Genomic DNA, 144179 nt, shown 5'->3' on the forward strand with positions numbered 1-144179 from the left:
CGGTAGGTTCTCTTATGTATGCTATGGTCTGGACAAGGCCCAGACATTGCACATGCAGTGGGAGTTGTAAGTAGGTTCATGGTGGACAACCCAGGTAAAGAGCATTGGCAAGCTGTGAAGTGGATACTTAGGTATCTAAAAGGGACAACAACAAATGCTTTGTATTTTGGAGGAACTGATATTTTTCTAGAAGAGTATGCTGATCCAGATATGGCAGGTGACAAAGATACTCGAAGGAGCACTACTGGCTATGTCTTCACGGTTGGAGGCACAACGGCGGTAAGCTGGGCTTCAAAGCTACAAAAAGTGGTCTCACTTTCTACCACGGAAGCAGAGTACGTAGCAATGACGGAGGCAAGCAAAGAAATTATGTGGCTTCACAGATTCTTAGAAGAGCTTGGATTCAAACAAGACAATTGTGTCTTGTACAGTGATAGCCAAAGCGCTATCCATCTTGCGAAGAACTCAACCTTTCATTCAAGGACAAAGCACATTGAGGTGAGATATCACTTCATACACACTCTTTTGGAAGAGGGACAACTAAAGTTAGGAAAGGTGCATACAAGTGAAAATCTTGCAGACATGTTTACAAAGGTGGTCAACAAGGAGAAGTTGAGCTTTTGTTAATCTTCAATCGACATTCAAGGATAAGAAGCTAGGATGGAAAGCAGTCACATGTTTGGTTTGGAGATCAGTCTCCAAGTGGGAGATTGTTAAGTATGGAGCCTGATTTACCCCTTGTAATTTTTTGTGGTAAAAACGCACATTTGTAAGGCTCCCATTATGAGGAGAAGACATCGTGCGTGAAGAAAAATCACTCACCGAAAACCAAAATTTTCACGGCCAGTCCTTTTCGCCAAAATATTATGGTCGGACGGCGACTGGAAAGTGGTCGAAAAATGAATGGCTGGTGGCCGGAAGTCAATGGCCGGTGGACGAATTCAAACGTGGACTTGTCTTCTCAAGGGCGGCCACACATGGGCGGATTGGAGGGTCCGATTTGTTAAGTATGGAGCCTGATTTACCCCTTGTAATTTTCTATGTTAAAAATGCACATTTGTAAGGCCCCCATTATGGGGAGAAGCCATCGCGCGTGAAGAAAAATAACTTGCCGGAAAATAAAATCACTCACCGGAAACCAAAATTTTCACGCCCAGTCTTGAGTCTACCAACATTGGAAGATGCAGATTGAAGACTATCGCTACCAGAAGGACCTCTATTTGCCACTAGGCACTCTTGCAAAGAAGCCTGCAATGATAGCAGATGAAGCATGGATCGTCCTTGATCAAAAGGCATTGGGGACAATCCGGTTAAGCTTGGCGTCAACAGTAGCCTTCAACGTTTCGGAGATGAAGACCATGGAGGACTTGATGAAGTCACTGGACGACTTCTACGAGAAACCATCGGCATCCAATAAGGTATTTCTTATGAAGTGCTTGTTCAATCTAAAGATGGCAGAGAATGGTTCAGTTGCAGAACACCTAAATGACTTTAACACAAACATAAGTCAACTTCGATCGGTGAAAATCAATTTCGATGACGAAGTTTGAGCTCTCCTTATGCTATCATCTCTATCGGATAGTTGGGACAGCTTTGTGATGACTGTAAGTAATTCTATTTCTGGCACAAATAGTCTTAAGTTTGATGATGGTGTGGGTATTCTCCTAAGTGAGGAAATACGAAGGAGAAGCACAGGAGAATCATCAAGTGCTGCACTGTCAGTGGAAACAAGAGGAAGACCTAAGGAGACGTTCAGAAACCAAAAGGGTCGTGATCGCTCAAGACGGAGCAAGTCACGCACAAAGTCAGTTCTTGAATGTTGGAACTGCGAAAATAAGGGCCATGCAAGTAGACCTCCAACAAGGTTTGTTCTTTCCTTCAACCATCTCTTGATCTCAGATTCTGGAGAGCCGGAATCATACGAAGAAGCTATGCAACACGAATCCAAAGAAGAATGGACGAAGAGCATGCAAGTGGAGATGGACTCACTACATCTTTACCAAACATAGGAGTTGGTTGAGTTGCCTAAAGGTAAGCGGGCATTGCAGAACAAATGGGTGTATAAGGTGAAGGAAGAAGAAGGTGGGAAGAAAAGGTACAAGCTTGTGGTAAAAGGGTTTTCTCAAAAGAAAGGTATTGACTTCAATGAAATATTTTCTCCTATTGTAAAAATGAATTCAATTAGGCTTGTCTTAAGCCTTGTGGCCGTTCATGATTTAAATCTCGAGCAAATGGATGTAATATCACGGTGACTTAGAGGAGGAAATTTACATGCTTCAACCAAAAGGGTATGAAGTAAGGGGTAAGGAGAAAATGGTTTGTAAATTAAAGAAGAGCTTGTATGGTTTAAAGCAAGCATCAAGACAATGGTACTTGAAGTTTGATCGATGGATGTTGGATCATGGATTCACAAGATGCAACTCGGATCACTGCATCTACACGAAGAATTTGGGAGATGGCAAATTCATCATCCTAATGTTGTATGTTGATGACATGCTGATTGAAAGTGCTAACATGCAGGACATCAAAGACCTAAAAGAGGAGCTATCTAAATATTTTTCAATGAAAGATTTAAGTGCTGCAAAGAGGATACTTGGTATGAAAATATCAAGGGAAAGGACGAAGAAGACAATAAAGCTATCTCAAGAGGATTACATCAAGAAGGTACTAGAAAGGTTTGCAATGAAAAATGCAAAACGGTTTCTACACCTTTGGCTGGTCACTTTAAACTAGCCAAGGATATGTGTCCAAAGACACAAGAGGAGATAGCCTATATGTCTAGAGTTCCATATACTGCAGCGGAAGGTTCTCTTATGTATGCTATGGTCTGGACAAGGCTAGACATTGCACATGCAGTGAGAGTTGTAAGTAGGTTAATGCACAACCCAGGTAGAGAGCACTGGTAAGATGTGAAGTGGATACTTAGGTATCTAAAAGGGACAACAACAAATGCTTTGTATTTTGGAGGAACTGATATTTTTCTAGAAGGGTATGCTGATGTAGATATGGCAGGTGACAAAGGTACTCAAAGGAGAACTACTGGCTATGTCTTCACGGTTGGAGGCACAGCAGTAAGTTGGGCTTCAAAGCTACAGAAAGTGGTTTCATTTTCTACCACGGAATCAGAGTATGTAGCAATGACGGAGGCAAGCAAAGAAATTCTGTGGCTTCCCAGATTCTTAGAAGAGCTTGGCTTCAAACAAGACAATTGTGTCTTGTACAGTGATAGCCAAAGCGCTAACCATCTTGTAAAGAACTCAGTCTTTCATTCAAGGACAAAGCACATTGAGGTGAGATATCACTTCATACGCACTCTTTTGAAAGAGAGACAGCTAAAGCTAGGAAAGGTACATACAAGTGAAAATCCTGTAGACATGTTTACAAAGGTGGTCAACAAGGAAAAGTTGAGCTTTTGCTCATCTTCAATCGGCATTCAAGGATAAGAAGCCAGGATGGAAAGCAGTCACAGGTTTGGTTTGGAGATCAGTCTCCAAGTGGGAGATTCCAAAATATTTGTTGAGCCAGCAGAGAATCACACCCACATTTTTGCTCACACTCATCATTTTGTAACCATTGATTGTAATAAATGTCTTTCCGACATTAATTTTGATTTGAGCCATTCATTAAGTAACGGGACTCAATTGAGTTTCCAGCTTGTAATTCCGAAGTAATTTCACTTGCTGATGTAATTAGTTAGAGATGTTCTCACCTCCAAGGCTGAGGTATATAAGCCAAAGTTTTTGTAACCTAAGAGGATTCAGATTATTAATCAAAGTGAGTTTTTTGAGCGCCGTGACTGTGTCTGAGAGAGAGTGAGAGAAAGAGAGAGTCTTATCTACTTGCTACGCGAGCTACGGAGCCGCCATTGGAGAAGCGACACCGCCATTGTGTTAGCAACGGCGAGAGCTACGCACAGATACCAAGAGTGCGCGCTATCGGCTTCTATGTGTGGTAAGTTCCTACGAGCTTCGGTGTGAGTTTTCTTCCAACTCGTGTGTCGGAATGGAGTGTGCAGCATATCTATAGAACCACAACGAGTAGAGCTACACATTGGTACCATCGGGGTCAAGTTTTGATCACCTGTATTTTTCGGCCTGTCTTCATACGCGTTTGCCGCACGGAGTGGTTATAGGTTGATTTTGCAGTTCAAGTCTTTAGGGTGTTGTTCTTACCTAGTGTATAGACTTCCCCTTGAGTTTGAGATCGATTCAATGATTCTAGATCCTGTTTTGTATAGCATTCGTTCGTAGTAAGGATTTCAGTCACTTGCGTATTTTAGAACTGAGATTTGATTTCCTTAGTAGTGATTGTCATTAGAAGGTCGAGTAGGTGATTTGACACCCTTCTAGTTGTTTCCATGCGCCTGCGGGTCAAGCTCCGTCCTCGTCTGACAAATTCTGTTGTTGGTTGAGTTCTCGCTATTTAGCTTCCGCTAGCGGCGTAACCGCCTTAACATTTGACGCCGTTGCCGGGGACGAGAGCCCTAAGTAGGTGACCTTAGACTAATCCTACGAGGTGAGTTGTATAAACTACTTTGTATACTTTAGTTAGAAAAGATCTAGGAGTGGTGGACTCCGAAGATCTCGAGAGATACTAGGAAGTGGGGTATTCCTGGGTCTTCTGTGTTGACAGTATTTTTAGATTAGCTTAGATTTGTTTTTTGTTTTGTTGGTGTTGAGTAGTTGTTGATAGAAGAAGAATTTTCTAGTCCGTGAGTGGCAGTGGTCTCTTTAAAATCACAATTACCAGGATCTCTTTAAAATCACAATTACCAAACCCATTTTATGATTAGGAATAGCTTAGGTAGGACTTCATTTGATCCTGATCTGGAGCTAGTAATCATTGGAGTATTTGCTTGATATGGTTGATTGCATGTAAGATCACTAAACCTTCGAGTTAGTAGTGAAACTTGCAATAAACAAAAGTCAGAGAAATTTTCTGTGTATCTGGGAGTTGCTGAGCACTAGAGGAAGCTTTAGGAAGGATTCTGTGCCAAAAAACTGGAAATCTGCAACTTTAGACATTATACGCGTATGATGTCTAAATGACCAAACAGAGACCAAAATAGAAATTTTGACTTTACCAGAGTGTTCAAAAGGGGAGTTATACCCTAATTTCAACTTAAAACAAGAGCATTAACACTCAAAGAAACCCAAAAAGACAAGTCGGAGTCCCAGAAACGCAAAGAATAGGAAATTTTGGATTCAGATTTTGTTTTTACATTCAAACCTGACAAAAACACTTGAAACTCAATTATAAACATTGGAGAAGGCTTAAAACCAAGAATAGTCAAAATCTGGGACAGAAGACATCATACGCGTATAATGTCTTTTAGCACATCCACTACTTATTTTTGATATCTGACTTGACAAGATTGTTACAAACACTGTAGAAAGCAAAAATATCAAGTCTTGACCCAAATTGATGAAAAAGACATCATACGCGTATGATGTCTTTTACCTAATTTTGGACATATTTTGATACTTAACCAACACAGATCCATTGTAATAGCTGTCTAGAGGTTATATTTCAAGTTTCATCCCATTTGGATCATAATTGACCCAAAACAAGTCAAAAGCGGAAAATTGACAAGAAAAGCCTAAATTAGCCATAACTTGCTCAAACAGAGTTCAAACTGAATTTTGTGAGTGGAAAGAGCATAAAGGGGCTACTGAGAGTGAGCATAACCAAAATAGTCTAAATCTGTGAAAAAAAGACATCATACGCGTATAATGTCTTTTTCAGCATAACTACAACAAAATTCTCACTTGATGAAACAGAAGTTGTCCAACTGACAAGATTAAACAATTGACCAAGTATCAATCAGTTTGGATCAATTCTGACCACAAAAACTTGGGAACACAAATTTCCGAGACGGAGAAGTTAAAGTCCTTTAGGGGAATTGATGAATTTGAGATCGGGCAGGAATCTCCAGAATAACCAACCAAAACAAGGGGAACAAGCAAGTGTCATATCAACCGAGGGAAGTGTAAACCAAAGTTGGGTGCAACCATTAGAGCCGATCTTTGAAGGAAGTGTTTCTGATACTTCTTCGGAGAGATCTTACGAGATTTTCACCGAACACTTGGAACACTTGAACCTGAACAACAGAGAAAATATGGCAGCAGGATCATCAAACCCTTCCGCCACAATGAAGCTATTGTTCATAAAATACCAGTACGACAATGAGCAAGGTGTCAAGATCTACAAAGAATGGACCGCTATTGTGTAAAGATAGAAGAGAGACTTAGTGAGTTCAAGGACTTAGTGCCTGTGAGCTATAGCGGAGATAGATATCTAGATGACGAGGGTACCATGTACTTGGTAGTCCTAAACCCTAACATTGTGGACAAGTGGGGATTGATGGGCACCAAAGCCAAAGTATATGAAGAACTTGAGGAGAAAGCACCAATAATGAACTTCCCTGATGCGAGGTTAAGAAGAGAGAATGAAACTACAAGGATCAACACTGATAACATCTATGTGGGGCTATACAAATATAATAATGGGGAGCAAGATCTCTATTATAGATGTGAAGAACCCTACACCGGAGAGTTGACAGACCAAAAAAGACTTTATGTCTTTACCTACACAGAGGGATCGGAAGTGAAAATTGCTGCTTACGACAAGTATGGGAGGCAATACTCAACAATGGGCAAGAAAGAATTAGAAGGATATACATACTTTGGGGGACCACTACATCAGTATTATGTTACTTTTAGCTCACAAAGACCAGCACCAACAAATGGAGGGCAAAACCCAATGACGACAGGAGGACAAAGAACTCAGGCTGCTGACTCTTTCAGTCAACCTCAGTACTCGAAGCCCGGACCAATGGGATCATTACATTCCAGAGAGTCAATGGATACGAATCGAGGTAGTGCAGTTCCAATCCCCACATATACCACTCCAGGTCCAAGGTTCGAAGCGGAACCATCACATTTACCTCCTAGTAGTAGATTCAGGGCAGGGGAACCGACAAGGGTAACCCATGAAGTCCATGATGCTAGAGAAAGCTTTAGCCGGGACACAGGAGCAATGAGATTGGTAGCAGACCATAGACGTATGAGACCATCTCAAGTAGCGAAGTGTATGCCAAAGAAGTATGGTGGTTCAGGAGATCCGTATGCACATGTGTCACTCTTTAAGCAAGTCTTAAGAGCTGAGCAGATAACAGATTTCCATACACAATACGAGGGATTTGGTCTTACTCTAGAAGGTACGGCATTGACATGGTTTCAACCACTGAACATAGGGGGATTCCATGACATTGACCATTTGCTAAGAGAGTTTGCTGAGGAATTCTCAAAACGAGGGATTAAGCACAATACGGTCTCACAAATATATGCTTTTAAACAGAGAGAACACGAAAAAGTGAAGGAAGCTTCACTTCGCTTCAAACAATACATTGAGAGATGTCCAGTACGTGAACGACCACAAGATGACAGACTATCTGTTCTCTTTATTGAGGGACTGAGAAACGACACTCTCAAGAAGGACTTGCACTTGAAAGCTTGTACAAGTTTCGAGCAAGTAACGAGAGAGGCATTGTACTTAGTGGATAACTGTACGGTTTATGGAGAGGTGTCAGCGGATACAGATTTTGCATCCAGTAGCTCCTCCTCCGTAGCGAGCGAGACTACCACTAAAAAGAATGTTCAAACAACAACCATGCCAAATGTAGAGCAAATGATAGAAGATGCTCTAAAAAGGATGGCACCATACCAAAAACCATTGCCAAAAACACTGAAATGGTGTGCTATTGAACAAAAATGGACAAACCATCCAACAGAGGAGTGCTATTACAACAAAGGGTATGTAAGGGAGCGTCAGTATGCACCTCCTGCTCAATTAGCACCACCTCAAGTACATCCAGTACCTCGATACCCAACGGGAAATGTACCAGGACCTATGGGGATAGAAAGACCGCAACCAGTATTGGGACAACAACCACCTTTACCAGGAGCAAGACCAGTGGGCATTAGATATGCACCAACCTTAGAGAATCAGGAAGAACAAGCCTTAGTGCCTGTTCAAGCCTATTATGAAGAATCTGGTGCACACATGTCTCCAACTGTGTATTACCCACCAGAAGAACCCAAACAACCAGAACCATGGGGCATGATTGGGAATGTTGGAATACCAACAGTTACAAGTGCTTCTGATGAAGAGAGATACAATTTGGACGCAAGAACATTGATGTTCATAGCTCATGGAGGGTTAACAGGACAAAGACCATCCTATCCACAAAGGACGAATCAAATGGGACCAAGACCAGCACTAGGACCCTGTTACAAGTGTGGAGGTGACCATCTGATGAATGTTTGTCCACATACGGAAATCATTAGAATTAACGCTTATTGCACTGAGTGTGGGGTTACTCACTTCATTGAGGATTGTTCAAAGAATCCAAACAAAGTGCAAAAGACGACATTGAATATGCTAGAAACTATTCCTACCAGCAGTGGGTCTGAAAATGAAACTCTGATACCAACGCAAGTTGTTACTAGAGCTCAAGCTAAGAAAACCACTAGAGAACCTGAGAATGGAAAGTTAGCGACTGAAGTGGTTAGTCAAGGACCGCGGAGTCAAAGAAACACATGGAAAGCTAGAAAAGCACGCATGAAGTTGAGAAAAGAACGTGAAGACGCTATTCTAGCTGAGGAACTAAAGCGAACTAAAGATAGATTAGAAAAACTTGAGAGTCAAAACGGGAAACGAGAGATGAGCCCGGAAAGAACGAAACAAAAGAGTATCAAAGAAACAACGAGCTTAAGCTCAGGGGGATCAGTGCTAGTCGACAAAGTACACGAACCATTGGACGCACTGATGAGAGCTTACGAAGCTAGGTTAAAGACAACCAAACACAAGAACAGAGGTGGATGACATACCCAAACGCGGAATTGGAAAAGCAGAGACTTGAAATGTGCCAGAGAATGATCGAGACTGCACAAGCCTTATTAGAACCACCAAAAGAAACAATGAATTGTGGAACGGAAAACCCAATTCAGCAAGAGACTATCGTTTCACGGGTAGCTGAAAAGACTCCCAGTGCACAAAAGCCTGAAAATACACACAAGGATGACCGCATAGTATTGAACACAACCGATCAGGAGATAGAGAGTTTTCATCCAGTCATACAGAGGTCTTACGGAAGAGATGAGGATTACAATGAATTTTGGAAACAAGTGAGAGAGGCAAACTTTGCAAACGAGCTAAGTTGCCAAGCTAATCAGACAAATTGGGAAAAGGACATCAGGAATCCTCCCATAGTGGAATTTGAGGCAGGATCTCAAGTGGACTTGGATCTGCAATCTTACTGGGGAGATGGGGGCTCTGTTAGAACAATGGAGAGCAAACCTCATTCACTGAAAACCTTACCTTCATACTTAGGAGAGTATGAAGCAAAATCCGAGATTAGAGCACTTCCCTCACGAAGAATCTCATCAGAAAAAGTCATGGACTCGCAAGGATTGATAGAGATCTTGTCAACACCAGTGACATGCACTATCACTCTAGCTGAGCTTTTGAGGCTAAGACCACATATGTGGACCACTGTAGGAAAATGCTTGGAGAAATTTGGGATAAAAGACCCAACATCGAGACTGCAAGAGGGTATACAAGAGCTGAGCAAACCACAAAAGAACGCTAAGCCTGTACCCTTAAACAAGGTTGGAGAGTATTGCGAAGGTGAAGAGGGGAATACAACCTTACCAGTTGAATTCCAAGGAGTGAACACAATGGCAATACTAGACAGCGGAGCTGGGGTAGCCATTGCTACAAAAGAAATCTGGAAAAAATGGGGGAAACCAGCAATAAGGAAGACTAGGTTGAAACTCCAATTAGCAGATGGACACATGGAGAAACCTATGGGGTTATTAGAGAAAGTCGTAGTGACTTCTTGCGGCATTGAATACGAACATACTTTTGCTATTGTCGATTTTGGCAAGGAGAATAACTATGATATCATATTGGGAAGACCATTCATGAGACAGTTGAAAATGGTCCAAGATTGGTGCTACAATCACATATACCTGAGAAATATGGAAACCACTACACATGTGAACCTGAGAGACCATAGCTACAAAGATGTGAACCGAACACCGGTAGAGGAGTTTGATTCAGCTACTTTGGCGGGATCCGAATTTCCAGCTTGGTTAGGTAAGCCCAAGGAGTTATGGGTGTGTGGAGCCTCGAAATGTGGAAGTCTGAGGCGAGAAGAATATGTTTTAGAAAGGGCTATCGAAGACGAAACTTATATAGGAGAACCCTTTCCAGAGGACACACTTGAACCATTAGAATGGACACACATTCTAGCAACCCTAGATGTTTGTGCAATTCCGGATGGTCCCACAACAAAATTTTGCGACAAGGACGGGTACGACGTGGTTCCATACTTCATGCTGAGAACGATTCTCAAAAAAGAAACTGAAAAGAACGATACACTGGAAAAGGAAAATGAAGAAGAGGTGTTTCATGACATTCCCGATCATCCAGAGTGGGGAAATGAAGCAGACAACCAGTCAACGGACAATTCAAGCGGAAACGAAGAAACTATAACGGATGTCCGATTTTATGATTTTTCGAACCAAACTAAACAACGCCAGAAACTCTATAGAGCAAAGAGAAAAACAAAGGGGGCTAGAACTAATCCGATGCCTAGAATAAGAGGAAAAAATCAATTCCTAATGCTAGTAAAGGCGGAAGATTGTGTTAAGGACAAGATTTCTGGAAGAATGAGAGGCAATGATCAAAAGAGCTTACGAAAAGACAAAAGAGGCTCAAGAAATCAAGTTCAAAGGAATGGAACGAAAACAGAAACAGAAAAATAAAAAAAGAACAAGCGCAACAGAGAAAACACGGAGTCCAAGTTAGAACGTAGAAACAAGTACAGAGAGCTCAAGAAAACTCTGAAAGAAGTTTGGACGACAGAATTTGAGAGTGGAGAGGACGAAAACGCCAAAATCAAGGAAAACATGGATGTTCCCTCTCACTATAGGAAATTCACAATAGAGGATAGGAAGGTGGTATTAACCCAACCTATTCGAGAGAGAAGGGAGAATGAATCTTATGACGGACCGGAGGATGCAAAAAAAGTTGATTTAGCAGCTCCAGGTGAGACACCTAGACCGGTGTACATAGCCACAGATTTGTCTCCAGGCGAGGAAGAGAGACTTTTGAGTCTTCTCAGAGAGTATAGGGATGTGTTTGCATGGTCTTATAAGGACTTAAAGGGAGTTGACCCATCGATATGCCAACACACAATCCCACTGAAACAAGACGCAAAGCCTAGCAGACAGAGACCATACACATATAATGATACATTTGCTAAGCGAATCAAAGAAGAGATAGATAAGCTAATGGAAGCTGAATTCATATACGAGATTGAACACACCGATTGGGTATCTCCGATTGTGGTAGTACCCAAGAAGAACGGAAAACTCCGAGTGTGTGTCAACTTAAAGAAAGTGAATGCTGCAACAATCAGGGACAATTATCCCTTGCCGATAACTGATCATGTTCTAGAGCGTGTATCAGGGAAAACAACATACTCCTTTCTTGATGGTTTTTCAGGATATAACCAGCTAGCCATAGCACTGGAAGATCAACATAAAACAGCTTTTGCAACGGAGTGGGGAATTTATGCTTATCGGGTTATGCCTTTTGGTCTAACCAATGCTCCCGCAACCTTCCAGAGGCTGATGACGCATGCTTTCAAAGAATACTTAAGGTTGTTTCTAGAAATATACATGGATGATTATGTGTACATTCTCTTTGAGAGATGAGCATCTAGAACACCTAAGAAAAGTATTTGAGAAATGTAGGACATATCGCATTTGTCTCAATCCTGAGAAATGTGTGTTTATGGTCCGACAGGGCAGAATTCTGGGACATATTGTCTCACAAAACGGAATATCCACGGATTTAGAGAAGATAAAAGTTATAGTGGATATGCCTAGACCAACCAATGCGAAACAAGTACAGAGCTTTATGGGACATTGCGGATATTATAGACGATTCATTTACATGTACGCTATAATAGGCCAACCACTTTACAGGCTAATAGTGAACTTTGAATGGACAGAGGAGTGTGAGGAATCGTTCAAGAAATTGAAAGAGGCACTCATTACTGCTCCAGTCTTGAAATCACCAGATTGGGAGAAGATATTCCATGTGCATATAGATGCTTCGGCATATGCAATAGGATGCATTCTGGCTCAGCCAGAAGAAGGAAACATGGATTTTCCTATCTGTTACGCCAGTCGACAGCTCAACAATGCAGAGAAGAATTACACCACAACAGAGCGAGAAGGATTAGGAATGATATATGCTGTGAAGAAATTTCGGCATTATCTTCTAGCCAACAAGTTTGTGTTTTTTACGGATCACCAAGCCTTGCTCTACCTAGTGAATAAACCATGCAATACCGGAGAATAGTGAGATGGTTCATTATCTTACTGGAATTCGACTTCACGGTAGTAGTAAAGAAAGGAAAAACACATCTTAGAGCTGATCATCTTTCGCGATTGACGAATGGAGAAGACCCTATAGGAGTAGATGACGACATGCCAGACGCGTACTTGTTCAACATAGAAATGATACCGAAGTGGTCTCAAAATGTCGTTAACCTATTAACCTATGGAGGAGAGTTTGATAGAAGAGAATACAACCAGAAACATATTGCTATTCAGCAATCCAAGAATCTTCAATTGGTTGCAGGAAGGTTGTATCAATTGGAAAATGATCATGTTTTACGACTATGCATCAATCCTGAGGAATATAATATATATCTGCGCGAAGCACATGTTCAGGAATGTGCATTTCATTGTTCAAGAAGGAACACATATAGGAATTTGTTACAATTGGGAGTCTATTGGCCAGGAATGAAAGAAAGCGTACATGAATATGTCACTGTATGTATTGTATGTTCATCAAAACCGCCAGCAGAGTATTCGACATTATATCAGATAATGATCGCTCCGGAATGGAGTCAGTATATTGTTGAATATCTCACAAATAGAACTTTCCCAGAAGGAACGTCAAAAGCTCGTCAGAAATCTGTAGAGACAGAAGCTAGAGATTACGCTTTAATAGGAGATCAACTCTATAAGAGAGGTAAAGACAACCAGCTTAGGATTTGCGCATCAGAGTCTGAGTATGTGATAATCCTGGAGCAAGCTCATGGAGGAGTAGGTGGAGGCCATTTCTCAGGTGATAAGACAGCAAAACTTGTCTTAGCCGCAGGAATATGGTGGCCAACATTACATATGGACGCTGAGGAATACGTTAAACGGTGTGATGACTGTCAGCGGACCAAAGTACCACTTAAAAGAGATGATATGCCGCTTAGACCAATGATGGGGGCAAGAGCTTTTGCAAAATGGGGGATTGATTATGTCGGACCCATTTCACCTCCTGCATATAAGACTCATGCACAATACATCGTTGTGGCTACAGACTATCTAACAAAGTGGGTCGAAGCAAAGGCAACTCAAAAAGCGGATGCCAGGACCACGGCACAATTTCTATATGAATACGTCTTTGTACGATATGGATTGCCAATAGAAATTGTGAGTGATCGAGGCACACATTTTATAAATGAAGTGATAGAGATCCTTCTAGATGAATTCATGGTAATCCATAGGAAATCAGCCCCGTATCATCCACAAGCAAACGGACAAGCTGAAGCAACAAACAAAACCATATGCACGGTCCTCACGAAGATTGTATCTGAGTCGAGAACTGACTGGGACCAGAAGTTGCATTCAACATTATGGGCATATAGGGTAGCATATAAAACATCAATAGGAACGACCCCATATAACATGGTTTTTGGGCTAAATGCTATCTTACCAATAGAATTCTTGATTTCAACCTTAAGGGTGGCTAAGGATCTAGAGTGGACAGGACACGAGCTTTCTGATAGAATAGATGACCTGGAAAAGCTAGACGAGCTTCGCCTAAAAGCAGTAGCTTCTATCTACGCTCAAAAAAGGCGACAAAAGGAATTTTTTGATAAGCATGTGCGGACTAAAGAGTTTAAGGTTGGGGACTATGTCCTAGTTTACACTCTGAAACAGCATGCTAAGAAGCTTAAAAAGTGAGGGATGGGACCTCTGGTGATTAAAGATCTATCACCAAGTGGAGCCGTCAAGCTTGCTACATTAGACGGAGAAGAAATGCCCAATTGGATTAGTGGATGCAGAGTGAAAAAGTATCTTTTGCCGCTAACCCAAGAAATGCTTCTCAAAATACATCAATAAAAGCTGCGTGTCCAGAAAAAGAAAATGATTTTGGAGGAAGCGCAAGCCGAGGCGAAGGAAAGAATGGAGAAAAGAAGACTACTACGTCAGAAACAGCGCAATGAAGGAGCAATACGAATAAACGCAGTCAGTATAACAGAAATGGATAATGACAAAGAAGAACCCATCATTGAATACAAAGTAGGAACCAACCAAATCAAAGCCAGAGTACTATTGGATTCAGGAGCTCAAACTAACCTACTTTCACTCAGTTTGTATAGACAAATGACAAATGACACTAAACTACAAACTGCCAAGCAAGAGTTAAAGAGTTACTCTGAGAATTCAATCAAAACTGTCGGATGCACAATTTTACACATACAGATTAACCAGTATGTGTATCCTCATATGTTTTACGTGGTTGAAGACCAAGCTACACAACATCCATTATTGCTAGGACAACCATGGTAGAAGCAATACAATGCAATGATTGACTGGAGTTCTAAATCAGTGCTTATCAAATACGAAGGTGAAAGTCAATCAGTTAAGTTCACCAAAGGAGAAGAGCCAACTCCAAAGGACGAATCCAAAGACAAAGGTAAACAACAACCAGAGAAAAAAAAGAAGCAATGGCAACCAAAAGTTTGTATACAATCGGATTACTCTTCGACGAGGAATTCTCAACAGTGGATAAGGAAGACAAGCAATAATATAACAGCTCAACCTTGGAAAAAAACGGAGTCAAAGTTGGTATGGAGACCAAAAAAGGTTGTGCCAGAGAACACAAAGGTGGAAAACAGAGTCCTCAATACCAGACAACAGAGTGATTCCAGACAATCAAGGACAGTGAAACAGATCTGGATTCCAAAGAAGTTCATGACGGCACAAAGCTATAGCAAGCAAATTTGGATCCCAAAGATTTGTAAACAGGAACTCCCTTCAGTACAATCAACAGAAACTCCTAGGTATTTCAAGTCGAGGAAATCAACACAAAGAACAAAGCAGGTTTGGGTCGCAAAGAGTTTGTGGCAAGCACAAGTGAAGCGGAAGCAGATTTGGATTGTAAAAAAGAACAACAAAGTAAAGAAGAATCCATCTACTGATTCTACTACCGAAGTGCAAAACCAACCCAAAACCCGACCACCAATCCTTCAATCAAACAAAGAGCAGCTTTATTGGAAAGACTGTTGTATCATCGCTCTACAATTGCATTGGGAACTTATGACCAAAACAACTACAATGCTTCGCCCACAGACACTTCATAGTCGTCCGGGAGGACTCAGACTAGGAGGGGGGGAGGTATATAGGTATACAGGAGTTACAAAGCAGCTACAAGCGCCAAAAACAAAGAAAAACAAAAATTATATTACAAGGGCAGTGTCTTACATGATTTTGCAATTTTTATGTTTGATTGCGGATATTGATAATATTTATGCCCTTATATACCTTGTTTTGCAACAAGAAGAGATCAAATGATGAATTTGGGTCTCTAGACGTGTAAATATCACTAAATAAGAGTGTGTTTGGAGCTAAAAAGTGGTAATCCAAGTCCAGAAATCACAAATAAGTGTATATTTATTTACACAGGGTTACCAGCTATTTATTGTGTATGTTTGGAATTTTTTGGCTTCAATTTGCTATTTTTCTTTATTTTTTATGATTTTCTTAATAAAAGTAAAAGAAAAATAAAAAAGCAGGTGAAACGAGATCAGAAAAAAGAAAAGAATAGATGGTGATGATCCTAATGACAAGGGCAACCCATGGTAAAAATTGAGTACAATTCGGGAAAAGTTGCGGGAAGCCCGAAATGACAGAATTTTGGCAAAGTGGACAGATTTCTCAGAAACAGGTCAAACGGAGTCCAAATTGAGAAATTTCAAATCCTAAAGTGCATTTCACGACGAGATAGGAGCACATGTCAAATTTGGTAGCAAGTGATCCGGGAAGTCCGAAGTTAAGTATTTTTCACTTCACTTTCAAGCTCATTTCCACTATTACCTTCTTGGAGAGAGCAAAGAGCACACAGGAGCATCCAACCTTCTACAGCCTTCTACGACTGCTACGAGAGCTCAGAGGACACCAGACATGAGAGGTAGACTCGTTGCCATAAGCTTTTGATGCTTATCGTTAACTTTTGTCGCGAAAACTGACCAAAACCAAAAAACAAGAGCAGACGGGGAATGGGGAAGAATGCTAGGTAGGGGCACAAACGCTTAACCAAACCTTGCAAGAACTTATAGGTGGGTTACCCTAGTATAGAAGATGGGTTTCTAACACTCAAAGCTCGAGAAAGAACGACTGGAAAAACCCTAGGTCAACAGAGCCTGCAAGAGGCAAACAGGAAAAAGTTGTCGAAACGACACGAAACTTCACAGGAAGTTCAACCACATCAAGGACAATGCAACCATGGAGTATCTCCAGGTTTGGACCACCAAAAGTAGGTCGGAACAACCGATTCGGCTACGGACACACAAAGCGTCATTTTGGCATAACTTCTGAAATTGACGACCGAATGAAATGAAACTTCACAAGCAACTTCAAATATACATGGATGACTTATGTTTGTAAGCAAAACCCAAAAGAAAGCTGATTCACTTACCGATGGTGAAAAAGACGCTTTCGGGCAACCAAATGGAGAAAGATGGAGAACGGGGAGCCAAAGTCAAGTTCAACCAAATAGATGGCTTCACAACATATCCAATGAGCTGGAAATGCAACTCTCGAGAAGAAAAGTTGAAGAAATTCAACCCCACGGCAAAGAGACGACTTCGGAGACTGAAATGCCTATAAGGGGGCTTTTTAGCTAAACTGATGACTTTTTTAAGTTGAAAACTAGTTAGCAGGGCTTAGGGCACTAGCACAAAGCATTCTTTGCACAAAAAGACCAACATGTCAAGAAAACACATCATACGCGTATGATGTCTCACAGCATGAATTTCACATCCATTTCAACATTTGAGTGCATAGCTTCATTCCACATGTTAATCACATCCTATGAACCAAGTATCATGAGAATTGGAGTTAGAAAACCCAAGGAAAACAAAAAAGACGCAAATTAGGCCATAAAATTGATTTTTGGTCCTAATTTTGTCAAAATAACTCCAAACTCAATGAAACTTTGTAGGATTGTTGATTAACACATCTACAAGCTATCTGGAACCAAAAAGCACCATTTTGACACAAAAGACATCATACGCGTATGATGTCTATTTGCACTTACAGAGCCAAAACTGCTCATTTGTCATCATACATCCATTATATATATCTAATACATGCTACATATGAAATTTGGAACCATTTGGTCAAGTGGATCACCCCATTAGCCCAATTGAGGGAAAATCCTTCACATAAAGCCTATTTTTGGCCCAAATCCAACATACTCAAGTCCAAACCAAGATTTGAGTAGGGACAGTCCTTCACTAGTACATGGGGAGTCCACAGAACCAATCCCATGAAAAATTGATGAAAAAGACATCATACGCGTATGATGTCTCCAGAGCCATTTTTAGCCCAAAATCTATCCAAACTTCATAAATCCACTGAATAAGCCTATCTAAAGCCAAATCCAAGCTTATAGAGAAATTTGGTCCAAAAATACACTAAAAGACATCATACGCGTATGATGTCTCACTATGTGATTTTGGCACCTCAGGGCTTCAACCACCAAACAAAAGTGATCTACATGCCATTTGAAAGTGAACCACCAAGTTTTATCCAATTTGGATCATAAAATCCAATTCCCTTTCAAAATTTTGCCAAGAGCCAGAACTGGACTAAACTGGCCAAAACATGACCAAATGGGATCCAAACTCAAATCCAAGCATATGATACTCATATGTACACTATCAGCTACAAGCACAACCAATATGAAGTCATTTTGACACAAAACACATCATACGCGTATGATGTCTCCAGCATGATTTTGAGCCCATTTTGCATATTTTTTCACCTACCTTGCATCTTTAGGCCCTGAATAGCTCATGTTTCAATTTTCAAGTCATTTGGATAGTTAAAAGCTTCATTTCGGCTTTCAGTACTAAAAAGACGCTAACTTCTGAAATTGGAGTTACAGGATCCATGGATTCCGCCAAGTTATCGGCAACGAAGAGAAAAAGACCGACAATCAAAGATGCTCTTGCAGAAGCGGAACCCTTTGACATTCCAGCAGAAACCCTCAAGCCAACCAAAACTTGGGTGGAGGAAGCAATATTGGAGAAAGAGGGAATAAAGATCTACCAGGGGACTTTCAGAGATCCTCAAGGGCAAGCGGTGGATGTACCGATGATCCCACAGGAATTGGTAGACTATAGCAGGTCAGAAGACATCAGCAGGTACCTGGAAAGGGCAGACTTGCACAGTTTCTTCACCTCGAGACCATCAGGTGTGGATACAAGAAGAGTGTACAAGTTGGCAACATCCATTCAGAAGGATGGGAAAGCCACATTGACAGCCATGGATGGAGAGAAAGTAGAAGTACAGATCACTCCACAGCTCATTGCAGACGCATTGAAGCTGCACAACAAAGGGAGCTCTGTCAGGGAAAGAAGGGAGGCCATAGAGGTCTATGGATCCAAGAAACAGAATGCAACCTATGGAGATATGGCGGACCAAAGAGCGGCAACCCTTTGCCGACTGTACAACCAGTTTCTCCATGTTTGCAGTAAAAGACCGCAAAAGTATACGACACCGCCCCATGCCATTGCGACCACCATCACATGGGCATTAAAGAGAAATATGCCAAAAGAGGTGAATTACGCTCAACACATCCACGAGCAAGTAATTGCCATGCACAACGAGAAGCCAAAGTACATAGGAGGAGCGGAAATTCTGACAAGAATAGCTTATGAAGCTATTGGAGCTAGAGATCAGTGGCCAAAGGTTCCCTCCCAGAATGAGTGGCTTAGAGAAGCCGACGAGGAGGAAGAACAGCCCGAAGTATCCAAGAGGGCGTCCACAAGAGCACGCAGGAAACTAGAAATAGTTTCAGAACCTGAAGAGGAGGTGGACGAGCCGCTTATGAAGAAAGTAAAGAAGAAGGTTGCTCCCAAGCAAACCAAAAGTCAGAAAGTGGCAAGAATGGAAAGACTAGTGGAGCAGTTTAGAGCAGAAAGAGCTCTAAAGGGTGACTTTGAAGAAAAGTGGGTGCCAGACCCCACCAAAGTCGGAACTAGCTCAGCCAGGCCACATGTTGATCAATACGATCAATATATTAAAGCTTATGAGGAGTCAGAGGCTATACTGGAGCAGCAACCTGTCAAGCCATACACTGAAGAGGAGGTATAGCTTTTAAAAGCTGAGCTGAAAAAGGATGACAAGGGGAAAGGGAAAGTAGATGAGTCTACTAAATCTCAAGAGAAAGACGGGCAAGCCGACAAGGGGAAAGCCGAGGAAGCTGAGGACAGATACCCCTCTATGACTGATGTACCAAGCCCGAAGAAGACGAAAAATATCGTGGAAGAGACCACAATAGAGATGGACACAGATGATTTGGAAAAGCCGAAGGTCGAGACCAAAGAAAAGGAGATAGATCCAGTTCAGCAAAAGAAAAATGATTATGAGGATCTGGTAGCGATAGGATACACTGAAGCAGAGGCCCTTGAGGCAGTTTATGGGATCACCCTACAAAAACAAGATGATCGGAGAGGGACGGAGGAAAAAACAAAGAGTCCAAAAGAAAGTGAAGAGAAACTGGACGAACAGAACGTACTAGAAGAGTCGAAGCCAGTGGAGGTGGTGGCAGAAAGAGCTTTAGAGTTGACAGATGAAGATGAAAAAGACATGCACATGGTGCATGAACTGCTAGGCAAGATCAAAGAAAGATCCAGGGCAAAGGAAGTAGAGATTGAGACAGCCAAACAAAGGGAAGCAGAGTTGCAGAGGAAATTAGAGAATGCTATGATTGAATCTGAAAGTCATAAAGCATCACTCTATGACGCGGAAAACGAGAGAGACAGTTTGATACTCCAGCTAGCCGAGGCTTCAAGAGAGGTAACAAGTGCACAGGAAGCAAAGGAGCGGATAGAAGATGAGTTGGAGGCAGCCAAGGATGAGCTCATTGAGCTAAGGGAAAGAGTCGAGCTCCAAGAAAGAATAATCACTAGACTCAGGACTACCCCTAGAGCTAGCAGAGCAGGAACCGAACAAGAGGGAGTTATCATACCAGCTTTGGAAGACCAGGTCTGAAGCTTACAAAGAGAGCTGAGATTAGAGCAAGTGCAAAGGTTGCACATTGCGGAGGGATCATTGGCCGCAGAGGAGAGGCTCACATTAGAAAATCAAACACTACGGACAGAGAATGAGGCCCTCCGCAAACAGCTCCAAGATCTACAAGAGCAACAAAGAAGAGAGACAGAGACACAACACGAAGAATCAGGTGGAGCAGCCATAGAGCTACCAGAAACTGGAGAGGCAACCACAATTGAAGATCGAGCCCCAGCTCAAGAGGTGGTCTCGACTTCAGGAATCTCTGAAGAAGAAGAACAAAGGCTCCATGACCAAATAGAAAAGTCAGCAGAGGAGAGTGCCAAGGCGGAAATGGAATGGGAGAGGAGACTCCTCATCTCCATTAGACTTCAGGGATTAGACACAAAAGTGCTCCATGAAGAGTGGATGCAACCCAGCCTGCCTTTCCCTTTGATGAAATTTGAAGTGCTAAAGATGAAAAAGAGAATAGAGGAGGAGCAGTATGTCGCTCTTTACGAAGGCGACATCACAAAGGAGGAACAGTCAAAGAGGATAGTAGATTCACAACCTAGATGGAGGAAAGGTTGGCTGAACAAATACCCAGCCTACCTCATCTACTTGGTGGAGGCACCAAAGGAGATTCGGGAGAATGCAACCTTCTGCTCGGTGCCAAGAGTCAGAAACTGGAAAGAGCATGGCAAGATTGCAGAAAAGAAGCCAAATTGGCTTAATTATCCCAGGATGCCAGGACCAAAGGCAGGAGAGAGAATAGGTAAAGCCTACATGGTGAAAACCCTAACAGGCACCATCAAGCTCTTTACTGGCTCTCCTGACCTTTCGTGTCAGATGCTCAAGAAAATCTGCAGGACTCTCTTAGCTTGCATTGAAGTGTTCGCGCCAGATATAGCCACGACCTCGAGTCTACTATCGACGGCCGACACAGTGACTGATATGATATATGATCTTTCATTGCAGCCTTCTCCAAAAGTGTTGCACCTCCTATACCAAAGGATTATGTTTTTGCCTAGCTTCCACATGCAAACATTCGAAGAAGCTTTCTACATCGGCTTTTTCACCCACGAAAGCAAAATATTCGGCCCAACCTTGACCATCGGCAACCTACGATACGAATCACATTTGCAGATGCTCAAGACGATAGGACTTTATTGACCAAGCATAAAAGTCATGTCAGGGACGACATGAACGCGGAGGGGGGGAGTGTTGAGCCAGCAGAGAATCACACCCACATTTTTGCTCACACTCATCATTTTGTAACCATTGATTGTAATAAATGTCTTTCCGACATTAATTTTGATTTGAGCCATTCATTAAGTAACGGGACTCAATTGAGTTTCCAGCTTGTAATTCCGAAGTAATTTCACTTGCTGATGTAATTAGTTAGAGATGTTCTCACCTCCAAGGCTGAGGTATATAAGCCAAAGTTTTTGTAACCTAAGAGGATTCAGATTATTAATCAAAGTGAGTTTTTTGAGCGCCGTGACTGTGTCTGAGAGAGAGTGAGAGAAAGAGAGAGTCTTATCTACTTGCTACGCGAGCTACGGAGCCGCCATTGGAGAAGCGACACCGCCATTGTGTTAGCAACGGCGAGAGCTATGCACAGATACCAAGAGTGCGCGCTATCGGCTTCTATGTGTGGTAAGTTCCTACGAGCTTCTGTGTGAGTTTTCTTCCAACTCGTGTGTCGGAATGGAGTGTGCAGCATATCTATAGAACCACAGCGAGTAGAGCTACACATTGGTACCATCGGGGTCAAGTTTCGATCACCTGTATTTTTCGGCCTGTCTTCATACGCGTTTGCCGCACGGAGTGGTTATAGGCTGATTTTGCAGTTCAAGTCTTTAGGGTGTTGTTCTTACCTAGTGTATAGACTTCCCCTTGAGTTTGAGATCGATTCAATGATTCTAGATCCTGTTTCGTATAGCATTCGTTCGTAGTAAGGATTTCAGTCACTTGCGTATTTTAGAACTTAGATTTGATTTCCTTAGTAGTGATTGTCATTAGAAGGTCGAGTAGGTGATTTGACACCCACCTAGTTGTTTCCATGTGCCTACGGGTCAAGCTCCGTCCTCGTCTGACAAATTCTCTTGTTGGTTGAGTTCTCGCTATTTAGCTTCCGCTAGCGGCGTAACCGCCTTAACAATATTCCTTTTCACCGAAATATTATGGCCGAACGACGGCCAGAAAGTGGTCGAAAAACGACCGGTCGGTTGGCCGGTGGCCGGTAGTCAATGGCCGATGGCCGGCGGTCGGAAGTCAATGGCCGGTGGCCGGTGGCCGAATTGAAAAGTGGATTTGTCTTCTCAAGGGCGGCCACACATGGACGGATTGGAGGGTCCGATTTGGACTTTGTCTACACAAGGGCGGCTACACATGGCTGCCTCTCATGAGAGAGGGCAGCCCTTTTGGCCTATAAAAGGAGGCCATTCTACACACATTTTAGAGTGTGAAGTTGATGCAAAAAGGTGGGTGTGAGGTGGTGAGAGTGAAGCAAGGCGGGATCTCCAAAAGGGTATAATCCCTTTGTAACCTACTTCTTGTTTTGAAGTACTAAAGCCATTGAGTGGCTGCCTTCCCGTGGACGTAGCCCACATTGGGTGAACCACGTATATCGTGTGTACTCTCTCTCTCTCTCTCTACTCTATAATCTCTTGTGTGTGTATAAATGTCTCTCTCCATTAAGTAATCTACTCAATTATCTACTTAGCTACGTCATATTTCCTAACACGATTTGGACTTATCTACACAAGGACGGCTACACATGGTTTCCTCTCATGAGAGAGGGCATCCCTTTTGGCCTATAAAAGGGGGCCTCTTCTACACACAAAAATGAATTTGTGAAGCATTGTGGTGCATTGTGAAGTTGATGTCAGGTGGTGAGAGTGAAGCAAGGTGGGAGCTCTATTAAGGGTATAATCCATTTGTAACCTACTTCTTGTTTGAAGTACTAAAGCCATCAAGTGGCTGCTTTCCCGTGGATGTAGCCCACATTGGGTAAACCACCTATATCCTCTGTATACTCTCTCTCTCTCTCTCTCTCTCTCTCTCTCTACTCTATAATCTCTTGTGTGTGAAAATTATCTCTCTCCATTATCTACCTTTCCCCAAGCATAGGAGAAAGATGATCCTTTGCAATGACTATCCTCTTTTGGAGCTTCGATAGTGGAAGCTCTAGGACTCTCATTGCGAGCATTTCTTTTGGGGCAAGAACGATAGCCATGTCCTTGATCCCCACACTTAAACCATTTGTGATCCTTGCGAAAAGTTTCAAGCTCTTCACGAGAGAGTTTATTTTTACCTTTGTAAACTCCTTTCTCCTTGGACCGATTGTTGTTGTTGTTGCTGGAATGGCCGTGGGAAAAATTTTGGGCATTAATTTTTCCCTTTGCATCACTTTTGTCTTTATTTTCCATGGGTTTGACATTCCGTCTAACCCCTTGTTGGAAATTGATGTGTGAAGCAACCATGGTATGGTGGATTACTTCGCTGATAGAGTCGGGCTGTTGAGAGTTGACATACTCGGCCATCTCTTCAGGTAATCCCACACAAAATTGTTGTTTTTGCTCAACAAAGTCTATCTTTTGAAAGACAGTAGCCTTGAGATGTAAATCCCAAAACTTGTCCACATATTTGTGGATAGACTCATGAGAGAGAAGCCTTAAACTCCTCCATTCGGTGAGCACTTTGTCCTTTGCATCACTTGCAAGGAATTGCTTCATGATGGAAACTCGTAGAGTTTTCCATGTCTTTGGGGCTTTGCCATTGCCTCGAAGGCTAGCCCACCATTGACGAGCCAATTTTTGGAAATGCATAGCTACATGGCATAGCTTGGAGGAGTCCATGAAGCCCTCGTCTCCAAAGGACGCATCAAATTGTTGGATGAAGGCCAATACTTTGTCGGTAGCACCAAAGGTGCCATCATAGGTGAGAAAAGAGATATCTTTCCTCCCTCTTTGAACTTCTTGAGCTTTTGTGACCTTCTCCATGTAGTGTAAGATTTGCGATGTCCTCCCCTATTATATTCTCTAGGAGAATAGCCATAGCTTTCATCGATAGAGGAGGAAGGTGAAGAGGGTGACCTCTTTCTTGCTCTTTTCTTCCTTGGAGTGACAAGGAGAAGGACTATGGGTTAACCGTTTCCTCTTGGGAGGAGTTGGAGATTGTTTAGTCCTCCTTCTTCGTGGAGCCACATCTTCAGAGGAATTTAGGGATTCATTGCTTTCTTGATCTTTGGATTCCTCCTCTCGTATGGGAGAGAGTCTTCTTTTGGGGGTCTCTTCAAGAGGCCTCGTAAGCTCTCTCTCGTCATGGAGAGGAAAGGAAACCCCATAAGCACGAAGTTGTTGAGTAACTTTGGCTTGCAAAGTGGGGTTGCCCATAGCTTGTTGCAACCTAGTGACAAGATAATTAACAAACACGGGAGCATCATCATTGGCACCCTCATGTGCAAAATCAAAGTTATCAATGTCCATTCTCCTCTCTTGATTATTGTCAGCCATGCTTATTAAACTTATGTGTTTACTTAGTGTATGCTTTGGCAATTCAAAACCTTAGTTTCTACTCCTCTCAGCCTTTGAAAATAGGCACTTACGTATCTACACACACGGCTTGAATTGGTTAATTATAGAGAGTAGTGGAGTGAGTCTAACATAGCGAAGTTGTCAAGGGATAGGTCCTTTCGAACTTCTTATGGCTCAATAATGGTAAATCGGTAGGCAAGTCTACAAAGACTCCATTATTAAGTCCAAAGCTCCCGAGGTATGCACCATATCCCACATAGTGGGCTCAACAAAACCGATAATAGATCCCAGTCCCACTTACCCTAATATAATTAACAAAATCACCATTAATAGGCTACTTAAGGACCTCTCTTATTAAGCAAGAAAGAGAGAAACCAAATGCTCTAATACCAATGTAATGGAAATTGCCTATGAACTTGGAAGTAGCGGAATTAGGAAATTAGGTGAAGCACTTTTAAGAGATTACTTTGTGAGCATAGCGGGTGAACTTAGTTGATGGTAGCAACATAAACATTGAACTTAGTTAACTTGGCATGAACAATACTTTTGCAAGAGAGAGAGAGTTTAGAGAACATGACAATAGTTAAGGACCAGATTCATAGTTGAGGTCCCCCCTCCAATAGGTATTTGTATTATAGTTTCTCCCATCAAGAGAGACTTGGTACAACACAATCTTTGTGTTCCTTGTGACCTAGGTGATGCAATGAAGATGGAAAGCCTCATGCATCACAAACATAACATGAACTTGGTACAACACAATCTTTGTGTTCCTTGTGACCTAGGTGATGCAATGAAGATGGAAAGCCTCATGCATCACAAACATAACATGAACTTGAAGAAAGCATTAACTATCCCAAGCCTCAGTCCCAAGGCCTCAAACACCTTTGAAGGTGGAGAGAGCTAGTGGGGAATGAGGATAGGGAAGATGAAGAAGAAACATTCTATAGGAGAAAGAATTAGTTCCTCGCTTATCATTACTCTTCTTGATAGCATACATAATAGCATAGTAATGGAGATGGAGAAGATGGCAAGCTTAAGCATTGAAGCATGGTTCTTGGTTGGATTTGCATTCCATAGCCAAGAGTGTTGGTGTAGGCTTTCACTCTCACAAGCTTGGAGAAGGAGGCGGGGTTCCTCAACTTTCACCAAGAGAGAATGGTCTCCCAAATGAGTTTGTGTGATGGTGTATATCCCCCTAGCATCCCCCCTCCTTTCTTTGGGCGAGTGGAGAATTTTCCACATGATGCAGGCTCATTGGACCCCTCTCCCCTTGGCCAATCACATGTAGCATGCAGTCCAGTACATGGGTAGACTTTTGACAAGTTTCCTCCTTACCCCTTAGAGAGAGAGAGAGCTTGAAAATATCTAGATATTTGTTAGATGGAAGTAGAAGCTCATTGGACCCCTCTTTAGCCTAACCAATAGCATTCAAGCACACCATGTGGGTAAGCTTAGTGAGAGTCTGACATGTGTCCCATGTGCTCTTTTAGAATTCCCATAACTTTGAGATTTTTATGCACACTTCTTCATTAAGTGAGTAGGTTCTCTTTTTGACTCAAGCATCTTACCCCCCATGTATAGGAAGCTTCTTAAGAAACTTCCTCATTAAATGTGACAAGTACCTAAAGTACCTTAGTCATCAAGCATGACAAGCACCTTAGGTGGAGTTCCCACCTCAAGCATAGCCCTAGCTTGCCTAATTTTAGGTCGGGTTGCCACGTCAAGCACAGTCCTAGCTTACCTAAGTTTAGGTCGGGTTCCCACCTCAAGCACATCCCTAGCTTGCTTAAGGTTCCCACCTCAAGCACAACCCTAGCTTGCTTAAGGTCAAAAGAACTTTTAACACTAACCATTGGAGGTCTTTAATGAAGCCAACCCTAAGGTATTTTAAGCTTCATTAGTTAACCTTGCTCTTTGACAGACCATCTCTCATTTGGGCCCCTTTACCATTGGCCCCGTGTTGAGATAGATCCGTAAGCACATGTCTATATTCTAACCCTTGTTCCCATTTATTATCCCATATTAAATGATCAGTTTAATATGAGAAAATGATTTGGGTTGGTTAGATATTAGATATTTAATGACATTACCCCTCTCTTGAAATCATAGTCATCCTTGACTATGAGTTAAAAGAGATAAAGTCATAGTCATTAGTCAATTTGTCTTAGCGGGTAGAGGATCCCTTTTTACCCTACGACATCATTGCAAGATGGATGACTAATCCATTTGGTGCTTGGGAGACATAGTTGCCGCAAGCATGTCTGCTCTTTAGTCCATTTCATCCTCCCAAGTAGAGTGATAAATTCTACATGGTGTTTGAGAGACGTCGTCATCCCAAACATGATTCTTAGTATGCATACTACTTAAATTTGTGCACAATAAAGAGAGAATTAGTCTTATACGACAAAAAAATTAATCATTTAAAAGAAACATGTACATTTGGTTACTCTAACGTAGCATTGTAAGCGTTGACAAGGTTCATACTATCCTTAAGCTGGATTCCTTGCATCCATCTAGCATCTTCAAAAGGATAATTTTTGAACTTAATAAGATACCGTCGGATAATCTTACCATGTCGCAATACCTTGTCTTCATGCCGAAGGATAGCTTTGGGTTGTAGTACCTCTTCTTGATCTTCAATTTCGGGAGGGTCTTCAATAATGGGTTCATTTGGAGGCTCTCCTTTGTAGGGCTTGACTAGGCTCACATGAAAAGCATTGTGTATGAGCCAATGGTTAGGTAACTTGAGTTGATAAGCTACCTCATTGATTGGCTTCAAAATTTAAAAAGGACCATAATATCTTTTTGCTACTTTAGCATAATACTTTTGATGGCCCGTAGGATTTTTACCCGTCATTTGCCTCAATCGAGCCTTAGGAAACTTAAGTAAGACCCAATCATTTTCTTTGAACGTTAAGGCCCTTCTATGCTTGTCAGCAACAGCTTTTTGCCTTAGTTGGGAGATGGATATAGCCTCCTTAATCTTTTGGAAAGATGTTTGCAGGTCACGGCTATACTCATCGCAAACAAAGATCTTCCCATGTACTTTAAGTAGCAAGGGACTTTTAGGTCTTCCTTCTATGATTTCAAAAGGTGCTTTTTCCGTAGAAGTATGGATAGTATTATTATACGGATACTCTACAAGAGGTAAGTACTTTTTCCATTGTGAGCGTTGATCTACTTCTATAACATAGGTCTTTAATAGATCAAGAATCGTAAGATTGGCTATCTCACTTTGGCCATCCGTTTGTGGGTGATAGACCGAAGAGAAATTCGAGCTTGTACCTAGATTTTTGAAGAGATCTTTCCAAAAATTACTGGTCATTTTAGGATCTCTATCTGACATGATGGATGTTGGCAATCCATGGTGTTTGAAAATCTGTGATATGAAGAGAGTTGCCATTTGGTGTGCCTTAATAATCTTCTTGACATGAATAAAGTGTGCTTGCTTGCTAAACTTGTCGACTATTGTCATATTCCCGTATTCCCATGGATAGATTTTGGTAATCCAAAGATAAAATCCATGGATATACTCTCCCATGGTGAATTAGGAATTGGAGATGGCTGGAGTAATCCAGGTTGCTTCCCTCTATCATACTTGGTCTTTTGGCATACTACACATTTTGAAACATACTCTTGTATGTCCACTTTCATGGTAGGCCAATAAAAGTACGTCTCTACTCCTTGAAGAGTAGGTTGAATGCCTCTATGCCCCGCATAGGGAGGGGCATGGGATTCATACATGACTTTCTCACGAAGGGGGTGGGTAACACATAGCCTATTGTCATGGAGAAGATAACCATCTTGCAAGATGAATGGTTCCTCTTTCTTCCCCAAAGCAAGGGCTGACATTATATCTTTAAAGTCAGGGTCAGTAGCATACTCATCTATCATAGAAGATAGATCATTGTGAGTTGCTATTGACACAACATTAACTTTTGTTCGTCGCAAAAGTGCATCAACCACTTGATTGTGCTTACCAGCAATTTGAGCAATGTGGAAATTAAATTGTGAAAGAAAATTTTCCCACCTCATTTGTTTGTCGGAAAGCTTTGTTTGCGTCATGAAGTACTTGAGACTTTGATGGTCTGTTCGTAGGATGAATGGAGTCCCCAATAGATAGTGCTTCCATGTGTCTAGGGCATGTAGAAGAGCTAACAGCTCTTTCTCATAAATGCCTAAGACCCGTTCATCCGTGTTGAGCCTTCGGTTCTCATATGCTATGGCATGCCCTTCTTGAAGCAAGACTGCTCCAAGGCAATCACTACAAGCATCACATTGAACCTCAAATGGCTTTGAGAGATCCGGAAGCATAAGGACTGGTTGGGAGATAAGCTTCTCTTTGAGCTTGTCAAAAGCACTTTGCTCCTTAGCAGTCCATGAATACTTAACGTTTTTCTTTGTTAAGTCATGTAATGGTCCTGCTATTTGAGAGAATTTTGCTATGAAGCATCTATAGTATTCACACATACCAATAAAGCTTCTTAGCTCATGTAGATTCCTTGGATTAGGCCATGCTTTTATTACCTCCAACTTTGATGGATCCATACGGATACCATCTCGAGAGATAATGTGACCAAAGTATTGAATCTCTTGAAGGAAAAATTCGCTTTTCTTTTGATTGAGAAAAAGCTTATTCTCCCTTAATGCTTGAAAAGTCACTTGGAGATGTTGCTTGTGTTCCTCCACGGAATTGGAGTAGATGATGATATCATCAAAGAAAACTCCAGTGAATTTGCGATAGGGTCTAATTTTTTTTCCATTAATCGATTGAATGTAGCTGGTGCGCGCATTAGTCAAGACAAAAGGCATGACTAGATATTCATAAAGGCCAAACATTGTACGAAACACAGTCTCTAGGATATCTTCATTCACTATCCTTATTTGATGGTAGCCACTTTTAAGCTCAATCCTACTGAAGTAGGTAGAGCCTTGTAGCTTATCAAACAGATCTTCTACCCGGGGTATGGGAAATCTGTTTTTGATAGTGATATGGTTTAGTGCGCGATAGTCCACACACATGTGGTATGTACCATCTTTCTTTTGCACTAAAAGGACTGGAGAGAAAAAGGGAGAGGAGTTAGGCCTCACCATTCCTTTGTCTACCAATTCTTGTACTTGCCTCATGATCTCCTCTTGTTGACCTTGTGAAACTTGATAGGGAGGTTTGCTAGGCGGTGAGCTTCTTGATAGGAGCTCAATTTGATGGTCATCATCCCCTCGTTTTGGAGGTAAGTCCCCCGGGGCGGTCAGTTTTTAGAATGTGTATGATATCACGTAAGTTAACCGGAGAGGATTATTAAAAGACCAAAATGTATAAAAATGTATACATACAGAGGGGGGTGGGGTTTTTTTAAATAGGCTCATAGTGTAAGTATAGTATGTATATTGGGGTATTATTAATTACCTCTTGAACGCACGTGATATAGGGGTCTTTTGATAAGTGACTGCCCCGGGGTAAGTCCATAGGGATATCATCAATGAACACATCTTGGAATCCTTTTAGAAAGTTAGACAACTCTAACTCTTCTTGATTCCTACCATTCACCTTTGATGAAACATTAGGACCTTTTTGGGATTCTTTAACAAAAATCATGTACGCAGAAACTGAGCTTTTCATTGATTTATCAAGGGCGAGAGGATTTACAAGTGGTATAGTATGACCAGACTCATTAGCATCTATATACATATTCTTTTCTCTGTAGGTGAAGTAGATTCTCCTTTTAGGGAACTTCATGTTGGCAGCCATGCGGTTGAACCATTGTATCCCTAGGATAACATCCTCATGTTGGAGAGGAGAGATGAAGAAGTCTTCTTTGTCAACATAGCTTTGGACATGAAGCCTCAACTTCCCAATCAAGGGAGTAACGGAGGCTTGTTGTCCCTTGAAAGCGGGATTGGCCGTTACAGCATCTCCCATCTCAAAAGCTTGAATGCCCAACTTGGTGGCCAACTCCATCGATATGAAGTTGAGAGCAGAACCAGGGTCAAACAAGATGAAAGCATCATGCTCCCTTACCTTTCCCTAAGTATAGGAGAGAGATGATCCTTTGCAATGAGTATCCTCTTTTGGAGCTTCGATAGTGGAAGCTCTAGGACTCTCATTGCGAGCATTTCTTTTGGGGCAAGAACGATAGCCATGTCCTTGCTCCCCACACTTAAAACATTTGTGATCCTTGCGAAAAGTTTCAAACTCTTCAGGAGAGAGTTTATTTTTACCTTTGTAAACTCCTTTCTCCTTGGACCGATTGTTGTTGTTGTTGTTGGAATGGCCGTGGGAAAAATTTTGGGCATTAATTTTTCCCTTTGCATCACTTTTGTCTTTATTTTCCATGGGTTGACATCCCGTCTAACCCCTTGTTGGAAATTGATGTGTGAAGCAACCATGGTATGGTGGATTACTTCACTGATAGAGTCAGGCCGTTGAGAGTTGACATACTCAGCCATCTCTTCAGGTAATCCCACACAAAATTGTTGTTTTTGCTCAACAAAGTCTATCTTTTGAAAGACAGTAGCCTTGAGATGTAAATCCCAAAACTTGTCCACATATTTGTGGATAGACTCATGAGAGAGAAGCCTTAAACTCCTCCATTCGGTGAGCACTTTGTCCTTTGCATCACTTGCAAGGAATTGCTTCATGATGGAAACTCGTAGAGTTTTCCATGTCTTTGGGTCTTCGCCATTGCCTCGAAGGCTAGCCCACCATTGACAAGCCGATTTTTGGAAGTGCATGGCTACATGGCGTAGCTTAGAGGACTCCGTGAAGCCCTCGTCTCCAAAGGCTGCATCAAATTGTTGGATAAAGGCCAATACTTTGTTGGTAGCACCAAAGGTATCATCATAGGTGAGAAAAGAGATACTCTTTCCTCCCTCTCTGAACTTCTTGAGCTTTTGTGACCTTCGCCATGCAGGGTAAGATTTGTGATGTCCTCCCCTATTATATTTTCTAGGAGAATAGCCATAAATTTCATCGGTAGAGGAGGAAGGTGAATAAGAAGGAGAAGAGGGTGACCTCTTTCTTGCCCTTTTCTTCCTCTCTTACCTTTTGGAGTGACGAGGAGAAGGACTATGGGTTAACCGTTTCCTCTTGGGAGGAGATGGCGATCGTTTATTCCTCCTTCTTCGTGGAGCCACATCTTCAGAGTAATTTAGTAATTCATTGCTTTCTTGATCTTTGGATTCCTCCTCTCGTATGGGAGAGAGTCTTCTTTTGGGGGTCTCTTCAAGAGGCCTTGTAAGTTCTCTCTGCTCTTGGAGAGGAAAGGAAATCCCATGAGCACGAAGTTGTTGAGTAACTTCGGCTTGCAAAGTGGGGTTGTGACAAGATAATAAACAAACATGGGAGCATCATCATTGGTACCCTCATGTGCAAAATCAAAGTTATCAATGTTCATTATTCTCTCTTGATTATTGTCAGCCATGCTAATTAAACGTATGTGTTTACTTAGTGTATGCTTTGGCAATTCAAAACCTTAGTTGCTACTCCTCTTAGCCTTTGAAAATAGGCACTTAAGTATCTACACCCACGGCTTGAATTGGTTAATTATAGAGAGTAGTGGAGTGACTCTAACATAGCGAAGTTGTTGACGGATAGCTCCTATCTGACTTCTTATGGCTCAATAATGGTAAAGCCGTAGGCAAGTCTAAAAAGACTCCATTATTAAGCCCAAAGTTCCCGAGGTTTGCACCATATCCCACATAGTGGGCTTAACAAAACCGAAAATAGATCCCAGTCCCACTTACCCTAATATAATTAACAAAATCAACCGTTAATAGGCTACTTAAGGATCTCTCTTGTTAAGCAAGAAAGAGAGAAACCAAATGCTCTAATACCAATGTAATGGAAATTGCCTATGAACTTGGAAGTAGAGGAATTAGGAAATTAGGTGAAGCACTTTTAAGAGATTACTTTGTGAGCATAGCGGGTGAACTTAGTTGATGGTAGCAACATAAACATTGAACTTAGTTAACTTGGCATGACCAATACTTTTGCAAGAGAGAGAGAGAGTTTAGAGAACATGACAATAGTTGAGGACCGGATTCATAGTTGAGGTCCCCCCTCCAATAGGTATTTGTATTATAGTTTCTCCCATCAAGAGAGACTTGGTACAACACAATCTTTGTGTTCCTTGTGACCTAGGTGATGCAATGAAGATGGAAAGCCTCATGCATCACAAACATAACATGAACTTGAAGAAAGCATTAACTATCCCAAGGCCTCAAACACCTTCGAAGGTGGAGAGAGCTAGCGGGGAATGAGGATAGGGAAGAGGAAGAAGAAACATTCCATAGAAGAAAGAATTAGTTCCTCGCTTATCATTACTCTTCTTGCTAGCATACATAATAGCATAGTAATGGAGATGGAGAAGATAGCAAGCTTAAGCATTGAAGCATGGCTCTTGGTTGGATTTGCATTCCATAGCCAAGAGTGTTGGTGTAGGCTTTCACTCTCACAAGCTTGGAGAAGGAGGTGGTGTTCCTTAACTTTCACCAAGAGAGAATGGTCTCCCAAATGAGTGTGTGTGATGGTGTATATCCCCCTAGCATCCCCCCTCCTTGCTTTGGGCGAGTGGAGACTTTTCCACATGATGCAGGCTCATTGGACCCCTCTCCCCTTGGCCAATCACATGTAGCATGCAGTCCAGTACATGGGTAGACTTTTGACAAGTGTCCTCCTTACCCCTTAGAGAGAGAGAGCTTGAAAATATCTAGATATTTGTTAGATGGAAGTAGAAGCTCATTGGACCCCTCTTTAGCCCAACCAATAGCATTCAAGCACACCATGTGGTTAAGCTTAGTGAGAGTCTGACATGTGTCCGCTATTTTAGAATTCCCCTAACTTTGAGAGTTTTATGCATAGGAAGTTTCTCAAGCAACTTCCTCATTAACTGAGTAGGTTCTCTTTTTGACTCAAGCATCTTACCCCCCATGCATAGGAAGCTTCTCAAGCAACTTCCTCATTAAATGTGACAACTACCTCAAGTACCTTAGTCATCAAGCATGACAAGCACCTTAGGTGGAGTTCCCACCTCAAGCACAACCCTAGCTTGCCTAGTTTAGGCCGGGTTACCACCTCAAGCACAACCCTAGCTTGCTCAAGGTTCCCACCTCAAGCACAACCGTAGCTTGCTTAAGGTCAAAAGGACTTTTAACAGTAACCATTGGAGGTCTTTAATGAAGCTAACCCTAAGGTCTTTTAAGCTTCATTAGTTAACCTTGATCTTTGACAGACCATCTCTCATTTGGGCCCCTTTACCATTGGCCCCGTGTTGAGATAGATCCGTAAGCACATGTCTATATGCTAACCCTTGTTCCCATTTATTATCCTATATTAAATGATCAGTTTAATATGAGAAAATCATTTGGGTTGGTTAGATATTAGATATTTAATGACAAATGAGCAACTTATTTCTGCTGGAGAAGTCATTTCTGATAGTTCCCTTGTGCACACTGTTCTTGATGCTTTGCTAGATTCTTACCAGACTTTTTCTAGTACTTGGAGACTTATGACCCAAGGAAATCTAGAAGTTGTGAAGTTTGATGCATTATTCACATAGCTATTGCAAGAGCCACTTTCAAGAAAAAAATAGGGCGCATGCAGTTGAGCAGACCTTTATTGTTCTCAAAGAAAAGGTGGTAACGACAATGTAGCTACTTCTCATGGTTCTTCTACGAGTGGTAAATCACCTGCTCCTAATGCTTATGCTAGCAACAATTTTTCTGGGAATTTAAGTAAAAAGGGCAAAAAGAAGATGTGTTACCATTATTGTAAATCTAATGATACGTGATTATGCAGTGTCCGAAATCGAAGGCAAAAGAGGCTGGTTCCACTACAAGTGCAACTATTGTTGAGTCTTCTGTGAAAGGAGATCGTGATGCCGATGTTGATGCAGAATGGGCCTTTAGTGAAGAATGCACTTATGATCCTTCTGTCCATGATGCATGTATGTCAGTTACTATAGATGCTCGTGTGGTACTTTGATAGTGGTGCTACAAAGCACATTACCTCTTATCATGACTTGTTTACCTCTCTCGAGGATGTCCCTCAAGGAAATTCAGTCACTCGTGCCAACAATGCCTCTTGTTCGGTTAAGGGAGTTGGAAAGATTGTGCTTACTGCTGCAAATGGTAGTTCTTTCACACTCGTTGATACATTGTATGTACCTAGGATCAAGAATAATATTTTGTTTGTATCTTCACTTGCTAGACTTGGTCTTGTAGTCAAATTTGTGGTTGACAGATGTACAATACATGATCTCAATTTTGGTGATGAAATTGTTGCATCTTGCATTTTATGCCATGGGATGTATAAGCTCACTTTGTATGACAAGCGTGGGTAGAATTTTGCAAATGATGTTGTGGATTCAAAGGCTGTTGCAGATGGAAAACTTTGGCATGCGTATTTTGGGCATCTTAATTTTGCTAGTTTGCTGCATTTGAAAAAATCTGATATGGTTGCTTCTTTGCCGCCTCTTGAAGCACTTGTCAAACATGTTTGTGAAGGCTGTATTTTGGGTAAGATGCATCGTTCAAAGTTTCCAAAGGAGGATGGTTCAGTCAGGGCTACATGCAGGCTGTAGGTTTTGCATAGTGATGTTTGTGGGCCCATGGAAACTCCATCCTTGGGCCATTACCATGTACTTCATGACTTTCATTGATGATTACTCTACGCATGCATGGGTATATCCGCTTAAAGCTAAGTCCAAAGTGTTTATGTGCTTCAAACAATTTATGGCTATGGCTAAAAGTGTCTTGAAATGTACTATGGACACCCTCCGTTCACATCGCGGGGGGGATATATGTCTCATAAATTTAATGCATTTTTGGCTAATTGTGGGATAAAACACCAATGTAAAGTACCATATACACCTCAAAAAAATGGTGTTGGTGACAGGAAAAATAGGTTTCTTACAAAAATGGCATGATGTATGGTCAAAAGTCAAGCTTTATCACACTCGTTTTGGCTTGAGGCTATTATGTGTGCCACTTATGTACTTAACACGTGTCCTATGAAAGATTTGCAGTCTATGACTCCTTATGAAGCATGGCATGATAGAAAGCCTTCTATTGAGCACATGCGCATTTTTGGTTGTTTGGCTTATGCTTTGGTGCCACAATTGCAGCGCAAAAAATTAGATGATAAGGCTGTCAAATGCATTTTTGTTGGTTATAGTGCTGAAAGCAAAGGTTAGAGGTTGTATCATCCACAAACAAAGAGTATCTTGGTTTCATGGGATGTTATGTTTGTGAAAGATTATGTTCAGCCCTTGATGTCATGTACTAGAGACAGTAAAGTAAGCACACGAGACATTTATGACAGTTTGTTACCTCTTTTCAGTGGTGGAAGTTCGAATGTAAATTCCAAAGAGGCAAATGTACAGTCTATGGGGGTTTCTAAAAATGTTACTGATCAGCCTATTACTGATGCAGATGTACATGATGTAGTGAGGCTGAGTACATGGTAGTCTTCACAGCTACGGTTGAGTGTGTATGGCTCATATGCCTTATGGATGATTTGGGTGTTGGACAAGACACTGCCAACAGTGAAGAACTACACTGATAGTCATAGCACATTGGCAGTTGCGAAACCCAATTTTTCATGCTCGCACAAAGCACATTGAGGTGCATTACCACTATGTCAGTGAGAGGATCTTAGCAGGAGAGATTAGCTTGGCTTATGTGCTGACACATGAAAACCTTGTAGATCTTTTCACAAAGGCATTGTCTCGTGAGAAGTTTGAAGCTTTCCGCAAAGCTTTCAGCTTACTCTCCTTTGTGGACTGATCATGTCCTCACAGGGCATGTCACTTCCCTATACTCTATTGTTAACTGACAAGCCATATAGTGGAGCCACTACTGGGCAACTAGAAAGCTTGGCGATTGCCCAACACTCCCTATCACTTGGTGTTGACCTTGGTGTCAAATCCATTACAAGCGACAGTAAAGACCTTGGGACAGTGGAGTCACTATTGGGCGAATAGGAAGCTTGGGGACTGCCCAACACTCCCTATCGCTTGGTGTTGACCTTGGTGTAACCGACGATGGAGATCCTTTTGGTGATGTGATTACAAGTCATGCAATCTATTACAAGCGACAATAAAGACCTTGGGATAGTGGAGTCAATACTGGGCGAATAGGAAGCTTGGGGACTGCCCAACGCTCCCTATCGCTTGGTGTTGACCTTGGTGTTAACGTCATTACATGCGACAGTGGAGTTAGCACCGAGCAAATAGGAGGCTTGATGACTGCCCAATGCTCCCTATCGCTGGGTGCTGACCCCGACAAATGGGCGTCGGCCCAGTAAACATCCAAGGATATCACATTGTTTTGAGTCCGAGACCTGGCGAAGCATTGAGCAGTGAGTGACACACCATTGTTTCTTTGAGCGTGCTAGGACTCTGTAGTTGTGTGTTTGCAACCTTTTGAGGCTCCCACATGATGCACAGGCAAGTCCCTAGCCTTCGACACGTATGGCAAAGCGTACATTTTTGGCGCCGTTGCCGGGGACATCCTTGCATTAAGCTTGAGGAGCACTCATTGCTACCTCGGGAAGCCTTTCTTCCATCTGTTTTCTGTGTTTTGCTATGTTGTGTTGACTGTCTGGCAGTGTGCAGAGTACTGTGTTTGACAGAGTGTTAGCAGAGGTAGTTAGCGTTAATCAGCTGTATTTATCTGTGTTAGTTGAAAAGAGTCTAGACAGAGTTCGCAAAGGTGCCGTGTGCATGTGGGAGCTCGGCACCCACGCGGCCACATTATTCTCACAAAAGTTTTTCTGGAAAAAAAACGCTTGGGATATTTGAGACTAAAAAGAAATTCAGAAATTAAATTAAAAAAAATATTATTCTAAAAGGAAGGGATCGAGATCTTTGCCGAAGCCCAAGCCCAAGCCCAGGCCCAAGCTTCAATCCTCAGTCTTATGATATACTACTCACACTACCTTATATATAAAGACTAGGATGTCAAGTGAAGGAAGGGCATGTGGGACAAGTTCCTCAAGTCCTCCACTATCCCCTTCAGACTTACCCTTTGGACTTACTAATTCTAGCCCTCTTCCCACCTAGGAAAAGACTAGTTTTAGAATTCTAAGGATTTTACGTAACCAAATCGGGGCTATAAAACACGACACGTCCCCCTAGCCAAGACGCTCGTTTTGAGCTATCGCACGCCATATTCCGTGGCTCGGTTTAAAAAAGGGACCAAAAGTAAAAAAAAATTGGGTTGTAAACACCTAAAAAACTAGGTGAGTGGCCTTCACGGGCACTCACCAACACCTCTAGATTTTTGAGGTCACATGCACCTATGCTCTGGTTGTGTGCTAGAGGACGAGCACATCGAGAGTGTCTCCGTTCACGCGAGGACTCATTATTCCTCTACCTTAGGCTCTAGGCTCCTGCCTAATCTGGATAGCTCAAGCCAAGACATGCATGCCATGGGCCCACGATCTGGGCCGAGTGTGCTTAGCCGCTTGAAGGAGACCTTTAGTAGAGCCACTCACTCCGAACATGGATCTAACAATGTAAATGAGGGGGGTGGGGAAGTAAATTTTCCATTCATGACCAACGTAGACCCCATGCTCCTCGTTGAGAGTGCGCACGTGAATACTCCATTCACTGCACACCCTGACTCTTCAAAGCTATTCCCCTTTGAGGTTATATTACCTGATGATAGAAGCCTTTCCGAAGTGCAAGAGGTTGAGCGATATATCATTGCGGCTAAGGAAAAGGAAATCGAGAGCTTACGCAAGGCAAAGCAACGAAGAGAGTTAAAAGCAAAAGCCCCTATATCAGCATCCTTGTTAGGAGAGCAATCGAGTGCTCTTGAATTAGCGATCACTAAGGGACAACCCATAGAGAGCCACATTGCATCTAGTTCAATGGACACCCCTAGTACCTCAATCCTAGATGGAGCGTTCCTAAATGAGACTGGGAGTATGAACTACAAACGGAAACTCTAACCGACCTTTACACAGGTCACACCTATCACGTGGGCTGGTTACATGTCCTACAATCCACAACGGGTGCTACTAGTGTAGAGGATCAACAACAAAGAGTTTGTGAGGTCATCCATAGGGTTATTGAGCTAGAGAGACAGAACAAGGGGATCCACATGCCTTCAACAGGGGTCTCATGAGATTATTGGATACAAGGAAGGCTAAACAACCAACCTTATCGCAAATGGAGACTCCCTCCATATGTTGTTTTGCCAGGCAGGGGTCTTAGTACAATCTGAGCCCACAAGTGATAGCTTTACCTTTCCAATTCTAGCTCATCTTTCCCTTGATGACACCACGGCTACCATGCCTACCCCAATGATGGGCATGTCAAGAAACACGCCATGGACCTCATTTGTTAGTAAAGCACCGCTACATGGTAGCTCAATGCCTGCAATAGTACCTACAAGTGTGTACCAATCGTATACACCTATGGGTCCTTGTACTCATGTAGTTCCTACCCCTCCCATTGTTTCAACAACCTATGCTCCACAACCACAATACCCAAGCTCTTATTTCAATGGGACCATACCGGCTAGCATTAGCATGTCACATCCGATGTCTGCTATGTCTAGGGCCACACATATGAACTTCGGGCCGCCACATGGCACAACACGGTACCAAACTTGGAATCCAAGGGCTTCCTATGCTCCAAGCCCAATGCCAATACCTACTCCACATGTAGTCTCTGGAGTGCCTTCACCCACGGTGCCTGCTCACTTAGGTGACTTCGCAACATTTGCTCAAGCTATTGATTGATCTATTGCTGAGAATATGCGTAACACGCTTAATAGAGAGCTTAGAAGTAAGGCGGTACAAATAGCCAAGCTCACACAAAAATTTAGTGGATATGGGGAGCATATTGATGTGTTTGAACAAATATGCGATTCCCTAAGAGAACACAATGACCTACATAAGAGTAATGCTTAAAGCCTAACCTTAAGTGGAAAGGCTGGGGATTGGTATAGAACCCTAAGGGTGGAAGAAAAAAAGATTTACCCTACTCTTAAGAGACTGTTCTTGAAAGGATACATACGAGAGGGAGTACTTTGGGGTGTAGCATCTCAGCTCCAAGAAGCCCAACGAGAGGAAGGAGAGTCGGTGAGAGACTCTATTAGTCGCTTGAAGCATTTGGATTCTCGTTGTAATGCAAATTATGCTTCAATAATAACCAATTGCTTGATAGATTCATTAGGGGATTACGACATGAGGATATCTACAATGGCCTAGTCATTAGAGGTATCACCACTTGGGAAGCAGTCACCACCAATGCGATCCAATTGGAGGATAATTTAATGATTCAAGGAGAAAGAGTATCTGTTGAGCCTAAATCTACTAGCTTGCAAGCATCGGGGCATCAACCAATGACCCTAAAGCCTACTGTTAAGGAGCCAAAGATATCTGAGATGACTCTAGCAGATATCACCAAAGCCTCGTGCTCCACAAAACAATCATATGTATCCAAGAAGGGGGCAACAATGGTGCTCAGTATGTTATGGTCCGCATAGTACTAGTGAATGCCCTACTTTTAGAGTAAAATTCAATGGGAATTGCAATGCCTATGGGAGGTATGGTCATCAAGCTAAGGATTGCATAGTATTTAAGCGCGCGATGGCTAATAGACATGGACGGACACACCTCGAGTGCCTGCATTGATGCCGGCCCCACCTCTTGAACAAACGTCACAACATATGGTCCCTAGGGCCCAAAAATGTTGTTCAAACAACACCCTTACCACCTCCAGTGCTAGGACCACAACCACCACATTCGAGAATCACCTGTGTGAATCAAGTGGGTTGTGAGTCATCTATTGCTTTTCTGGAAGGCTGTGAGGAAGATATAGACCCTAATATTGCCTATGGAATTGATGCACTTGAAGAAAGTCCACAATATTACATGGAGGACTATTGGGGGCAAGTCAAACCTGTCTATCAAGTAGCTGCTCTTGCTGTAAGAGGCCAAAATATCAATTACACTGCCAAGAGACCACCTCTTTAATGCTACGAGTGTGGGGGTCTAGATCGTGTAGTCGAGTGTTCTATTAGGCTACAAAAGAATGCTACACTAATGCAAACCAATCAAGCGAGCACGTCTACAATGTCAATACTCATGTGTAACCGATGTGGCATAGATCATTTGATTGCCCAATGTCCAAATAATCTAAATGCGCCAAAGATCATGCCATTAAACTTGATTAAGGTTACCGAGGATCCATCATAAAGTCCACTTGTGGTACCAATAAATGTACTCACACAATCGATGCTCCAAAAACAAAATTATATTCTTGAAGAAAGAGACATAACATCAATTGGCCAATCTCAGAAGAAGAAGAAGACACGAAGGAAGAGATCACAAAAAGCAGCGAAGTTAGACCCCAGTTCAAAGACCAACATAGCGACTAGTGATGACCCCGTATATGTGAAAGACGTTGAAGAGGATTCTGATTCAGGTGAAACCATGGAGACCAAAACGACCACTAGGAAAGAAACCAACAAGGAAGATTGTCATGAGCCACAATGGCCGGGATCCAAGAAGAAGATAGGAACTTACCCAAACCCTACAGAGAAGATCAAGCGAGTCAAGCAATTAAGGAGTTTGGTAGAAGAGACCCAAAGGGATCTAGAGCCAGCACCTAGGCAGATCCAGATTATGGACACAGTGTTCCCTATGCAACAACAACCTCACAAAGTCCATAGACCCCTAGCCATACCTAGTGTCATCCGAGAACAAAGTGACTTAAAGTCATGGGAAAGTGGGCGTTCTCACTTCTTGTTGGAAAGAATGTTTACAAAGGGACTACCTGACCCTATCGAAGAAATGGAGATCCCATCTTTCCCACATCAAGGGACTGAAGCCCAAAAGGTGCCATTAAATATTTCCAAACTGATGGATTTCATGGCTTCAGAAGTTAGAACCACCATCATGTCCAAACTATATGTAGAACCCGAGCTATTTTTAGCTCTTCGAGTTTTCCTCAATGGAGAAGTGAAAGTCAGGCTACCACAATTTGCACAGATGGAAGGAGCTAGGGAGATGCCAATAGAGGACGAACACTTAGATCCACAACCCAACCTAGATTCTGTTCTAGAAACACCTGTTAACAAGTTGGGACAATACTTTGAGGGCGATGAATCCAATGCGACCATACCAATCACTACCAAGGGATTAACTGAAAGGGCGCTGGTAATGCGTGTGCTAGTCTCCACCCAACCGTGCTATCTTATAGCCTCCCCCTAGCGTACACACTGTCCGGTCGTGCAGATGGCCTTGTCCGTAGGACCCATGTCCTTACATTACCCCTCCCCTTGGAGAATGGTTTTCATCCTCAAAAACGAACGTAGGAAAACGTTTCTTAAGTGCGGAGACATTCTCCCATGTAGAACCTTCTTCAAGTCTATCTAGCCATTTTACCAACACTTGTCGTCTGACATGATGTCTGGTGCGAAGCTCATGAGAATTCAAAATATTTTTGGGCTCATGAGGAATGCTTGGCGGTTCGATAAGGTCAACTAACACACATGTGTCAATGACATTATCATTCTGTCCTAGCTATTTTTGTAAACGGCTAACACATGAAAAACAAGATGAACTTATGAGTGCTCTGGAAGAGCTAACTTATAGGCCACTTGACCTAAACGTTTGAGAATGGTAAATGGTCCACAATAGCATGGTGAAAGTTTAGCAACTTTTTCCGTCTTCAGACTTTCTGAATGCTCCAGAGCTTTGAGGAAAACCTTGTCTCCTTCTTCAAAAGTAGCACGACGACGACGCTCATGTGCGTACTTCTTATATCGATCTTAAGCTTGCTTAACATTCTGTCGAGCGACTCGAAGCATGTCAAAATTGTCTTGGAGAAAATCCTTCGCTTGTTGTATCTTCTCCTTAGCCAACCCCACCGGAACGGGTGATCTAAGTTGAAATCCATATAAAAGCATAAATGGACTAAACCCTGTAGTCACATGCTTTGAACTATTAGAAGCAAATTCCAATATAGGTAAGTAGTCTTCCCAATTGGTTTGCTTCTTGCTAACGTACGCTCGTAGCATATCCTATAGCACTTGATTAACTCTTTCGATTTGACCATCCGTTTTTGGATGATCAGTCGTACTTAGATTAAGTTTAGTTTCCAACTTTTGGAACACAACTCTCCAGAAGTGATTATCGAACTTTCGATCTCTATCACTAATGATACTAGCTGGAAGACCGTAGAATTTCTATATATGCTTTACAAATAGCCGTGCTGATTTCGATGTCTTAACTGTAGTCTTAGTGGGAATGAATCGACCCATCTTTGTGAGACGGTCTACAATTACCCATATGGCATTATGGCCACGATTTGTAGTAGGTAGTCCTAGTATAAAATCCATGTAGATACTCTCCCACTTACCTTGTGGAATCTCTAAAGGATGTAAAATGCCACCTACCTTGAGGCACTCTGCCTTATTAACTTGGCACTGTTGGCAGTTTAGTACGTACTGTTGAACATCATGATGTAAGCCCGACCAATAAAATTACCGTCGAACTAAGGCATACGTCTTATGAATACCTGGATGACCGCACTTGGACTATCGTGACACTCAAATAAGATTTGGTGCCTAGTGTCTGAGTCCTTTGGCACACATACTCTACCCTTGTGGAGTAAGTAGCCATCATCAATGGAAAAATTCTTCCATCGCTTAAGCTCTTCCTGAGTAGGGGGTGGAGCTCTGTGTGTTGGAGTTTTTATCTACGCATGCAAAGACATGTTGATTTGGCTGTACAGAGACATGTGAGTGTGAGGGATCACTTTTTAAAATTGCACTCCACACTTTAGCATATGATTGGTTTTGTGCACACCTGCCACATAATGACTCCAAAAATCCACCCTTTATTTCCGTTAAAGCAAGTGAATTATTCTGAGGCATCCAACTTAGTGCATCCGCTACTACATTATATCGCCCCTTGCGATATCATAGCTTACAATCATAATCGGATTTTTGCCCATCTAGCTTTATGGTCCTTCAAGTCCGTTTGAGTAGTAAACCATTTGATAGACTTATGGTGAAAAACTACTTCAAACTCGGCACCATATAAATAGTGTCGCCACTTTTGTAAAGCATGAATTATGGCATAGAGCTCTCTCTCATAGACAAAATAATTCTGTTGAGCTCTATCTAACTTTTTGCTTTCAAAGGCTATAGGTCTTCCCTCCTGGAGAAGTACCTCACCAATTGCTTTATCACTAGCATCAGTCTCTACCACAAACAGCTTAAGTGGGTCAACGATTTCTAGGATGGGAGCAGTGGCTATAGCTACCTTGAGCTGTTCAAAATTTTGTTTTTGGGCTTCTTCCCAAGAAAAGGTCTTACCTTTTGCTTTAAGTTGATCCGTCATAGGAACAACGATTTTGGCATAATCACGGATATACTGTTGATAAAATCCAGCCATGCCTAAGAATATTTGAAGCTCCTCAACCGTGTTGGGATGTGGCCATCGAAGAATGGCAGCGACCATGTCAGTGTCCATTTTGATGCCAGAATAAGATATCACATGATCGAGGTAATGTATCTCTGTTTTAAAGAAATCACAATTGCTTTGCTTAGCATACAACGCATGAGCTCCTAGCTGTTCAAACACTTATTTTAAGTGTTCTATGTGTTCATCTTTTGTCTAACTTTAAATGAGAATGTCATCAAGGAAAACCACAACAAATTTTCCAAGATATGGAAGTAAGACACTATCCATGAGTGTCATAAATGTAGCTGGAGCATTGGTTAAACCAAAAGGCATAACCAAAAATTCAAAATGCCCGAACCATGTTCTAAAGGCAGTTTTAGAGATATCTTGCAAAAGGATACGCACCTGGTGGTATCTGAACGAAGATCTATCTTTGTATAGTATCTTGCCCCATGGAGTTGATCAAACAACTCATCCACTCTTGGTAGAGGATACTTGTTCTTGATGGTCATGGCGTTTAATCCGCAATAATCTATGCACACGCGCATAGTACCATCTTTTTTTTTACCAATAGAATTGGTGATGCCCAAGATAAAGTGCTAGGTCTAAGAAACCACGAGCGAGGTAGTCAGCCAACTGACTGTCAACCTCCTTGTTTTTTAAGCACTTATATGATAAGGTGGTTTACTCACCGGTTTAATGCGTGGAAAGACATCTATGCCATGTTGCACATCACGTGTAGGGGGTAAACCCGACGGTAAATCACTTGAGAATACATCACTATACCCTGTGAGTAAGTGAGTCGGCTTTTGCCGTGCAAAAGGAGAAAGTAAACTAAATTTATGTTGGGATGGAGAATCTTGTAGTTCCTGTAATGTTTGTTCTATGTTAACCCTCACGGCTCACGGACACCCTATCACCTACGATGGATGTTGTATTATCTACTTGGTAGAGTCAGGTACCGGGCTTGTCGGTCCAATAGGAAAAGGGTAAGAGTGATCGCCGATGAGAGGTGCACTCTAACTGGAACATTCAAGGGATTAGTTGGCTAAGCATGGGCGCCCAAGTGTGAATGGGGTGAGCTCATATAAAAGTCAACTAAACCTAAAATTCACTCATTCTCTCATTTGTGCAATTGAAGAGTGCTCTTGCTCCATCTCCATCTTCTTCTTCTTCATCTCCTTGTGTGTGTGTGTGAGCGAGTGTGTGTGTGTGTGTGTGTGTGTGTGTGTGTGTGTGTGAGAGAGAGAGAGAGAGAGAGAGAGAGAGAGAGAGAGAGAGAGAGAGAGAGAGAGAGAGAGAGAGAGAGAGCATTGCGGTGGCACGACGACGGCGAGGTGGTTGAGCGCGGCGTAGCGGCGTCTCCCTCTTCTTCGCGGCGAGGAATCCTCCTATGACAGGAAGCGTAGAGCGGTGAGTGGCACACCAACACCATCTTTGAGCTTACTAGTTTAGGCTTGTTGTGTGCTTGGAGCCATTTGTGGCTCGCACACAGTGTATCGGCAAGTTCCTTGCATTGACACGTGCGACATACGTGCACATTTTTGGCGCCATTGTCGGGGAATGCCATACACTAAGCTTGAATGGCACTCTGTGCTTCTTTTGTGGTGCAATTTCAATTGTAGGAAAGGTAAGGAAGGAGGGTGTGTGTGTTGAGAAGAAGGATTTTGTGTTGCTACTGTGTATTTTTTTTGTTAATGGAGTTTTCAAAGGTACTGCGTTTTTTCTCTCTGTAAGGTGTCAGTATTAAGGTTGTTAGTTTTGTGTAATGTAATGTACAGTAAGTAGGAAGTAGATCTGTGAGAGCTAATAGAGTGTGTTATTGTGTAACAGTAGGTGTATTAGTTGGAAGTAGGTAGGTAGAGTGTGTGTGTTCTCTCGCGCAGGCCGCGGCGACCTTATCCTTTAAATATACAAAAAATAAAATAAAATAAATAAAGGTAGGACCAGGATCGGGAATATCTCCCAGACCCAAGCCCAAGCTCATGCTCAGGCTTAGGCATCTATCACCCTTTAAAATTACGAATTTTAGCTTCACACGTAGCTAAAAATCGACTTTTTTGAGGACCAATAGAGCTTCAGGTGACCGAACATTGTGCTGTAAAGCACACTGCGACACTCTGAGTGATACGCTCGTTTTGAGCTATCACACACTTTAATAAGAAAAATCGATCATTAAAAAACATAAAAAAAAACATTAAAAACGTAAAAAACACGAGTGAAAACGGACGCTTAAAAAAGTAAGCGGTTAACCTTCGAGGTTATTCGCCGACGCTTGTAGGGTGCCAGAGGCACATGCATCTGCGCTCTGGTCATGTGCTAGAGACGGAGCAACTAGAGAGAATTTCGACTTACATGAGTTCTCAATATCCACCTACTTTAGGTTCCGGGCCCTCGGCAGGGACCCAAGGTAGTACAAACTAAGACCCGAACATAGCGGCTAGTGACTCTTCCTCTGACTACGATGTCATGGAGGGTTTACCAATGCCTAATGTCGATAGCTCAAGCCAAGGCATGTATGCCATGGGCCCGCGGTCCGGGCTGAGCGTGCATAGCCGCCTGAAGGAAACCTTTAGTAGAGCCACTCGCTCCGAACATGGAGCTAATGATGTAAATGAGGGGGTGGGAAAGTAAATTCTCCATTCGTGACCAACGTAGACCCTATACCCTTAGAGAATGTGCACATGAATACTTCATTCACTGCACCTCCTGACTCTTCAGAGTTATTTCCCTCCGAGGTCATATTACCCGATGGCAGAAGCCTTGCCGAAGTACAAGAGGTTGAGCGGTATATCCTTGCAGCAAGGGAAAAGGAAATTGAGAGCTTACGCAAGGCGGAGCAACAAAGAGAGTTAAAAGTGAAAGCCCCTATGTCAATATCCTTGCTAAGAGAGCAATTGAGTGCTCCTGACCTAGCAACCGCCAAGGGCCAACCCCTAGAAAGCAACATTGCACCTAGCACCTCAATCCTAGATGGAGTGTTCTTAAATGAGAACTGGGAGTACGAACTACAAACGGAAACTCTGATCGACCTATATACAGGTCACACCTATCACATGGATTGGTTAGATGTCCTACAATCCACAATGGGTGCTACTAGTGTGGAGGATCAACAACAAAGAGTTTGTGAGGTCATCCACAGGGTCATTGAGTTAAAGAGACAAAACAAGGGGATCAACATGCCTTCAATGGGTCTCATGAGATTCTTAGATACAGGAAAGGCTAAACAACCGACCTTATCGCAAATAGAGACTCCCTCGGTAAGTCCGATGGATCCTCCATATGTTGTTTCTCCAGGGGTCTCAGTGCAATCTGAGCCCACAAGTGATAGCTTCACCTTTCCAAGTCTAGCTCATCTTTCCCTATGACACCACAGCTACCATGCCTACCCCAATGATGGGCATGCCGAGAAACACGCCATGGACCTCATTTGTTAGTAAAGCACCGCTACATGGTAGCTCAATGCCTACAACAGTACCTACAAGTGTGTACCAATCGTATGCACCTATTGGTCATCGTACTCATGTAGTCTCTACTCCTCCCATTGTTTCAACAACCTATGCTCCACGACCACAACACCCAAGCTCTTATTTCCATGGGACTATACCGGCTAGCATTAGCATGTCACATCCGATGTCTGCTATGCCTAGGGCCACACATATGAACTTTGGGCCACCACATGGCACAACAGCGTACCCAACGTGGAACCCAAGGGCTTCCTATGCGCCAAGCCCAATGCCAATACCTACTCCACATGTAGTCTCTTGAGCGCCTTCACCCACGGTGCCTGCTCACTTAGGTGACTTGGCAACATTTGCTCAAGCTATTGATCGATCTATTGCTGAGAATATGCGTAACACACCTGATAGAGAGCCTAGAAGTAAGGCAGTACAAATAGCCAAGCTCACACAAAAATTTAGTGGAGACGGGGATGTGAGAAAGCATATCGAAGTGTTTGAACAAATATGCGATTCTCTAGGAGAACACAATGACCTGCATAAGAGTAATACTTTAAGCCTAACCTTAAGTGGGAAGGCAGGGGATTGGTATAGAACCCTAAGGGTGGAAGAAAAAACGATTTACCCTACTCTTAGGAAACTGTTCTTGAAAGAATACATACGGGAGGGAGTGCTTTGGGGTGTAGCCTCTCAGCTCTAGAAAGCCCAACGAGAGGAAGGAGAGTCGGCGAGAGACTTTATAAGTCGCTTGAAGCATTTGAAGTCTCGTTGTAATCCAAATGAGCGCTTCAACAATAACCAATTGCTTGATAGATTCATTAGGGGGTTACGACTTGAGGATATCTACAATGGCCTAGTCATTAGAGGTATCACCACTTGGGAAGCAGTCACCACCAATGCAATCCAATTGGAGGATAATTTAATGATTCAAGGAGAAAGAGTGTCTGTTGAGCCTAAATCTATTAGCGCGCAAGCATTAGGGCATCAACCAATGACCCTAAAGCCTATTGCTAAGGAGCCAAAGATATCTGAGATGACTTTAGCAGATCTCACCAAGGCTATTCAAGAGAGTCTTAGGGATAATCGTGCTCCGCAAAACAATCATATGTATCCAAGGAGGGAGCAACAATGGTGCTCAATATGCTATGGACCGCATAGTACCAGTGAATGCCCTACTTTTAGAGTAAAATTCAATGGGAATTGCAATGCCTGTGGGAGGTATGGTCATCAAGCTAAGGATTGCATAGTATTTAAGCGCGCGATGGCCAATAGACCAACCTTAGCATGGACAGACACACCTCCAGTGCCTGCATTGATGCCGGCCCCACCTCTTGAACAAACATCACAACACATGGTTCCTAGGGCCCAAAATGTTGTTCAAACAAAACCCTTACCACCTCCAGTGCTAGGACCGTAACCACCACATCCTAGAATCACTTCTTTGAATCAAGTGGGTTATGAGTCATCTATTGCTTGTTTGGAAGGCTGTGAGGAAGATATAGATCCTAAAATTTCCTATGGGATGGATGTGCTTGAAGAAAGTTCACAATACTACATGGAGGAATATTGTGGACAAGTCAAACCTGTATATCAAGTAGCTGCTCTTGCGGCAAGAGTCCAAAATATCAATTACACTGCTAAGAGACCACCTCTTCAATGCTATGAGTGTGGAAGTCCACATCGTGTAGCCGAGTGCCCTATTAGGCTACAAAAGAACGCCACACTAATGCAAACCAATGAAGCGAGCACGTCTACAATGCCGATACTCATGTGTAATCGATGTGGCATAGATCATTTGATTGCCCAATGTCCAAATAATCCAAATGCACCAAAGATCATGCCATTTAACTTGATTGAAGTTACTGAGGAGCCATCACAAAGTACATCTGTGGTACCAGTAAACGTACTCACACGATCGATGCTCCAAAAACAAAATTATATTCTTGAGGAAAGAGACACGGCATCAATTGCCCAATCTCAGAAAAAGAAGAAAATACGAAGGAAGAGATCGCAAAAAGCAGCGAAGTCAGACCCCAGTTTCAAAGACCAACATAGGGACTGGTGATGGCCCCGTATATATCAACGACACTGAAGAAGATTCTGATTCACGAGAAACCATGGAGACCAAAACGACCACTAAGATAGAAACCAACAAGGAAGATCTTCATGAGCCACAATGGCCACGATCCAAGAAGAAGATAGGAACTTATCCATACCCTACAGAGGAGATTGAGCGAGTCAAGCAATTAAGGAGTTTAGTAGAAGATACCCAAAGGGATCTAGAACCAGCACCTAGGCAGATCCAGATTACAGACACCGTGTTCCCTACGCAACAACAACCTCACCAAGTCCATAGACCCTTAGCCATACCTAGTGTCATCCAAGAAGAAAGTGACTTAAAGTCATGGGAAAGTGGGCGTACTCACTTTTTGATGGAAAGAATGTTTACAGAGGGACTACTTGATCCTATCAAAGAAATGGATATCCCATCTTCCCCACGTCAAGGGACTGAAGCCCAAAAGGTGCCGTTGAACATTGCCAAATTGATGGATTTCATGTCTTCAGAAGTTAGAACCACCATCATGTCCAAACTATATAAAGACCCTGAGCTAGTCTCAGCTCTTCGATCCTTCCTCAATGGAGAACTAAAGTTTGGGCTACCACAATTTGCCCAGATGGATGGAGCTGGCGAGATGCCAATAGAGGAGGAACACTTAGATCCACAACCCAACATAGATGAGAACCTTGTTATGGAAATACCTGTTAACAAGTTGGGACATTACTTTGAGGGTAATGAATCCAATGTGACCATACCAATCACTACTAAGGGATTAACTGATGTGAAGGGAATCCTTGATGGTGGCGCTAGGGTTAGCATTGTGAGTAAAAATTGCTGGGAAACTATGGAAAAACCTCACCTTGCGACCACAACCATAGTAGTGAAGATGGCCAATGGGTCTATTGTTAAACCTATTGGGATGCTAGAAGATCTCAAGATCAAGGTCTTTGGACATAAAATAAGGATTACCTTCATTGTTATGGATTTCTCCAAACACACTATGGCATCGGAGATGATTTTAGGACGTCCTTTCTTGAGGGAAGCAAAAATGGTGCATGACTGGTCTAAAAACCATGTCTACTTGCAGTTCCAAGATTCTCTCATTCGAGTGGATTGTGTGACTGGTCGAGCACATCCTCTAGGAAACAGGTTTATAATTGATCATAGATCTAACACCACAGTTCACTCGGCCCCATTGCAATATTGTTACACGTGTAAAGCGGACACTGATGTTGGGGAAGATTCTCCTTATATGGATGTACTACCTGGGATGTCTGAGTCGAACAATGTGGATTGGGTCCACCTAGCAGCAACCATAGACACTTGGGGAAATAGGGGGACGACCTGGGTAACACCTGAGGGTGATGAAATGCCACCACTTGTACCCTTAAACATGCTAGAAGCAATGCATATAGCTTTTGATAACCTACAAGATGAAAGTTTGACTGGCATTGGAACCAGTAGCGCCTCACAAGACTATAGCCCACACGATTTGGGGTCAGAATCATCAGTTGAAATTGACTCCGAGGACAAAGAATCTGAGTTAAATCTTAGTGCAAATGTGGGGACAAACCATTCACGGCCCAATGGTAACCTAGATGATAATCTATGCAAGGGAGCAGAAGATACAAGTAGTGATTCATCTAGTGACTCTTCACTAAAGATCGGCCGTAATCAAGAATTAAACAAGAAGAGTAAGAGATATAAGAGGTGACGATATCGAGAAAATGTGCGTGCTAGAATAAATGAAAAGAAATCTACCGCAGAATGGCTTAATTGTATAGAGGCATGTGATGCTCATCGGAAGTTGGTAGATAACTGGGGTGAATACCTTCAAAGCGTTATGTGGTGTAGTCCACAACCCATTGACATCGCACAATTAGAGGCTACCGAGAAGCCAAAGTTGAGCCGTATCGTAAGGAGACGACAAAATGGAGAGTTAGCTCAACAATAAAAGGAATCAAAAGTGAAATCACTGTCCACAGAACAACAGAACCCCACAAACTTACACCCTGCACCTGAACATTTCAAATCCTATACCATAGAGGAACGTAAGGTTGTGTATAAAAAGGCTCAAAGAAAGCCTATCGATGGGATCAATGGAGTCTATGACGGTCCAGCGAGATAGTTAAGGAAATAGAGTTAGCAGACCCAAGAGAAGAGTCTAAACCTGTTTTCATTGCCCAAGATCTGACAGAGACTGAGGAGTGTGTACTTAAAGAACTTCTCAAGGAATTCAGAGGTATATTTGCCTGGACATATCATGATATGAAAGGTGTTCCACCTTCCGTGGTGCAACACACAATCCCCATGAATAGCATGGCTAAACCAGTTCAGCAACGACCCTACCCAATGAATCCTAAACATGCAAAAATCGTTCAAGAAGTGATTGATAAGCTTGTGGAATGCGGATTCGTATACCCTATTGAGCACTCAGAATGGGTGTCTCCAATAGTGATTGTGCCAAAGAAGAATGGGAAACTCAGAGTGTGCGTGGATCTTAAGAAGGTCAATGCCGCCACTAGGAGGGACCATTATCCCTTGCCATATTCAGAACATGTGCTTGAAAGAGTTGCAGGGAAGGAAGCTTATAGCTTTTTAGATGGGTACTCTGGATACAATCAAATCGCAATTGCGTTGGAGGACCAAGATAAAATATCCTTTATAACCGAATTTGGAGTGTTCACATTTCGTGTTATGGCTTTTGGCTTAACCAATGCCCCTGCTACCTTTCAAAGATTAATAAACACTGCTTTTAGAGAATATTTGAGGGAGTTTTGTGAAGCTTTCTTAGATGACCTTTGTGTTTATTCCTCTTGGAAAGAACATCTATCATGCTTACGAAAAGTGTTTGAGAAGTGTAGATTGTATCGCATCTCCTTAAACCCTTTCAAATGCCAATTCTGGGTTAAACATGGAATCATTTTAGGGCATATAGTGTCAAAAAATGGGATTTCCACAGATGAGGGCAAAATTAAAGCCATTGTTGAATTGCCACCACCTACAAACTATAAAGGAGTTCAAAGGTTCATGGGCCATGTTGGTCATTACCGACGGTTTATTTTAAACTTTTCCGAGGTAGCTCATCCTTTGTACAAGCTTCTTATTGAGTTCCAATGGACTGTGGAGTGTGACCATGCTTATGAGTCATTGAAAAAGACCTTGACTAGCGCTCCTATTCTACGAGTGTCCGATTGGATTGTAATTTTTCATGTGCATATTGATGCATCGAACTTTGCGATTGGGTGTGTTCTAGCTCAACCAGGAGAACATAAACTGGACTACCCCATTAGCTTTGCAAGTCGTCAATTGAATGATGCCGAGAGAAACTACACCACTACAGAGCGAGAAGGTTTGGGTATGATTTATGCAGTGAAGAAATTTCGCTACTACCTTCTGGCCAACAAGTTTGTGTTCTATGTTGATCATCAAGCCTTGTTGTATCTAGTAAATAAACCTTGTTCCACGGGAAGAATTACACGTAGTATAAACCTAGGACGCACGTGGATGATAGCCACCAAATGCACTCTTGATTAGGGGACAGGGGGTGTCACAACACAGAAACCAACTCTTAACCCTGCCACTCAAGCCATAGTCCTTGAGATATTGCCTCTTAAGGAAATAAAACCCAAAACATTGCATGTCCAAGAGGTTGAACCATATGTCTCCATAGCCCAACTCTCTAGAGCTTCAACTGATGTACCTGAAAGAAAGCTTGAGACACACAAGACCCATACCAATATAACAAAGAAAGCATACAAGTGGGTCCCTAAAGCTTCTTTAGCAACTATAGCCAATGCTAAAAGACAGGAGCTTGGTAAGAGACGTCCCATTCACCCCAAGAAATGTAAAGAAACGTTGCGTTGGATTCCTAAAAAACTATTGGAAGCCCAAGGCTACTATGAAGGGAATGATCAAATCTGGGTGTCAAAACGTAAATTGTGCTCTTACTTGTCACCGGGCCCTGTGAGCTCAATCCTGTGGCTCCAAGAGGAATTGAAGATTGCAGAAAGGAAAAAATCACGGAATGTTACATACCCGCTCTAGAGCTAGTTTGGGTAACAAAGAAAAAACGATTTGTTCCACCTAGCTCAGGAACAGGAAAATCAAATGAAGCTTCTTGCTCTTCATGTAGTTCCTATACGGAAATAGAAGCTTCGACACAACCTCCACCTACCATTGTACATATCCATACAATCAAGAAAGAGTTTGCACCTCCCGTTGTAAGTTCACCACCTACAACAATGTTGCAAATAAAATCATGGGAGAGTACCTTACCACCCTTGCTAGATGAAACGCATAGGGCGGTCAAAAACTATTGGTTAAAGCCTTCACCTATACCAACTGGAACAATCGGTTTCAAAGGGTGACGAGCACATTTCAAACAGTATGATCTACCCAAGGAAGGGGGGAGTGTTTGCTGATAGTCATCATTCACTCACTCTCCTCTCAACCTTCCTCCCTGACCTGTCAATCTCCCAATCTTAGGGAATATATATATAAAGCCTTATACTCACAAAAAACAAAAATAATAAAGAGCAAGAGCAATTAGCAAAATGAGTGTGCATAATAAAAGTCAAAACATTGACCAGACCTGCACATTCACATCCGGTACACTCAAACAGAAACATATGTCATCAAACACCTTTGATCCTCATCACTCGAGTGATGGAGGGTAGGTAAGATTAGTACGATAAGAGTGTTTCTGTTTTAGAGTTTAGTGATTAGCAAAGTTCTTTCTTCCCACTAATGTGCCTCCTAGAGGTATTCTTTGTGTTTTCTAGTGTGTACAAGAACGTGTTGTTGTGGTTAGGATTTGGACCTTCATGGAATCTTTCTCTCGTTCACACTTCAAATCAAGCGTGACTATCAACACAAACAGGTGTTTCTTGTCCATTAGCATTGACCCTTATCTTTTTGCATCCATGTTTTTCTGCTTTAATTGTGATTGGTAGCATAATATTCAGTGCATTTGCTTAGTATCAAATGTTAAATTCAATGTAATTGTTTGTCACGATCACTTGTCTAGGTTTAAAAATCAACAGTCCAACTAAGCTGGTTTAACCAAGCTAGGCATTAGAGATCTTCTCTTAATACCATGGGGAATGCCTTCCTAATAATCAATGGTTACTTAGGTTCTTAATCCGATTTGAGTAGCATTGTGTGAAATGTACTAGGGCTTTCTAGTGGGCTTGACCCTATTGACCTTTAGGTGAAGTATTATAAAGGGAGTTTACTAGTGTGATGAGCCTGGGAGGTGTAACAATGTTATATGACCCCCCAAAGTTACAAAATTAAAATGCTGAAAATGAATAAACAAAAAATCAAAGTGCCACAATGTAAAATCTTAAGCTAGAATAGAAATCTCAGCTTGATTTGGTACTTCACTCACATGTATCGCCTATGGTACTAGAGCCCTAGAGGTTCCCAGTGTGGGCGCTTTTCCTTGAAAAGAAAAAAACCCAAGGCATACAAAATAAGCACACACATCAAAATTGAATCACTGTGAAAAGACTTTGGGGGGTCAAAGAAAAGGTAATCAGTCAGGCGATGATTTCATGAGAAATTCCTTTTATTGTAGCTTAACTACGAGGTCTTCTAGGTATAGCCTCTAGTCAACCCTCGAACATGAAATACTTGGCGCTCGTGATTCAACAACTTAATTGACTAGAGAAAATTAAGAAGCTTACCCATGGTATTAATAGTCGATCTCTAGTACCTTTCGACCGTTAAATTAGCAACCCCAGACTTGTTTAATTTTTACCTTTACATTTGTTTATGCATTTGATTATATTGAAATTTAATGTTTATTGCTGAGAAATGGTTTAAAATTCTGTTACCAATCAATTTGTCTGCCTAAAACTGCATATGCTTTTTAATTGTATATGAGAATGCGATTACTGTGCCAATGTTGTTTGATTTTGCAGTGACTAAAGAAGGCTAAGGACATTCATCTCAAATGCTCTTCCACCTCGACGAACGTGCTGCAACTCAATAGCTTCCGAGGATGGAATCTACATCAAGAAGGGGGGCATGTTAACCCTCACGGCTCACAGACACCCTATCACCTACGACGGATGTTGTATTATTTACTTGGTAGAGTCAGGTACCAGGCTTGTCAGTCCAATAGGAAAAGGGTAAGAGTGATCGCCGATGAGAGGCGCACTCTAACTGGAACATTCAAGGGATTAGTTGGCTAAGCATGGGCGCCCAAGTGTGAATGGGGTGAGCTCATATAAAAGGCAACTAAACCTAAAATTCACTCATTCTCTCATTTGTGCAATTGAAGAGTGCTCTTGCTCCATCCCCATCTTCTTCTTCTTCATCTCCTTGTGTGTGTGTGTATGCATGAGAGAGAGAGAGAGAGAGAGAGAGAGAGAGAGAGAGAGAGAGAGAGAGAGAGAGAGAGAGAGAGAGAGAGCATTGTGGCGGCACGACGGCGGTGAGGCGGTTGAGCACGGCGTAGTGGCATCTCCCTCTTCTTCGTGGCGAGGAATCCTCCACGACAGGAAGCGTAGAGCGGTGAGTGACACACCAACGCCATCTTTGAGCTTACTAGTTTAGGCTTGTTGTGTGCTTGGAGCCATTTGTGGCTTGCACACAGTGTATAAGGTCCATGTTAACCCTCAGGGCTCACGGACACCCTATCACCTACGACAGATGTTGTATTATCTTCTTGGTAGAGTCAGGTACCGGGCTTGTTGGTCCAATAGGAAAAGGGTAAGAGTGATCGCCGATGAGAGGCGCACTCTAACAGGAACATTCAAGGGATTAGTTGGCTAAGCATGGGCGCCCAAGTGTGAATGGGGTGAGCTCATATAAAAGTAACTAAACTTAAAATTCACTCATTCTCTCATTTGTGCAATTGAAGAGTGCTCTTGCTCCATCTCCATCTTCTTCTTCTTATCTCCTTGTGTGTGTGTGTATGAGTGTGTGTGTGTGTGTGTTTGTGTTTGTGTGTGTGTGTGTGTGTGTGTGTGTGTGTGTGAGAGAGAGAGAGAGAGAGAGAGAGAGAGAGAGAGAGAGAGAGAGAGAGAGAGAGAGAGAGAGAGAGCATTGTGGCGGCAAGACGGCGGCGAGGCGGTTGAGCGCGGTTGAGCGGCGTCTCCCTCTTCTTCACGGCGAGGAATCCTCCATGACAGGAAGCGTAGAGCGGTGAGTGACACACCAACGCCATCTTTGAGCTTACTAGTTTAGGCTTGTTGTGTGCTTGGAGCCATTTGTGGCTCGCACATAGTGTATCGGCAAGTTCCTTCCATTGACACGTTTGACATACGCGCACATTCTACAACAGTTGCACGTTGCTCTATAGAGTTAAAATTGAGAGCACTTTGCTCGTTAGATTTGTTAACACTTTGTTTATCATTGAAATTCATTGCACTTTGCATAACATTACTAGAATTCACCGCACTTTGCTCTTGAGAATTCACAAGACTTGGAGACAAGCAGTAACACAAAAATACTTCATCTATTAAATATCCTTTCTGCAAAGTAGAAAGCTCGGCTGTACATATAAGAGGTACAGATGGTATATTTTTCTCACCAAGCAAAAGCACATGTTTACCATTGGCCATAAACGATAAGGAGTTGTGTTCATAACTAGTGTGCAATGTGTTTCCTAAACCATGCAGCCACTCCTGTCCTAAAACTACATCAGCACGGTCCATGTTCATAACTTGAAAGTCAAGGGTCATCGTATAATCTTTAACAATAAGCTCAATCCCTTGAACTACTGTGTCCCATACTTCTTTATCATTGCCAGACATCTATTCGACAACATACTTGTGAGAGAAGGGAGTCTGTGTAAGCTTCAATTTCTTGACTAGCTTATAGTTCAGGAAGTTATGAGTTGCACTATCATCCAATAAAATACGAACACGTTGTCCGTTAATAGTGCCATGCATGCTAATCAAATCATGGGGGCCAAAGGTAGGCTGCCACATTGAAGCAGGCACACAACACTTGTGCTTTTCTTCCATATGAAGAACCTCTATAACACAATGTTTAGGAGATGAATCTAATGTGAGGCGTTGCTCCGTGTGCATGGCCTTTTCTTTGCCTTGCAAAAGAGGACAATCTTTCTTGTTATGTTGGTCCGAAAGACATCTAAATCACAAATTGTGTTTCTTTGCACGCTCAAAATCAGCAGTGTTTGAGAGACCCACGTGGAGTATCTTGTGATTGCTTAGGCTTCTTAGCCTCTTGTGGGCATGGAGAGGTAGATTGTCTCTTATTCCTCTTGGAACCTGTGGGAGATCTACCTCACCATTGGCTCTTAGCCACATTGATCTTAGCAAAATTATTCTTAGAGTAGGGAACATTTCCTTTCCTCTCTTGGTGGTCATATAATCTTTGGGCATGACTGATGGCTTCTTCCAAAGTTTTTGGATGTTGGGTCTTGACATGAAGACGATAGCCTTTATCAAGGCCCCTATTAAAACTCCGTATCTTTTGAAATTCATCTAGACCTTTTAGTTTTAATATAATTTCTCGATACTTCAAAAGGTATTGTGTGAGAGAGAGGCCAGACATGCGGCATGCATCCCATGCTAACAAATTCTTATCTTCTTCATTGGAGTCCAAAAACTCTTTGGAGAAAGAATCTTGAAACACAGCCCAAGACGGAGGATGATCATCTATTGGAAATGTCATCCACCACTTATAGGCCTTGCCTTTAAGAGATAGACTTGTTTCCACAGCCGTCTTTATATCCGGGGTGTGTCTTAATCTATGAATATCACTCCATTTGTGTAAGAACATATTAACCGCATCCTTGTTGCGATCACGCTCTTCCCCGTGAAACTCAGGAATGATGATATTCTTAAGTAATGCATTGCTACCTTCTGCATCTTCTAAAGCACTTGTCTCTTGGACTCCTTGAGTCATGCGAGCTTGGTTCCCTTGAACCATGCCACTTGTGGCTTCTTGAGCCGTGAATTCATAAATTTCACAAGTAACTCCGTAAGATTGGTAACATTTGCATTGAGTGAAGAGAGGTTGCGTTCAAGTACGCTTTAGTGATTTCCCAAATTCTTGAAAGCAGCCATACCTACAAGGCCATGATCTCCTAGATCATCATCGTCATGTATATTAGTGTCAACAACACTTGTGGTGCCAACATTTTGATCTATCTGCTCAAAATCAAAAGTGTGGGTAGGTGGATATCCTCACTGGCCATGATAAACACACACTAATGTAAAGAGAGAAAAAAAAAACGTCAACTTGTACCTTGTGAAATTGAAGTCTTTGTGTTTGTATGCTCCGCAATTTGCATTGCATGCGAACCTCACCTTGTGGAAATTGTAGCGCTTCACGTTTCGTTCGTCGCAAGAACACCTTTGTTGATTCTTCACAAAAACTCGTCGTTTTTGTGAAGGCTTTTGTGCTTTTTGAAGCTACCTCCTTGATGAAAAAAGAATTTTTGGAGGAAAACTTGCCTTTCTCCAAGAAGTAAAAAGGAAGGGTGAAACTACTTCCTTGAAGTTTGAAGCTTTCCCTTTCCTTCTAGCTTTCTTTTCAACACAAGTATGCTATCTTCCCTCGTTATACACAACAAGGGTCAATAGCTTGATGGTAAAGTGTTGGCCTCTTACCCTCATGGGGTGGGTTCAACCCTCCTTCATGCAAGGGTTAAGCGGGCATCCCTATGCACACTGAACGACGCCAATGGAAGCCTTCGGAGCATTGTTTCTGTAGAGTTGCCGATCGACTTTGCCTTGGTCGTCCGCCTTGGTCGGCCATTGTGGAGGGAGTATGTGGAGCCGTCGTTGTATATCTACGTGCATAGCGCACAAGAAACCATGCCTGTCGTTTTTTTGCTGCACATCAAAGATGTCATTGTCTGTGGAACGTGGGAGAGGAGCAGCACGTCGCATGCACATGCAACCCGCTTTTGCCCTTCCCCAAAAATAGCTCGGATACCAGTGAAAGGATGGTGGATAATGTGTGTGCTAGTCTCCACCCAACCGTCTATCTTATAGCCTCCCCCTAGCGTACACATTGTCCGGCCGTGTCGGTGGCCTTGCTCATAGGACCCATGTCCTTACATTAACTGTGAAGCGAATCCTTGATGGTGGCGCTGGGGTTAGCATTGTGACTAAAAATTGCTGGGAATCTATGGGAAGACCTCACCTTGGGACCAAAACCATAGTAGTAAAGATGGCCAATGGGTCTATTGTTAAACCTATTGGAATGCTAGAAGATCTCAAGATCAAGGTCTTTGGACATAAAATAAGAAATACTTTCATTGTTATGGATTTCTCCAAGCACACTATGACATCTGAGATGATCTTAGGACGTCCTTTCATGAGGGAAGCAAATATAGTGCATGACTGATCTAAAAACCATGTCTACTTGCAGTTCCAAGATTCTGACACTCGAGTAAATCTTGTAACTGATCGAGCACATCCTCTAGGAAATAGATTTTTAAGTGATCATAGATCTGACACCACAGTTCACTCGGCCCCATTGCAGTATTGTTACACATGTAGAATGGACACAGATGTTAAGGAAGATTCTCCTTATATGGATGTTCTACCTGGGATGATTGAGTCTGACAATGTGGATTGGGTCTACCTAGCAACAACCATAGAGACTCATGGAAATAGGGAGAATGACCTAGGTAACACCTGAGGGGGATGAAATGCCACAACTCGTACCTTTAAATATGATAGGAGCAATGCATATAGCGACAAGACTCATCCTACTACAACGAAGAAAACATACAAGTGGGTCCCTAAAGCTTATTTAACAACCATGGCTGATGCTAAAAAACAGGAGCCTTTTAAGAAACTCCCCACTCGCTCCAAGAAATGTAAGAAAACATGGCATTGGATTCTTAAACGACTATTGGGAGCCCGAGGCTACTATCAAGGAAATTATCAAATCTGGGTGCCAAAACGTAAATTGTGTTCTTACCTGTCACCTGATCCATGTGAGTCAAATCTTGTGATGATAAGGCCGATGGAATATCGTAGGAAGGAAAAATCACAGAACACTATACACCGGATCCAGAGCTAGTATGGGTTCCCAAGCAAGAAAGGCTTGTTTTTCTCAGTTCAACCATAGAAAAAACGAATGAAGCTTCTTGCTCTTCAAGTAGTTCCTATATGGAAATAGAAGCTTCGACACAACCGACACCAACCATTGTACATATCCATACAAACAAAAAAGAATTTGCACCTCCCGTTGTAAGTTCACCACCTACAACAACGTTGCAAATAAAATAATAGGAGAGTACCTTACCACCCTTGCAACTGGATGAAACACATAGGGCGGTAAAAAACTATTGGTTAAAGCCTTCACCCATAACAACTTGGAACAATTGGTTTCAAAAGGTGATGGCATCATTCCAAAAAGGTATGATCTACCCAAGGAAGGGGGGAGTGTTTGCTGACAGTCATCATTCACTCACTCCCCTCTCAACCTTCCTCCCTGACCTCTCAATCTCCCAATATTAGGGAATGTATATATAAATCCTTATATTCACAAGACAAAAATAAAAAAGTAAAAGATCAAGAGCCACCAAACAAAAATCTCGGAACCTACAAGTTCTAATACATGACCCGAAATCATAAAAACACATTATGCACAAGGACACGACCTTTTGAAACGACCCTTATAATATCTGCACTCTAACCATCATCTATCTGTGTGTACATATGTGGCTAGTACAATAGAGTCATCCACTCCTACCTTGGGTGAGAGGTACCCTCTTTACTTTTCATAAGTGCTTTACAAAGTCTACCCGGTGCTTGCATGTGAATGGGATTTGGTACATACGCTAGCATGTGAGAAAATTTTTGAGGAGTTAGAATGGTTGATACGTCTCTTGACCATGATTGATCCATACTTAGTAGAGGACGTCCTCCCATTGCACAAGCCTACCCTTTTGACCAAGATGATTATAGACGTCTAGTGACCTTCTTAGTAAACATTGGTGCGGCCTCTAATGATGAAGACAATTTACATGATTACACGGATGGCACGTATGGTCTCATGGATGATGACGTTGTTTTTCTTGATGATGACAAGGATAGGGGTTTAGCCTTAGGGTTGCCCCCCAATCTCTACAATATACTATTCCCTTGACTCTCGAGGGGGAGTGCAAATAATTAGGTTAGGGTTCCTTATGTTTTTTGATTATGTTCTGTAAAGGTTGGTGCCTCTTCCCACTAATGTGCCTCCTAGAGGTATTCTTTGTGTTTTCTAGTGTGTACAAGAATGTGTTGCTGTTGTTAGGAGTCTTTCTCTCGCTCACTCTTTGAATCAAGCACGATCATCAACGCGAACAGGTGTATTGTCCCTTGTCCTTTTTGCATCCATCTTTGTCTGCTTTAATTGTGATTGGTAGCATAATATTTAGCGCATTTTCCAAGTATCAAACATTAAATTCAATGTAATTTTTTTGTCATAATCCCTTGTCTAGGTTCATAATCAAGCAGTTTGACTAAGTTAGTTTGACCAAGTTAGGAGTTAGAGATCTTCTCTTAATACCATGGGGAATGCCTTTCTAATAATCAATGGCTACTTTAGGTTCTTAATCTGATTTAGGCAGCATTGTGTGCAATGTACTAGGGATTTCTAGTGGGCTTAGTTCCTATTGACCTTTAGCTTAAGTATTATAAAGGGAGTTTACTAGTGTGATGAGCCTGGGGAGGGTAATAGTGTTATATGACCCCCCAAAATTACAAAATTAAAATGCTGAAAACAAACAAAAAAAATTTCAAAAGTGCCACAATGTAAAATCTTAAGCTGGAATAAAAATCCCAGCTTGAATTGGTACTTCACTCACATGTATCGCCTATGGTACTGGAGCCCTAGAGGTGCCCAGTGTGGGCGCTTTTCCTTGAAAAGAAAAAAACCCAAGGCATACAAAATAAGCACACACATCAAAATTAAATCAATGTGAAAAGACTTTGGAGGGTCAAAAAAAAGGAAATAAGTCAGGCGATGATTTCATGAGCAATTCCTTTTATCGATAGCTTAACTACAAGGATTCTAGGTATAGCCTCTAGTCAGTCCTTGAACATGAAATACTTTGCTCTCGTGATTAAACAACTTAATTGACCAGAGAACATTGAAAAGCTTACCCATGGTATTAATAGTTGACCTCTAGTGCCTTTCAACCGTTAAATTAGCGATGGTTGATTTTGCAGCGATGAAGAAGACTAAGGGGAGAGAGAGAGAGAGAGAGAGAGAGAGAGAGAGAGAGAGAGAGAGAGAGAGAGAGAGAGAGAGAGAGAGAGAGAGAGAGAGAGAGAGAGAGAGAGAGAGAGAGAGAGAGTGATCAAGCATTGTGGCGGCATCGGCGGTTGAGCGTGGCAAGGCGGCGGCTCCTTCTTATTCGCAGCAGAGGATCCTTCACGATGGAAGAAGTGAGCGGTGAGTGACACACCATTGTTTCTTTGAGCTTGCTAGGACTCTCTAGTTGTGGGTTTGTAGCCTTTTGAGGCTCGCACATGGTGCACAGGCAAGTCCCCAGCCTTTGACACATACGGAAAAGCGTACATCTATGTGCTAGTACTTGTTCACCACATCACTCACACGGGGGATTTCTTACCATATACATGTGGTAGTGATGTGTGTGAACACACTGTAGAACCGACAGGGAATTTTTCCCCTCACTAGGAGGTTTTCCCCCCGTGCATTGTATATATGCCCATCACTCTAGGGATATCTTATCTTTCCATTGCACACTAAGTAATACTCTCTCTGTTGTGTGCCCTGAGCTTCCTTCGTCTTCTCCAAGTTGTGTGTGTTTTCTTGCAACCCTAATTCAGACATAATGCACACGTGTAGGTACTTTTGAGGTACATTGAAGAATCTATTACATTGGATAGAATCTAGTATGAGAACAAACTAATACTTTCACAATACCAATTCAGATGTGATATGCATATTTTAGGCACACTTAAAACTACCATGATAAAGCTCTTGTTGAGCTTGTTGAGGAAAAGGTGGTGGGCCTCTTACCTCGGTCGAATCGCTAGACAAATGTGATCGCCCATTATTGGTCCATACCTTATTCTTTACTAGTTAGAAGATGTAAGATTTAATGCACTAGTAACTTGTGTGTAGCGGAAATTGATAACATAGTGAGCATTTCATTAAAGAACCAAGTTCCTAATGAGCATAGAGAGAGTACTTAGTTTGAGAAAGCAACATAGCAATTTACACCTAGCTAGTTTGGCATAGACAATACTTGAAAAGAGAGAGAAATAGAACCATTGGACAATAGTTGAGGACTGGATTTACATGGAGCCGGTCCCCCCTCCAAAAAGGCTTTGTATTATAGCTTCTCCCATCAAAGGAGACTTTTGTACACTACAATCTTTGTGTTCCTTGACAAAACTTGTTGGTGCCATGAAGATGGAAGCTTCATGTACCAAATTATGCTTGAAAAACACACCTAGTGGGCCTAGCCTCAGTCCCAAGACCTCACACACCTTCAAAAATGGTGAGAGCTAGTAGGGAATGAAGAAAGATTGAGAGGAAGAAGAGGTATCTTACGAGAAAAAAGTATTCTCCTCACATAATCACTCTAATAGCATAGCTTAGCTTAGTAATTAGCATGGTAGAGGAGATGAGCAATTCATTGAAGCTTGGCTCTTGGTTAGATTTGCATACCATAGCCAAGAGTTGTTGGTGTAGGCCTCTACTTCTCAATGCTTGGAGAAGGAGATGGAGTTCTTGCTCAACACATAAGTTGTGTGTGTGTGTAGCAAAGTGAGTTAGACTAAAAATTCCAACTCTCCCTCTTCTTGGTCGACCCCTCTTCCCTTTTTCTCTTGATGGATTCCCATTGGTTCCTGCAGGGCTTAGCCAATAACAATTAAGAAGCATTATTGATAGCCTTGTGACATGTGTCCCCCTTTCCCCTTTTCTGAGAGCTTTAGGTAATTAAATAATATTATTAAACTCTCATTTGACCTTTTAGGCTTGTGGAAAATAGGAATCAAGCAAGCCATTGGGATGCTGGATGCTCATTGGACCCCTTGGTTGACTGTCCAATAGTCTTCTAGGGAGTTTGATTTCTATTGGTTCTTTTATTAAGCATTTTTAAATGGATTAGGATAATTTTACTCTAGCCTAGTTCTCATTGGTCCACCTATATGGTTATCCAATTGGATTTGAGGGGAGATTGGGGGCAACTGGGCTAGGAGCCTACCATGTGTCCATTCTTCCCTTTGGGGAGAGCTTGGGAGTGTGTGTGTGTGTGGGTTTCTCTCTCTTTCCCTACCATTAGGGCTCGCCCCCTCCTTCCTAGGGATGTGGGAAAACTTTTTAGTTTTCCCATAACCATCCAATTTTTCCCCACCTTTGGCCATTGGACTTTTTAATTAGTTTTTGAACCTTTAGCCTATGGAAGTCTTAATGGAGCTAAACCGTAGGTCTTTTAAGCTCCATTGATGCATATTTCTCTTTTACAAATTGTCCCCCTTTGGATTCTTATTTTCCCTCCATTGGATCCCTGCAAAGACCGGTTTAAAAGCCTTACCAATATTCTAGCTTTTACTTCCGTGGTACCTCCCTCGTACCTCCCCATATTAAATGATCAGTTCAACATGAAAAAATAATTTGGGAGAATTAGATATTAGTTTTTATGACATTACCTCTCTCTTGAAATCATAGTCGTCCTCGACTATGAAGTAGACAAGATAAAGCCTAGTCATTAGTCCGTTTGCTAGCTGGTAGATGATCCCTATTTTACCCTACGACACCGTTCCAGAATGGATGACTAGTCCATTTGGTGCATGAGAGCCTTAGCTGCCGCAATCATGTCTGCACATTAGTCCGTATCATCTTTCATAGTAGAGTGACAAAGTCTACTTGACGTTCAGGAGAATCCACAAACATGATCCTAAGCATGCACACTTATTAATATTTGTGAGCAATAAAGAAGAGAGAGTCTTATAAGACAAAACTTTGTTCATTTATACATATTTACATTTGCTTACTCTAGGGAATCATTGTAAGCATTGACAAGGTTTAGGTTATCCTTTAATTGTATGCCTTGCATCCATCTAGAATCTTCAAAAGGATAATTCTTAAACTTGATAAGATATCGCCGGATAGTTTTACCGCCTCTCAATACCTTGTCTTTGTGTCTGACAATGGACTTGGGATGCAACACCTCTTCTTGGTCTTCGATCTTCGGTGGGTCGTCAATGGTTGGTTCTTGAGGTGGCTCTCCTTTGTAAGGCTTTAGTAGGCTCACGTTGAAAGCATTGTGTATGAGCCAATGGTTAGGGAACTTGAGTTGATAGGCCATCTCATTGATTGGCCTATAAATCTAAAAGGGACCATAGTACCTTTTTGATAATTTAGCACAGTACTTTTGGTGTCCCGTAGGATTCTTGCCCGTCGTGTGCCTTAATTGAGCCTTGGGAAACTTAAGCAAGACCCATCCATTTTGTTTAAAGGCTAGAGCTCTTCTGTGCTTATCAGCAGCAGCCTTTTGCCTTTGCTGAGAGATGGAAATAGCATCCTTAATCTTTTGGAAATATTCTTGTAGGTATCGGCTATATTCATCTGCAGCAAAGATCTTCCCATGTACCATGAGTAGTAGGGGACATTTTGATCTTCCCTCTATCACCTCAAAAGGTGCTTTTCTTGTGGAAGTATGTACAGTGTTATTGTAAGCATATTCCACTAAAGGTAAGTACTTCTCCCATTGGGACTTTTGATCTACTTCTGTGACATAAGATTTTAGTAGATCAAGAATTGTTAGGTTAGCTATTTCACTTTGGCCATGCGTTTGCGGGTGATAGGCCGAAGAGAAGTTTAGCCTTGTACTTAAATTCTCAAAGAGACCCTTCCAAAAAGTATTGGTCATTCTAGGATCTCTATCTGACACTATAGACATTAGCAAGCCATGGTACTTGAAGATTTGTGATTATGGGCCTTGATAGTCTTTTTGACAGGTATGAAATGTGCTTGTTTGCTAAACCTACCACTATCGTCCACATTCCTGTATTCCCATGGATAGATTGGGCAATCCAAAGATAAAATCCATGGATATGCTCTCCCATGGTGAATTAGGGATTGGCAAAGGTTGAAGCAATCTAGGTTGCTTCCCTCTATTAAACTTTCTCTTTTGGCATACCACACATTTTGAAACATACTCTTGTATGTTTGCTTTCATGGCAGGCCAATAGAAGTATGTTTCTATCCCTTTTAGGTAGATTGAATCCCTCTATGTCCCTCATAAGGAGGATCATGAGATTCATACATTACTTTCTCACGTAGTGAATTAGTAACACATAGCCTATTGCCATAGAGAAGATAACCATCTTGTAGGGTAAATGGTTCTTCCTTCTCCCCTAGTGCAAGGGCTGAAATCACATCTCTAAAATCGGGATCGATAGCGTAGTCATCTATCATAGAAGATAGATCATTGCGAGTTTCTATGGATACCTCATTGACTCTCGGTCGTCTTGAGAGTGCATCAGCTACTTGATTATGCCTGCTAGCAATGTGGGCAATATAAAAATGGAATTGCAGAAGGAATTTGCCCACCTCATTTTTTTGTCAGAGAGCTTGGTCCACGTCATTTAGTACTTAAGGCTTTGTGATCCATTTGTAGAATGAAAGGAGTCCCCAATAAGTAGTGCTTCCACGAGTCTAGAGCATGTAGAACTGCTAAGAGTTCCTTCTCATATATACCTAGAGATTGCTCAACAGGGTCGAGCCTTTGACTTTCATAGGCTATGGTGTGCCCTTGGCCAAAACAACTCCAAGGAAATCACCACAGGCATCGCATTGGACCTCAAATGGCTTTGAGAGATCCGACAGTGTAAGCATAGGTTAAGAGATAAGTGTCATGCCAAGGGTAGGGACTAGACGGGCACGGCCCGGGCAATGTGCCGGACACACATGCAGTAAAGGGGTCTATATATGGAAGAGGGCCAGGGGCCTATATATAGGATGGTTGGGAGGTTATTCGCATGTCTGTCTACCCGCTGGTCTTACACTGGTATCAGAGCTAGGGGAGAGGAGGGCCAAGGAGGAGGGAAGAAGAAGGGGCTTGCTTCTTGCATGTCTTATTGCATGTTTCCTTTCTCTCTCTGACTCTTTTATCAATCTGCTTGGAGCCAAGCTACCATGGCGTGGGCAAGGTCCCTAAGGGCTGCACCGAATAGGGGCTCCAACCATCGCGAGAACGGTCGCTTGCACACAACAGGGCAGGGTGTCAATCTGCACAAAAGAATGCATGGCTGGGTTCAACGGGAACGCCTCCTCATGGGGAAAACATCCTGTTGCAACATCGTCAATAGACAAAGTCCGCATGGCGCGCTGTCTCCTCTGTTTTTTCCTGCGCAGGCGGCTGTTGCCATCGCTGGCTTAATTTGGTGGACCTTCACACTTGGCCAAGGGCCAAGGACTTAAGTGTTGAAGAGGCCGTTCACCCACAGCAAAGCTCTTACCATGGATTCGACACACCAGCCGCAATTTTGACAAGGCATCAACTTGTTGAAGCATGCAAGGCGAGCAACACGATATCTACAATACTAAATTGGACAAGAAGGAATTAGCATCATGCCAACGCTTCACAGAGATGATTAGGTGACATGCAAGATGTTTCTCGCAAAGGGGATAAAAACAATGAGGATATGCTTTCCGCGTACACGGACGAACGCCATACTCATCAGGGTTAGTTCTTTCGTAATTCCAAGGATTTTCTTAATCTCTATGAAATTTTACTTTGCAGACTTATACATATCGAATTTCCAAGCTTCATCTTTGATGCAACAGCAAGGCCGGGGGCTAATTCGGCTCATGCGTGCAAAGTTGTTTTGCATGGTTGGATCGCTGATCGGCATGGCCGAGTTCAAGGCGACTGGCAAGAGCCCTGAGTTTGGGCTTGCAGAGAAGCAAGGCTTCTCTACCTATACAAAATTTAACCACACTATGTGGTGATGCAGACACTAATGCTAGGGGTGGTGATTGTCATGAACAATGGCAATCAAACCGGGCAGGTAAGAGCATTACAGTTCTCACAGGATACCACATTGGTTGTGAAATGGGCAAGGCCCTTGACAACATGAAGTGGAGTACTTATTGCGCATGTGCTTCGTAACTCTCGTATGCAATGGAATGAATGATCACGGCTATCATTCATAATGCCAAGCAGGTCGACTCTTTTTGCTATGTCATCGATTGCTAATAACATTTATTGGCAATGAGGCTAGACATACTTATATGAAGCATGGCTTCTCCTGAGTACCTTAATGGAGCACGCTCGTCACAAGTTACTTTTAGCTTCAAAGGCAGGGTCAAGGGCTGGTTTTTCAGTATCTCAAGGTGACATGCATGGCCTATTACTGGATTTGTTGAGGACAACAAGTTTCTTGGCATGGCCGACTCGTTGTCACTGTTTCTACAAACCGACATAGGATGCTTGCCACACAATACTGGTTAATTTCACTTGAAATTGCTCGACACGGTCGATTATTTTTGTCATGCTATTGGTAGACACATCAGTTGGCTATTAGCACTACCCGATTTAGGTGAAGCAAGGCTTCTATTTATGCATCCTGCATAGTGCCTCACCACGTTTGGCATATGCTATGAGCATACAAACTTGGGAAGGCTTTATCAAACTGTTTACAGATTATTTCATTTTGTATACGATGGATGTATATGATACAAGAGGGCGTATATCCATATGCAACAAGTTTCTCTCGCACGGTGGATTTGGCTATGAGCCATCTTTATGCGAGCTTTGCCTTTGGAATTTCATGACAATTGGTTGCAGCAACAACTACCAGGTTAGCCAAGTTTACGTTTTTCTTGTTTTTTTTTTCCATGTTTACACTTTACTTGGCAATTACTGTCATTGTGCAAAGCAAAGTGCTTTGGCAATTTTACCTGAAGCATGGCTTCTCCCTTGTGCCGAGATACTGCCATTGATTTGGAATCAAGGGCTTTGGCACACAAGTTTGGGGAACAGGGAAAATAGGGAATGTCAGCTCACAGAATCCCTACCAGTTTATTCTGTGCAAGGCACTTATGGTTTTGGTTCTCACGCTTGAGACCGTTATAGTAGCCAAAGGCTTACATTTTTGCATGCAAGGCATGCTACGCAGGTGGCATGGATTCCACCACTTTATGCATTATGCTTCCGCTATCACACTTGCCACTCTGTCAAGGACAGACTTAGTGATGGATTGTTGAACCTGATGGTTGGTTGCTATCAACACCCAACAACACTAAAAGGAACCTAAATCTAGGACTTATTTCACAGGCAAAGTGCCAATGCAAGTCATTTTCATACAATCACGACCCTGCAAGGCATGTAGATCAAGAGGTGGTTGTGTTTTTCTGTTACCTCTCTCAATGAGAGAGTTATAGCAGAAACTTGTTGCATGCTTATAGGATACGCTGCACGTTAGGCATAAGATGCACACGAGCATGGAAATAAACTATACACGTCATAGTCGTTCAAGGAAAGTTCCGCAGCCCAGCATGCTCTTCTTCTCTCTCATTCTCTCTCTTTAAGGGAATAATGAAAATCTTCTAAGAAGCTTTTGATACGTGTTTTGCTCGTGAGTCAGCCTGAGCCAAGGTGCTCTAACTCTCAGCTAGCACGTGGTTAAGATGCTACTCAAATTAGTCTTCATCGGTTCGTCCATTGAACACTAATTTGCACAAGGGCTATGAGACACACAGGCTAAGATCCATTGTCACGCCAAGGGTAAGACCCAACTATTGGCATTCTTTGGGTGATTGTTTTCAAGAGTGAACAGATCTACCCAAGGAGGTATACATCGACGTTAATGGACAAGCAAGGGTCTTGTCATTCAGGATGTTTAGAGTGTCATTTTTGCACTACATGTTTTCGGTGCGACACTCAAGTTGAGTTTTTGATAAATCTTCAACTCACAGCAACTGATCTCTACAAGGAAGTATAGATGCAGGAATCAGTTGAGACAGCATGGCTGTCCATAAGAGCTAGGCAGTTCACTTGTGTGGATTTCTTGCTCTCTCTATAGCACTACGGAGTGTCTATGGACATATTGTTTGGGGTACGACCCGGAGGGTGACTGCTAAATCACCCCATAGGCATTGAGGATCACAATTTGATCTCTCCCAGTTAAACTTTCAAGGAAAGAATTCCGCAATCTACCACACGGTAGCGAATGAATTCAACTTTTTGAGTTGATTCCAATCATTATATACACGGTTAACTATGTTGGTTACCGTTGCCTGCTAGTTGAGCAGTTTCTACAGAGGGTCTTACCAAGGGGTTTGACTACGTAGATGTTAACCAAAGGGGTTGGATTGCGCAGGCAACACCCACGGTTTCCAGTACAAGTCGTATAAATACGCCTGAATGTTTCAAAGCCATGCCAAGGGCATGTTGGAACAGAGTAATTTGGACCGTAGCGTCCACTATACCTTATGCTGTTACGAACCTAGTTGTAGCGTTCGATTTGGCACATGTTGTCACATGGGATACAACATGGTCTAGGAACTCAAGGAGTTCAGTTTAGCCAGTGTGGAGCATGATAATGAGGGTCCCTCTCACTCTTGTCGCGGAGTGTTTGCAGTTACCTCCACACACAAGTACCATCTCGTACTTGATGGATGTCACTTTTCTTGATATCCTTGTTTGCGACATATTCCACATGTGGAGAATATGAGTCTCTTGGACTGACACTGGTGCCAACTTTTTACCAATGTGTCGTGACAAAGTCCCTAGGTGCTGGTCTCATCCATTGGTTCGACCATTTTAAGCACACAGTATCAGGAGCAATTTCAGTGGCCAGAAATTGTCGAGTACTAAGTACAAACTTGTTACGATTACAAGTGCTGTGAAACCATCTTAACGGAGGGTCGTTTCTACATATAGCTAAGTATGCTATGTACATGAGAATGTCTCATGGTTGGTACCTAGGTGTGACTGGGTTGTCACATTCTGTTGTGGTCCAACTTTTGTTGCAAAATATGCTATATTCATGAGAATGTCTCATGGTTGGTACCTAGGTGTGATCGGGTTGTCACATTCTATTATGGTCCAAATTTGTTGCAAGACTTTCACGTACGAACCGTGGAAAGTCTCATCATGGAATTTTGGTTCGGATATGTTTGTGTTAAATGCATGCACACTAGGTGTTATGGGCCCTAGTGTTTAACACAAATTTATTTAGAGCGGCATGCAAATTCATGGACATTATTGTTTCTACAATTTTTTGCACTGTTACACCCTGCCATACAAGGTGATGGTTGAGTATGGGTGTTCGTGATTGGCTGCTTGAAACTCCAATCTGCTTTCAACCTAGTTGGCTGTCTCCATTCCATATCGAGTATATGGCTGGATACTCATAGTTTGTCGTCAGTCGTGGGCGACTATCTGTAGGTGGTTGGGGGAAAGCACCTCACTCTTACTGTTGCTATTCATCCCGCGTAGGATGGGCAGCTTACAAGCATTCTATTTAGTACTAAAGGATATGCAAAGTGCATACGTTAGTAAAGCACGCTAAAGGATGTGCTAAGTGCATACGTTAGCAAGAAATGAAACAACTAGATCGGTTACCTTTCTAGTTTGGCGTTTGCTTCATATGATGAAAGGCATGTTACGGCTAGTTCTAGTCTCTGCTTGTTATTCTCAAGTTATCAACCTTAATCATCAGTTTGGATGAGGTTGACTATTGGCAAGAAACCACCGCAAGTCAAGGACTTGGTTGCTGCTGATGAGTATGTCAGCATAGTACTTTCATGGAAAGATGAGCCGAGGTTATATTGCACATTCCAATACCTTCAGAAAGTCTGAACCCTGGGTATGCATTTAAACACCTCTTAGTTGTGATAACTCGTTTAGCATTCTCAAGTGAGTTCTAAATGGAGCCTTCACGCTCTTTTGATTATGAGTCGGTTAACCAAGACGGTTGCACATGGACAACAATGTAGAAAATCAAGATGTTACTCTTGATTTCATTGAACCTCCCAATCAACCGGGTTCTAATTCAACGAACCGTTGGATCCATGAGGGATGCCACGGTGGAAAACATTAGTGTTCTTATGAAGATACCACCACTTGTGTTTTCGAGGACAAAAACGCTTCTCCAAGGGGGGAGTAATGTCATGCCAAGGGTAGGACTAGACGGGCACGGCCTGGGTAATGTGCCGGACACACATGCAGTAAAGGGGTCTATATATGGAAGAGGGCCAGGGGCCTATATATAGGATGGTTGGGAGGTTATTCGCATGTCTGTCTACCCGCCGGTCTTACAATAAGCTCCTCTTTAGGCTTTTTGAAAGCATTGTTCTCCTTGGTGGACCATATATACCTAACGTTTTTCTTTGTTAGGTCATGTAATGGTCCCGTGATTTGTGAGAACTTTTCTATGAAGCATCTATAGTATGCACACATATCTATAAATCTTCTTAGTTCATGCAAATTCCTTGGATTAAGCCATCCTTTTATTACCTCTAACTTTGATGTGTCCATTTGGATGCCATCTTGAGAGATAATGTGACCTAAAAACTGAATCTATTGTAAGAAAAAAATCACTTTTCTTTTGATTAATATAAAGTTTATTCTCTCTAAAACTTGAAATATTACCTGGTGGTGTTGCTTGTGTTCGTCTAATGCATTAGAGTAGATGATTATATCATCAAAGAACACTCCAGTAAAGCTTTGGTGAGGTATGAATAACTTCTCCATCAGACGGTTAAATGTGGCTGGTGCCTTGGTCAATCCAAAAGGCATGACAATGTACTCGTAAAGACCAAATGTAGTGTGAAATGCGGTCTTTACAATGTCTTGATCAACTATCCTTATTTGATGGTAGCCACTTTTTAGGTCAATCCTAATGAAGTAGGTTGACCCCTATAGCTTATCAAATAGGTCTTCTACCCGTGGAACGGGAAACCTATTCTTGATAGTGATCCTATTTAGTGCTCTATAGTTGACACACATACGATATGTGCCATCTTTCTTTTGCACTAATAACACTGGTGAACAAAATAGAGATGAGCTAGGCCTAACCATGCCTTTCTCAACCAACACATGCACTTGCCGCATAATCTCCTCTTGTTGAGGTTGAGAAACTAGATAAGGAGGGTTATTAGGCGGTGAGCTTCCTGGAAGAAGTTCAATTGCATGGTCGTCATTGTCTGGGAGGTAGCTCACAAGGGATGTCATCAATAAAAACATATTGGAATCCCTTGAGGAAATTGGATAAACATTAGGTTCATTTTGAGAATATTTAACAAAAATCATGTACACGGAAATAGAGCTCTTTATTGACTTATTGAAAGCTTTCTTATGTACAATGGGTATGGTGCTACCTAACTCCTTAGCATCTATGTACATATCTTTTTCCCTGTACCTAAAATAGATTTATCTTTCAGGGAATTTAACATTGGCAGCCATGCAATCAAACCATGGTGCCCCTAGAATTACATCCTCATGTTTGAGAGGAGAGATGAAGAAATCCTCCTTGTCCACATAGCTTTGGACATGGAGCCTCAATTTCCCAATTATGGGAGTGACTGAGGTTTCTTGTCCCTTGAAAGCACCATCAATAGGTAGGACATCTCCCATCTCATAGGCTTGGATGGCTAGCTTGGTGGTGGCCAACTCTGTGGTTATGAAATTGTGAGTAGAACCAGGGTCAAAGAGAATGAAATCATCATGTTCTCTTACCTTTCCCCAAGCATGACATAGAGGAGATCCTTTGTGATGAGCACCCTCTTCTTGAATTTCGACCAAGGTAGCTCTAAGAGGCTCACGTGTGTTCTTGTGGGGGCAAGCACGATAGGCATGCCCTTGCTCCCCACACTTGAAACAATGATAACGCTCTAGCTCTTCAGGAGAGGGTTTTTTTTTTGCCTTTATAAACTCCCTTCTCCTTATATTTGTTGTTTTTGGAGTTGACTTTGGGAGACTTTTGGACGTTGTCCTTCCCCTTAGGCTCACTACGGTCCTTGTTTTCCATGGGCTTAAGATTTCTCTTAGCCCCTTGTTGAAAGTTGATTCTTGACGCCATCATGGTATGGATTATGGCCACAGATATGGTGTGAGGCCTTTGGGAGTTAACATACTAATCCCATATCCTCAGATAAACCCGCACAAAATTCTTGTTTTTGCTCTCCAAAATCCATCTTTTTGTAGACACTGGCTTTGAGTTGTAAATCCCAAAACTTGTCTACATATTTGTGAATGGATTCATAGGGAGAGAGCTTCAAGCTTTGCCATTCGGTGAGTACTTTGGCTTCGGTGAGTACTTTGTATTTGGCTTCGCTAGCCAAAAACTGTTTCATGATGGAAGCTCTTAAAGCTTTCCATGTTTGTGGAGCTTCACCGTTTGCTCGTAGGCTAGACCCCCATTGCCTGGTGGACTTTTGAAAATGCATAGCTACATGATGTAGCTTAGAGGACTCTGTGAAGCCCTCATCTCCAAACGCCGCATTGAATTGTTGGATAAAGGCCAAGACTTTGTCCGTCGCACCAAAGGTGCCATCATAGGTAAGGAAAGAGATGTTCTTTCCTCCCTCTTTGAACTTTTTGAGCTTGGACGACCTTTTCTAGGTGGCATAGGATTTCCTACAGTGCAGGAGCTTTATGCTCGTTAATTCCGGTTGAGGGATTCTCGAATTATTTGCCATTGTTTATCTCCTCGATTTTTTGGTGACATTTGCTCCAGTTATAAAGGAGACTCTGCCAAATTTTTGCGAGGTTTTTTGCGTTTTGTGACAGGTGCTAGAGAGCTATTTTAGCCACATTTTGGCTTGTGCCTATGCGGATGGTCATTTTGCTTCCGCTCTCATTGCGTATGGTCACTATTTATGCATGATTGGTTCTTGGTTTTGGCAGAGGGTTTTGTGCTTTATGCAATGTTTGCCATAGTTTTGTTGACAGGCGTTTGACCAGCTAGTTTTCTTTTGCATTGTGTTGAGCGGTTTTGCTCTTGTGAACACTACATTTACACTTTGTGTGGGCTAATCTATAGACTCATTTTGTGCTCAGTTATGGAATCTTGCAGTGACATTTTGTCATTGGATACACAAATTGGTGTATCAAGTAGATCTCAAAGGTGCAGATATGTGGTTTGTTGGCATTGTGGCAAACCAGGGTACATGAGGAGACATTGTTTCAGGCGTTGGAGATAGCAAAGGATTCCATTGGATGCTGCTGAGAGTACAAGTGTGGTAGACACTCCTACTTCTACAGGTTCACCTAGGCATGCATGGACTTTGTCTCACGATTGGCAACTGGACATCAGTGCTTTACACCATGTTACTCCTCATAGGGAGTGGTTTAGCACATTTTCAACTCTAAGACATGATAATGTTCATGGTGTGGCTGACTTGCATTTGTGTTTCGCCACTATGAGTATGCTTGTGCTCCATGATGTTCAATATGTGCTTGATATTCATAGGCATTTGATCTCCATCTCGCAGCTTAGGGATCATGGGTGTCATGTTCAGTTGATTGATGAGTCTTACTTAATGAGGACAGGTTTTCCTATGATAGCACGAGGCCATCGTCGTGCTCGTTCAACTCTTCTCTACGTCTTAGTGTCAGAGATGCCATAGTCTTTGTGAGTCCATTGCCATGTAGACGTTTGAAGTCTAGGCGAGTACACTCTATTGATGAGCAACATGACACTTCACTCATTGTGCATGCAAGGTCTAAGGACAGACATGTAGAGCAAGACATCTCTTTGGGTGCACGACTAGAGTTGTCACCGGTAGTGGTGAGAGGCTTTGCCAGTCAGGGAGCAGAGTAATGAGTCACATGTACGAGATGATGCAGTATCAATGACTTTGCAGACATGTACTTTTGTAGATGAGCCCCAGAGTGCTATGCACAACATGTCTAAAGATGTAGAGTTAGAGTGGCCATGCTCTAGCAAGACACATCGGATTGATCCTCTTAGGATAGAGATGCCTCCTACCACGGAGACGATGAATATGGAGTTCTTTGACATGCTCATGCTAGACGCTCATATGGTGATGCCAGGACATGTAGAGCATGGTACGATGGATGTAGGACAATCATAGTGGTGAGCACCCCTGATTTGTCACATCCATTTGTTTCTAGGCTTGGTGGTGGTGCAGGGATTGCACATAGTGCAGAGGTGGTTGATAGGGACAGGTTAACTGAGGTTGCACATATTTCATCAGCCTTTGAGACTCTCATGTATGACCACTTAGTGCTGAGACCCAACATAGTAGTTGCAATGGGAGCATTTGAAGTTGGCGTTGTCAATTGTGCAATGACTGAGACTAGCATGATGCATCATGGACTGGTGCAAGTCATTACAGGATACCTGTAGGGTATGCATGATGATTCCAATAGGGATATACACTTTTGGACATTGCTAGAGCCTACATGACAGCATGCATTGGATTTGAGAGAGCTAGTGGGGTTGCACAGATTTCATCAGACTCTCATGTATGACCTCTTAGTGTCGAGACCCAACATAGTAGTTGTAGTGGGAGAATTTGTAGTTGGCGTTGTCAATTGTGCAATGACTGGCACTAGCATGATGCATCATGGAGCGGTGTAGGTCATTATAGGATACCTGCAGGGTATGCATGCTAATTCCAATAGGGATATACACTTTTGGACACCACTAAAGCCTACACGACATCATGCATTGGATTTGAGAGAGCCAGTGGCATAGGTTGAGACGAGGTTCCTCCTTTAATTGGGAGATTGTTGGGGTAAAGGTAGTGTGCCTCTTACCTCGGTCGACGGACACGCTAGAGACGTCCGATTGCCCATTACTTGTACACACCTTATTCTTTATTAGTTAGAAGAATAAGGGGCTCTCTCACACACATAGTGTTGAGTTGCTCCACCCACATCCTCTCTCTCTCTCTCTCTTCACACATGTACCTCATTTGCGCACTCACAGAGCTCTATTCATCTATGTTTAATAAGGTCCACTATCTTTTTTAGTAGCATCTTTGCTCATAAATTATTCTTACATGTCCCTTAGAAGATGATGGAGAAGTTAATTGCCATGCATGAAACTTTGTGAGGAGTAAAAATCTTATAAAGAAAAGTAGACACATGTCTCTAAGGTATGTTTTTTGAAACTTCTATAGGATGAAGAAATATGTCTAAGAAGGAACAAGATGATGCTTCTTCAATGAGATAACTCTGTGAGTCTATATTTTTAATCAGAGAAGGGCAACAAACTATTGGCTTGATCAAAGAAGGACATTATAAAGGCATGACAAAAGGGCCACATTCTTGGCAAGATGATGTATCATGATTGTATTTACCTTCATCACAAGCTTTTGTAATACAAAAAGCCCTATGGGGACGGGATCATCCATTCCAACCCTCGATATTGTGTCCTCTCTTTCTTTGTCATGCACATGCTCTCTCTTTAAATAGTTGCTTATGTATGCAATTGTCTCCTTCAATATAATTATGTTTAAACATGTTGTATGAATGTCTTATTTTCATTGTTTACAACTGGCGGCGGCAATCGATCACTCAAATTTTGTTACATTGGTATCATAGCTCAAGTTGGCTTCTTCTTGAATCTATTGGGCAAGCCAATCCAAGGGAATCTGCCATTTCAAGGTGAGATTCAAAAATGTCAATGGTTTCTCTCTTCTCAATCGGGAGATGAGTTGAGATAAGAAAGAGGAATTTTATGATCACAACAAAAAAAGATCTCTTCCAGTTCTCAATTAAAGTACTGTAACAAACTCTCAAGTTCAAGATCATGATCTTTCCAAAAGAGTGTGCATGAGAGTTCTTGATGTTATTTCTAAAGATAAACACACCAAGGCCACATGGTACAAAGGACAAAATATGTGGCTAGTGCATCAAAGTTCTTTTAATATGCATTCAACAATGGTTGCTATGCCACATCCAATAAGGCTTGTAAATGATTAAACACAAGCATGATGTCATGTCATTTTGTGAGCACAGTGAGAAAATCAAGGATCATATATCATTTAAGTATTTTTCTGAGTTGGTGCAGTTTAGTGCTTGGTATGCATGCTAGAAGCGGCTATAAATGGCCGTTCAAAACATTTTTATATGGGAGAATAGTGCCAAATAGCATGGATTCAATTTCAAGATCGAGCCAAATTTTATTAGGATCCAATCAGGTCTACAACATGCCTGATATGACCAAATTTACCCTATTTATGAAAGTTTTATGGTTTCCCAGGAACCAAGAGTCGTTGCTAGATCAATTTAATGATGGATGATCTTGGGGTTTTGTGGATTGAAAATGTAGCAAAGGTTATGGGTGATGAGATTGGGATTGGAACGGGATTTACAAAACTTAATTAGAAGCAAAATGAGGATTTCAGGGCCAAAAAAGGATTTCCTCGGCCATTTGTGTGGAGGTTTTAGGGAGCTCAAAGGGAGGAAAGGCTAGAGGTCACCACGTGGCGTACAAGTAGTCCCACATTCCATTTTACAATATTTTCTCATGGATAATTTATAAATATTTGAAGATTCCTCATGGGTAGAGCTCCATTGCTATGGAAACTTCATCATCTTTTCCATGCAGGCGATGCGCTGCCCATTTGGTGGTTTTAGGGCGATGCAACTAAGATGGTGTTGGCACTACTAATTGCCATCAATGGTGGTCGGTGGCACCTTTGGTTGCCAGTGGCATTCTTTCTTTGCTGTGTTTCCACGTGGGCGACCCAATAACGACCAACCCTTATGCTTGACAAGGGGCTTCACATAGGGTGGCTCCACTAACGTGGTTGCTAGTGACTATGTATGGCCATGTACACATGGTTGGTGAAGGGAGATTTTATGTTGCATGAGTTTGATGGTTGGAAGCAACTTTCTAACAATATGGCAAAAAATCCATTTTGTTTGGTGTGGTGTTTGCAGACACATGAGCTAGAAAAAGAGGGAGGGGTTATTTTGGTAGATTGAGGACTATTTTGAAAAGGAGGATGAACATGGTGGGAAATTTTCTTGCAAGTGCTCTTAATGACAAGTTGAAGGGATTTTGGGTTCTATGATCGAGAGTTAATGAAGAGGGGCGCATTCTATTTGGGGGGTCCGGGATTTGGAGAGAGGTTTGGAGAGGACAAAGAAGGTGGCTTTTGATGGGCTTCCTCTCTCTCCCCTGTTTATGAAGATGAAGCTCGACAAGAACAAGGGGCTATTTTGACTTGGAAGCAGTGTACTGAGATCCCTCTCGAGGAACCCAAAAGTGAAGAGGATCAGAGAATGCTCTCTCTCTCTCTCTCTCTCTCTCTCTCTCTCTCTCTCTCTCTCTCTCTCTCTCTCAAAACTTACAGGTGAAGAGGTCAAGAATTGATGTGCTCTCTTGTAGAAGCTGTTATTTCATCGACTGAGTTTTTGAGCTGTTAGGATTGATTGTGATTGATTTTGTTTGTGTTTAGGGCCTATCAGTTGATTTAGGTATTGATTATTTGTTTTGGGATACATAGTAAGGTGTACACCAATAGTGATGTTGTTGGAGTGCGCGGCTTTGAGAGAGGGATATATATATATATATATATATATATATATATATATATATATATATATATATATTTATATATATATATATATATATATATATATAGAGAGAGAGATAGATAGACATATTAATAGATAGATAGATAGAGAAGCAATAGAAACAAAGAGAACACTACAATAGAGTTCGAATCTGACACTGAATCTATTGTACGTCATCAAATTTGTACAAAATGTAGTCAAAACCGACCCTAAATGATCACCAAAAAATATATGAAACCATGGGTAAAGGTAGTATCCTGAGCACTAGCACCAACACATGACAAATAGCTGCTGATTGGCCTCCAAAAAATCATAATTTTTTAAACATGTCAAAATTGTTAAGTATGGAGCCTGATTTACCGTTGTAATTTTTTGTGGTAAAAGCGCACATTTGTAAGGCCCCCATTATGAGGAGAAGCCATCGTGCGCGAAGGAAAATCACTCGTCGGAAACCAAAATTTTCACGGCCAAAAATCAGGGGCAACTTTAGGGGCCTTGAGGGCGGAAGCCCCCGAGACTTTTTTTTTCCCTCGCCGGTATATTCCTTTTCGCCGGAATATTATGACCGGACGGCGGCCGGAAAGTGGTCGAAAAACAACTGTCAGTTGGCCGGTAGTCAATGGCCGATGGCCGGTGGTCGGAAGTCAATGACCGGTGGCCGGTGGCCGAATTCAAAAGCGGACTTGTCTTCTCAAGGGCGGACACACATGGGCGGATTGAAGGGTCCGATTTGGACTTATCTACACAGGGGCGGCTACACATGGCTGCCTCTCATGAGAGAGGGCAGCCCTTTTGGCCTATAAAAGGAGGCCATTTCTACACACATTTCATAGTGTGAAGTTGATGCAACAAGGTGAGTGTGAGGTGGTGAGAGTGAAGCAAGGCAGGAGCTCCATTAAGGGTATAATCCCTTTGTAAACTACTTCTTGTTTTGAAGTACTAAATCCATTGAGTGGCTGCTTTCCTGTGGACGTAGCCCACATTGGGTGAACCACGTATATCGTGTGTACTCTCTCTCTCTCTCTACTCTATAATCTTTTGTGTGTGAAATCTATCTCTCTCCATTAAGTAATCTACTGAAATATTTATTTAGCTACGTCTTATTTCCTAGCAAAAATTGATCCTAGATGCTCACTAAAAAATATACAAAACATTGGGTAAAGGTAACATCCTAAGCATTGGCAACAAAACACAATGAATAACCCATCATAAATCTAGTCCTTGCTTCTTGATGTAGTCTTAAGCCCTCATTGGTGGCATACACTCAAGCCCTCAACGATCACAAATTGGCCCTATTTCAAGCATCGATATCTACCCCCTTGCACATGAGCTAGCCATTCCCTTCCCTGTTTTCTTCTTCTCCTTTGTTGAGAGTGAGATAATGCTCACCAATATCTATCCCTAGCAGATGCCAAATCCCTCTCGTTCATCTTGAGAGTGAGTACACTAATCCCTTGTGGAGAGAGCCCCAAAAGAAATCAAATTTGATCTATTTGTCCCCTTTGAGAGCAAGGGCATAACTGTTTTCTTCTTCAATGCCAAAAATCATCCTTTTGACCTCCACAAGAGACCTTGCCATAATTTTCAGGTTGGAGCAAGTAAAAGCCAAGTAAATCCATCACCCTTCTTCAATCTCCCCAAAGGCAAACTAGGAATCTCCTTGTTTGTCACAACCTCCTCTTTCTCCACACTGTCTGCCACAAAAAACTCCCCTTCTCCTTTGTCGAGAGAAAAAGAGAGAGTGAGAGGAAATTGTCTTATTCCTCCTCTTCCCCCTCCCTTTCACGTGTCTTCAATGTTGTCTAAAAATATTTTCTCTTGTGCCAAAACCACCCTCCTTCTGTCGTTGAAAAATCCCTCCCATAATAGCATACAAAAGAAATGGTTTATCTTTCTCCTGCCCTGTGATTCACTTCCCCCATTTTTTGACCATGCCTCATTCATTGTACTCCTCATCCAAAGATGCCACACCACTGCATGTTCTTATCACAAGTCCCAAAGAGGGATAGTCATGGCACCGTGAATCTCCCTTTGCCTCCTTGCATTTATCTTCTCAACAAAATGCCGAGCCCTTTGTCCACTTGTAGTGGGAATAAACCCCCCATAGGTGCACCAAATAGTGCCACCAACATGCCACCATTGTTGCCACAGTGGGCATCTTTGCTAATACCACCAAATAGTAGCACAAAGTGCATCAACATGCACACCTGGGTAACAACAACATGTGCTCCAATCCACCATACATGTAAGCTCCTCCCAAGGGAGACAACTCCTTGTTGTGATGGCATGTGAACCCCAAAGTATAACTCTTCCACAACGCATGTGGGACCATTCGTGAACAAATGGTAGTCCATGATCACTTCACCCCTTTCTTGAAACTCGAAAGCCTCACAAGATGACAACACAAAGCATATAAGTAAACTTTACTGGCCCTAAAATTATCTTTTGAGGTGTGAATGGTACCCTAAAAGGCCCATCGGGTTTTTGGTCTCATCATCCACAATATAATCTTCAACTTTGAATTGCAAATGCTCCCATGGAGATCCAAAAGCCACCAAAATGCTCCCAAAAACAAACCCCTTTTTAAGTTTTTTGGCCACAACTTGCTCATTATGAGCTTGATTAATGTACAATAAAGACCGGATAGCATCCAAAGTTATTGTCCACATCTTCATCAGATTCAGTCCACTAAGGTAGCAAGGAACCCCATCATAATATAACCGATTTTGTTTGCACTAGATCAATTCAAAAATCCAAAAATTGAGCAAATTAAGTCGCACTAGCCTCGTTCCAAACCCAATCGAAGCTTGAAAACACCAATCCCACATATCTAACACCATTCTTGACACAAATATGATCCACCCTTGCAACCAAATCTGGCAAATACTTCAATAGATAAACTACACCAACTCGTCAAAATAGTGAAAAAACAATCTGATGCCCGATTTTCTCACTATACCCACAAAACATCACGACAACATGTATGGTCGAATTGTGGCTTGTAGCCTCATATTATTTCCCATTTCTCTATAAACTATATTAAATCCCTATTATTTTGTGCAATTAGCAGTCAATTATCTACATTTACACTCTCTTCTCTCTACTTCTACTTCTCTCTCACATTTCTCATAGCCAAAGGCCCGAGGCCTACCTGATCTTCCCTAGAGAACGACACACTTCGACATATTTTTGATGAACCCAATGTGAAACTGACCATGGTGAGAGAGTGAAGATGCAGTCGCATGCAAAGATGAAGTAGTTTATATAGAAAATTGCAAGGATTAGCACGACATACTTCTTTGCAAAGGTAAAAAAGATGCCAAGTTTTTCTATATCAATGCAGATGATTGAAGCTTTATCAATTAGTGAAGAGGTACAAGAATCCAAACAAAAAGAATTGGATGATATTGTGGAAGTAGCATTGGTTGATGTGCACCTTGAGTGAAACATCTACGAATGTTATGCTCTAGAGGGCTATCTTGCATATTATGAGATAGAGATGCGATCATGAGGTGTACCAGAGGAGCTTATGGTTGAATCATTTGTGTGGTTGGTAATTCCAAATAAATGTGAAAGGGTACACAATCTTGCTAGAGAATATGGAAACAGTTGGGAGTATTTTAAAGAATTTTTTTTGCATGCAAGAAATGACTATATGGTTAAGGAGTTGGGATACAAAGATGAGTAGGATGTAGGTTTCTAAGACTAGATTCATAGCATACCCAACTGGATTGATGGTCAAGATTAGGTTTTAGCAAAGCTAGAAAGCAGTAATAGATGTACTTTTTTAAAAGGACTATATTTCCACGTAGGAAAATACTTTGGGAAGTGAACAAAGGTTGAAGGGCCAACGAAAGTCAAAATTGAAGCCGATGAAAAATTTTGAGTGATGCCTAAAGCTAATGATTGTATAGTTAGGAATCCTAGTGATGATGTTAACAATGATGCCTTCTGCTCTGTGATTGATTTACAGAGGGATATTGTGTATATGAACTCTCTATAGGTACGCAAAGATTATTTGAATCCAATAGAGGGTGCTTGCAGTAATTTGACTACTATGTAGGATACCATGGGTGTGTCACATGATACATATAAGCACAAACTAGAGCCTATGACTATTGTAGAAGAGGTAAATGCATACAATGATGGTGCAAATCACGAAGCTGATGCCGTTATAGCTGATTTTTCATGTGGATTATGTATTATGATTCATAGTGAGGTACTTCTAATGGGAATGCTTATTCAGAGGGGGTGTAGGTATTGCAAAGTGAGGATGGGTCTCTAAGGGAAAAAGGAAATTTTGAAGAAGTCTAGATAGAAGAATTATGCATAGACAAGCATGTGTGTGTGTCAGGACAAGGGTAGGACTAGGAAGGCACGGCCAGCTAGGCATGCACAATTCAAGGGCTCCTAAAGATAGGCTAGAGTATCTATAAGAGGAGGAGTTTGGGGGGAGAATAGCATGCATTAGACCTAGGTCATCACAATGGAATCAGAAAATCATGGAGGAGGAGAGGAGAGGCTTGGAGGAGTTTCACGACTTTTTACATGAGTTGCAAGGACATGCACTCTCTCTCGTTCTCTCTTTTTTCAAAGCTTCCATGGTGGATTGAAGGAGTGGGTGAGCCATGCGGGAAGGGGATCTAGCACACACAAGGTGGGGGAGAAGTCTTGCTCAAAATCTGGTAGGGTTGACTCTGCATGGTTTGCCTTGGCCTTCTTGTCAATTTTTGTCACTTGGGCAGACGGGCAACGCTACAAGATCCATCATTCCTCTCTGTGTTGTTGAATCCGCCATAGCCACAATTTGTTCGCATTGTTGGGCCTTGGGGTCATTCGTCCCACTAGCAAAAAGGAAGTTGAAGTCCCTTCCACTTACATTTTTTTTTGGCAAAGATAGTTGGAGAATTGATCTTCAAAGACTTCCTAAACACAATAAGCGTCGAAATTGAGAAGTAAAACTTAAGCAATTAGTCAATGTTAAGCTAGGCTACGTTAGGTTAAGTTATATTAGGTTAGGTTAGGTTAAAAGCTACGTTAAGTTAGGTTAGGTTATTTTATATGTTAGGTTAGGTTAAGTTAATCTACGTTAGGTTTAGCTACATTAGGTTAGGTTAGGTTAAGCTACATTAGGTTAAGAAAGGTTAAGCTACATTCAACAATATGGCAAGCCATAGAGCTTACCCATAGTGCATATTAAAAACAACACATTGGCAATCCGTTCGTCAATACCGCAAGCCATAAAGCTTACCCACAACACATATGCATTGTGGGCAAGCTCTATGCCTTTCCGTATTTCCAACGGCTCGCAATTGTGTTGTTTATATGTCCGCGAGCGGTTTTCAAGTCCTAAAATAGCTAAGCAGCCCTGAAAATAACACCATGGTGAGCCGTTTGGCAATACGGCAAGCCATAGATCTTGCTTACAATGCATATGCATTGTGGGCAAGCTTTATGGCTTGCCGTATTGCCAAATGGCTCGCCATGATGTTGTCTATATGTTTGCAAGCGATTTTCAAGCGCTAAAATCGCCTCGTGTCTCTAAAAACAACACAATGGCGATCCGTTTGGCAATACGGCAAGCCATGAAGCTTACCCACAAGGCATATGCATTGAGGGAAAGCTCTATGGCTTTTCGTATTGCCAAAAGGCTTGCCATTGTGTGTTTTTAGGACCGCAAGCGATTTTCAAGCCCTAAAATAACTAAGTAGCCCTAAAAACAACACAATGGAGATCCGTTTGGCAAAACATAAAGCCATAGAGCTTGCCCACAATGCATATGCATTGTGGGCAAGCTCTATGGCTTGCCGTATTGCCAATGGCTGGCCATTGTGTTGTCTATATGTTTGCGAGCGATTTTCAAGTGCTAAAATTGCCTCGTGCCCCTAAACACAACACAATGGCGATCCGTTTGGCAATACGGCAAGCCATAAAGCTTGCCCACAAGGCATATGCATTGTGGGCAAGCTCTATGGCTTGCCATATTGCCACTGGCTTGCCATTGTGTTGTCTATATGTCTGCGAGCGGTTTTCAAGCCATAAAATCGCTTCGCAACTCTAAAAACAACACAATGGTGAGCCGTTTGCCAAATTGGCAAGCCATAGAGCTTTCCCACATCACATATGCATTGTGCGTAAGCTGTATGGCTTGTCGTTTTGGTAAACGCCTCACCATTGTGTTGTTTTTATGTTAGGTTAGGTTATGTGATGGTTAGGGCTACATGTGTACCATATGCTTGATAGAAGAGGTGCCAAGAAAGTGTGGAGCTACCATGTACACATACACTAGCATGAACACATTGACTAAAATGATGCTATGTCCAAAACAAAATGAGTCTGTTTTCCTTAAGCTATTTTTCTTAAAGGGAAAATGTCAGCTATGTGGATTGTGGAGGTTACGAACTGTCACAAAATCTAATATCAAACTAACCCAAATGATTTTCTCATATTAAACTGATCATTTAATGTGGGAGAATAAATGGGAACAAGAGTTAGAGTATAACGTGTGCTTATGGATATATCTCAGGATGGGACCAAAGTCAATGGGTCCAAATGAGCGATGGCATGTCAAAGAGCAATGCTAGCTAATGGAGCTTGAAAGACCTTAGGGTTATCTTCATTTAAGACCTCCAAAGGTTAGTGTGAAAAGTCCTTATACCTAGGACATTAGGCAAGCTAGGGTTGAGCTTGAGGTGGGAATCCGGTCCAAGCTTGAGGTGCTTGTCGTGCTTGCTGACTAAGGTGCTAGAGGTGCTTGCTGTGCTTGCTGGGGGCATGAGAGAGAACACACACACATTTACTCAAGGCAAGCTCAAGACCTAAGAGGAAACTGGGACACATGTCAAACACCTACACATGCTTCCCTCATGTAGTGCCTAAAGCCTATTGGTTGACCTCTAAAGGGGTCCAATGAGAATTTAGTATATTTAATTAATAGTTAAAAAAATTTTCAAGCCCTTTTTCTCAAAGGGGAAAGGAGGAAACTTGTCCAAATGCTACCATGGTTGCTTGATATGTCTAATGCATGTGATTGGCTAGTCTTGAGAAGGTCCAATCAACTTCAAGCTTGAGCTAGGAAGAGGGGTCAATCCAAGCAAGGAGGGGGGTAGCTTGACCATATACTCTCTCTCTCTCTCTCTCTCTCTCTTTCTCTCTCTCTCTCTCTCTCTCTCTCTCTCTCTCTCTCACACACACACACACACACACACACACACACACACACACACACACACACATTCTCATGGTGTGTTGAGCAAGAACTCCATCTCCTTCTCCAAGCTTGAGAAGTTGAGAGCCTACACCAACAACTCTTGGCTATGGAATGCAAATCCACCACGAGTCATGCTCCAAAGTGCAAGTTTGCCATCTTCTTCGTCTCCATTACTATGCTACTATGCAATGCTAAGCTACAAGAGTAATACAAGTGAGGAGATTATTTCTTTCTCGTAAGAGGGGATAATAATTTTGCAAGCTTTTAACTTAGAGCTTTTGGCATAAATTTGGATCTTTTTTAATTATGAGCTCAAATAGACAATCAAATGTACATGAGAATGCTCCCAAATGTAAAACTTTCTGACATAATTTTATAGCTATTTATTTAAGAGTTCATATTTAAATATTATGTTTTGTACAAAGTTATATACAACAAGAATATTTTTTGGATTCTTTAAGCTAATACATAACACATATGATAAATTCATACCCATTCTACCCCACAAAACAGTGTTTACATACTTCTTCTACAAAGATGTGCGTCTTTTCTCTTGCTTGATAATGGTTAGCTTTAAGGTTACTAATTACACAATGTATCCTTTCTCCTCACAAAAGAAATGTGAGACCTTATTGCTCCACTAATCTAGATCAAGCCAATTTGTAGTGCCAAAGGGTATTTGAATGTGTATCAATGCTAGATTTAATGCACTACATAATGAAAACTGTTTCTAAAAAATATTGTTTATTTGTATCTTGCATAGAGAATTGATTATCATCCCAGTTGTTCTACCTTTCTCATAGATGATGCTAAAGTAGCTACTGAAATGGGGTAGACACAGCTCATGGAGTGTAGTAATGAATTACATTAGGAGAATGATATATTATGCTAGCATGGATTGCATGCTTTGAGCACAATGACAAATATAACTATACTTGGGGAGATGCTTATTTATAATTTTTCCTAGCTCAAAATAGATTCCAAAGATTTCTTTGCCAACCCTTGTTGACATATCCTTCTACCATCCAATCCCATACTAGAGTTGACATCCATGTCAACCACAACACTACCAAGGACAATACTTATTTCAATAGCTCCAAGTCTCTCATCATGAATTTGTTTTTCCAACATGGATAACTTACACAATGCCATGTCTTCAGATGCAAGCATGGATGGCCATATTGGGAGAGAAGCACTTGTTCTAATTTTGTAGAAAAAAACTAGAGCTTGTAAGTGCTCTAGACCCTATGTTTGTAACTCCTTGCATGCTCATATACTTTTAATGACCACACACGAAACGATCATCTTCCTACTATGCATTATGTACACTACAAGTGCATACAAGTTGAGCTTAACCTTTCCATTTGTGTATACATATATAATGGAGAGGTGGCCTTGTTAGAGGATTGAGAAAGGTGGTAGACACTATAATTTTTGGATGGTAGAAGATAAAATTTATAATCGTGAATCACTGCAATTTTCTCTCACCCTCGCGCTCCCTCCCACTCTCTCTCAGAAAGTGTAGAAGCATGCATACTGGAGTATCGACTAGCCCCCCCACCCCTTGCGCGCCCCCCCCAGGCTCTCCATTCCCATTCATCTGCTAGTGAAGTACAATGGACTTAGGATTTCTCTCTCTAGCGCACTTACACACAAAAAGAAGCTCTTTATGAGTTTTTAACTCAAGATGTGCTATTTAAGAAACGGCTAAGGTGTGTGTGTGCGTGCACGTATGGCAATCTGTTATGGCAAGTGGAGTGTCTCACCTCAGGTAGCAACACTACACCAAACTCCACTATTAAATACCTTAGAGCTCTACACAAAGAAGCTCTTCAAATATGTAGATTCCAAGATAAGATCTTTCTCCGTCTGAGGACTATCTGCCAAATTGCCCTCCTTCAATCCAAACTTCAAAGAACTCCACAAAATCCCATTAGTAGAAGTTTAGAAGATCCCTCCAACCTTGCTGATTTGAAAATAGCTTTCCTGGACCGTCCCCTTCCATTGCTTCAATTACTCCCTGGTAAAAATTCCTCCTCCTTATCTATGAAAAATACAACGAAATTGCTCAAAACAACAAAGTATACACGCTGATGACAATGTTATACTGGTTCCTGTCACTTGCATGGCTATACTGGCACCATTCCATCAGGGTTCGATTGGTTGCAAACAGTGTATGACTACGAGCACTTCCAAGAGTGGCTATGGCGGAGACAAGGGGTTTCAACAAGGGAAGAGGAAAGTTGGGAAGTTTGGTGGAATGAGCAGCAGGACCACTTGAACGACACAGGATTTTGGGGGAGAATTACTGAGATTCTGATGAGTGTTAGGTTCTTTGTGATACAGTATGGAATGGTGTACATGCTCAAGATTGCATACTGGTGTATTTGGTGTCATGGACGTGTGTGGTGGTGGCCATCATGGTGTACATTGTTGTGGCGAGGGCAAAGGACAAGTATGTAGCAACAAAGCATATATATTATAGGGGGATACAATGCTTTGTCATACTGTTTGTGATTATTGTCATAGTGTTACTAGTAGAACTAACAGAGTTCCAATTCGCGGATTTGTTTGTTAGCATGTTGGGGTTTTTACCTACAGGGTGGGGACTACTCTGCATGGCAGCTGCATTTAAGTTCATTTTGGAAGAAACTCCTATGTGGGAGGTGGTCGTAGAGGTAGCCCGCCTGTATATACACAAGAAGATTTAGAAATTTTCTCATGTAGGAAAATGGAGTCTTTTCCAATGTTTCCATACAATGAATAACATCATGAGCTTCTGTTCGAGAGGCACCGCATACCTAGCTAGGTACGATTGGGGGCAGGGGACCGCCGGCCCCCCCACCGGGCCGGCGGTCCCCTGCCCCCAATCGTACCTAGCTAGGTATGCGGTGCCTCCCTCACAGAAGCTCATGATGTTGAGGTAAGTCACAATGTGGGAATTATTGCGAGAATTTGTCCAAAACTTCTTGTGGTATGAGTTGATTATTGGGCTCATTGTGCTTGCTCGTGTTGCTGTCCTATCTTGGCTGCCTGGCTTTCAAAACATGCAAACCCGCATCCTCTTCAATCAGGCCTTGATCAGCCGTGGCCTTCAAATTTCCAAGCTCCTTTCTGGGAAAAAGGCCACATATCAAGGCTCTTACTAAGGTACTGTGATACACTCTCATCATCACTTAGTGCAAGTGGCAGTAAACTTGTAAAGCTCATACCTGTAAATCAAAGTTACAAACTTGACAGGTTCAAAGTTTGTAAACAAAATTAAATAGGTCAATTCTGCTACCAATACCAGATCTGTAATGCATTACTAAGGCAAGGTGCCTGGTAATGTAGTCAATTCGCCAGATGTTTCTGCTCATGCTTGCAAGGCATTGCATGATAGGCACCCAAAACCCAAATAAAACAATTTCATTATGCTTTTGTGTAAGGCTACACCTTTATTAAGCCTCTATAGAAACACTACCATGAATTGTTTTTCTGACTATGGTGCGCCATGCACTGATGTGCCTCATGTACCTCAGTATATGACAATCTTGTTATGTTCTGCATCCAGCTCCAACCACAAAAATGCAATCTAGCAAAGTATCCACATATATCCTGAGACCAACAATGGCACCACATAGTGATGTCTCATGAGCTCCCGGTTTTGTTGATGCAGGAGATTGCAAAAACTGTGTTGACATCTCTGCTAAACGATGCTGACAAGGCATTTTAGAAATTAATGTTTATTTAGCTACAACCGTTCTCCTTTTTCTGCATATTGTCTATTAACGTGCCCCACAGCGTCCAAAATTCAAGTCTTATGTGCTATGTTTTCTCATGCCATATGACAATCCGGTGTTAGCTATGTTGGTGAAATCGAATAAGAGTTCTCTCTCTCTCTCTCTCTCTCTCTCTCTCTCACACACACACACACACACACACACACACACACACACACACACACACACACACACACACACACACACACACACACACACACACACAGCCAACTGCTCCCTCTCCACGAAGCAAACCTAATCATCACACATGAGCCTTCAAGGCATGCTGTTGAAGGTCTCCTAGGGTTAAGCAAGGGTTTCAAGAGCTCGCAGCACGCAGTCCACGAGGAGCTGGACGCACCGATTGGCTGAGAGCACCATCTGTTGGTAGTAGCGGCATTCATGGGTTGCAACGGGAAGAGCACTGATGAGCTCGCCAGCATTTGCTCAAAATGCCAAGAAAATTCCCCAGGCACCATGCATGCGCATATGGTATAGAAGTGTCGGGAGTTGCAGTTAGGGAAGAGGTAGGCTAAGGCCGTGGAGGTGCAGCACGCACGAGGAGTGTTGTGCTCAACTTGATAAAAAGCCTTGCAGCAAAACCAAACAACGGCACCATGCCTGGGCATACGAGGAGTTATGAGCACGCTATTCATTTGCGCGCGCGGACGGTTAGTGAGCTCATGCTCAGGATTAACACGTTTAATCATGGCAGTAGTTAACAATGGGCAATCTTAAAGATGGAAGCGATCTTAGCGTAGATTCACATGGGGTGGGGAAAATGCTTTCACCTTGAGCCGGTTGGAAATTCACGAGAATCAGTTGAGAGGGAAGCCAAATGCAAATTTCCTCTTGGATATCACAAGAAATATAGTACGAGTGTGCTAGAAATGTAGTACAATTTCAAGACACAAAAAAAATTGGCGAATGAGCACACTGTCCGTCCGCGCGCACGCAGACGAACTGCGTGAGGATGAGGACGAACTGCGTGAGGATAGTGTGCTCATGGTTACACAATTGCTCATTGATCCAAGTAAAAAGGTAGGTTAACAACCCTTTTTCCTTGCAGTGAGGATGAGATTTTCTCACATGTACGAGAACTATTTGTTTCTTGTTTGATAAAACTACTTTCTCAAACGTTGATCTGCTCTTGGTACCTACATGTTTAAGTTGTTGGCTCAAGGACAATGCTACAAAAGGGGAGATTAGTGGACTCTCACTATAGGGGGCAAACAATTGCTAGTGAAATTGTTACTGCCAATTCTCTACTCTTCAAAAAATCTAACTCCCACATGTTAAGAAGAACACACAAGATCCTCCAAATGGTTGCAATTGCATTAACCCGTAAGTGCAACATCAAAAAATCAAGATTGATTTCACTCATTGAAACCGACTCGTTTGACTTTTCCAAATGGTGGAGGGGAATTATTTCAAAATTTTAAGTGTTGAGATACCTCAATGTAGCACTAGTGGAATATATATTGCTCCCCTTCCGTAGAAAAGTGTATATGATTAACTTCTTAATCACTCCATACATTGAAAATGGCAACATGCAATTGGAAAGAATTTCTAAATTCCATCAAAGGATTCAAATAACACATGGTAGTGGGGGAAATGAGAATGGGTGGTGATACCAAAGGACCTAGGCCGCATTGGGATCTTGACACAAACATTGTTTTGCAAGAAAGGAAGAGCAACAAAGTGGTATCATTACTAGAATGGGGAGAGACATTTAGATACTTTAGGTACTCTGAATTATGAAGAAATCTCCAAGTTGGAACATTTCTAGGTGAATAACAAAGTAATCTCCAAGTTGGCACACTTCTTTGATGATGACAATTGTTGTTGGAAGGATGTGGACTCGTTGGTGGTGCAACATAGTTTGAATCTAAATAAAAGGTGCACTATTAACCAGTACATTCTTTGAAGTCTTGTAGAATTTACAAGGCACATAGCCTCACTATGCTCATCAAATTATGAAATATAAGTGGCTAAAAAATATAAAAGACACTTGGGAAGCGAAATGGCCAATCTCAATGAACAGAATCTCTTGGAAGGTGTGGCGGCGGCCTATCTTTACTTAGAATAGTATATATGCCAAATGGTTGGCACAAACACCTGCTTTGGGTGCAAGGCAACTTTGGAGGATCCCTTGCATATGTAAGACTACCCCGTCTTATGGGTTCTGATTGTCAATATTTACAAATGGTTAGTGAGGATGTGGAAGATATTCTTCCTAAGGAATGACATGGTTCAAGAAGGGAGAAATTTTCAACACCAAGTAGTTATTTTATGCACTCAAATAGCCAGATATGTCTATCTAAAGCAGATTTGAAAATCTCAAAATGTTTGTATCTCTGAGAGATCAAACTCATGTTGGTATCCATCCCATAGTGATCTAATTAGGTGGTAAATTTTGAAAATAGCATGCATGCAAATCTTGCACCATATCTATCTGTTCAAATGGATTTTTGTGGAATTCTCTGGAAATTTCTTACCCCTTGTTTGCAACCTTCACACACTATATCTCCATTTAAGATGATTTGCTTACTTATACAAAGAATTTATCCCTTTAGCGACAAAACTACTCTGTAACCACCTTATGTTATATATTATTGCCAAAAGACTAAATAAATTAATCATGATGACTCTAACCTTAGTGATTATGTTTCCCCTTTAAACAAGGAGTGCCTAAGAATATGGTTGTGTTAGTAGATGAAGGTCAACATCCATGTACTCAATATATTCCTCACATTTTTATGCTTTGTAATCAAAGTTATTATCAAATCATGGATTCTTTGGACATTTGTATTCAAAGTCCCACTACCAACTTTAGTGCATATTCAATATATGTAAGCGTAGCATGGGAGTCACCTTGAAGGGGGTTTTAATATATTAAGTAGTTACAAAGTTATATTTACAAGAGGCATTTAAAAATAGAAAACTTAAAGAAAGTTACAGATTTATGAAGAAGAGAAGTGTTTTAATTCATGTTGAAGTGTGTGTGTAGAGGGGCTTTATAAGTACCTCTTGAATGCACACACTATAGGTATTTTTGAAAGGTGGACCCGTTGACTGAAATCTTTTATGTAGATTTTAAGCATGTTGCGCTTATCATTGGGTTTCCCTTGACTTGAAAATCTATCATATGAAATAAGGGGAGTAGATTGTTTGTTTCCAAGAGTTCAATAAGTCTCCACAATTTGTAAAAGGAAAAAAGTATTTGTTACTTTAGGCTAAAACATTGAGAGGTGGGATGGGAAATTGAAAATTGGAAGCTTATAGGAAAATTGGAAGGTTGAACATGAGTAACTTAATGTTGACAGTAACAAATGAAAAGTCTCATGACATTGGGAAGTCGAAGGACTTTGTACAACTACAAGATTTTGCAAAATCCTACCCACAACTTGAAAAGATCAAAATATTTTTACAAAAGCTCTAAATTAGAAGCTCCCAAAAATAAAGCACTCCTCGTAAGATACTTCTTCTTCCTCTTCCCCTCCCTCATTCCCTACTAGCTCTCTCCACCTTCGAAGGTGTTTGAGGTCTTGGGACCAAGGACAAGGACAAGTTAATGCTTTTGTTAAATTAAGTTACATGCATAATTGTGGTGCATGAAGATCTCTATCTTCATTGCGCCATCAGGTCTCAAGGAGTACAAAGTTTGTATAGTACCAAGTGTGCGCGTATGTCGCACATGTCAATGCAAGGAACTTGCCGATACACTGTTTGCAAGCCACAAATGGCTCCAAGCACACAACAAGCCTAAACTAGTAAGCTCAAAGATGGCGATGGTCTGTCACTCACCGCTCTACGCTTGCTGTCGTGGAGGATTCCTCGCGGCGAAGAAGAGGGAGACGCCGTTACGCCACGCTCAACCACCTCACCGCCGTCGTGCCGCTGCAGTGCTCGATCGCACACACTCTCTCTCTCTCACGCATACACACACACACAAGGAGAAGAAGAAGAAGAAGATGGAGATGGAGCAAGAGCACTCTTCAATTGCACAAATGAGAGAATGAGTGAATTTTGGGTTTAGTTGACTTTTATATGATCTTGCCCCATTCACACTTGGGCACCCATGCTTAGCCAACTAATTTCTTGAATATTCCAGTTAGAGTGTGCCTCTCATCGAGGATCACTCTTACCCTTTTCCTTTTGGACCGACAAGCCCGGTACTTGACTCTACCAAGTAAATAATACAACGTCCGTCGTAGGTTACAACATCCATCGTAGGTGATAGGGTGTCCGTGAGCCGTGAGGGTTAACATGCCCCCCTTCTTGATGTAGATTCCGTCCTCGGGAGCTATTGAGTTGAAGCTCGTTCATCGAGGTGGAAGAGCTTTTGAGATGAATGTCCTTAGCATAAGCAATTGAATTTCTTATAAGCAATTATAAAGCATTTGCAGTTGTAGGCAAAAAATTTGATTGGTAATAGAATTTTAAACCATTTGTCAGCAAATAAACATTAAATTGCAATATAATCAAATGCATAAACAACTATAAAGATAAAAAATTAAACAAGTTTGGGGTCACTATTTTAACGGTCGAAAGGCACTAAAGATCGACTATTAATACCATGGGTAAGCTTCTCAATTTTCTTTGGACAATTAGGTTGTTTAATCACGAGAGCCAAGTATTTCATGTCCAAGGGCTGACTAGACGCTATACCTAAAAGACCTTGTAGTTAAGCTACGATAAAAGGAATTGCTCATGAAATCATTGCCTGCCTTATTTCCTTTTCTTTGACCCCCCAAAGTCTTTCCACATTGTTTCAATTTTGATGTGTGTGCTTATTTTGTATGCCTTGGGTTTTTTGCTTTTCAAGGAAAAGCGCCCACACTGGGAACCTCTAGGGCTCTAGGTTTATAGGCGATACATGTGAGTACCAAATCAAGCTGAGATTTCTCTTCCAGCTTAAGATTTTACATTATGGCACTTTGATTTTTTTTTCAGCATTTTAATTTTGTAACTTTGGGGGGTCATATAACATTGTTACCCTCCCCAGGCTCATCACACTAGGAAACTCCCTTTATAATACTTAAGCTAAAGGTCAATAGGGACTAAATCCCACTAGAAATCCCTAGTACATTTCACACAACGCTGCCTAAATCGGATTAAGAACCTAATTAACCATTGATTATTAGGAAGGGATTCCCCATGGTATTAAGAGAAGATCTGTAACACCTAACTTGGTCAAACTAGCTTAGTCGGACTGCTTGATTTTTAAATCTAGACAAGTGATTATGACAAAAAATCACATCGAATTTAATGTTTGGTACTAAGCAAATGTGCTGAATATTATGCTACCAATCACAATCAAAGCAGACAAACATGGATGCAAAAAAGATAAGGGGCAATGCTAATGGACAAGAAACACCTGTTTGTGTTGATGGTTGCGCTTGATTTGAAGTGTGAACGAGAGATTGATTCCACCAAATCCTAATAACAACAACAGGTTCCTGTACACACTAGGAAACACAAAGAATACCTCTAGGAGGCACATCCATGGGAAAAGGTACCAACACTTATTGAACACAATTAAAAAAACATAAGGAACCCTAACCTAATTATTTGCACTCCCCCTAGAGAGTCAAGGGAATAGGATATTGTAGAGATTGGGGGGAAATCCTAAGGCTAAACCCCTATCCTCGTCGTCGAGATAAACAAAGTCATCATCCATGAGACCATATGTGCCATCCGTGTAGTCATGTAAATCTTCTTCTTCATCATAGGTACCCATGTTTACTAGGAAGATCACCAGACGCCTATAGTCATCTTGGTCAAAAGGGTAGGCTTGTGCAATGGGAGATACACTCTCTACTAAGTATGGACCAATCGTGGTCAAGAGACGTATCAGCCATTCTAACTCCTCGAAATTCCTCTCATATGCTAGCGTACCTACCAAATCCCATTCACAGGCAAACACCGGAAAGACCATGTGAAACATTTGTGAAAAGTAACAAGGGTACCTCTCATCCAAGGCAGGATTGGATGACTCTAGCGTGCTAGCCATATCTGTACATGCAAATAGATGATGGTTAGAGTGCAAATATTACAAGGGTCGTGTTCTTGTGTTTTTATGATTTTGTGTTATGGCTCTTGCTCTTTTACTTTTTTATCTTGTTTTTGTGAGTATAAGGCTTTATATATACATTCCCTAAGATTGGAGATTAAGAGGTCAAGGAGGAAGGTTGAGAGGGAAGCAAGTGAATGAAGGATGTCAGCAAACACTCCCCCCTTCCTTGGGTGGATCATACTGTTTGAAATGTGCTCGTCACCCTTTGAAACCAATTGTTCCAGTTGGTAATAGGTGAGGATTTTTGCCAGTAGTTTTCTATTACCTTAGGTGCCTCATCGAGTTGCAGGGGTGGTAAGGTACTCTCCCAGGATCGAACTTGAAGTGGTTCATCAGGTGATTCTTGAACACTGGGAGGTGTGGACTCCTTTGTAACTTTATGGAGGTCCACTATTGTAGGCAGAGGTTGTGGATAAGCTTTTACCTCTATGGATGCATTACATGAGGAGCTAGAAGCTTCATGGGACTCCCCCCTTCCTAAGCTAGGTGGAACAAATCGTTCTTTCTTCGGTACCCAAACTAGCTCTGGAGCGGGTGTGTAGCATTTTGTGATTTTTTTCTTTCCACGATCGTTGATTCATTTGGGAGCTACAGGATTGGGCGTACATGGGTCAGGTGACAGGTAAGAACACAATCTACGGTTCGGCACCTAGATTTGATAATTTCCTTGATAGTAGCCTTGGGCTTCCAATAGTTTTTTAGGAATCCAATGCAACGTTTCCTTACATTTCTTGGAGCGAGTGGGACGTTTCTTATAAGACTTCTATTTTTTAGCACTAGCTATGGTCGCTAAATAAGCTTTAGGGACCCACTTGTGTTTTGTTCGTTATATTAGGATGAGTCTTGTCAAAAGCTATATGCATTGCTTGTAGCATATTTAAGGCTACGGGCCTTTCATCCCCCTCAGGTGTTACCCATGTCGTCCCCCTATTTCCCCAAGTGTCTATGGTTGCTACTAGGTGGACCCAATCCACATTGTCCGACTCACTCATCCCAGGTAGTACATCCATATAAGGAGAATCTTCCCCAACATCAGTGTCCGCTTTACACGTGTAACAATACTGCAATGGGGCCGAGTGAACTGTGGTGTCAGATCTATGATCAATTATAAACCTGTTTCCTAGGGGATGAGCTCGACCAATTACAAGATCCACTCAAATGACAGAATCTTGGAACTACAAGTAGACATGGTTTTTAGACCAGTCATGCACCATTTTTGCTTCCCTCATGAAAGGACGTCCTAAGATCATCTCCGATGCCATAGTGTGCTTGGAGAAATCCATAACAATGAAGGTAACTTTTATTTTATGTCCAAAGACCTTGATCTTAAGATCTTCTAGCATCCCAATAGGTTTAACGATAGACCCATTGGCCATCTTCACTACAATGGTTGTGGTTGCAAGGTGAGGTCTTCCCATAGTTTCCCAGCAATTTTTAGTCACAATGCTAACCCCAGTGCCACCATCAAGGATTCCCTTCACAGTTAATCCCTTAGTAGTGATTGGTATGGTTGCATTGGATTCATAACCCTCAAAGTATTGTCCCAACTTGTTAATAGGTATTTCTATAACAAGGTTCTCATCTAGGTTGGCTTGTGGATCTAAGTGTTCCTCCTCTATTGGCATCTCCCCAGCTCCCTCCATCTGTGCAGATTGTGGTAGCCCAAACTTTAGTTCTCCATTGAGGAAGGCTCGAAGAGCTGAGACTAGCTTAGGGTCTTTATATAGTTTGGACATGATGGTGGTTCTGACTTCTGAAGACATGAAATCCATCAATTTGGCAATTTTTAACGGCACCTTTTGGGCTTCAGTCCCTTGATTTGGGGAATATGGGATCTCCACTTCTTCGATAGGATCAAGTAGTCCCTCTGTAAACATTCTTTCGATCAAGAAGTGAGTACGCCCACTTTCCCATGACTTTAAGTCACTTTCTTCTTGGATGACACTAGGTATGGCTAAGGGTCTATGGAATTGGTGAGGTTATTGTTGCGTAGGGAACACTGTGTCTGTAATCTGGATTTGCCTAGGTGCTGGCTCTAGATCCCTTTGGGTATCTTCTACCAAACTCCTTAATTGCTTGACTCGCTGAATCTCCTCTGTAGGGTTTGGATAAGTTCCTATCTTCTTCTTGGATCGTGGCCATTGTGGCTCATGAAGATCTTCCCTGTTGGTTTCTATCTTAGTGGTCGTTTTGGTCTCCATGGTTTCACCTGAATCAGAATCCTCTTCAACGTCGTTCATATATATGGGGTCGTCACCATTCCCTATGTTGGTATTTGAACTAGGGTCCGACTTCACTGCTTTTTGCGATCTCTTCCTTTGTGTTTTCTTCTTTTTCTGAGATTGGGCAATGGATACCGTGTCTCTTTCCTCAAGAATACAATTTTGTTTTTGGAGCATCGATCATGTGAGTACGTTTACTGGTACCACAGGTGTACTTGGTGATGGCTCCTCGGTAACTTCAATCAAGTTTAATGGCGTGATCTTCGATGCATTTGGATTATTTGAACATTGGGCAATCAAATGATCTATGCCACATTGATTACACATGAGTATTGGCATTGTAGACGTGCTCGCTTGACTAGTTTGCATTATTGTGGCGTTCTTTTGTAGCCTAATAGGACACTCGTCTACACGATGTGGACCTCCACACACATAGCATTGAAGAGGTGGTCTCTTAGCAGTGTAATTGATATTTTGGCCTCTTGCAGCAAGAGCATCTACTTGATAGAGAAGTTTGACTTGTCCCCAATAGTCCTCCATGTAGTATTGTTGACTTTCTTCAAGCACATCCATCCCATAGGAAATATTAGGGTCCATATCTTCCTCACAGCCTTCTAAACAAGCAATAGATGACTCACAACCTACTTGATTCACATAAGTGATTCTCGGATGTGGTGGTTGCGGTCCTAGCACTGGAGGTGGTAAGGGTGTTGTTTGAACAACATTTTGGGCCCTAGGGACCATGTGTTGTGCTGTTTGTTCAAGAGGTGGGGTCGGCATCAATGCAGGCACTGGAAGTGTGTCTGTCCATGCTAAGGTTGGTCTATTGGCCATCGCGCGCTTAAATACTATGCAATCCTTAGCTTGATGACCATACCTCCCACATGCATTGCAATTCCCATTGAATTTTACTCTAAAAGTAGGACATTCACTGGTACTATGCAGTCCATAGCATACTGAGCACCATTGTTGCTCCCTTCTTGGATACGTATGATTGTTTTGCGGAGCACAATTATCTCTAAGACTCTCTTGAATAGCTTCGGTGAGATCTGCTAAAGTCATCTTAGATATCTTTGGCTCCTTAGCAATAGGCTTTAGGGTCATTGGCTGATGCCCCAATGCTTGCGAGCTAATAGATTTACGCTCAACTGACACTCTTTCTCCTTGAATCATTAAATTATCCTCCAACTGGATCTCATTGGTGGTGACTGCTTCCCAAGTGGTGATATCTCTAATGACTAGGCCATTGTAGACATCCTCATGTCGTAATCCCCTAATGAATCTATCAAGCAATTGATTATTATTGAAGCGCTCATTTGGATTACAACGAGAATTCAAATGCTTCAAGCGACTAATAAAGTCTCTCACCGACTCTCCTTCCTATCATTGGGCTTTTTGGAGCTGAGAGGCTACACCCCAAAGCACTCCCTCTCATATATATTCTTTAAAAAACAGTCTCCTAAGAGTAGGATAAATTGTTTTTTCTTCCACCTTAGGGTTCTATACCAATCCCCAGCCTTCCCACTTAAGGTTAGGCTTAAAAGAGTCTTACCAAGCACCGAGTAAGATTTATCGAGCAAACACAAAAACCAAGCGATATCTAGGGAAGACACACACACATACACACACACACACACACACACACACACACACACACACACACACACACACACACACACACACCCACACACCACAAGAGAAGGAATTATTTGTTGCCATTTTCAAGTCATGATTACGGTTTGAACATTGTACCATGGATCTCGCACCATCCTTCTAGTCGCGACCTCAATGTACACTCACAAGGCAAAAATCAACACATCAAGGTAAATAAGCGGGCTTCAAATACTGATTTGCTTTCGCAAATCATTATAAACCACATCAATAGTTGGCTAATTGCTATCAAATATTGCAATCAACATACATAGCTTGCAAAAGTAAAATCCAAGTAAGGGCAGACACTCAAAAAATGACATGCCCATGACCAAAAGAGATGGAATGTTCATAAATGATTGAATGGGTTCCTAGTGGGAGGTCTATTCTCCTCATTCACTACATTTGCAAAACTCAATGCCTCTCGCCTATCGTGCCCTCTAAACTAGGGATGAAGAAGAGGCAACACAAATGTCAAAATCAAAGTGTCATCTCACTATCCAATTTTGCACAAGCACGCCTTGAAGAGAGACATGCTCTAAGAACAAGAGCAATCCCACAACCAAAATTCAAATAAAGAACCTTTGGACTACACAAAAGCTTCACACAAGTCTGGCAATGAAAGAAGGGATACATTGCATGTATCCTCTCCATGCAATCCCATAATCTATAGTTGTGTAAGCGAACTGTGGTAAGTAGTGTCGCATGATGGTATCTGTAGGAATCATGCCCATTGCACGAAAAAATGGCATGCTCCCATCAAGGTATAGTGAAGGTCATGCACCACGCCTATGAATGAAGAACAAAATTGAACTATCACACTACAAAGAAACATGAAAACACTTAGGATGGAATATTTTAATTATTCCATACACAAGCTCTGTGTGCCAATAGCGTTTGTCAATTAGAAACGACAATGAAATTACTAAACCATGGGTTCATTTTCACACCGTAGCCAGCCCTATAATTCTCATGCTCAAGGGAGACATGATGGGTATTAAAAGCACACTCATAAGTTTTCATAGCAAATTATCTTTGGATTTTGCAAAATCCCACCTATATATATGTTTTAGAAAAATATTAATCACTAAGATTTAGCAACCTCATAATGAGACACCGATCATTTACATCACAATGAATTTGATGCAATTTGTCTCAAGCATGAGAAAGGGAGAAATCCCATAAAAATAATATCAAGGGTTTACATTACTAATGAAAACACCTAGAGTCACAACACTTCCATGTGCTTGACAACCCATTTCCCAAAATCCCATGCAATTCAACCCAAGCATAGTTACTTCTTTGTGCACCCATAACCATGGCAACTTCAATGTTCGGGAAAAGTGTGCCTTGGCTTAGCCTTGAGCTGATTGAAAAATCAAAATAACCTGTTGAAGGGAGGGGGGAAAGGAGAAAATCTGCTTGGAAAATTCAAGTAAATAGAGTTAAATTGTAAAAAAAGCCATACATTTTGAAAAAATTCCTTCTCGAATCTACCCTAAAGGAAATTTTGTATGTTTGTGAAATTGATTTTTTAGAACATTGATGGGAAGTCACGATGCTCTACATTTAGGACACACTCCTTAACCATTGCGCGCATCCGCATGAAATCCATTAAGATATAGTCCCAATTATGGTGCCCATATGCTCTTCTCATTCCATTTAATTTCAAGCTCAATTCGGACGGGACGCTTAGAACTTCCGCGTTGGTGTAGAGGCTAATCCGATAAGGTCCCAAGAGTGCTCCATTTGATGTGCTTGTCATCCCACATCGTCAAACTTCCCAATCCATTGCATTTCCTATCTATCTAGATAAGGCCATTGAGCATACCATGTTAGCACGGAACCAGTTATGGCATGATCCCATTTTACAAAAAAGAGCTAAAGATTTCACAGTCAATCAAAATAGAGCTAATAATTTCCCAATCAACATCACATATATTCATTTATCTACCACACCTAGGCCGCGGGGGGTTCACTATGTGTAAAACTACCATATCACGAGCGTTCAAGACATGTTTGTAAAACCCCTTAGCTGTGAATTTTGTTAAGAATATAATGTACCCTTTTCTTTTAAAATCTGTAAGTTTTTTTCAAATTTGAAAAAATAATGCCCTTCTGTATATATATTTATGTAAGTTTCAAGAACTTTAAATACCCTTCTGTTGAACTCACGTGATAGGTTACATTTTTATTAGGTGACCTGCCCGGGACCTAGGCCTTTAAAAGATTCATGCTTTGACATGCTCAAGAGTCAATACGTACCCAAAACAAAAAGAGCTTTGAAGTGAGTGAGTTGATTCCGCCAAGCCAAGCTACTACTAGGTTCGCTCCGCATCTGTTGTTGATGTTCCTATTCAATGTTTGACTATAGAAAAATGGGACTGTACCCTAAATTGTACCACACCAACAAGAGAGAAGTTAGGGAAGTGTCCCATGAAAGATGCACCGATGCGGTATCCAGTAGGGCCAAGTCCCACTCGATGCTTAGTTTGCTTCTTTGCTCCTAAGGCACTGCTAGTTTGGTTTGTTTAATTGATGACTTTATGAATGAATATACTTTCCTTAAACCATACACTCCTATTCTAAATTTGAACGCTGGCTCTGTGTTGTGTGTTTCCCTTAAACCTCCCGCGTCGGCGCGGTACTAGTTAGAGGCGGGTCTCGACATTTTGTTTAATACAAAATGTTGATTTTAATAGCACATTTCTACCCTTAAACCTCCCGCGTCGGCGCGGTACTACTTAGGGGCGGGTCCTGACAGTATTATAGGGGCAAGCACTTTGCATGCACTTTGGCTTCGTGTCTCTGGCCCTTATAATCCCGCGCCGACACGATATGGACTAGTGCTGAGCAAGTTATACAAGGAGTAGCTACTTCAGCTCCCCTATAACCCGTCCTTCAGCCTGCCCCCATTTGGAGCTGATGTGGCTTGCGGCCCGAATGAGAGAGACTGAGAGAGGGAGAGCATGTTTAATACAAAATGTTTTAATATATATGTTTACTACAAAATGTTAATTCGATACATTTTCTGCCCTTAACCTTCCCGCACCGGCGCGGTACTACTTAGGGGCAGGTCTCTGTGTTATTAAAAAGAGAGAATGAGACAGAAGGGGAGCTGTGCCCACCTCTGTAACTTGCTTTTCATAGCTTTTCCCTGCAAGAAGTTTCTTTTGCATACCATCCCTAGACTAGTGGGTGTGTCACCATGTGTGTTTGTGATGGAAGGAGGGACAGAGAGGACTCCAAAGTCTGGATAGAGAGAGCAACTAGACGGAGTGGCAAAATATGCATGCACAGAGTTTTGACTCCCGTTGGAGCGTGTAAAAAGTTGCGCGAGTCTGCACTGATATGCAACATGGGAAGAGATCCTCTTGCGTTTGTCTGTGCGACCTGGTCACCCGGTGTACTAAGAGCCGCCCGTGGTTTGTGAAAGCCTCACGGCACTTGAAACAAGCCCGGGATCCCTCCATTTAATGACTAGTCACCACATCCTTGCATTTTTTCTCGATTATGCAAATAACCGCCAAGGTCCAAACCTTGGTGACACATCTTAGACGTGTTTTTCTGATCTCACGTCAGCTCTCTCTCTCTCTCTCTCTCTCTCTCTCTCTCTTTCTCTCTCTCTCTCTCTCTCTCTCTCTCTCTCTCTCTCTCTCTCTCTCTCTCTCTCTCTCTCTCTCTCTCTCTCTCTCTCTCTCTCTCTCTCTCTCTCTCTCTCTCTCTACCTCGTTCAGCTGTACCGATAGAAAATCTGGGCCGAGCCGAGGCAAGGGGAAGCTAATCTGCTCAGTGTTCCCTGCTCTGCATGCCTCACAGTTTTCCGCCTCCAAGACTCTGAGCTGGTCTTGCACGTGATCATTGCGACCTTTTGCATGAACATTTTTATCCAAGATCTAGCCCTAAAGGTACCGTGTCATGTCCTTGTTGGATTAACAATGAAAAAAGAAAAATCCTCATGGCGGAGCGCACACCTTCTTGGCAGATACAGCTAGCGCCATTTGTTCCCTATAACGTCGGGACGTACCCCTAACTAGTATCGCATCGGCGCGGGAGGGTAAAGGGCAGCAAACGTGCTCTTAGGCATATGAAAATTTGTGTTATGTATTAAACAAATTATGAAAATTAATGTTGTGTATTAAACAGATTAGACGTTTTGGCATGTTTCAAGAAATTTACACTGTTTATTGCCAATGTCAGACCGTGTATGTCCTTTTTTTCATGCTCTCAACATGCATTTTTAAATTCTCTCCGTCTTCAAAAGGCCAAAATGAACTATGAGGCCAAAGTGATACAATCTTGGTTGATCTAATACAATGTCTGGTAAAGCAAAAATCTACAATCATCATCATCATCATCAATGCCCGAAATCATCATCATCAATGCCCGAGGATGTCTAGCATCAAGAATCGTTTGAGAAAGTATTGGATTGGCCTTTGAAGATTTCTATGAAGCTTTCTCATCTGATTGCGGAGTCCTTGCTCTAAAGAAGTCAATGATCAGCCTCTATGAATGTCTCTCACTATCTAATCTCCTCAAGAAACTCTCCCTATGCCTATGTAGCTCTACCAAAAACAACCTTAGGCATCTCTGATCTTGATATCTCATGACTCTAGCCAATGGTCCAAAGCGCTCTCTGAATAGACAATGAAAGTGGCCTCGTATTTCATAGTAGACTAGACAATGACAAATGTGACGTAACTCTGTCTCTGGGTCTATATGACAAAATCGGCAAGTCCTAGCCTCTGTTGGTACTCTCCTAAATCTGCCTATCTCAATCTCTAATTGATGCGATGATGTGCGCATCTGACCAATAGCCCATCATATCCCATAGGATAAATGAGTGTACATAACTAGTCCAGTCTGATTACATATTCATTCTTTTTTAGTTGGAAAAGATGTTCTCTATGAAAAGACATCTTTTTGCCCAACTCTTGTGCCTGCTGCATCCAAGTGCTCCTTGTATCCAGCTAAATTAGATCCTGAAGTATGAGTCTAGTGATCTTCGTTCATGTGGGAGATAGAGAGAGTGGATCCACACACACACACACACACACACACACAAAGTTTAAAGAATATTTGATTTATTTCATTACCTTGCATGTTTAAGATAAAACATGGAATTCTCATGCATGTCTTCTCACGTGCACCCCCAACGTACGTACAACCGTGACCTCTTTAGCTAGCATGATGACACGAGATGCTCATCTTGGAAGCGGTAAGCCACAAGTTTAATTCTCCAATAGTGGCAAGATATGTGGGCCCATTAAATAAAAGTGCCAATTGCCAAAGATTTTGTGTCGTTCTTCTCGTACGTACAAGCATGGCCGATGTCGTTGGCATGGCGACATGAGTTGGTCATCTTGGAATCTGTAAGCCACAAATTCAATTCTCCAAGAGTGACAGGAAATATGGGTCTATTAATTAGAAGTGCCAATTGCCAAAGTTTTTGCTGCCACAAATCAGAGTTGTTATTGTCGCTACACTTGTTTAAATTGTACCACATAGCAGGCACAATGCTTCTGCCTCTCAGAGTCTCTTGCCAGAGAAGAAGGTGCCTCGAATGGTTTGGGCAATTAGACGCACAAATTTTGGTATAAAAATGACGTGTTTTGGCGTTCTTTTTGGAGAGAAAGTACGTTGTGGTAGGTTCATATACAACAATTCTGATAATGTGAAAAATGGTGTTTTTGCACCATGTTTTTGGGGAAGGAGAAAATATATAGCTATGGGTGTCAAACCAAGAGGAATTATGGAGGGGTTCATATGGTTTTACAACAATATCAATACTCACGATTTAAATATTGATGAGATGATTATTGGACCCCCTGGGCCAAACCCAAGGATGTATGTTGTGGAAGAGGGAACCTGCCTGCTTCCATGGGAGGTTGAGATGTTGAAAAAAATTTGGATTTGTGCTACAAGGCAATACTTTGACATCACAGATAAACAGCTATTGGGCAATGTGGAGCACAACCTAGCTCTTTCCGTGCTAGATTCAAAGATGGAAAGCATGCAAGATGGATTTCAAAATTAACCAAACACTTCAATGGAAGGATCACATTGGGTCAAAGCATGCATGCAAAACTAGTGAGAGAGGTTATTTTGGTGCCTAATGTGTCGCATGTTTTTATTGTTAGCACTTGAGGATATTTTTAAAAGGGGGTGACAGATGCTATAACCATTGCAAACTTCACTTGATGTACTTGTGAGGATTTCCCAACAAAGACAATCGATGCCTCACATGGGTGCCTTGCAAGCACATGAACTTGTGTATTTTCATGTCCTTGGGTTGAGCTTTATAGCTTGTGAGTTTATGCATAGGATACACTAACAAAAGTGGAGTTGTTCTAGGTCTTGTGTTGGGTGAGAGTTTCAGTTTCATCATAGCATCAAATTTACAAGCTAAGGTTTATGGTCCAATTTAGATTGCCCATTTTTTGGATTCCTTGCATTTGCCATTGGAGGAGGGGTGCCTAGAGTTTTGATAGATTATGCTATATAATCAAATACAAATTTATATTATAGGAGCAATCACCTTAATGTGCTCAAGTTTTCAATCCTCTACGGATTGACCATTTTGTTGGACTGTCTGCACTTGATAGTATAGCAAGGCTTATTAAAAAAAGAAATTTGTGTTACAATTCTCTTTAGTTTTGCTCGGAAAAATGACACGCTCGGTTCTTTTTGCTTGGTGTATGGGTTTCCTCGGCTTAAAGCATTACTCTTATGCAGGTCATTGTGTTCTTCTAGAGAATCGCATCTTTGTTCAATCACTTTGATATGCTTTCTCACATCCCCGTCTCCACTAAATTTTTGTGTGAGCTTGGCTATTTGTACTGCCTTACTTCTAGGTTCTCTATCAGGCATGTTACGCATATTCTCAGCAATAGATCGGCCAATAGCTTGAGAAAATGTTTCCAAGTCACCTAAGTGAGCAGGCACCGTGGGTGAAGACGCTCTAGAGACTACATGTGGAGTAGGTATTGGCATTGACTTGGTACATAGGAAGCCCTTGGGTTCCACATTTGGTACAGGGTTGTGCCATGTGGCGGTCCGTAGTTCATATGTGTGGCCCTAAGCATAGCAAACGTTGGATGTGACATGCTAATGCTAGCCGGTATAGTCCCATGGAAATAAGAACTTGGGTGTTGTGGTTGTGGAGCATAGGTTGTTGAAACAATGGGAGGGGTAGGGACTACATGAGTGCGATGACCCATAGGTGCATACGATTGGTACACACTTGTAGGTAGTGTTGCAGGCATTGAGCGACCATGTAGTGGTGCTTTACTAACAAATGAGGTCCATGGCGTGTTTCTTGGCATGCCCATCATTGGGGTAGGCATGGTAGCCATGGTGTCATCAAGGGAAAGATGAGCTAGACTTGGAAAGGTAAAGCTATCACTTGTGGGCTCAGATTGCAATGAGACCCCTGGAGAAACAACATATGGAGGATCCATTGGAGTTACCGAGGGAGTCTCCATTTGCGATAAGGTCGGTTGTTTAGCCTTTCATGTATCCAAGAATCTCATGAAACCCGTTGAAGGCATGTTGATCCCCTTGTTTTGTCTCTCTAACTCAATGACCCTATGGATGACCTCACAAACTCTTTGTTGTTGATCCTCCACACTAGTAGCACCCATTTTGGATCATAGGACATCTAACCAACCCAGGTGATAGGTGTGACCTATGTATAGGTCGGTCATAGTTTTCGTTTGTAGTTCGTACTCCCAGTTCTCATTTAAGAACGCTCCATCTAGGATTGAGGTGCTAGGGGTGTCCTTTGAGCTAGATGCAATGTTGCTTTCTAGGGGCTGGCACTTAGCGGTTGCTAATCAGGAGAACTTGATTGCTCTCTTAGCAAGGATATTGACATAGAGGCTTTCGCTTTTAACTCTCTTCGTTGCTCCGCCTTGCATAAGCTCTCAATTTCCTTTTCTCTCGCTGCAAGGATATACCGCTCAACCTCTTGCACTTCGGCAAGGCTTCTACCATCGGGTAATATGACCTCGGAGGGGAATAGCTCTGAAGAGTCAGGAGGTGCAGTGAATGAACTATTCACATGGACATTCTCTAAGGGCATAGGCTCTACGTTGGTCATGAATGGAGAATTTACTTTCCCACCCCCCTCATTTACATCATTAGCTCCATGTTCGGAGCGAGTGGCTCTACTAAAGGTTTCCTTCAAGCGGCTAAGCACGCTCGGCCCGGACCGTGGGACCATGACATGCATGTCTTGGCTTGAGCTATTGGGATTATGCATTGGGAAACCCTCCATGACGTTGTAGTCAGCGGAAGAGTCACTAGCCGCTATGTTCGGGTCTTGGTTTGTACTACCTTGGGTCACCGCCGAGGGCCCGGAACCTAAGGTAGGTGGATAATGAGAACTCGCGTAAGTCAAAATTCCCTCTAGTTGCTCCGTCTCTAGCACATGACCAGAGCGCAGATGCATGTGCCTTTGGCACCCTACAAGCGTCAATAACCTCGAAGGTTAACCGCTTACTTTTTTAGGCGTCCGTTTTCACTCATTTTTTTTGTTTAATGTTTTTGAATGTTTTTTTATATTTTTTAATGATCGATTTTTTTGATTAAAGTGTGTGATAGCTCAAAACGAGCGTATCACTCAGAGGGTCGCGGTGTGCTTTACAACACAACGTTCGGTCACCTAAAGCTCCGTTGGTCCTTAAAAAAGTCGATTTTTAGTTACGTGTGAAGCTAAAATTTGTAATTTTAAAGGGCGATAGATGCCTAAGCCTGAGCGTGAGCTTGGGCTTGGGTTTGGGCTTGGGTCTGGGAGATATTCTCAATCCCGGTCCTACCTTTAAATTATATATATATATATATATATATATATATATATATATATATATATATTTGTGGGATAAGGTCGCCGTGACCTGCACGTGAGCACACACACACTCTACCTACCTACTTACAACTAATACACCTACCGTTACACACTAACACACTTCATTAGCTCTCACAGATCTACTTCCTACTTAATGTACTTTGCATTACATAGAACTAACAACCTTAATACTAACACCTTACATAGAGAAAAAACACAATACCTTTGAAAACTCCATTAACAAAGAAATACACAATAGCAACACAAAATCCTTCTTCTCAACACACACACCCTCCTTCCTTACCTTTCCTACAATTGAAATTGCACCACAAAAGGAGCACAGAGTGCCATTCAAGCTTAGTGTATGGCATTCCCTGGCAGCGGCGCCAAAAATGTGCGCGTATGTCGCACGTGTCAATGCAAAGAACTTGCCGATACACTGTTTCAAGCCACAAATGGCTCCAAGCACACAACAAGCCTAAACTAGTAAGCTCAAAGATGGCGATGGTGTGTCACTCACCGCTCTACGCTTGCTGTCGTGGAGGATTCGTTGCCGCAAAGAAGAGGGAGACACCACTATGCCGTGCTTAACCGCCTCGCCGCCGTCGTGCCGCTGCAGTGCTCGATCGCACACTCTCTCTCACGCATACACACACACACAAGGAGATGAAGAAGAAGAAGATGGAGATGGAGCAATAGCACTCTTCAATTGCACAAATGAGAGAATGAGTGAATTTTAGGTTTAGTTGAATTTTATATGAGCTCGCCCCATTCACACTTGGGTGCCCATGCTTAGCCAACTAATCCCTTGAATGTTCCAGTTAGAGTGCACCTCTCATCGACAATCACTCTTACCCTTTTCCCATTGGACTGACAAGCCCGGTACCTGACTCTACCAAGTAAATAATACAACGTCCGTCGTAGGTGATAGGGTGTCCGTGATCCGTGAGGGTTAACACCAAGTCTCTCTTTATGGGAGAAGCTAAAATACAAAAGCTTTTTGGAAAGGGTACCGGGTCCACATAAATCCGGTTCTCAAATGTTGTCAAGTTCTCTAATTCTCTCTCTTGAAAATTATTGTTCATGCCAAGTTAATTGAGTATAATGATTATGTTGCTACCTCTAATCCAGTTCTCCCTCTATTTTCTCAAAGTATTCTCATAAAAATGCTCATTACAATTTTTTTAATTCCTCTATTCTCAACGTTCATAGTCCATTTCTATTACATTGGTATCAGAGCTATTGGTTTCTCTTTTCTTGCTTAAGAAGAGAGGTCCTTAAGTTGTCCATGAGAGGTTGGACCTGTTTATTGAAAGAGGGTAAGTGGGACAGGGATCTATTATCTTAGCTGAAAAGGACTTAGTTTGAGGTACACCATTGGGAACTATAGACTTAATAATGGAGTCTCGCGGGGATTGCCTTTGGCTTTACCATTATTGAGCTACTAGCAAGCTCAACAGGAACCATAATCAACCGAGCAATGTTAGAACCTCTCCACTACTCTTTGCAATCAACAATCTCTAAACCATGGGTGTGGCTGCTTGAGAGCTAATTTTCAAAGGTAAAGAAGAGTAGCAGTTGAGGTTTTGGAGAGTACCAAAGCACAAAGTAGCATATACATAAGTTTAATTAGCATGGATGACAATAATAAAGAGAGTAGAATGAATATTGACAACTTTGATTTTGCACATGAAGGAATGATGCTCCAATGTTTGTGAATTATCTTGTTACTAGGTTGCAACATGTAACATTTAATGGCCTAGTAACTTGTGTGTAGCGGAAAATAGCATGAACATAGTGAGCATTTCATTCGAATAGATTCCTAATGAGATTAACAGAAGTGCTTGGGTGGAGAAAGAAACTAAAATAATAACACTTAGTTAGATAGCATGGACAATACTTCATAAGAGAGAGAAATTAAGCAATTGACAACAGTTGAGGACCAGATTTGCATGCAGCCGGTCCCCCCTCCAAAAGGCTTTGTATTCTGGTTTCTCCCATCAAGAGAGGCATTTTACAATACAATTTCTTTTGTTCCTTCAATACTAGATAGTCCAATGAAGATGGAAACTTCATGCACTACGCAAAACACTTATCAAACACAACATCAATTCCCTCATGGTCTCAGACCCGAGACCTCACACACCTTCGTAGATGGTGAGAGCTAGCGGGGTATGAGAGTAGATTGAGAGGAAAAAGGAGTATTCTTACGAGAAATATGTACATGTCCTCATATAATCACTCATTTTAGCATAGCTTAGCTTAGTAATTAGCGTGGTAGAGGAGATGAGAATGCATTGAAGCTTGGCTCTTGGTTGGATTTGCATCACAAAGCCAAGAGTTGTTGGTGTAGGCCTTCCTTCTCACAAGCTTGGAGTAGGTGATAAGCTTTCCATTGAAGCTTGAGAAGGAGAGAGAGTCTTATTTACTTCACACATGCGATTGTGTGAGTGTGTGTGTGATAATGCCTTGCAAAAACCAGCCCCCTCTCTCTCTTAGTCGACCCCTCTTGCTATTTGCTCTTGCTAGCATCCTATTGGACCTCCCCAGGCTTAGCCAATGGTAATTAAGCAGCATAAGTGATAGCCTTCTGACATGTGTCCCCCTTTCACCTTTTGTGAGAGCTTTAGGTAATTATTTAATTCAATTAAACTCTCATTGGACCCCTTTGCCTCCTGGTCAATAGGAATCAGGCAAGCCATTGGGCTGCTGAATGTTCATTGGTCCCGTTGAGAGACTGTCCAATAGTCTTCTAGAGAGCTTAATTCTTATTGGTTCTTTATTAAGTGTTTTTAAATTAATTAAACTAGATTTACTCTAGCCTAATTCTCATTTGTCCACCTCCAAGGCCATCCAATAGGAATTGGGTACACCTTGTGGGCATCTGGCCTAGGGAGCTGACATGTGTCTCTCATTCCCTTTGTGTAAAGGGAGCTTGTTGGTGTGTGTGTGTGAGTTTCTCTCTCATCCCCTACTTGCAAGGCTTGCCCCCTCCTATGTAGGGATTGACAAAGACTTTTTGTGACACACACTAAGCATCCAATTTCCCTAGTGTTTTGCCTTTGGACACAACCTTTGAATTTTGGAACCTTAGCATTTTGGAAGTCTTAATGGGCTGAACCTTAGGGTCTTTTAAGCCCATTGTTGCACATTGGTCTTTTGCAGATGGCCCCCTCTTTGGATCCCTATTTTCCCTCCTTTGGATCCCTACTGTGGCCCGGCTTTTTCTCCCCTGGCATTTCCCCATATTAAATGATTAGTTTAACATGAGAAAGTCATTTAGGAGAATTAGATATTGATTATTATGACACAACAATCTATGGGCAACCCTGCCCTACAAGCCAAAGTTACCCAACAACTTTGTGCTTATGGGATTTTCCTACTTCTCCAAGAAGAGAGAGAGTTTAGGAAGCCTCTTGTTGAGACTTCCAAAAGAAGACTCTCTCTGATAAGAGAAGAGGGGGAACCCAATGAACAAAAAAAAGTGAATCTCCAAATTCCTATGAAGATGTGGCTCCATGAAGACAGAGGTCTCGACGATCCCCAACTGCCCCCAAGAGGAAAAGATCATTGTCACTACAAGAGTTCACTTGAATTCCAGCGCCACATTACCGACGTCACTAGCGGGCATCGATATGTGTGTGTATTTATGGAGGGAGCTAAGGTTTTTAAAAAAAATTGATTTTCAAAATTTCGACGTATCTTCCGACGTCTATTCTGACGACAATGCGAATTGACATACCGACTCCTATTTCGACGACTGTACCGATAGCTGTACCAATGGCACCTGCAAAAATAAAAACCACGGGCTTTCTCTGCGCATTCTCTTGTTCTTGCACGTTTTCTCAAGCTCTCCTCTTCCCCATCTCTCATAGATCTGGTGCAAAACAAGCCGTCGGAAGTGCTAATCTTGCTTGTGGGTTAGTGCATAACACTAAGGTGAGATTGTTTTCATGTTTACTTGTAGATTTAGGGTTTACGGTTTAACTTTGTGTTTGTGTGTGCATTTTTGCAGGTTCCAAGACTTTTACAACACGTTTCATTGCTCAAGTAGGACAAATGTGAGTGCTCAAACCTTTAAATGCATATTAAATTTATTTAAATTACTTTGCATATTAAGAAAAGAAAATTTCATGCTTTAAACTTTGAATGCTTTAAAAGAAATTATGGTTTGTTCTATGAAATTTCATTTTAAATTATAAAAAAATTTATTTAAGTTAATGAAAAAATCTTGTTTTGAAGAAATTTTGTATTGAATTATGTCGTTTTTGAAATTATGTTGTTGATGGGATTTATGTTTTAGGTTAAGTTTAGGTTATAAGTTAAGTTAGATTAGGTTAGGTTAGGTTATCTTATATGTTAGGTTACGTTACGTTAAGCTACGTTGTTAGGTTATGCTATACGTTAGGTTAGGTTAGGTTAGCTTAGGTTATCTTATACGTTAGGTTAGATTACGTTAAGCTACATTAGGTTAAGTTATATTATGTTAGGTTAGGTTAAGCTACGTTAAGTTATGTTAGGTTATCTTATATGTTAGGTTAGGTTAAGTTAACCTACGTTAGGTTTAGCTACGTTAGGTTAGGTTAGGTTACGCTACATTAGGTTAAGTTAAGTTAAGCTACGTTCGACAATACGACAAGCCATAGAGCTTACCCACATCGCATATTAAACAAAACACATGGCTATCCGTTTGTCAATACGGCAAGCCATAAAGCTTACCCACAACACATATGCATTGTGGACAAGCTCTATGGCTCTTCGTATTGCCAACGGCTCGCCATTGTGTTGTTTATATATCCACGAGCGGTTTTCAAGTCCTAAAATAGCTAAGCGGCCCTGAAAATAACACCATGGCGAGCCGCTTGGCAATATGGCAAGCCATAGATCTTGCTTACAGTGCATATGCATTGTGGGTAAGCTTTATGGCTTTCCGTATTGCCAAACGGCTCGCCATGGTGTTGTCTACATGTTTGTGAGCGATTTTCAAGCGCTAAAATTGCCTCGTGTCCCTAAAAACAACACAATGGCGATCTGTTTGGCAATACGGTAAGCCATAAAGCTTACCCACAAGGCATATGCATTGAGGGCAAGCTCTATGGATTTCCGTATTGCCAAAAGGCTTGCCATTGTGTTGTTTTTAGGACCACAAGCAATATTCAAGCCCTAAAATAGCTAAGCAGCCCTAAAAACAACACAATGGAGATCCGTTTGGAAAAACGGAAAGCCATAGAGCTTTCCCACAATGCATATGCATTGTGGGCAAGCGCTATGGCTTGCCGTATTGCCAATGGCTGGCCATTGTGTTGTCTATATGTTTGCGAGCGATTTTCAACCGCTAAAATTGCCTCGTGCCCCTAAAAACAACACAATGGCGATCGGTTTGGCAATTCGGCAAGCCATAAAGCTTGCCCACAAGGCATATGCATTGTGGGAAAGCTCTATGGCTTTCCATATTGCCAACGGATTGCCATTGTGTTGTCTATATGTCTACGAGCGGTTTTCAAGGCATAAAATCGCTTTGCAACTCTAAAAACAACACAATGGTGAGCCGTTTGCCAAATTGGCAAGCCATAGAGCTTGCCCACATTCTTGACTCCTCCCTTGTTGTATTAAGTGGACAGACAAATTCTGCAGTTGGTCAGTAATATGGGCCAACATATCTTGTTGGTCATCTCTTACCCCAAGAGCTGGTGGTGGTGGTGGAATGGTGGTTGTCGTAGTTGCTGGTCGACGTGATGTTGTTGTTTCTGTTGACTCGGTTTCTTTGGATTTCATTCGCAGCTTCTTGTCCTTAAGGCGAGCAATCTCAACGGCTAACTCGTACGTAGCCGGGAATCTACCTTTCACCTTCTCCTTGAGAAGCGGCCATAAGCCATGCGTGAACCGATCTTTTTTTAGGAAATCGGGTGCAGCTTCCCCCCTTGCCAGTGACTCAACCCACCGTTCCCACAAATCCACAAATTTGGACTCATAGGTGGCATATTCTAAAAGACCCTCCTGCTTCAAGTCTCTCAACTTGTCCCACAACTTTTTTGAAGTGGTACCTCCCCCAAAGCGCCTCTTAAAAGCGGTTTTTAAGGGTTCCCAGTCATCCTTGGTTGCTTGTGGAAGTGCATTGTACCATGATCTAGCTTCTAGCTTCATGAGATGCTTAAAGATTCTAACCCGGGATTCATCCGTATCTTTGTTGCTCACTACACATGCTACTTCAAAGTCATCTAGGAAGTCTGTTACCAAATCCTCCCCCTTCTTTCCTTTAAATGTTGGAAATGCTACACTTGCCATGATTGCTGAGAGAGAGCTAGAAAGACACACTGCTTAACTTGCAAAAGTTTTTTTCCTTCTTTACAAGGAGGCGTGTATACCCTCTTATACTAGGATATAGATTAAAACTTCAAACGGTACATTGCCTTGTACCAAAGGTAAGACAAATGGCTGATCTGATGCCAGAACCTCAAAAAACCGCTCCCCACCTAGCATGGTGTCAATGACGTGCTGGTAGTGAGCCTTCAAGTCCAGTATTACCTTGATTGAGCGTACACGTGTTGGTATGTGTGATCTGTCTTGAGGTAGGTTGCACTGATTCATGTGAAGCTTAGAGGTGCTTAGTCACTGTCCAAGCTTGTGGGAGAGGGTGGATTTCTTTCCTGAAACAAACTCAGTAGATCCCTAGTTTCTCTAGTGAGAGTGTGAGCCAATGATTCCGTTATCTGTGCTGCAGCATCAGGCGCGACTTGAAAACTGACTGTGATAATTACCTCGGTGACTTGAGTTACCCGATTCTCAAAGTAGAATAGTGTTGATTCTCTATTGTGCAGAGCTCCTTCCATTTTGTTGTTGTTGGTTGGTTGTAGGTTGCGGACATGGTTTCGACCTTCATATGCATTGTGGGCATTGTGGGCAAGCTGTATGGCTTGTTGTTTTGCTAAACGCCTCACCATTGTGTTGTTTTTATGTTAAGTTAGGTTAGGGCTACATGTGTACCATATACTTGATAGAAGAGGTGCCAAGAAAGTATGGAGCTACCATGTACACATACACTAGTATGAACACATTGACTGACATGATGTTATGTCCAAAACAAAACAAGTCTGTTTTCCTTATGCTATTTTGCTCAAAGGAAAAATGTCAGCAATGTGGATTGTGGAGGTTACGACTGTCAAAAAATCTAATATCAAACTAACCCAAATGATTTTCTCATATTAAACCAATCATTTAATGTGGGAGAATAAATGGGAACAAGAGCTAGAGTATAACATGTGCTTATGGATCTATCTCAGGATGGGACCAAAGTTAATGGGTCCAAATGAGAGATGGTATGTCAAAGAGCAATGCTAGCTAATGGAGCTTGAAAGACCTTAGGGTTAACTTCATTTAAGACCTCCAAAGGTTAGTGTTAAAAGTCATTATACCTAGGACCTTAGGAAAGCTAGAGCTTGAGGTGGGAATCCAGCCCAAGCTTGAGGTGCTTGTCGTGCTTGCTGACTAAGGTGCTTGAGGTGCTTGTTGTGCTTGCTAGGGGCATGAGAGAGAACACACACACACATTTACTCAAGGCAAGCTCAAAACCTAACAGGAAACTAGGACACATGTCAAGCACCTACACATGCTGCCCTCATGTAGTGCCTAAAGCCTATTGGTTGAGCTCTAAAGGGGTTCAATGAGAATTAAGTATATTTAATTAATAATTTAAGCATTTTTCAAGCCCTTTTTCTCAAAGGGGAAAGGAGGACACTTGTCCAAATGCTACCATGGTTGCTTGATATGTCTAATGCTTGTGATTGACTAGTCTAGAGAAGGTCCAATCAACTTCAAGCTTGAGCTAGGAAGAGGGGTCGATCCAAGCAAGAAGGGGGGTAGATCAACCATATACTCTCTCTCTCTCTCTCTCTCACACACACACACACACACACACACACACACACACACACACACACACACACACACACAAACACACACACACATTCTCATGGTGTGTTGAGCAAGAACTCCATCTGCTTCTCCAAGCTTGAGAAGTTGAGAGCCTACACCAACAACTCTTGGCTATGGAATGAAAATCCAACCAAGAGTCATGCTCCAAAGTGCAAGTTTTCCATCTTCTTCGTCTACATTACTATGCTACTATGCTATGCTAAGCTGGAAGAGTAATACAAGTGAGGAGATTATTTCTTTCTCGTAAGACACTTCTTCTTCCTCTTCCCTTCCCTCATTCCCTACTAGCTCTCTCCACCTTCGAAGGTGTTTGAGGTCTTTCCGAGGACAGGGACAAGTTAATTCTTTCGTTAAATTAAGTTACATGCATAATTGTGGTGCATGAAGATCTCTATCTTCATTGCACCATCAAGGTCTCAAGGAATACAAAAAGAGCTTGTACAATACCAAGTCTCTCTTTATGGGAGAAGCTATAATACAAAAGACTTTTGGAAAGGGGACCGGCTCCACATAAATCCGGTCCTCAACTGTTGTCAAGTTCTCTAATTCTCTCTCTTGAAAATTATTGTTCATGCCAAGTTAATTGAGTCTAATGATTATGTTGCTACCTCTAATCAAGTTCTCCCTCTATCTTCTCAAAGTATTCTCATAAAAATGCTCATTACAATTTTTTTAATTCCGCTATTCTCAATGTTCATAGTTGTTGGATGGATACGCCGCGACGGACGTCAGCACAGCGAGAACTCACCTAACATATAATGTCAGCTAAGGACAAAGCTCGACCCGCAGGCACGTGGAAGCAAGCATAAGGTGTCAACCTACACTCGACCAACTAATGACTACTTCCAACAGAGGTCTCTACCAATTGTCTAAGTCACAGTCTTCAAGAGTCCATAAGAGGAAACTTCCTACAATGCTGTCTAGAGCCGAACACCCATCAAACAATCTCGAAACACCATAGAACTTGAAGGAGACCCTACTAACACCAATATGTCGCTCTCCCTAAGGTCTATGAACCAAAACCCCAACCCAAAACACCCGGTGCAAAATCATGTAGGATGTGTGGCCGAAATCTGCAGGTCTTTGTTTCCAAAATCTAAAGTGCCTAATGTATAGTTCTACTCAATGTGAACGTGTGGATATGCTGCAATGCAAAATCGGACAACGTATGCTCACCCAATCACCAGATGAAGCTCGTAGAAGGAGCTCGCAAAACCGAACCGTACGTGCACAATGTAGGTATCGGCGCATAGCTCTCGTCGGGGGCAACACGCTGCACTTCTTCGCACTCGATTCCAACCACCGGTGCACACGTAGTGTCAAGATGAAGTTCACACTCTCTCTCGTACACAGTACGCTCACTCACAGACTTCAAAACTTGTTTTTTAAAAATGACAAAAGGTCCTTCATTAAGGTCAAAAAGTGGTATATATACCTTACAACTCTCAAACCCTAAAGTTCCAAAATCAACCAACTACTCCATCTATCTATCAAAACTGGGATACAATCTGGAACTTCTATAAGTCCCGATATTTACAAGGTGAAAAATCAGGTTTCCTCAATAAATGAATAATTACAAAAAATGATAATCCTCCGAGTAGTTAGTCTCTGTGGGGTGTGTCCAGCTTCTAACACTCCCCCCCTCCTTGCTCATGTCGTCCCCGACATGGGCGCTGATCCTCTTCTTCATCGTATAGTTTCACGCATCTTGATTAGTGATTCGTATCTTGCATGCAGGTTCATTATTGTTGGGCCGAAAATATCTGTGTTTATTGTGAAGAAGCCTGTGTAGAACGCTTCCTCAAAGGCCTGGAGGTGATAGGATGGTAGAAACATTATCCTTTGATACAACGCATGTATCACCTCCTTGGAAGGCTGACCAGACAGATCATAAGAGCATCTATAACCTTGGAAGAAAAAGATATTGTCTGTCACCTGGCCTGGATTGAAAGTCTCAAATACTGCTAAGAGGGTTTTGCAGATTTTCTTCATCATGATGCACGTAAGGTCAGGTGAGCTAGTGAACAATTTGATGGCGCCCGTTAGGGTTTTCACCATGTATTGGACACTCATTCTCTCACCTGCCTTCAAGCCCAACAGCTTAGGGTAATTCAACCAAGTGGGTTGGATCCTTTGCAAGATCTCTTGGGCTTTCCACGTCTTGATCCTTGGTAGAGGACAAAAGCTAAGGTTGTCTCTGATGTTTTTCGGTGCCTCTACCAAGTGGATTAGGTATTGTGGGTACTTTGTAGCCAGGCCTTCCTCCATTTTGGCTGAGAGTCAACAATCAGCCTGACTCCTTCTGGTTGGGAGGTATCTGCATTGTAAAGTGGTACGGCCAGCTCTTCTCTTATCCGCTTATTGATGGTGGCTGCTTCATATTTCAGCAATGGATATGGGAGAGAGGGTTGCAGCCATTCGCGCCTGAGGTTGCTGGCGTCAATCTTCTGGATGGTCATGGAATTGAAAACCCTCTGCTCCCACTCCAAGGCTTCCTTTGTTGTCTCTCTGATCTCCATCTCTATTGCTTTACACAATTTTTCTTTCTCTTCCTGTGTTAGATCATGTGGCTCTTGAGAGGATCCTTCTAGGATTTCCTCTTGCATAGGTGTGTCCATCGGATTTGCCACATTCTCTAAATCAATGCCTTCATTGGCCGCTGGTCCTGTGCCCTCTTGCTCTCCTGCTTGCTGTCCTTTGAGCTCCTCGATTTGCTTTAGGAGTTTTTATTTTTCTGATTCAGCTTCTTCGCCTATATTCACAAGGAGGTCATTTAATTCGGCGTTTATCCTCTCCGCCTCCTTGAGCTTTCTTTTCATACTTTCTACTTCTTCTTGCAGGGCTTTTTGGTCTTCTTCCATTCTTGTTTGCACGACAATAGACCCTTCTGCCATCATCAATCTTTTCTTTTTCTCTAGAGTCAGCTCCTTCTGAAGTTCTTGCATCTGTTCTTCATAAAGTTGACTCTCCGTAGTGATGTGAGTCAAGCTAGTAGCTCTGACTTTGGCAGGGGATGCCCACAGCCTCTTGATGGTCTGATCTCTCACTTTGAGCTGGTCCTTGAGCTCAAGGACCTCATCTTGGCTGGCTTCTTGATCTATCTCCGCCTTTTCTTTGGCGTTTCTCATGGCTTCAACTTCTTTAGATTCCTCCTCAGCCAACTGTAGGGTCGGGTTATCCCTTTCCCTCTCGGCATCTATTAGTGATTTGCTGAGCTGCTGACATTCCTCTTCAACTCCTTGCATTCTTTGTGCTGCTGTCTGATTTTCTTTCTCCATTGCCTAGCATCTTTGCAATGCCCTTGCTAGGCTGGCCTGTAGCTCAGCTTCTCTCTCTTTTTGCCTTTGGCTTTGTCCTTGTAAAGTGTCTATTTCCATCTTAATCTTCACTTCAGTGGCCTTGAGAGCTTCCATCTCACTTTCTGAAGCCATGGATTGCGCTCTCAGCCCAGTTAGCTTCGTCATCACCACATACCAATCGTTGGAGGGCGGGTGCAGCTCCACTGTATCTGTGGCCATTTCTTTTAGTTCTATTAACCGGATGCCTTGCATTTGTTATTTAGGCCCTGTGCTTGCCAAGTCGAATGCGACTGTGGCAGCCTCTTCTTTTGTGTACCCTGCAGCTAGTAGGTCCAAAAATGTGTGATACGAATCATCCGACTCTTGTTTCTCACTTCGAGGCTTAGCCTCTTCCTTTGGCTTCGGCTCTTGGCTCTGCTCTTGCTTAGCCTCTTCCCGTTCTTCTGGTTTGTCTTCAGCCTCTTTATCTTCTTGTGGAGGGCTTCTAGGAGGTGCGAGGGCGGTGGTGAGTGCTGTGGGCTGGCCGGTAGAGATGTAGGCTTTTTCTTTAGATCTCTGTCTGCCTTTGTTTTTCTTTCTCTCTCTTGGCTCTCTTGCTCATCTAGCAGTTTCTACCGTATTTGCTCCACTTCCTCCTCTGTGAAAGGTACATGCAGTATATTCTCTAATGCGGCATCAAGAATCTCAAAATTCTTGATATAATCCTCGAATCTGTCCCTTTGCACTCTTCGAGATGATCCCGACATAGCTTCTAGAGAAGGCTTCCAGAGGTTACTTAAATCACCTTTAAGGGCTCTCTCTGCTCTGAATCTCTCCATCAGCCTCTCTAATCTTGCCGCTTTTTGTGACTTTGTTTATTTCACCGGCACTTGGACAAACTCTTTCTTCCCCTTCTTATGCTCAGGCTGCTCTTCTAGGACCGGCTCTAGCCGTCTTTTCAGTCTTGTGGCAACCCTTGGTGCTCTTTGTATCTCGTCCTCTTTGTCTTCTTTTAGCCTCAACCAGTCATTCTGAGACGGGGGGACATGCCATCTTCCTTTTGCGTGCAGTGCCCCATAAATCACCTTAGTCATTAGTTCTCCTGGCACAATATATGTTGGCTTCTTGTTACCCATCTTTACTAGGTTGTCATGTATATATGCTGCATAATTGATTATCTTTGGGGTGCCCTTCATCATTGCCCAAGTGAATGTCGTGGCAATTGCACATGGCGGCATTCTGTACTTCTGTGGCCTGAGTCGTGCACATATGGAAGTATTGGTTGTACAACTGGCTCATAATTGCCACTCTTGGGTTGGCAATATCTTCAAAGGTGTAGTTTCCTTTCTTCTCATTGTACACCTTGACCTCATCCCTTCTTTTAGTTACACTATCCCCCTTGTTGGAGAGGTCTAGTGCATCGGCTACAACCTGCTCAGTGATGATTATTTCTGATTCTGGCCTGCCTTGTAGATCTGTTACTTTGGCCACTCCATCTTCTTTGATGGTTGTCACAAACTCCCAGACTCTCTTTATGTCCACCCCTGCCGGTACTGCTTCAAAGTAGTTGTAGAGATCAATCTTCTCCAAGTACCCGGCCATCTTGCTTCTTACGAACTCATTGAGTTCTCGCGGCAGCATTGGTAGCTCGATCACATTGCCTTCATTGTCTTTAAATACTCCTTGGTAGATCTTTAGGTCGTTGGACTCTAACAGATCTTCTTGGATCCATGTGTTGGTGGGCTTTAGTGTTCCTTCTCGTATGACAAAGGGTTCCACTTCTTCTAGATAGTCCTTTATGGTCATTCTTTTCTTCTTCTCCTGTGACTTCGCGGCTGCCATAGATCCTGTTGCACTCAGTAGTCCGAAGTTAGCATTTTTTTCCATATTAGCTGAGAAATTGAATTTTAACTATCCAAATGACTTGAAAATTGAAAAAAAGCTTAACAGGAACTTTTGAAGCTGTGCATGTGCTCACAGTGCAAATATGGCCAAAATTTTCCATTTAGACATCCTAATTTTTCATCAGAATTGGTTGATACTTGACATGCTCGTAGTGCATGGCTTATGAAGCATGGCTACATGCTTGGATTTGGATTTGGATATCAAAAAGTGGATTTTTGGGCTGATTCAGGCTTTAGGTCACAAATTGGATAGAAATTCCATAACAGGTAGCAATTGATGTCCAAATCGGTTGAAAATTGGTATATGGGCTCTTTGCACCATGGTATTGGCTCCCATGATGTCAATCTTTGCACAGAAGGCCTAAATTATGCTGGAGACATCCTACGCGTAGGATGTCTTTTTCATCAAAATGACATGAGATTTATTATGTAGGTAGTCCTTGGCCTATGGAACATGGCTATGCTCTTGGATTTGGATTTGGACAAGGATTGATGCTTGTAAGTGCCTTTGTGGTGTTTTTGGGCTCCAAAAGTGTATCTTGAAGGTGCTGGGGGTCAAAATCATTAGAATGGCTTCAAAATTGATATATGAGCTCCTGATGATGATGGGATTGGATCTAGAATGAACAAACATCATCTGCATGCCTAAAAAGTCTAATAGACATCCTACGCGTAGGATGTCTACTTCACCAATTTTTGCTTATGACCACACAGATTGGTTGGTGATGTGTTGGTGAATGTGTTGTGCAAGTTTCATGTGATTTGGACAAGATTTGGTAGGTCTATGGCCCATTATTGCCTCTCTGCCCTAACTTTGCGTTTTTTCATGCATATGAGGTCAATTTTGGTCCAATTGTGATGAGACTTGGTGGATAGCATGTAAAGGTCATTCAGAAAATGTGTATGATGAAAAATGTTGGGATCTGTGCCCAAAACTATCCTTGAGACATCCTACGCGTAGGATGTCTCCTGATGATTTTTTCATGGATTGTGCTCCTAATGCTTGGTCCCCCTGAGTCTCTTTTAAGCCTAATTTCAAGAAAAAAGTCAAATGGATAGAGAATAACTCCCTGTGTGGACTTCGGAGCCTCCGAGTCGTTTTGTGACTTTTGGAGTGCTTTTTGGCGATGAAATTTCTTGATGTTGGTCTCCATAGCTTCCCGATCCCCTGGGGATCCTTGCCGTATGGTTTTTGTCGACTTTGGCTTCACCGGAGCTTCATTTGGCAATTTGTCGCTCTAGAAGCACCCGTGGTTGCGTTTACATACCTTCGATGATTTGTGGTGGTCTACCACCATAGGACTTGGTTGTTGATGGTCTAGGAAAGCCGCTCGTGAAGTTTGGTGGCAAAAGGACATGCGGTTTGGCCGCAAGAGCAATTTGACGCTTTGTGTGTCTGATGCCATTTTTGAAGTTTAGTGCCGCTTCGGGTCACTTTTTGGTTATGTGGGTCACATAGACTTGTCGAACATGTCGAGATGCTCCTACCCATGAATTTTGGTAGCATTTGGTCGCCTTTTCACCGATTTTCCATTTGGTGGCCTCTTGCGGGATTCTAGGAATTAGGGTTTTTCCCGATGGTTTTCTACTGCCTTTGGACATCCAGGACTGGTCTCCTATGCTAGGGTAAGCTACCGATGAAGTCTTGTTGCTTTTGGGTTAGCCGTTAGGTCGCCGTCTCTACTTGTAGGTCTCTACCGCCCGCTTTGTGTGAGAACCCTACTCTAGTTTTCGCGACAAAACGACAAACATGCACGAAATGCTCAAGGTGGTGAGCCTACCTCTCATGTCTGGAGCTCGTCCGGTAGTCGTGCGCCTAGTAGAAGCTGCTGGAAGGTCCGTCCGTTCTAGGTGGCATAAGCTCTCTCCACAAAGTCAATAGTGAAAATGAGCCAAAAATGAGGTGAAAATTTCTTATAATGGAGGTCCTTGAACCACTTTTCATGAAATTTGACATGTGCTCCTATCTTCTTGAGAGATGCGGTTTAGGCTCAAAAATTTCTTGATTCGGACTCCATTTGCTCTGTTTACCATAAATTTAGCATTTCGGTCAAAACCTGGCCAAAACACGCTCTCCGCTCTAGTCTCATAATTGCACCCCCACTGTACCATAGGTTGTCCTATAGTCACCGATCATCCCCATATTTTTTGTTTTTCATTACGATCGTTTTTCATCTGCCTTTTGTATTTTTGAAGGTTTTCTGCCGAAAATTAGCAAAATTAAAAGGAAAATAGCAAATCAAACCCAAAAAATCCCAAAAAATCATAATAAATCACAAACATCACCGCCAAACATTATATACACTCACATGCAATTTTTATGGCTGGATTTCTCCGTTTTACCAATATTTTGCCCAAAAATTGGCTATTTCTACTTATATACACACACCTAGGGGCTTGATTTGGTGTTTGGCCCCATATACCTATAGATACATGCTGTATAAGGGCATACATACTTGGGTTAATCCAAAAAAATTTGCAATCAAACAAAAACCCTTAAAATAGTTGAAAATCATGCCCTTTTTTTGCTCTTTTTGCTATTGGTTCCGCATTTGAGAATGCCTCCCCCCCTCCTAGCCGGAGTCCTCCCGGATGACAAGGTATCGCCTCGGAGTATGTGTCGTGCATAGGTTGAAAAATTTGTGCTAATGCTTGGCCGATGAATGTGGCCCTATTTTATGCATACTCGGTCAATGCATGGAAAAATTAATGCTGTGCAGGAGAAGGGAATAAGCAAGATGCTTATTGGCATTCGCCGTCGAGGTTTCCTGTTTTCTTTGCAAGTGACAGATATAACTCTACTGCTTTTTGTTTAATTGTCTTTTTTGCCACAGGCAATTGCTTTGCCGCTACTGTTGATATAGCCGTAGCTGTTTCTATGGAGAGGATTGGCTTGTCCGGAATGGCCGTGGGCCGTATTGCCTTTGCTTTCCATTGGTATTTTGTTGTTGTCAGTTTTTGTAGATGTTTCGCTACTTCCTTTGTTGCCACTGTTTTGTTGCTGATTGGCATCCACATAAGTCGGCTGTCCTTTTTCAAATGCAGTTGTCTGCCTTCCGTTGTTGCTTGTACTGAAGGGAGTTCCTTTTGCTTTTGTTTTGGTATCCAAGTGCGAGTGGCATTTGGGTTATGTCTGAGCATTTTCTTTGGGATCCATATCTGTTTTATGCCCTTGGCTTTTGATTGAACTATGTGCTTCGGTTGAATTCTTTCATTGCATTGTTGTTTGTCTGCCATGTCATTTCTATCCTTCCGCATCCATACTTGTTTCCCTTGTTTTGGTAACCTAGATCTTTGCATTGCGGCCGGTGACTTCGTATGTCTGTAATTAGAATGGTTGGATTTTACCTGTTTGTTGGTCTCGGGTATCATGTTGTTCTTTGGTGGAATTCTTGCTTTTGTCTCTTTTTCCTATGATTGCATGGCTTGGAGCTGATTATTCCGGTATTGTTGATCAAAGGCTATCAATTGTTGTTCGTGTGCATGCTGAATTTTGACTGCATTCGCATTCCAATCTATCTGCACATTGTACTCTTTTTTCCAAGGTTGTCCCAACATCATTGGGTGTTGTGTGCTTTCATCCTCCACCACATAGAATTTGTGTGGGTAAGTGTTTGGCGGAAGAAGCAACAGGCGGCCGTGGCTAGAAGGACCATAATTTCCTAAGAAACCATTGTAAAATTCTTTTGTAAAGAAGCATCTCTAAGCTGGAAAATTATCAAGGATGTATGATTATTCTTTTGGGAGCAATTGTATATTAGAGAGCCATTTTTAAGAGTAGGAGCTTATGGCCGGACAAGCCATTGTTTGCAAAGACCTAATCTATAAAGGTCAATTTCTGTAAGTTTTGGATAATCTTTTGAATGGAGAACTGAGAAGACAGCGTACGTTTGAGAGCTCCTTCTTGTTCAAACTTGTAATCTTTGCCATTACGGCTACGGTAATCCAAATTCAGATTTGATTATTGCATTGTGTTCCTCTCCTCTTGCTCTTTCAATTAAGTGTAATCATTCAAGATTCAGTGTAGGTTTTCGACTACGAGTTTGAGGCCTTAAATCGCTGTTTTGAGTGTCTATATGCGTGTTTTATGTCGTTTCGACCCTAGGAGGGGCTTTGGGGACCTTAGAACGACCCTTTAGGATCAATCGTTTACTGTTTTTACGTACTTTGGGACGAACGATCGCGATCGATGTACCTTCTCAGAATGCTGTGACAGTGATAGTATATATTCCTGATAGTCCCCTGTAGCTTCCCTTCAAGTTTCGTGCGATTCCGATATGATTTGCATGGCGAATGGGTGATGACTGTAGAGCTATGTAGAAGGACATAGGCAGATTACTTGGATTTAGTGCGTTCGATTTGCTTGTAGAGTTAGTAGTTGCATCTCTTCAAGTTTACTTCATTAGGATTGACACCCTAGTGAGTTTCCATGCCTCATCCGAGTTGCTTCCCTTGTATCTATAATATTATGTTGATGCTTGAGAGCTATGCTATGGACGTCCGTCGCGGCGACCCGCAAACATTGGCGCCGTTGCCGGGGAATGCACCTTAGGTGATGAGTGACTGAGTGCGCAGTTAGACTCCTTAAAAAAGATCAATCCACAAATCCATTTTACACCTCAGTTAGGCTGCTAGACAAGGGTTTAGGGCCTAGGGGAATCTAGAGCTAGTGAACCGGCTAGATCCTCTCTTAGGAGATTTAAGGAGCTGTGAGTGAACGTGTTTAAGCATTTTTGCTCTTCAATTTCTCTAATTCGATTGAGTACTGAAATCTCACCCGAAATCCGTCGTGTTTGTTTTGTTTGATTCATTTTCTTATGTTTTTTGAGTTCTGTACTTAGGAGTAGGATAAGCAAATCACATTCCGATCAGATTTGGGGCAAAAGTTAGAGTCGAGAAAACCAAAAACCATAACTTTGGCTAAAAAAGCCATAGGACTCTGAAATTCTGAAAATCTGACCAAACAGGATTGATATTGATTCAAATCACAGAGTGGTAGCACAAAACACTAGGAAATACTTGTTAGAGGGAGCAGACAAAATTTCATTAGATTTGGCCAAGGTACTACGATCGCGATCGGTGTACCTCAGTGTCAGATTTGAACCAGATTTGACATGTGCCTTCCTGATAAGATTCCAAACAAGTTTGTGTAAAGCAACCACACCCAAAAACATCAAAAATCAAGGGAATCAGGCCACTTGTGTAAAACTAGCCTGACAGACCCAGAAACTGCAAAATCTTGACTTTTGGTGATTTAAATACAAAAAGACTTGGGGGATAGCTTTAAAACATCAGTGTCTACAAGCATGCCAAATTTGGTCTGATTTGGGCTCAGAAGTACGATCGCGATCGGTGTACCTAAGTCCCACATTTTGACCAAATTTCATCTGTGAACTCCCCAAGTGTATACAAACATAAAAGTCTAAAGGACCTAGGGTCAAAAAACCACAAAAAAACTGGTTAAAACCACTGAATACAGATCCAAGTCAAAAACTGCTAAACTGGCATAGAAATTGACTTTCAATAGACCAAGACACATCAAAACTGGGAAGAAACTATACAGAGGGATAGCCTGTACACAGGACAACCCCAGATAGCTTTCAAATGCCAAAACAAACACCAAAATCTAGTCAAATTGACAGATTCAGGAAATCAGGCACTTCAGACCAAGAAACTGTGAATTCTTGACTTTTTTGAGTCCAAATTCAAAAAGATTTGGCAGGTAGTCCTAAAATAGCCTAGTGAACAAGCTGGTGAAGTTTCAGCTGATTTGGGCTCAGAAGTACGATCGTGATTGGTGTACCTCTGGCCCAGATCTAGCTCATTTTTGACCCGATCATAAACCTAGGTTACACAAGATACCAGGAGTTTTCAGAACTCAAATTGGACATATTGTCAATAATCTGCAAGCAAAATTGTGTTAAGATCATTTTGAAGTGTTGAATCTACTAACAGTTGGAATGATACAGTGATCTCATAGCCATCCAGTGTATTCATTTGCAAAGACCGGTCGAGTAACAGCCCATGCAGTCACCTGAATTGAAAGATTTTTCCATCTCCAGGTAAGAGGTTTGGATTCAGTTAGTAAATCCCACTTTCTTCATGTTTTTGAGATCGGGAAAACAGATCAACACCAGACACCTAGATTTAGCAGATACACCAGACACCTAGATTTAGCAGATCAAACGAGTGTCGCGTCAACGGAGGAGAGTGTAAACCAAGGGATAGTACGCCAATTGGAACCGATCCTTGAAGAAGTCATTTCAGATACTGAATGTATCGCAGATATATGCAGATAAACAAAGGGAGAATGAAAAAGTGAAGGAAGCGACCTTGAGATTCAAGCAATACATTGAGAGATGTCCGAGATGAGAATTACCGCAGGACGAGAGATTGTCTGTGCTCTTCATTGAAGGACTGAGGAATGAAACCTTGAAAAAGGACCTTCACTTGAAGGCCTGTAGCACATTTCAGCAGGTTACGAGGGAAGCATTATATCTTGTCGACAACTGCAAAGCATATGGGGAAGTGTCCGAGGACACTGATTCAATAGCCAGTGGCTCCTCATCGATTAAGAGCAAACCCTCTACTAAAAAATATGCTCAGGCGTCCTTGATGCCGACAGCTGACCAATTGATAGAGGAGGTAACAAAGAGAATGCAACAACATGTGAGATCAAATCCCGTGATGAGACAGTCTCAGACGAGGAAGTGTGACGCATGCGGGGGGGATCATCCGACGCCATGGTGCACACAACAACCTAAAGCTCCAGTTGCGAGTGGACGAGTACTGAAATGGTGTGCCATAGAGCAGAAATGGACTAATCATAGCACCGAAGAGTGTTTTTATAACAAAAATTTTGTGAGGGAAAGACCGTATGGACCTCTAACTGGACCATCCCAACCACCTCCTCTAAGGTATCAAGTTGGACCAAATATGAAATTGGTAGCGGGAGCAGACAGACCTCAATCTGTGTTGGGTCAACAACCTCTGTTACCACAGGAAAATAGAGCCATGATTAGATACGCTCAACCTTGTGAAGCATCACCAGGAACGAATAGTACACTTCAAGTGTCTTATTACGAGGAACCAAATGAGCCTTACGCAATTGAACCCGAATCACGATTATACACGGACGAAGCATATCAACCGTGGGAAAATAGCGAAGGTATGGCACCACCAACGTATATACCCCAACCTTCGAGAGATCAATATTTGGTAGACGAGAGAACGTTAATGTTCATTGCAAACCAGAATTACAAACCAAGAGGATATCCCAATAGAGCAGGACAACCTATGGGACCACCTGCTCCAAATCAACCAACAATTGGATAGTGCTATAGTTGTGGAAGTACGGATCATTGGGAGCGTAACTGTCCTTTCAAGGGCGAAAGAGTGAAAATTTTTGGGTTTTGCGATGGATGTGGCGTGAATCACATATTACCAGATTGTCCAAAGAGTCCGGACAACAAAGGAAAAACGACTATGAATATTGTGGGGGTGATACCAAGCGCTAGCAGCGGATCAGAAACCGATCCCATGAGCCGAATCAACGCGATAACCAGAGCCCAAACTAAGGACTTAGGAAAAAATGAAACTTTGGAGGAAAAGGTCGAGTTGCCCATACCAATAGAAAATGAGAGTTTATCCGTTAGAACTCGGCGAAAATCCTGGAAGGCAAAACGAAACAGGATAAAAGCAAAAAGGTTAAAAACGCAAATTGCCATGCAAAACGAGTTGCATGAAATGAAGGAACAACTCAATCAAGAGAGAGAGAGTAAGACAACTGAGGTCATCAACAAACCGAGGAAAGCGTCCTCAGGCGGATCAGTCTTGGTTGACAAAGTGCTAGAGCCATTAGATGCTCTATTACAGGCATAGGAAGCAAGGCTTAAAACAAACCAAACCTTAGAGCAAAGATGGTTGACTTATCCTTAATCAGAAGTGGAAACAAAGCGTTTGGAAATGTGTAAACACCTCATTGAGACAGCCCAGGCGTTGATGGAACCTAAAATCGCTAGAACCCCAGAACAAGAAGTATTGATTCACAAAGAGCGAGAAAAGATAAAAATCAATGAACCAAAACGATTAAACGATCCCAAGCCAGAAACAGTATTGCCACTGGATCATCGAGTTGTACCAAACACGACTGATGACGCTAAATCAATGACGACGATGCCAATTCCAGAGGTGGAAGAACAATGGCCGCAACACTTATGCGAAACCATTAGAAACAAAAAGAATGGAAGCGCGACATTACAATCTGCTCGAATTTCTGAAATTAACATGGATAACGGATTTTTTCCAGCCGATATACACTCGTTGTATGGGGATGCGGGAACAAAAATTTCGGTGAAAGCAAAGCCCAATCCTTGAAAACTCTGCCTTCATTTATAGGTGAACATGAGGCACGATTGGAGATAAGGTTAGTTCCATCCCAGATAAGAACTATCCCACGTATGGTCGACTCCAAGAGTCTTCAAGAGATTTTGTCGACACCTATAGCATGCACCTTCACGCTGTCTGAACTCTTGAGAGTCAAACCACATTTGTGGGAAGACATGGCAAAACATATGGAGCAAAAGGGAGTAAAGATTCCTCTTCCGACAAACCCTCCGGGAGAAGAAAACGAACGAGAAAGCCAACCCAAAGCCCGACCAGTGCCCATAAACAAGGTCGGAGATTACTGCGAAGGAGAGGAGGGTAACACAACATTACCTGTTGAGTATCAGGATATAACAACAATAGCTATCCTAGACAGTGGAGCTGGAGTGGCTATTGCTACAAAGCAAATCTGGGAAAAGTGGGGCCGTCCAGCTCTCCGGAAAACTAGGATGAAATTGCAACTCACAGATGGGTATGTAGAGAGGCCGTTGGGGATCTTGGAACAAATAATTGTAACTTCATGTGGAATTAACTATGAGTACACCTTTGCTGTGGTGGATTTCGGGAAAACGAACAACTTTGACATTATTTTGGGACGACCATTCATGCGTCAACTCAAAATGATACAGGATTGGGGTTACGATCAAATCTACCTAAGGCACGAGGAACTAATAACAAAAATCAACATGAAGGATCACAGCTATAGAGACGTTTCGAAAACACCAGCGCAAGAATTTAATTCTACCATTGTAAATGAAAAAGAAATACCCGCGTGGATGCAAACAAAAGCGCATATATGGATGTGTGGAGCATCCGATTGTGGTGAGCTAATCCAAGAGGAGTGCGTTCTGGAAAGATCTGTCGAAGACGAGGCTTATTTCCCAAAACCTTTTCCGGAACATCTATTTGAGCCATTCGGGTGGACTCAAATATTGTCAACCTTGGACGTATGTGTTAACGAATGCACACCTACGAAATTTTGTGACGAAGAAGGATACGACCTAGTAACGTTACAAATGGCTAGCGTGATCCTTGAGTTGGGATAAAAAAACGAGGAACAGGAAGAATCTCCACGTGAGACTGGGTGTAAACGAATAACTGATGAGGTATCTGCAGTGAACGATAGGATTAAAACAGAAGAGGAATTCACGGATTCACTATGCTGTGACCTTCCATCATTGGACGACGAAAATCAAGTGATAGAGGCTGATGACGAAAGATCAAGCGCATCAGAGACAAATGGAAAATACAGAATGAGACAGGACAGGTTTTACGAGTTTCATAACCAAAAACCTAGTCGACAGGAGCGGTATAAATCCAAGAGAGCCAGAAAATCAAGGGCAAATAAGCATAATCCTATGCCTCTTGTCAATGACAGATTGGGATATCTAAAACTTGTCAAAGCTGAGGATTGTGTCAAAGACGTGGTCACCAGCAGATTCAGCAAAACTAAACCATAGGAAAACAACAAGAAGAACAGACACGAAAAGCGGATGACTAAGTCGCGAAAGGAGAGGAAAACGGGGTCCGAAATGACCAAAACAGAGAGGAAATCAGAGTACGATAAGCTCAAGCGAACCCTAAGAGACATATGGACGACCGACTTTGAAACAAATGACGATACGGGTTCTGACAAGATAGATGCACCATCCCATTATAAGAAATATACCATACAAGATAGGAAAATCATAGTGCAACAACCTATGAGGGAATTGAAAGAACCGGGTATATCGTACGACGGTCTTGAAAAAGCAAAACGAATAGATCTAGCGGAACTAGGAGAAGATCCAAAACCTGCATATATATTGCCACAGATCTTACTGACGAAGAGGAAAATCTTTTGGTAAGCTACTCTTAAACAATATAGAGATGTGTTTGCGTGGTCGTACAAAGATCTTAAGGGGGTGGATCCTAGTATCTGTCAACACACGATACCCCTTAAGAATGACGCGAAACCCAGCAGACAACGTCCCTATACTTACAATGAAACATTTGCTAAAAAGATCAAGGAGGAGATAGATAAACTTAAGGAGGCGGAGTTTATTTACGAAATTGAGCACACCGATTGGGTATCACCGATTGTGGTGGTCCCAAAGAAAAACGGAAAGTTGAGATTGTGTGTCAATCTCAAGAAAGTAAACGCTGCTACAATTCGAGACAGCTATCCCCTACCCATTACTGATCATGTAATAGAAAGAGTAGCAGGCAAAGAGGCGTATAGCTTCTTAGATGGCTTTTCGGGTTACAACCAGCTCGCAATAAAGCCAGAGGATCAACACAAAACAACCTTCGCAATAGAATGGGGTATTTTTGCATTCCGGGTAATGGCTTTTGGCCTAACAAATACACCAGCTACATTTTAGAGGCTAATGGGTCATGCTTTTAAAGAATATCTAAGACAATTCTTAGAAATTTACATGGATGACTTGTGTGTTCACTCCCTTGTAAGACTGGAGCACATAGAACATTTGAGCAAGGTGTTCGAGAAATGCAAGCTGTATCGGATTTGCCTGAACCCAGAAAATTGGGTCTTCATGGTAAGACAGGGCAAAATACTGGGCCATATAGTGTCCAAAAACGGGATTTGGACAGACATGGAGAAGATCAGCTTCATTGTTGATCTACCACGACCAGTGAGGGTGAAGGAGGTACAGGCATTTATGGGTCATTGTGGATATTATCGAAGATTTATCTACTCATACGCTATAATTGCAAAACCACTTTACGCGCTGATAACTAAATTTGAGTGGACAGAAGAATGTGAAGAAGCTTTTCAAACGTTGAAGCAGAGATTAATTTCCGCTCCAATATTGAAAGCTCCGGATTGGGAAAAGATCTTTCACATTCATGTGGATGCATCAGGGTATGCAATAGGATGCATACTTGCACAACCTGGAGAGAACAACATGGGTTTTCCAATAAGTTACTCCAGTAGACAATTGAACAATGCAGAGAGGAATTACACGACAACTGAGAGGGAGGGATTAGGTATGGTCTATGCGGTGAAAAAGTTTAGACACTACTTACTTTCCAATAAATTTTTATTCTTCGTTGATCACCAAGCACTGCTATACTTAGTGAATAAACCTTGCAGTACGGGAAGGATTGTTCGATGGTTCATCATACTGCTTGAGTTTGATTTAACAGTAGTGGTCAAGAAAGGCACTACACACCAAAGAGCTGACCATTTATCTAGAATGATGCATGGAGAAAACCTTGTAGGAGTTGACGATGATCTGCCAGATGCATATCTTTTCAACATAGAAATGGTTCCAAGATGGAGCGAGGACTTAACTCCTTTGCTAACTATTGGGTCTTTGAATATGACAAGCCAACCATCTACCATTGCAGCATCCAGATCATTGGTAATGTTAGTGGGCAGGTTATATAAACAAGGAACGGATCAAATCCTTAGGCTTTGTGTAGAACCCAACGAACGGGAATTGTACCTAAACTAGGCTCATGTACAAACAACGAGGATTCACAATGGGCATGCACAGATGTACCAGAGATTGATGAGAATGGGTGTGTATTGGCAAAAAATGCAACATAGTGTTCACATGCATGTCAAATCTTGTGTTAAATGCACACTTCAAAAGACAATAGAACACTCAACTCTATTCAGAATGTCCATAGCACCCCGATGGAGTAACTACATCGTTGAATACCTCACCACCAGGATACTTCCTGAGGGGATGAGCAGATCGCGAATCAAAACAATCATCAAAGAGGCAGAAAACTATGTACTGATTGAGGACGCTCTTTACAAGAGGAGAAAGGACCATCAATTGAGAATGTGTACGACTGAAGAGGAATACATTCCTATCTTAGAGCAAGCACACAGCGGACAAGCGGGTGGACATTTCTCAACTGATAAAACGGCCAAAGCAATTCTTATTGCGGGCATATGGTGGCCTACACTATTCATGGATGCCGAAGAGTTTGTCAAATGATGTGATGAGTGCCAGAAAACAAAAATTCCGAAAGCGCGAGACGATATGCCCTTAAGGCCGATGATGGGGGCAAGAGCGTTTGCGAAATGGGGAATAGATTTTATAGGACCGATAGCGCCTCCGGGGTATAAAACGTACGCTCAATACATTATAGTGGCAACAGATTATCTAACAAAATGGGTGGAAGCTAAAGCAGCAGCCAGAAATGATGCAAAAACGACAACACAGTTTTTATACGAGAACATTTTCACGAGATATGGCTTACCAATTGAGCTCGTGAGTGATAGAGGCACTCACTTCATCAATGAAGTGATCGAATTCCTACTGGACGAATTCATGGTGATTCATAGGAAATCCGTCCCCTATCACCCACAAGCGTACAATGGATGAGAACGTACAATGCAGTCACTGAATGGTCAGAACATGCGTTAAGGTACACACACGACTCTAACATGTACATGACTCCATTCGCCAAAACAGATCACTCGTGGCCAAGTATCCCCATCGACAACAAGCAATCGGCTATTCAACCAAAAACAACCCCCAAGGTTATTCAGCAGGTCTGGATCAGGAAATCATTGCTGACCAACAAACCGAGCAAGATATGGCTACCTAAGAGCAAACTCCAGACGGAACCAGCATCATCTATAAAACCTTCCAAAGCTACTTCCAAGTGGAAATGGCAACCAAAAAAGGATAACGCTCAAATGCCAGAGCTCGAAAGGAACAACAAAACTCAAAACAAGAAGCCTGAATCTTCCAAATGGCACTGGAAACCGGTGAAAACCAAAGCAGAATCGGTGCAGATGCAACAAACTACCTATAAATGGGTTCCAAAACTAGTTGCAAGCACAAAACCCACAATAAAGGAAAGAGCAATTCAATTGTAGGCTCTCATGTTCCATAAACAGCTACCTTCGCCATCAAAAGCCGCTGAACACTACATTCAGTTCCCACATCATGCACATCATATTGTTACCCAACGCATTGTCTCAAACATCAGAATAGGGCCACATGACACGGCCATGCATAGACACAGAGTTCAAAACCCATGCACATGCACCACCCTTTGTCCGGGGCGATTCGGACAAGGAAGGGGGGAGTAACAGTCAAGGCCATTAGACCATTAAGAGGTCCAAGGTGTATATATTTACATAATGTGTGTGTTTTTTCATCATTTAGAGTTCAATTCTGAACAAATTTGATCAAAACCTGGATTGTATCATCCGACTAGCATAATAATGAGCTGTAATGACAAATTCAGAGCATTGGGATGCTTCAAGAGAAAATATATGCTTAGGGGTGAGTATAATAATTTTGGCTAACTTTTCGCCAGTTAATAAGTATTTTCATTTTATTATGTATGATTTTCGTTAATAAAACTTCAAAAATTCAAAAATTCAGAAAAACCTCGCTCACAAGTGTCGGAATCAAGTTCTGGAAGCAAACGCCGAAGTATCACGATAAAATTATCAAGCATGGAAGATATGAAGCTAATCTGAACATGTCAAATTTCGGCCTCAATGATCATGACTACATTTCGCCAAAATCGCATCAAACGGTCATGCGACGCCCGAATGATGAACAGATCGACCCACACGTGGTATACAGATTAAATCGGGAGCAATGGTGAGAAAAATCAACCCTGTGTTATGAAAATCTCGGGAAGATATAGGTCAGGTAGTCCAAAGTCTAGCTCATTGTTCATTTTCAACTTTTGAGAGAGAAGGAGAGAGCTTTTTTGACCTAGAGCGAGCTGCCACGTTTCTGCCCTGTACGGACGGTTGGAGCCACCATTTCACACCAGATTTCACAGGTATGTTCCCTATTAAGTAAAGATCAAGTCTATTATGCATGCAAGCGCGAATCTTTGCACAAACGGGCGAAAGGATCGAATCAAAGTCGGATTGGGTCAAAAAGGTTGAGGGCCCTTAGAGGCATCCATGCAATACTTGTTTCAGCCACATAACACATCAGTGTGCTCCCCAAAAGGTTAGGAACAAAACTATGAGGTCAAAACCATATTTGGTGGTGGTACATCGATCGCGATCGGTGTACCTACCTGACAAAAACTGGGACAGAATTTGCCCAACACATCCCCTCAACCTCGCCTGCATACTGCTGGTGTCAAAACCAAATTTGGCCTCTGGAGTACGATCGTGATCGGTGCCCTCAGAGGAAGGTTTTGCAACTTTTGAGTTGGCCCATGCTTGGAACTCAGCTAAAAGCACACTCTCTTGAATTTTCAAGGAAAATGCACAAATTTTGCTCATAGATTGGGCCCAATTTGTCAAACACAACCAAAAAGGGAAAATTTGACCTAATACTACCCAAATCTGTTTAGAAATGATGATGGATGGTTTGGAAGGAACACTTGTCCGACTAAAAGTAAGGACAGTTGCAAGAAACCTCAGATGGATCTCAGAAACCTCCTACAAGTACAGAAATGGTAATTTCAGTTTCGAATGATCACACGAAGCTAGACAGGGAGCCGAGGCAATGCCAAAACCAAAAAATCACTTAAGGATACTCAAACATCACATGGATATCCAAGAAATGCCTGGAAAATGCACAGATCTGGAAAACCTCCTAAGACAGGGTCTAAAGTGCCTGATAAGGTCAAAATCAGACATTGGAGTAGGCTGTTAGTAGCAGAACGTCATAGGAGCGGTGGCAGCTCCAGAACTAACTCCAACTAACTGCAGGATCCAACCAAAGTTCATCAGGGAAACCAAATATGGTTATACTTAGTAAAATATGGTCAAATAGTGAAAAATTGCTCTAAATTGTTCATTTTTTGTCCAAACTTGGAAATAAATCATCAGTGGGCTAGGCAAGCATAGGAGTTCATGACCATCTAGTTTTCCCCAAATTTGGCCTCTGTACTACGATTGCGATCGGTGTACCTCAAACCCAAAATTTGACCAAAACCTATCAGATCCCTTGTACACATCTTGTTCAAGTCCCCATCCAAATTTCAAGCCAATTGGACATCAAAAACTCATAAAAAATCAAAGTCTAGTCCAAAACTCCCTTGTAACACAGAAATGGGACTTGTAAACTCAAAAGTGGTCCAAAAGACACACAGAGTGGACACAAATGACCCTCCAACTATCAGGAACCCAATCATATGATCAAACCCAAATTTGGCCTCTATACTACGATCGTGATCGGTGTACCTCAGACTCAGAACTGGCTCAAATTTTTATCAGTCATAGCTCTAGCCTTCCTAGTCCCACTGGTGAAATATGGACAAGAATGGATGAAATTTGTTCAAATTATGATCAATTTTAACTTTTGAACTGTTTTTTACTAAAAGTCTAAATGCAATTGATTTGCGAAAGGAAAATCCTGACAGCTTGTGATTCTCCTGACACAGAATGCCTCGCCCAAAGAAAGACAGGCAGTGGACATCAGCACCATATGAAGTGGAAGAGCTTGCCACAAATGAGAAGGCTCACCTCTCAGATGAAATACTGACTCAAATCCCTACCCACATCTTCATCTCAAAGTTTAAGGATGCTGATGGCGACTTGGTGAAGACGACTATCATGCCACGGGAGATATGGACTCTCCACCAAAGGCCGGAAGTAATAGAGGCTGTGCGGGCGATACACTTGGAACAATTCTTCAGATTACAACCATGGGGAACAGATTACATGAGGGCCCATGAACTCATGAGCTCAATACAATATGATGGGCAGGCAATGCTCACAGACAAAGATGGGTCAAAAGTTAAAGTAAAGATCACGAAGGAGATCATCAATGAGGCCTTGCATTTCCTCCCATGGCAACACGATTTGTTGGCAAAGACAAAGTCACTAGACAATGAGAAGGCATTCGTCAAAGCGAAGGGGAACAAATACAAATACACCGACATGATCTACGGTGAGCTGGAATTGCCAACGAGATTGATATCTCAACATTTCAGAGTTCAAAAGCCTCCTCGCTACAGAGAGACAATCCTTCACATTGCCGTGGTCATGGCTGTAGCGACAACAGAAAATAGATCCATTCACTGCGACTACGGATCTTATATTCTGGATAATCTGATTGAAGCAAATTTGAAAAGCTCGGCAAAAAACAAAACCTACATGAGTGCAGGGCCGATGCTAACCAAAATAGCATACCAGGCTTTGGGAATGATCGAGGATTTGCCAGCTGCCAGCTCACAAATGGCCTTGATCCAGAAAGCAAAGCTGGTAGCACACTCTGTAAGGACAACACCTGGCGCTACATCATCGCGCTCAGCGCAGGCCACCAATAAAAGTTCTAGTGATGAAGACAAAACAGAGACAGACGACGAAGGAAAATCTCAAGAGTCGAGAGATAAAGTGCCTTCAGAATTTGAGGAAAGTGAGGAAGAAGATTCAACAAAGCCGCTTGAGAGAAAACGCGGAGAGAGGAGTGCAATACCGCAATCGGATTTGCAAAAGGCGTATGCTGAAGCCTAGAAGAGAGTCGAAGAAAGACGCACCAAATTGAGGGCTGACAGACATGCTCAAGCAGCGGAGACGCAACATGCACAAAAACTCAGATTAGAAAGGGAAAGACAACAAAGGATAGAAAATGCAACTCGCCTACGGGCTGAGAAGCAAAGACTAGAAGCAGAACAAAAGGCCGCTGAAGTGGACTTATCCTCACAGTCCACGGAACAAACGAAGGAACAGGACGCGGCTGAAGAGAAGAATCAGACTGAACAGCTTAAGCAGATCCAGAGAGATAGGAATCTGGATGCGCGACGTGCGGCGGATCTCACCCGCCAAAGAATAATCAGGATCCTAAAGAAAAGGAAAGCGGAAGCATCTGCTTCGCAACAAGGCGAGGAATCTTCCAAAAGGAGACATGTGCGGGAAAAATCAAGTCCGCCTCCTCCATCACCCAAATCACCTCCTCCCTCGCCTAGAAACTCACCTCCGCCATCACCCAAATCTCCACCTCCTCTCCCTTCTCCATCGGACAAAAAACAGCCAACTCCTCCCCCTTCAACCTCGCAAAAGGAGGCTGTACCATCTACAGAATCCATTAAATACCAAGAAGCATGTCAAGTAGTGGCGGGATTTGATTACAAGCAAACACTGCGAGAGTTAGAGCGGTAGTTCCAGTGTCAATACGTAGTGCTGACTGAAAAGGAAAGGCAGGTACAGGAAGCCCGACAAAAGCAAGAATCAGGGCAAGAGGAGTTCGACAACCTAAGAACGTGACTAGAATGCACAACGGAGGAAAGAGACCTTGAGCGGCAACAGGCTCAGTCTCTGATCAAAGATTTGGTGGATGTCAGGACAGACCTGACTGCCAAAGAGAAAGAGTGCCAAGAACTGACGACCAAAGTCCAGAAAGCGACAAAGCAGATCGCCTACGAAAGTGAAAGATTTCAAAGGCTTAGCAACTCCTACAGCACTGTCAAGGGCACTCTGACGGCTTTGATGGCTAATCAGGAACCTGCTGGAGCATTGGTCTCCACATCTGACAATGCCACAGCAGCACTGAAAGCAGAGCTCGAGCAGGAAAGGATCCAAAGACAGCTGCTTGTATCGGGAATGGTGGCCCAGACAGCGGCCAACGAGTTAAGATTGAAAGAAGTGGAGCAACAACTCGCTCAAGCAAGCGCTGAACTCCAAATTCAGAGACAGATCGCTGACATTGCTAAAGGAAAAGGAAGAGTTGCTTGCACAACAACAGATCAAAGCAGGCAAGGAACAGACTCAACCACAACTGCTGCCTGGACAACATGCGACAGATTTTCCTGGGACCTCACAACAAGGGCAACAGGAGCAGGAATTTGAAGGACCTGATCTGGACATACGAGATGAACTCAGAGAAAGCATACAGGACATTCCACAAGGGCCGGCCAAGGAATATATGTTATATGAAAAGAAGATACTGGAGTCAGCAGCCCTGGCGTATTTACAACCAGAAGAGCAAGTGGAAGGGTTTGGCCATGAATACCTTCCGTTTCCTCTTATGTGCCATGAAGCAAATCTATGGAAAGAAAAGATGCGTCCAGCCTTGCCACGAAACAAAGAAGGGGGTTATGAGGGCATTGCACTTACGGTGGAAGAAGCTCAGATGCTCGTCGATGACCACCTCAAGTGGAGGAAGAAGTGGTTGGACAAGAGACCACAGGATCTAACAAACTACCACAACGCGCCTCAACATATACAGATAGATCCTACATTCTGCCCTGTCCCTCGAAGACTCACTTGGAAAGATTTCACAACATGGAAGGGGTCAAGGCAGCACAAGCTAAATTACCCGATTCTGACAGCACAGCATCCCCCTACAGTGGCGTACATGGTCAACACATTGAACTCTACAGTCACTTTGCTACGGGATGTCCCTGATTTGGCTTGCCAGATGCTAGTAAAGATAGCCCGGATGATCGTCACCTGCATCCAGGTGTTTAAAGACACTGAAGGCGATGATCATCCGTGGAATCTGTTCTTGGAAGGACACAGAGGCATCTGCTGGAATCTATAGGATTCATCGCCACGGCATATCTTGATGGCCATGTACTCTTGGCTAATGTACCTGCCATCCCACTACTTGCAAACATTTGAAGAGGCCTTCGTCACAGGATTCTTCGAAATGGATTCAAGGATTTTCCATCCCATGGCGAAGGACCTTAAGGCAAGGTACGTGGCATACCAACACACATTATCAGAAAACCCATTCAGACAACACCAAGAAGCCCTCGAAGCCATACTGCGCACAAGAAGCTTTCAGCGACACTCGCTTCATTAGAGCCACATCAACGACCAAAACATTGACATGCACAAGGGCGTGCAAGGATAAGGAAGGGGGGAGTGTTTGGCGGAAGAAGCAACAGGCGGCCGTGGCCAGAAGGACCATAATTTCCTGAGAAACCATTGTAAAATTCTTTTGTAAAGAAGCATCTCTAAGCCAGGAAATTATCAAGGATGTATGATTATTCTTTTAGGAGCAATTGTATATTAGAGAGCCATTTTTAAGAGTAGGAGCTTATGGCCGGACAAGCCATTGTTTGCAAAGACCTAATCTATAAAGGTCAATTTCTGTAAGTTTTGGATAATCTTTTGAATGGAGAACTGAGAAGACAGCGTACGTTTGAGAGCTCCTTCTTGTTCAAACTTGTAATCTTCTCCATTACAGCTACGGTAATCCAAATTCAGATTTGATTATTGCATTGTATTCCTCTCCTCTTGCTCTTTCAATTAAGTGTAATCATTCAAGATTCGGTGTAGGTTTTCGACTACAAGTTTGAGGCCTTAAATCGTTGTTTTGAGTGTCTATATGCATGCTTTATGTTGTTTCGACCCTAGGAGGGGCTTTGGGGACCTTAGAACGACCCTTTAGGATCAATCGTTTACTGTTTTTGCGTACTTTGGGACGAACGATCGCAATCGATGTACATTCTCAAAATGCTGTGACAGTGATAGGATATGTTCCTGATAGTCCTCTGTAGCTTCCCTTCAAGTTTCGTGCGATTCTGATATGATTTGCATGGCGAACGGGCGTGATGACTATAGAGCTATGTAGAAGGACATAGGCAGATTACTTGGCTTTAGTGCGTTCGATTTGCTTGTAGAGTTAGTAGTTGCATCTCTTCGAGTTCACTTCATTAGGATTGACACCCTAGTGAGTTTCCATGCCTCATCCGAGTCGCTTCCCCTGTATCGATAATATTATGTTGATGCTTGAGAGCTATGCTATGGACGTCCGCCGCGGCGACCCGCAAACAGTAAATATATTGATGTATTTGTACATGCAATATAGTCCATCCCAATGTTTTCAACTTGTGTGATGTACTACTTTCCAGCACTTGAGGAGTAGGATGAAGTTGACCTGTGGATTTGAGCTGTGGTATAATCCGTAAGAGATCAAATTTGCTTGAGCTACAGAATCAAGCAATACCATCGATTCAACTTGATTGCTACCCACTTTGACTGCAATTATTGGCTCCACTGTGTCTTCATCCAACTTCGTTAGTCGAATGGCATTGATTCGCAATGGTGTTCCACTTTGTTGTTGTTGTCGCAGAAGTCTTCTTTTTGCAATGCGTTCTTGTGCTTCTGCTTGAGCTTCTTCTCGTACTCTCTATTTTTCCTTCATTCGTTTTTTTCCTTGATGAATTTGTTGGAGCATCTCCTGTGTGAGTGGTAGATGATATTTCTTTAGTCGACATCCACTAATCCAGTTCGGCATTTCTTCACCTGCTAATGTAGCAAGCTTGACAACTCCACTTTGTGATAGATCACTAATCACAAAGGGTCCCATCCCTCGCTTTTTAATCTTCTTGGCATGTTGCTTCAAAGTATAAACAAGTACATAATCACCTGTTTTGAACTCTTTAGTGCGCACATGCTTGTCAAAAAACTCTTTTTGTCTTCTCTTTTTAGCATAGATTGAAGCTACAGCTCTCAAGCGGAGTTCATCTAGCTTTTCAAGATCATCTATTCTTGAAGAGAGTTCATGCCCTGTCCATTCTAAGCGTTTTGCTACTCGTAGAGTCGGAATTAAAAACTCTATGGGTAGTATAGCATTTAGGTTGAACACCATGTTGTACGGTGTTGTTCCTATCAATGTTTTGTAAGCT

Source organism: Adiantum capillus-veneris, chromosome 26, assembly GCF_014529385.1.
Source record: "Adiantum capillus-veneris isolate H3 chromosome 26, ASM1452938v2, whole genome shotgun sequence".
NCBI classification, from domain to species: Eukaryota; Viridiplantae; Streptophyta; class Polypodiopsida; order Polypodiales; family Pteridaceae; genus Adiantum; species Adiantum capillus-veneris.